At 39.2% G+C, this 106,858-nt stretch overlaps 4 protein-coding genes across 6 annotated transcripts; 2 read left to right on the plus strand and 2 right to left on the minus strand.

Moving 5' to 3' along the window:
- Window positions 1–5,896: 5,896 nt before the first annotated feature.
- LOC137017874 (adhesion G protein-coupled receptor E5) lies at window positions 5,897–22,258 on the minus strand. Its single transcript, XM_067382610.1, has 19 exons — window positions 21,957–22,258; window positions 19,863–19,940; window positions 19,522–19,665; window positions 19,286–19,438; window positions 19,027–19,173; window positions 18,801–18,926; window positions 16,391–16,434; window positions 16,172–16,291; window positions 14,629–14,782; window positions 14,414–14,530; window positions 14,135–14,322; window positions 13,877–14,038; window positions 10,589–10,783; window positions 10,265–10,482; window positions 10,112–10,178; window positions 8,251–8,342; window positions 7,718–7,886; window positions 6,987–7,082; window positions 5,897–6,550 (listed from the first exon to the last, which is right to left on the minus strand). The coding sequence occupies exons 1-19, from the start codon at window positions 21,982–21,984 to the stop codon at window positions 6,509–6,511; spliced, it is 2,340 nt and encodes a 779-aa protein (XP_067238711.1). The 5' UTR covers window positions 21,985–22,258; the 3' UTR covers window positions 5,897–6,508.
- A 9,264-nt stretch (window positions 22,259–31,522) lies between these two features.
- On the plus strand, window positions 31,523–38,611 carry LOC137017876 (uncharacterized). Of its 2 annotated transcripts, XM_067382611.1 has the most exons (4): window positions 31,523–31,566; window positions 31,713–31,919; window positions 37,141–37,423; window positions 37,520–38,611. In XM_067382611.1, the coding sequence occupies exons 3-4, from the start codon at window positions 37,178–37,180 to the stop codon at window positions 38,186–38,188; spliced, it is 915 nt and encodes a 304-aa protein (XP_067238712.1). In that variant the 5' UTR covers window positions 31,523–31,566; window positions 31,713–31,919; window positions 37,141–37,177; the 3' UTR covers window positions 38,189–38,611. The 2 variants fall into 2 exon arrangements, with proteins under 2 accessions (XP_067238712.1, XP_067238713.1); XM_067382612.1 differs by lacking the exons at window positions 31,523–31,566; window positions 31,713–31,919 and adding an exon at window positions 32,613–36,934.
- Window positions 38,612–51,221: 12,610 nt separating this feature from the next.
- Window positions 51,222–62,562, minus strand: LOC137017877 (adhesion G protein-coupled receptor E1). Of its 2 annotated transcripts, XM_067382613.1 has the most exons (9): window positions 62,534–62,562; window positions 56,782–56,836; window positions 54,923–55,000; window positions 54,582–54,725; window positions 54,346–54,498; window positions 54,087–54,233; window positions 53,859–53,984; window positions 53,265–53,417; window positions 51,222–53,145 (listed from the first exon to the last, which is right to left on the minus strand). In XM_067382613.1, exons 2-9 carry the CDS (start codon window positions 56,807–56,809, stop codon window positions 53,102–53,104), a joined length of 873 nt encoding a protein of 290 aa, XP_067238714.1. In that variant the 5' UTR covers window positions 56,810–56,836; window positions 62,534–62,562; the 3' UTR covers window positions 51,222–53,101. The 2 variants fall into 2 exon arrangements, with proteins under 2 accessions (XP_067238714.1, XP_067238716.1); XM_067382615.1 differs by lacking the exons at window positions 54,087–54,233; window positions 62,534–62,562 and having other exon boundaries at window positions 56,782–57,038.
- An 8,364-nt stretch (window positions 62,563–70,926) lies between these two features.
- Window positions 70,927–88,355, plus strand: LOC137017878 (B-cell receptor CD22-like). Its single transcript, XM_067382616.1, has 9 exons — window positions 70,927–71,026; window positions 72,662–72,697; window positions 73,422–73,694; window positions 73,761–73,901; window positions 74,203–74,373; window positions 74,474–74,755; window positions 77,347–77,607; window positions 87,280–87,522; window positions 87,616–88,355. Exons 1-9 carry the CDS (start codon window positions 70,996–70,998, stop codon window positions 87,744–87,746), a joined length of 1,569 nt encoding a protein of 522 aa, XP_067238717.1. The 5' UTR covers window positions 70,927–70,995; the 3' UTR covers window positions 87,747–88,355.
- Window positions 88,356–106,858: the final 18,503 nt, after the last annotated feature.

Consider the following 106,858-nt stretch of genomic DNA (forward strand, 5'->3'; position numbering starts at 1 on the left):
AGACGTCGTCTGGAGGAGAGCATACGTTGCTCTAAAACCTTTATAATACCTTTCCGCATTCATAGTGCCTTCCAAAACATGCAAGCTGCCCATACCGTATGCACTTATGCACCCCCATACCATCAGCTATGGTGGCTTTTGAACTGAACGTTGATAACATGCTGGAAGGTCTCCCTCCTCTTTAGCTCGGAGAAAGCGGCGTCCGTAATTTCCAACAAGAATGTCAAATTTGGACTCGTCTGACCATAGAAGACTTTTCCACTTTGAAACAGTAATTTTAAATGAGCCTTGATCCACAAGACACGACGGGGCTTCTGGACCATGTTCACATATGGCTTCCTTTTGGCATGATAGAGCTTTAGTTGGCATCTGCAGATGGCACGGCGGATTGTGTTTACCGACAGTGGTTTCTGGAAGTATTCCTGGGCCCATTTAGTATCTTCATAGACACAATCATGCTGATGAGTGATGCAGTGTCATCTGAGGGACCGAAGACCACGGGCATCCAATAAAGGTCTTCAGCCTTGTCCCTTACGCACAAAGACTTCTCCAGTTTCTCTGAGTCTTTTTATGGTGTTATGCATTGTAGATGATGAGATTTGCAAAGCCTTTGCAATTTGACGTTGAGGAACATTTGTTTTTAAAGTATTCCACAGTCTTTTTACGCACTCTTTCACAGCTCTGTCCATCTTTACTTCTGAGAGACTCTGCCTCTCTAAGACAACCGTTTTATGTTACAGACCTGATATCAATTAACTAAATGCTGGCCAATATATTTGAATGGATTGTTATTGCTGCTTCCACTGATGTCTGACATCAGTGTGTATTTTATAAACAATAAATGTATACTGGTGCTTGTATAATGTATAATGTGTTTACTGGTGCTTATGTGTATTTAAATGTCTGAAACCTTAAAAAAACATTATGTGGCTGAAAACACTGCAGATATATGACAAGTGCTGAGTGCGTTCGTCTCGCAGCCAAGGTGCGAAAAACTGTCTGAATCTTGCAGTTATGTGATGTCGCTGAACGTTTTAAATCCCATATGTGGGACCGTATGCCCAGGGGCACAGAAATAAAAATCCCATATGTGGGACCGTACTGCTCAAAAGGTTAATCCTTATAGCATTCTTCAATATAAGGTAATGGTGCAATTTCCATGGCTTGATGCAGAGAGTTCTGTCAGGAGTGATGAATTGCAAATCATATTTAGAGAATTGGATGATTGATTCTGATAGCTGGGGAAGTCATGTAAGTAGTTTGGACACAGTTTTTTCAGCCATTTGGCTGGTGCGTCCTTGACTTTGGTCCTTTCAAAGTGTGACTTAACACTTAACTGGTAAACAGGTAGGTCAGGGGGATGTAAAAAAAAAAAAGACTAAATTGAGCATGACTCTTGATTATTATTATTTTTTTTTTTGCCTCTTCCCTAAATAAGTGAGTGCTTTGAAGAAATTTTTTGAACGAGAGGGGAATTATCATGGGTTTTGTTATAACTTAGCAGTGGTAATGTCCCCATTAGCTGACCTCTTCAGTACTACAGAATTCAAAGTTTCAATGGTTTTTGGAAAGGTTTTTTATGCAGTGTGCCTGATCTGTCTGCTCCTGATTTTACGCAACCTTTTGAGTTGAGTGTGGATGCGAGTGCTGTACAGACTGGTGGGGTGGGATGCAGGAGGATGACTATGGTTTTGAGCAAGAGTGTGCTATTTTTCAAGTTTTCTGGGCTGTAAACCTGAATAGTACTACTAACTTATAAAGAAAATATGAGTATGCTGCAATTAAAGTCTGTTAAATCATTGATGGAACTTAAAACAATTACATATTCTGAATGAGTAGTTTAGTTTTATTTTTGTTTTGCTCCACGTTTTTGAGTAAACCCTTATACTTAAAGGTGCCCTAGAATTAAAAGTTGAATTTATCTTGGCATAGTTGAATAACAAGAGTTCAGTACATGGAAATGATATACAGTGAGTGTCAAACTCCATTGCTTTCTCCTTCTTATATAAATCTCATTTGTTTAAAAGACCTCAGAAAAACAGGCGAATCTCAACATAACACCGACTGTTACGTAACAGTCGTGATCATTAATATGTACGACCCCAATATTTGCATATGCCAGCTCATGTTCAAGGCATTAGACAAGGGCAGGCAGTATTAACATCTGGATCTGTGCACAGCTGAATCATCAGACTAGGCAAGCAAGCAAGAACAACAGCGAAAAATAGCAGATGGAGCAATAATAACTGACATGATTCATGATAACATGATATTTTTAGTGATATTTGTAAATTGTCTTTCTAAATGTTTCGTTAGCATGTTGCTAATGTACTGTTAAATGTGGTTAAAGTTACCACCGTTTATTACTGTATTTACGGAGACAAGAGCCGTCGTTATTTTCATTATTAAAGACTTGCAGTCTGTATAATGCATAAACACAACTTCATTCTTTATAAATCTCTCCAACAGTGTGTAATGTTAGCTTTAGCCACGGAGCACTATCAAACTCATTCAGAATCAAATGTAAACATCAAAATAAATACTTACACGGTTAGACATGCTGCATGACGAACACTTTGTAAAGATCCATTTTGAGGGTTAAATTAGCTGTGTCACGATCACGTCTGTTCCTGTCACATCCCGGACTACATTTCCCATGATCCTCCATTGCTTATCACCTGCACTCACTTCACAATCACTCCACACTAATCACCACACCCAGCTGCCACACATTACCTGGACTATAAAAGACTCATACACACACCACCTCACCGCAAAGTCTTGTTGCCTCTGTGTACAATTCCAAGCGTTGATCTTGTCTGCCTGTCTGTTTCCCGTCTATGATCCTGTGCTGCCTGTCCTGACCTTTGCCTTGTCTGCTGTTCTGTGAGTGATATCTGCCTGCCTCGACCTACTGCCTGTACCCTGACTACGATTCCGCCTGTTCCTTGCTGTACCTGTTTGCTGTAATCTGACCCCTGCCTTTACGACCACGCTCACATTTAATAAAAGCTGCAAATGGATCTCTGCCTCAGTACCGCTTCGTAACAGAAGACTTCGCCGCAACAACGATCCAGCAGCTTTCCTGGTGAACCCTGGTCTGGTAGGAACATTGCACTATTATTATCAGGGCTCAAGCAGGGCTCACGGTCGCTGGAGAATTACATTGAGGAGTACTTGGACATTGCATATTGTTCAGACCTGCCGGACTGTGTGCTCATAGACTTTTTCTGTGAAGGTGTTAATCAGCCCCTTAAGTCACAGTTGATTCGTGAGGGACCCCGTTCTTCACTTAGTCATTTTCTGGAGTATGCATTATTGACTGTGGGCTCTCCATTTACTGTGGGTGTCGCGGAAAAATGTGACGCCTCGCTTAATCATGTAATGGCCGCCGCACCAAAGGACACTCACAAAATGGCGGCCACCATCACAACAACGCCAAGTCAAAACAGAGTTGATCTTCATGAGCCAAGTCACGTCTCCGCCGATCGCCCAGAATCACGTCACGTCTCCGCCGATCGCCCAGAGTCACGTCACGTCTCCGCCGATCGCCCAGAGTCACGTCACGTCTCCGCCGATCGCCCAGAGTCACGTCACGTCTCCGCCGATCGCCCAGAGTCACGTCACGTCTCCGCCGATCGCCCAGAGTCACGTCACGTCTCCGCCGATCGCCCAGAGCAACGTCACGTCTCCGCCGATCGCCCAGAGCCCGTTCCAGCCAGTGAGTCCACTCCAGTCCAGCATGCTTTCCCTGTCAGTCCTGTGATGGCCAAGAGGGCTGTCTTCACTTTTTATTTCTTGGCTGTTATGCGTGTGTGGCGGATGTACTCGAGCTCTATGGACTTGGGAGCAGTCTGCCAGCCCGAGCTCGCTGTTGTCCCAGAGCGGCCCGCTGCCATCTCAGAGCAGCCGTTTGCCCCGCTGGCTGCTTCGCTCTCAAGCCCGCCGGTTGCAACGCACTCAAGTTCGCCGGTTGCAACGCACCTCAGCTCTCTGGATGCGATGGACAAGATGGCTGTTTCGCCAGTGCCTACGGGCAAGATGGCCGCCCCTTTGGTGTCAAGGAACATAGGGGGTGTTCCAGCCATCGAGTCTGCTCCAGAACCTGTGCTACTTGCCCTGCCAGCGCCCCACGAGCTCCTTGTCCACGAATCGACCATGGCCACCGTTGATTTCCCCAAGAACTTTTTTGGGGGGGGCCATATACCAGAGGGTGGGGAGCTTGTGGGTGGAGACCGTGCACGACTGCAACCATCAGCGTGCTCCGAACTGCTAGGGCCGCCCATGGACTATAAACCCCTATGGCCATTAATGGACTTTGATCCGCCGTGGTCCTCTTCGGACTCTGTCCTGCCGTGGCTGCCCAAGCCACCTGACCCGCCGTGGCTGCCCGTGGCTGCCCGAGGCTCCTGACCCGCCGTGGCTGCCCGAGGCTCCTGACCCGCCGTGGCTGCCCGAGGCTCCTGACCCGCCGTGGCTGCCCGAGGCTCCTGACCCGCCGTGGCTGCATCCTTGCAATGATGAAACTGGAATATTGATACTGTCCTTTGTATTGCAGGTTGACAGATTGTGGATGGCTGGAATCAGAGTGGAGAAGTCGACTAACAAAGATGGTAAGTGAACTCACACACACATACACAGGCAGAAAGACTAGGAAAGCACGCTGGAGTAGAATGGGTAGGTAACAACGATGTCTTGGAATAGAACATGGGAAGTCCTTCATATAAACAAGATCGGACAACATACTGAGGTGAGTGGTGTGCATAATTAGTGATGAGTGGATGAATTGCAGGTGCGGGTGATTACTGAGTGGTGGAGTGAGTGCAGGTGATTGCCAGGGAGGTTAATGGGAAATGGAGTCCAGAACAGATGGGAACTGTGACAGCTTTGTTTATATATTGTGTTATTTTTGTGTGTGTTTGTCTCTCTTTTTCCACTGTCGTGCAGGTACTCTGATCATTATCAGCTGCAATTGATTAGTTTGTGTCTGAGATGATTGGATGGTGAAAATAAGGAGCAGAGATATAAGCAGCATTGGATCCATTAGTGAGAGAGACATAATACAAATATTTGTGTTGTGGTTTTGATAATGTGATCAAGTGTTTCTTGACAGAAAGAGAACCAAACCTGTATGCTTTGTTATTTTCCTCAGATATTTAGTTTATTTTGTAAGTAGCTCTTTTGTTCTGATGTGTTTTTGCTCCTTTTTGTTTGGGAACATAAGGGGAGGGTGCCCATTTGTTTGAGGTTTTCTCCTTTTTATGAGTAGATGGGGGAAAAAGAGAAGACTTGTGTTAGTATTTGTTATCTTCTGTTACTTAAAAGTTAAAGGACTTCTGAGTTGATCATTTAAAATGTGTTTGTTGCTTTGGAAATTTTCTCCCTGAAGTTAGTTTTCCTTGTTATCGTTGTTGCTATCATTATTGTTGTTATTATTCTTATTACTGTTATTATCATTATATGTGACAATTTTGTTAAATCGGTGGTTGTGTTGTGGATTCTGGGGCAGGACTTTGAAACATTGTCTTTCTCGGTTATTTATTTTTTTATTTTTAAAAATTAATTTCTTTCTTTTGGTGCTTGCTCCCAACCCATAGGCAGCCATGTAACAATACTAGATAAGGCAAAGTACAGAAAAGTAGGATTCATGTGCAAAATGTAACACAACATTACTACTAAATCTTCACAACAGACATCATGAGCCAATTACAAGAATAATTTATAAAGCATAATGTGTCATGATATACTACAAGCTCATAAAATAAATTATACATTCATATTAAAAAATAAAAATTCTTTTGGAAAAAAATGTTACACTACTGTTGAAATGTTTGGGGTGAGATGCATTTATTCAAAAGTGACAGTAAAGACATTTACAATGTTACAAAAGATTCTGTTTAAAAAAATTCATCAAAGAATCCTGAAAACAAAAATATTAAGCAAAAAAAAAACAACAACAACAACAAAAAAAAACTTTCAGATAATCATCAGAAATGTTTCTTGAACAGCAAATCAGCATATTAGAATGATTTCTGAAGGATCACGTGTCCACTTTGCCATCACAGGAATACATTACTTTTTAAAATATATTAAAATAGAACAAGGTTATTTTAAATTGTTCTTATTGTGTTAAAAAATAATAATAATAAAATAAAAGCATGCATCTTTGGTGAGCACAAGACATCAAAAAAATCTTACCGACCCCAATCTTTTGAACTATAATATGTTCTTTTAACTTAAATAAATAGAGGAGAAATTCTGACAAAAGTAAACTTTGAAAACTAATCAAATAGAAACTATTATGATATGAAAAATAAAGATATCTTTAAAGGCATTCTAAAAATAATAATAATAAAAAAAAAACACACAAGGGAAAGAAAAGTTCCCCTACATGAAGAATCACCCAAATACAACATATTATCTTTTCCACAGAAAGCAGATAGAGAGATAATGTGGCACTTCAGCTTACAGATGAATGATAAAGTCAATGGTCTGTTGACATTGTCTCTTAAATGTGGGATTCACCAGTGTTCTGAACACTCTTGGAGCCCTGCAAAAGAGTGCAGACAGTCAGAGGATTTGTCTTGCTTAAGCTCATTTACATTCACATTCACAACTAGTTATTACAGGAAAACACAGCTCATAAAATGCTCCAGTGATCATTGCCTCCCTTGAGAAATCAGAAATGCCATTGAGAAATGCTAATGTTTTCTATCCGAGTGAGCAGTTAGTATGTGATCTTTGATGTCTGTGTAAGTGTTGTGATGAGCACACTTCTGAGCAACTCATGCCCTGATGGATGATGATGGCAAAGCAACAAGTACACATTTAATGGCCTCAAAATGTTAATGTGCACACTTCAGTACTGCTGAGGCATTTGCAAAAGCCACACTGAGATATAAATCCAACAATGATTATGCACCTCAAACTCTAACTGAATTCCACATATCAAGAGCTAAACAGTCCCTAACTGAGAGTGAGTTTACCTGAGATTTGCTTGTTTGGTTTGAGCTGAACTCTGAATATTTACTCTTCTGTGGTGTACAGATACTCGACAGAAATTTGGCATACTCATCTCTCACCTGTGGAGAAATTAAAAAGACATTTAACGCATATATCACATATCAGATCACTGGCGGTTTGATTGTCCTAATTTTTTAGCCAGTGCATTTTTATGGTCATCATTTGATCATCAAAACGGTAACAATTTACAATAAGGTTCATTAGTTAACATTAGTTAATTACATTAGTTAACATGAACTAATAATGAACTGCACTTCTACAGCATTTATTAATCTTTGTTAATGTTAATTTCAACATTTACTAATACATTGTTAAAATCTTGTTAACAGTTAATGCACTGTGAACTAACATAAACAAACTACTAATGTTAACAAAGATTAGTAAATACAGATAAGTAAATAACAAATGCATTGTTCATGGTTAACTCATGTTAATACATTAACTAATGTTTAACTAATGAACCTTATTGTAAAGTGTTACCATCAAAACAAATGTGTTTGTGAGAGGTGTTTTGCTTTTAGTCTATATGTGATCTTTTAGGTCATCTATATGCCGATGCAATTTTAAAAGTTGACCAAACCCAGAAAAAAAGCAAAAGTAACTCATAAATGACTCATCCTGAACTATACAGGTTGTATAGTATTGTATAATATATTGAACCGTATATCACTGTGAGAGGAGAAACAGGACTCACTTGTTTTGAGAGCCAGCAATGCATGATGAACATCAGCACCCCCTGCAGGCTGCTTAGTATAGTGAAGATGTATGACATTGCCAGAGTGTCTTTACTGAACTGGAAACATCCAAACACCCACATGATGCCAAGGACACACAGCTGAGCAATTGCAGTGACCGTAAATGCCCTGTAGGCGGAGATGGAGATGTAAAAGCTCTAGAGGGCTGCTTACAGCGCATGGTAACAAACACTAAAAGCATATAAGTGATTTCTGAAGGATCATGTGACACTGAAGACTGGAGTAATGATGCTGAAAATTCTGCTTTTGAATCACAGGAATAAATTACATTTTAAAATGTATTACATTAGAAAACAGTTATTTTAAAATATAACAATGTTTTACAATATTGCTGTTTTTACTGTAGTTTTAATTAAAAAAAAATGCAGCCTTGGTGAGCATAAAAGACTTCAAAAACATTAAAAGAAAATCATAATAATTCCAGGCTTTTGACCAGTATAGTGTACATAAAGGGTTTAAAAACATTTCTCACTTGATTTTGCGTAGATTGTTTAAGTCAGGGTTGAGGGAGGAAAATTTTTCTGCCAGCTTCCATATTGTTATGAGGAAGAATAATACATTAACCTGAAACACACAAGAAAAAACGTGTTTCGGAGCGTTTGAATTGAATATGAGTTTGGCAGTTTGACACGAGATCTGAATCATGATTCGACACACTGATTAATTTGTGCTCCGAAGCTTCCTAAAGCAGTGTTTTGAAATCGGCCATCACTAAATAAGTGCACCATTTTTGGTGCACCAGAAATATTCTCGTCGCTTTATAATATTAATATTGAACCGCTGTACACTGAGCCTCCATAGGGAGCAAAGTCATCAGGGCTGAAGTAAAGGGAACAAAGACGCGGGTCTTTAGGAAGTTTTATTCATCCATTTGTCCAAAGCAGTAAAGACTTGCATCGCTTCTCTTGTTGCCCATTGACTGAAAATTACAAACAAAAGCTTCACAATGTTGCATCGTATAGTATTATATATTCCGAGTTTTGTTGCGGTAAAAATAGTAACAGGACAGCATCAGTAGCTCTCCGAGAGCATCCATTTGACGTCATCGACGTAGAACGCACTGTGTACCTAAACAAAATGGCGCCGCCTATTGTCCAAATATGTTAAATAACTACTACATATTTCAGTAAGAGACATCAATCACTTTATATAAAGCCATACAAGTCTTAAAGGATTAGTTCACTTTCAAATTAAAATTTCCTTAATGAATAATTTTCTCACCCCCATGTCATCCAAGATGTTCATGTCTTTTCTTTCTACAGTCGAAAAGAAATTAAGCTTTTTAATGAAAACATTCCAGGATTTTTCTCCTTATAGTGGACTTCAATGGTCTCTCAAAACGGTTGAAGGTCAAAATTACAGTTTCAGTGCAGCTTCAAAATGTTCTACACGATACCAGACGAGAAATAAGGGTCTTATCTAGAGAAACCATAGCTCATTTTCTAAAAAAAAATAAAAAATTTGATACATTTTAACCACATTTTAAACCATCTTGAACTAGCTCTCTTCTTCTTCTCTATTTGAATTCCAGCAGTGTAGACACTGCTAAGTGTATTACTGCCCTCCACAGGTCAAAGTTTGAACTAAATTGTCATATACAATATGCTAGTGCAAGTATATAACAATTAGTTCAAACTTTAAACTGTGGAGGGCAGTAATACACTTAGCAGTGTCTACACTGCTGGAATTCAAATAGAGAAGAAGAAGAGAGCTAGTTTAAGATGAGCATTTATGGTTAAAACGTATATAATTTCTTATTTTTTTTTTTTTTTTGAAAATGAGCAATGGTTTAGCTAGATAAGACCCTTATTTCTCGTCTGGTATCATTTAAAGCCCTTTGAAGCTGCACTGAAACTGTAATTTTGACCTTCAACCATTTGGAGGCTATTGAAGTCCACTATAAGGAGAATAATCCTGGAATGTTTTCATCAAAAACCTTCATTTCTTTTCGACTGAAGAAAGAAAGACATGAACATCTTGGATGACTTGGGGGTGAGAAAATTATCAGGAAATTTTGAAAGTGAACTAATCCTTTAACACCAGGGGTTCCCTTTAAGCCAATGGGTATACAAGGAAACAGGAAGTGTCCTTAAACCATGTTTACATTGTAATGTCTCTATACGCATTTGTGTCCTCATAAACCATACAGTATATACCTGTACACACACACAAACATTGGGACCCTTTGCAAATTACGTATTTATATTATTTTTATGTGTATTATTGTTTATTATCAAATAAATAAAATGTCTTTGTCATTCTTGTGACATGTCACTTGCTGCCTTTCAGATCCTGCTTGCTCATCTATTTGTGGAAAGTGCAAGAGTACTTACAAAAATTATGGCGCAAACTGGCCCATAAAAGCTCCAAATGAATCCATCTTGAATGTTGAGCCAACAGCTAAAGATAAATAAAAACATCTTAATGCCATCATAAATAAATAAATAACTGATGTCTAATCAGAATTTATTATGTCTAAAACTCACTAGCCCTGAGTGCCATATCCACTTGGATTCACTGTGGCTGAAATTGCAACGATGACAGCAGGAACTCCATAACCAGCGGCAATCATATAGATGGGTCTCAGCGTTGTGTTGAAGACCAGCACCACCATGCGGAACAGCTGCACTCCTTCCAGACACATCCAGCAGAACGAAGCCAGGAAGAAATAGTGCAGCACGCCCGCAACAACTGCACAGCCCACCTGAACCACAGCACGAGGACAGGAAGTGAACACACAGGATGTTTATTATCACTTCAGACCCAGGCAAACAAACCTGTGAACTTTATTGTGTGAAGCCAGAGTTTACCTCATTTTCTGTGCGGGCGATGCCCACGAGGAACACAAAGTAGGCGATGAAGAGGCTGATGCAGAGGTGCAGGTGGATGGTGTTGCGGGTGCTCTGGATCGATCGCACCAAGTAAAATGTGATAATGCAGATGAGGAGGCAGACCAGAGACAGTGGCAGTCCCACCCATGTGATCAGAGTCAGCTCATATACATCCTGGTTGAGAAGAATTAAGATTCTCTTTAACAGATTTCACCTTACGATCAGTGTGTGATCTATGGAAGTTTGTTTCCGCCACAGAATAAAAAAGAAAGAATTTTTATCTCACAATTCAGACTTTTCTGATACAAGTTTAGATCTCACAGTTGCAAGTTATAAACTGATAATTGTGAATATTATTTCTGTTAAAAGTTGAAAAAAAGAGAAATGTGAGATACTGGATACTGGAAACAAGCTTCCTTATTTTTTTCCCTTCTTCCTTCATAGTCTTTCATTTGATGATGACCCTTGCCCATAATTCTGTATGACTGCCTTATTAATATGTTATTGGCTGCATCCGAAAGCTTAAGCAGCTGACTTGTTTCCTCTTTGTTCTATCAGGGAACGGCTTCACAAGTAGATCCTCCCGAACTGATTTCAGACAGAGTTCTGAGGCAGCATAACAGTTTAATGATCTACAAAAAAGTAGAGAGATATTTCGTATATACTACCATACAATACTAATTTCTCACTAGAAATGAAATCAAAAGTTGTTAAAAAAAAAACATACAATGTAAAAAATTGAAGATAGATGTTAAAGGTGCCCTAAAACTTTTTTTTAAAAGATGTAATATAAGTCTAAGGTGTTCCCTGAATGTGTCTGTGAAGTTTCACCTCAAATTACCCATTAGAAATGAGCCGATTCAGGGCTGCTGGCCCTTTAATAATTCTCGTGCTCCACGCCCATTGAGCTTGCCCTTGCCTTAAACATTGCATAAACAAGGTTCACACAGCTAATATAACCCTCTAATGGATCTTTACAAAGTGTTCGTCATGCATGCGGCAATCATGCGTCGGATTATGTGAGTATTGTATACTGTTATATTGTTTACATTTGATTCTGAATGAATTTGAGGCTGTGCTCCGTGGCTAACGGCTAATGCTACACTGTTGGAGAGATTTGTAAAGAATGAAGTTGTGTTTATGAATTATACAGACTGCAAGTGTTTAAAAATGAAAATAGGGACGGCTCTCTTGTCTCCGTGAATACAGTAAGAAACGATGGTAACTTTAACCACATTTAACAGTACATTAGCAACATGCTAACGAAACATTTAGAAAGACAATTTACAAATATCACTAAAAATATCATGGTATCATGAATCATGTCAGTTATTATTGCTCCATCTGCCATTCTTTGCTATTGTTCTTGCTTGTTTACCTAGTCTGATGATTCAGCTGTGCAGCTCCAGATGTTAATACTGGCTGCCCTTGTCTAATGCCTTTCATAATGTTGGGAACATGGGCTGGCATATGCAAATATTGGGGGCGTACACCCCGACTATTACATAACAGACGGTGTTATGTTGAGATTCGCCTGTTCTTCGGAGGTCTTTTAAACAAATAAGATTTATATAAGAAGGAGGAAACAATGGAGTTTGAGACTCACTGTATGTCATTTCCATGTACTGAACTCTTGTTATTTGACTATGCCAAGGTAAATTCAATGTTTCATTCGAGGGCACCTTTAATGTTTTATTGTTTCATTTGAAATTAGTCACCATTATGGTGATCAGAGTTTGCTTTAGTTGGGCTCTTCACCCTTGACATTTGAATGTTAGTTTTTCACTGGCTGCTGTAACTGTGTTTATAAGACACTTTTTTATGGCAATGAAAGCTAAGAGAAAATGTGATCAGGTGTTTATGGTTTTCAAGTATATGGTTGTGAAATAAGTTAAAATAAGTTAAAATGAAAAGTTTACAGTACTGATATCCTCAAATTACTTTCACAGTATAAATATTAAATGGCAATTGACCAATTTAAGACAACCGGTTTCCTCAAATGAAATGAGTTTTAATTCAGTGCACGGTATTATTACAGTAACACTGTGAAGTAGATTACAGTAAAGAACTGTAAATTCACAGCTGCTCTTGTTTTGCTGTTTTTACAGTTATGCTGTGTTTTACAGTACAGTTGTAGTTGATGGTTTATAGTACTATTGTTAATTTATAGGCTTGCTGGCAACCAAAATTGACAGTTTTTGTAATTTTACAGCATTTTTTTACAGTGTACATTTACACACAAACTGACGACCAGCTGTAACTTTCAGGTGCCACTTAAATTTTTAGCTCAACTGTCACAGAATCAAATGTATAGGATGGAGGGGTATCATAGGCAGTGAAAGATATGCCTGTCTCATCTCAGGAGATAGACATAATCATTGGATTTAGATGTACCTTGTTGTCTTCTTATATTCATATTTTCAGCTTTTGGACGCAGCCATTGTGTTTAACAACATAAATTCAACATGTCTGACTAAAGTGGTGATGCACCGCTATAGATAGACAGAGAGATAGATGACAGAAAGAAAAACAGACAGACAGATAGATAGATTGATACATAATGGGTTCTTGTGGAAGGTCAAACGTGATGCGTAACACGAGAATGAACCTCATTGGTTCTCGTTTGTCAAGCGAACATGCTTGAGCTTCCGTTTACCACAACCAAGGTTTGCATTGATGAATGTTTATATGTGAATAAAAGCCTAAATCAAATCTGCTTAGCATAAAAAAAGGTGATCAAGTCTCTTAAAAAAAGATTGACTTAACTGCTCAATTCATATGGATTAGTTTTATGATCTCTTTATGAACTTTTTGTAGCATCAAAGTGGTAGTTGCGTGGACTGTCGATGGATGGACAGAAGTCGCTCAGATTTCATTAAAATATCTTAATTTTGTGTTCCGAAAATGAATGAAAGAATGAAAGCGGGTTTGGAACGACACAAGGATGAGTAAATGATAACAGAATTTACATTTTTGGGTGAACTAACCCTTTAAAAGAAAACACTCAATGAAGTAACCCAGAAATAAATTCATATCTTCATATCTGTACAACTAAAAACACTCTTAGGCCTTAGATCTGATGCTTATGTTATATATTGCAGCAGGCCTACAAGATAGTAGCATACTTCTTAAATAGTATTTATCTTTTAACAAAATCTTTAGCGTCTTATGCAGGAACTGGTAGTAGAAAAGATATAGTTTTCTTGCTAAGAAAATTAATGAGCTCAAGATTTGCTTTTGTGGTGACAATAGTTAAAGAGTACATACCCCAATGTCATAGAGAGCCATCAGCACAGCAAAGCTGCTGAGGTGAGTACAGGAGCAGACAGTCTGGACATCACTGGACTTCACTCTAGTGCAGCCTTCTTTTGACCACGCGCCCCCTTCCAGTTTAGGATCCCAAAACACACAGTGTGCCTCTTTTGTTTTCTGGAGGGAAATGTACATTTAGAAATCTGCGTTAACAGTACATCACATTGGTGTAACACATTGTATGTGGTACATTGAGAGCAAACTGTTCCATACCTCCAAGTGAGAAAACGTGAAATTTACTGGTTTCTGTAGCTTGTCAGTCTCTGTGTTACTAACAGTGGCAGTTACTACTTTTGAGTTTATCTTGAAAGTCTGCTTTTTCTGTGTCTCTAAATGGTTAAAATAGCCGTTGAGTGATTCTTCCAGACCTTTGTAGCTGAGAAGAGCTGCAGTTGTAAAGCCTGGTTGATGCACAACGACAGAAAATAAAATTATGGTCAATTCAATATATATATATAAATTTACACTGTAAATGTGATTACGAATATATACCAAGGTATGTATTTCCAGTTGCTGTGTACCAGTTGGATGTAAACTGTGTGTGTCCGGAGGATATATTGAAATCACCCTCAGGTGGAGATTTGCCCCACTTTACCAACAGCTCCACCTCTGTAGGGCAAAAACCACACTGATAATGTAAGAAAAGACTCAGTGAAGCAGTTTTCTGGTACTTAATTGTAATATTTTAGTGTGGACCTATTTCTTACCAGTTTTAGAGCTTGATTTCTTGGTCTGGCTTTCTGACAGCAGAGGTCCTATCAGTTTTAGCATGCTTTCCACAATATTAAACATTGCTGACACTTTATGTTTATCACCTTGGAAGCCACTTTGAAGCAGACCATCTAAAGCACTCAGAAAAGCCTAAATGGGGTGGGTAAAATGGGAGAGATTTGTGTATCAAGATGATGTTTGAGTATAAGCACTTATTTGGGTATAGCTGTTTTAATCTGTTACATTATTTAATGTATGCAAGGCTCTTTAACATACATGATTTAGCATACCCTTGTGAAAAAGAAGTACACTTCAGCAAAAAATGTAAGGTTTAAAAGAATATACTTGAGTGCAAATTGAATGTTTTCAGACATTTAAATGCATGTTAATTACAGTTAAATGAAAATGTAGTTTAAATTTATGCTACATGCAATGCTTTTCTGCCCACTTTAAGATTTAGTCCATATTTATGTACAATTTCATAATTACTTCTGTTGTCTTTGAAATATGGTTAAAGTGTACTACTGACGAGCATTTGTGAATGTCATTTCTATGTCATATTTATAAATATATTTGTAATTACATATTTGTAAAAACTTAGTACATTTAAAATATATTAACTTTTTTTAATTTTGAATAACACACTTAAAATTATATTCAAATACTTTGCATGTGCACATCAAAATAAGTGGGTTTTTTTTATAAAACAATACCAGATGAGGAATAAGGGTCTCAGTCATTTTCGAAAAAAATGTAAATGTATATGCTTCATATAAACAAAAAATTATCACCTTTCCAGAACCAGTGGTTCCGCCAAAACCGCATTTTTGTATTCTTCAAAATGTTTACGCTGTATGTCCTACGACTTCCCTATTCTACCTACGGAATGAACGCAGCGCCAGTTCCATTTTTTCTGTAAGTAGAATAGGGAAGGCGTAGGACATACAGCGTAAGCTTTTTGAAGAATATGAAAGTGTGGTTTTGGTGCACTTGGAAGGCAATCATTTATGTTTATAAAGCATACACAGTTGTATTTTTTCGAAAAAGACCGATCGTTTCGCTAGATAAGACCCTTATTAAGCTCAAATGTGATGCGTAACACACGAGAATAAACCTGATTGGTTCTTCAAGCGATCAACTCTCTACAGAAAATCTGGACTATATAACGCTTGATTCATATGGATTAGATTTCTGAACTCTTTATGAACTTTTTGAAGCATCACAGTGGTAGTTGCAAAGGCAGTCTATGAAAGGAAATCTGACAGCATTCTGTCATCAAAAAGATTTTTAATTTATGGTCCGAAGATAATCGAAAGTCTCACGGGTTTGAAATGACATGAGGGTGAGTAATGACAGAATTTTCATTTTGGAGGGTGAACTAACCCATTAAGTGGCTTTTGATTTCATTAATATTATATTATCTGCAAATACTGTTTTTTAAACATACTTTTAAGATTTAATGTACACTGCAAGTTCACATTGAATACAAATGAATCTTTTTTTACAAGGGTATAATTATTGTATTTTACAAGGCGTCACCTCAAGAAATCTTTCTCCATCCACTTGTTTAAAATGCTCCTTCCTGACAGACTCGCTCTCAGTCAGTACCAAACAGCTGTTGGTCATCAAGGAGACAAGTTTTGTTAGCTCTGGAGATGCCTACACAGACAACACAGAGAAAAAGAGAGATCAGCATCCTAGTTGATTATGAATGACTGTAATATTCTGTATCAGTAATCTAGAAATGTTATGCAATACCTGGGATGCTTTGCTCTCGCTTATAAATGTGTTGCACTTGAGCTCTGAAAAGAAATTCATATAACTTTTAAGCAGTATCACAGAAGAAAAAGTGCAGCTGTGATCACAGCTGATATTCAGATCAACAGATTTAGTGTATTTGCACAACAAAAAAGCTTTATTGAAGTCAAAAATATTATTTAATATCATTGAATCAACCTAAACACACCAATGTATACAAACACATCTAGTTTTATGGGTTAACGCAGGTAGAAATAGATATTTAAGGTAACAACTGCAGTTTACCACTTTTTACAGTGTAACTTACATGTTAGACACAGTTTGTCTATTTTTCTCAGACTGATAGTCTGTGCATTAAAGGTGCTAACACAGGCAACCATTGTATGCTATGAATTATTGGAAAGATGAGATTTAAGAGATATTAATATGGAAGTAAATTAATGCCAAATGTTTTTGAAATAAAAAGCTTGTTGAATTGCACTAATTGAAAAAAATTATGCATTACATTAATTGTGCTATTTTGATGCATTGTATTTTTAGGGCTTGCATTATGGGCTGAAATTCAACATGGTTGTATATTTAAGCTGTGAATATTTCAATTAAAAATATTTCACACACATTTTCATTATTAAAAATTCAATAATTTATATTCACCTTTCAGATTTCACTTTCAAAATATTCATTCTGTTTAAAAATACAACCTATAAAATTCGACTAGCAATTTTCAGTCCGTTTTATTTCGCTTTACAAATTCGCTTCCACAAATTCAGTGGTTCAAATTCGGCAGAAAATTCAACATTTCACATCCGGGAACTGCAGGAAAAGCAGTAGAGTGCCGATGCATGATCTCCATCTGCTGTTAGTCGACTTCACCAGCAGGTGCCGCTAGCGGCTGTTTATGAAGACCAGAGCAACCATTAGAAACAGGTCATTCATTCTTTAAAACAGATTTGCTGAAATGGAGCAAGCGGTGAGTAAATGTGTGATGATTATCAGGGCCAGTATAAATGCAGAAAAGCTGATAAAGACACAAAAGCTGCATTTATGTTTAATTCAGTGTCTTTATGGTTACTTTTCCTGTGTAGGCTACATGTAAGCAGCTTTCTCTACAGATCAAATGTTAAATCTGAGGTAGACACATATTTCTCTCTGTTGTTTAGTTTCCTTAACTTTATATCATGCACTGTGTTGTAATAATAATAGAGTTTCCCTCATCCGTCAAAGGATTCCCCTGTCATCAGGACATATAAAACTTTTAACACAGCTTAATGGACTCATACAGTGATATAAAAGACCAAACTCGCACCTCATTTGTGATGTAGGTTATACTATATAGGCTCCAAGAAAGCAGATACTCGCATAAAGTTTGTTTTTGGCGCTGAACGTTTGATATTCGCAAATTTAGGGACTGTCTCTAAAGTTACGACATTCGGTATTCACATTTCTACCTTTTATTTCTACCTTTTATTTTAATAAGCATCAAAAATCTAAAAGGCTCGCATTACCTTTACAGTTGGTTTTGTGACTGTAAGTCATTCTCTTCAAATGCTTTTGAAGGTAGAAATGTGAATACCGAATGTCGTAACTTTAGAGACGGTCCCCAAATTTGCGAATATCAAATGTTCAGCGTCAAAAACGAACTTTATACCAGTATCTGCTTGCTTGGAGCCTATATAGTATAACCTACATCACAAATGAGGTGCGAGTTTGGTCTTTTATATCACTGTACGAGTCCATTAAGCTGTGTTAAAAGTTTTATATGTCCTGATGACAGGGGACTCCTATAAGGTACGAGGGAAACCCCAGTATTACAACACAGTGCATGATATTAAGTTAAGGAAACTAAACAACAGAGAGAAATATGTGTCTACCTCAGATTTAACATTTGATCTGTACACCAGCATCGGGCAATAACGTTATAATCTCGTTCACTGGAGAGAAAGCTGCTTACATGTAGCCTACACAGGAAAAGTAACCATAAAGACACTGAATTAAACATAAATGCAGCTTTTGTGTCTTTATCAGCTTTTATCAGCTCCATTTCAGCAAATCCGTTTTAAAGAATGAATGACCTGTTTCTAATGGTTGCTCTGGTCTTCATAAACCGCCGCTAGCGGCACCTGCTGGTGAAGTCGACTAACAGCAGATGGAGATCATGCATCGGCAGTCTACTGCTTTTCCTGCAGTTCCCAGATGTGAAATGTTGAATTTGAACCACTGAATTTGTGGAAGCGAATTTGTAAAGCAAAATAAAATGGACTGAAAATTGCTAGTCGAATTTTATATGTTATATTTTAACAGAATGAATATTTTGAAAGTGAAATCTGAAAGGTGAATATAAATTATTGAATTTTTAATAATGAAAATGTGTGTGAAATAGGAACCAAAATTATCCACATTTAACACTAACCTGTGCACTTCATTTGTTTGTGACCATAGTTGGTGAATCCTGACCTGCAGACACATTCATGGCCGTCTTTGCTGTTATGGCAGACTCCTCCTTCTCCACAGATGGATTTATCAATGTCACAAACACCTTCAACAACATGAAAACAACATGTTGGAGAAGGATCTTACATTTCTAAAAAATAAACTCAAATATCAATGTCAAAACTTTACAGTTTTAAAGGACCTACTCATGCAGGATTCATGTAGATTAGTGAAGTTAGTTTCTCCTGACTTCAGTCTGAAGCCCGCAGCACAGATGCAGTAGAAATTACCGGGGGTGTTATGACATGTTGCATTTATTCCACAAATACTGGGATCAGTGCATTCATCTCTGTCTTTAATTTAGAGACAGACAGTAAACAAAAGCATGTCAAATGAAAACTCTCACATTAGACCAAAAGCAAAGTTACACAATTGATGACCACAAAATGTCTAATAGTTTCTTACCAATACATTGAATTCCTTGTCGATCAATAAATGTCTTGTTCCCATTGCTGGAAAAGTAGCCAGTTTCACATGTACAGAAATAACCTCCTTCAGAATTTTCGCATTTTGCATTAGGACCACAATCAATGCTTTGATTCACACATTCATTGATGTCTGGAATGAGATGAACAGAGATTCAGATGTTGTTTCTGCTGCACAGAGGTCATATGAGATGTATCATATCAAGCTCTCTTTACCTTGGCATTTAATACCATCCACTTGGGTGAAATTGTGAGTTGGTGTGAACCCTTCTTGACACAGACAGTAGTAACTGCCAATTGTGTTGTTGCATGTTGCATTTTCTCCACAAATGGGTGGTTCAGACTTACACTCATCTTCATCTATAGCAATGACAAAAACAGTATAAATAACCACAGCACTTTTGTCTTTATTTTTATTACAATTCATTAATAAGTGCTGATTCAGTGCATAAATGTGTCTTATCTGCAGTATAATTTACAGCTATGTTTTATTTCCAGCTTTTCAATAACATTCAACTGTATCAACAAAAGTATCATGTTTGTCTTTTTATTCATACCTACACACTTCCCCCTAAATATTTCATGTCCCTTAGGGCAGTCAGTCGCTGTGCTCTCTGTCAGTGTCAATAAAATACCTATAAGCAAAAATAAAGAGTCTGTTACTGCAAGTTTAGTGTCTTTGGTGTTTAGCTTGAAGCACATATAGTGGGTCCAAAGGTCTGAGACTATGTTGAAAATCTGGGACTTTTTATACATCAACTTGCAAATAAACAGAACCAAATGCCAAAAGAAATTCATGTTCATTTTCAATTCAGTTTTTTTTTTTTTTTACTTTTAAGAAGTTATGCAATTAAAATGTTTGTGTTTAATAGAAAGTATAAGCATTTTCACTAGTGGCCTTAGAATATTGGACATCACTGTATGTAAACTGCATGTGTGTCATCCATGACGTAGACATTTAAGTGCCATGCATGTCAAACTGAGCCCATCCTAAGACAGGCTTCCAAAATCAACTTGATTATCCCCCATAATGGCTAAATTGACACTTATTTACTAGGAATAACATCTGAGTAGACAACGCTGGAAGAACCATCAAAGAAAAGAATAATTCTATGAATCTAATGTTATATCCACTCATTGTTCATGATGGTCATTCAGGAAGTATGAGTGCTCTGGGTGAGGCTCTGTGCACGACTGTAACTAACAGATTTAACTTACAGAACCAGCGCTCAGACGACACACTGTCACATGCTCTGACCACAGGCAGGGTCACCCAAGAGACTCTTAAAAAGTGGTGTAACACTTTTTACAATGGTGACTCCATCATTACCTAAGGTGTGGTCTTGCTCATTATTGTAAGCACCAGAAAAAAAAATATTTTATGATTTTGTTCTTATTCTTTAATAAGGTTTATGTAACATTTTTCCCCTCTTCATAGTTTGCCCTTGGTTTAATGTCACCATCCCATCTTCCTGGGCCTCTCAGCTGTGTGGACACATGACAACACCTTGGATTTCCTGTCCTAATTCGGTTTCCGTAAACATTTTTCCATTGTCAAAATCAAAGCCACGCAACTTCAAGCTTTAAAGGGATAGTTCACCCAAAAACGACTACTTACAAAGAAGATATTTTGAGAAACGTCTCAGTGTTTTTGTCATTGGTCATCAAAATGGTTTGGCAATATCTTTATTTGTGCTCCACAGAAATCATACAGGTTAAAACATTCTTATATACAGCAGAAGCTTAAAGGGTTTTGTCCGGTGCTTCATATTTACAGTAGAACCTTTTAGGGGTTCCAATCATGGGATCATTTTATGGATTTATTTTTAATTGATTAATTTTGTTTTAATTTATTTTTCATTTTGATGAAATTTTATGAATTAATCAGCCTGTAAACAAACTTTATCAATAGAAAAATTTAAATAACATGGTAAATATTTAAGACATTTCTCCCTATATACAACCATAAAGGGTATTTTAAAATTGAGTCAAGAACTCTTTGGTTCTATAACGCCATTTAACTTTTTTTTTTTTTGAGTAAAGGTGAGTAAATAATGACAGGATTGTCATATTTGGCTGAATTAACCCTTTAACGTTGAGCTAAACAACACTCAGTTTCACTTATCATTGTCTCACAACATCCCAGACTGAACTCACAAAGTATATCATGATTTTACTATTTCATTGTCTTTGAAGGTTCATGAGGACAGTGTTTGAATACATACCAGTCCTTGTTTCACAACAATCTCTCGCCCAAAATCATGTACAAAATAATAATGAGATCTACAGCTGATACTTTCATTTTACTTCACAGTTCTTTTCCAAACACTTGAATGTCTTAAGACTATGAGAACAGGAACAGAACCTCCATTCGTCACTCACATTCAGCTGGTGCTTTCCAGATAACTAGAGCTTCTGGACCCTGATTCTCACAAAAACTACCCCATTGTGACATCAGATTTTCCTATTTGTGGCAGTTTCCTCTCATTGGCCATTTGCTGTTTCTCTATTTTTAAAACAGCAACAATTACGCAGTGGTTGGCAAAGCAACATTTGAGTTAGCAAAACCACTGTGTGGCTCCATACAAACATCTGTCTCTACATTCATCAGTGGAAACTTCAATCCTAAAAACATCTGAAGTGTGACTCACCCAGACTCAGCAGATAGATGTGCCTCATGGTCAAAGAGTGAAAGAGACTTAAAAACTGAAAAATAAATATTGAAAACAGCTTATGTTTTAATCGTGAGCAATTCCATACAAGAAAATTCTCTTCAAAAGTTGTCTCTCTTCAGGCGCCTCTCCAACTACTTTCTGTTTCAAAGCAAGGCTAGACTTCTCACTTTTCTATCACCATCTAGAAAAAAACATTTGAATGCCTTTTTTCTCAATCTTGCTTCTCAGACTGTCTTGTGTCTTTCTCGCTGACTCTAAATGCTGAAAAAGCCTGCCGTGTGTGCAAGAGTTTTGTCAGTGCGGTCCAGCCCCTGCTCTTGCTGACACTGAGAGGGAGGGAGGCGGGGAAAAGATGGCAGCTAATGTACAACAAATTGAAAATAGGCTACATGGTGTCAGTGTGTAAACTGTTACATTATTTAATGTATGCAAGGCTCTTTAACATACATGATTTAGGATACCCTTGTGAAAAAGAAGTACACTTCAGCAAAAATTTTAAGTTTAAAAGAATATACTTGAGTGCAAATTGAAGGTTTTCAGACATTTAAAGGTGTTAAAGAGGATCTTTTCGTCGACTGAGAAACCAAAGACTGTTAGTGAGTTTTTGAAATGAAATTTTCTCCCAAAAATGAAAATTCTGTCATTAATTACTCATCCTCATGTCGTTCCAAACCCATAAAACTTTGTTAATCTTCGGAACACAAATGAAGATATTTTTGATGAAATCTGAGAGATTTCTGTCCCTCCACTGACAACCACACAACTACCATTTTAAGGCCCAGAAAGGTAGTAAAGACATCACTGAAGTACTCCATGTGACTCCAGCAGTTTAACCTCAGTTTTATGAAGCGATGCAAGTGCTTTTAACCCTGCTAACGTCTGCTCTCACATCAAAACATGCATGCATCATGGTGCTCTTGTGAATGCCCATTGGAGATAAATATTTTAATATTTAATAAAGTTGTAAATTGTTTTTTTCATGTGTAAATAAAGCACTTGCATCGCTTCATACTTTAACAATATCTTTAGTACATTTCTGAGGCTTGAACGTGGTAGTTGCATAGGTTGTTAGTGGACAGAAAGCGCTCAGATATCAGTAAAAAGATGTTCTTTTGTGTTCCGAAGATGAACAAAAGTCTTACGAGTTTGGAATGACATGAGGGTGAGTAAATGATGACAGAATTTCCTTTTTTAAGTGAACTAACCCTTTAAGGAAATAGAAAAGATTCTGAGAACAGATTCACTTTCCACAAACTTTACTTATTACTTAACTTCTGGGTGAACTAACCCTATAAGAAGCATAAAAAATGCTACTGTCTTTCTTTCTCTTTCCTTTTTCTTTTTTCAGTGTGTTTCGCTGGACCCCGATTCAATTAATAATATTGTTAATATGACACATACAGCATTCGGGTAAAGCTTCAAAACAGCACCGTGGGATTCTATATAGGGTTCTTGACAGAATATTAAAGAACAATCCATGCCAAAAAAAAGATTCTATATGTCTTAAATGTTTACATAATACTTACATGAACCCTTTAAAGTTCTACCAGAAAGACCTGAGAAGCAAGATAACGTAATAATGATTTTTATTAACAATCAGCAAGCAAAATATTGTAAGAAAGTTCTTGGGCGTAGGCCCCGTCCATAGCTCACATCCTAAAGGGTTGCGGACTCTGCATTTCCTGCCTGAAGATGAAGGCAGGGGCGTAGCCGACCCCTTGGGAGGTATGGACAGGGACCATCCTGGTGGTGGTGGGGAGGATGGAGGTGAAGGTTGGCGTCAACATCTGCAAACTCAGACATGTGTAAGTACCAATCCTTTATACTCCAAGTGTAAGATAATGATAGATTAGATCTAAACTACTGGGTGACGTAACATTGAGTCTTCCTGGTAGAACTTACACTAGACCTTTCATTTCTAATAACCTTTTCTTCAGAGGGTGAAACACAGGTTCATTAATGCTTATTGATGTTAAAGAGTATCTAAAAAAATATTTATTTATACATCTAAAAATGATTTATGTTTTTTTTTTTTTTTTTTAAATGTTGTTTTGTTACAGTGTAATACATTTAAGTATTGAGTAATATAAATTAACACGCACTGACCATAGGGTTAGGACAGTTGCAACAAAGACACTAAAATAAAGTGTTACACTTATTTATTTTTTAAATGAATAACCCTGAAACCAAATGCTGATTAACACTGATGATACATGTGTGAATTTGTACGTGTTACTTCCTGTTTTCGAGTTGCCATGAAGGTGTCAGAGAGTTGTTCTTCAAGAGTGTTCTGCTTTCAGAGTTGATGTTTCATCAACCAGTTTCTAACGCATAAATGTTTTTGGTATTATTTTGGGTTAACAATACTCTTATGTTCCTCCCTAAAAATGCTATGGCTGGAAAATAACCTTTAGCCTGTATTCATAGCAGAGGCTCCTATGGGAATGTTGAGTGACAGATTTAAAGTCACATTGCGCTGACATTGTCCAAAGTTATTTGCTAGAACAATGTCTTCTAGCTGTGTTCCTTTGGGCTAGATTATTGAAGTCAACAACTACTGTCCCAGACCCCTCAACAACAAGATCCATTTGTGTAGTGTTGGTGTGATCTGGTGATTGATTCTTTGATATCGCAGCTTTACAGGCATTGTGGAACAGCTTTCTTTTTACATCATAGATTTGATGTTGTATTTCTACCTGAAAATAAATGATGACTGTTTCAAAACAACCCATCGTCATAGTCTGTTTCAAAAGGAAAAAGATAATGGTATGATACCTCATTACTATGATACTTCAAGGCAGCATTGCATATATTCCTTATGAAGACAATCCCATATAACACACTGTGATGAGCTATGTTTTATGGGATTGATAAACAAACACATTGATGGTCTTTTCCTTCACTGGTCCAGACTCTCCATTCATATAGACTCTCAACCTCCTTCATAACATGGACCTGTTATGGTGCCAGGGTCACCTGACAATGTTGCATTCAGAAAGTCCCTGCTCACGAGGTAGTACTTTTTCAAAGTTCACGAACTTTCGGGGGAGGGCCTTGGGCACTGAACATGCTGACTGGTTGAGTTCATGCAGCATTTTGATTGGTTGACTCCACGCAGCATTTTAAAAGTCTGTTGCAATGAGTGCAGCAAGAGTTGTTTGCTATTCGAATCAAAAATGGAGTTTAAAAATACAATGGACCAACGACGAGGTTCAGGCTTTATTAAGTTTGTACACAGAGGACAAAATCCAGTGGGAACTGGAAAGTCGCACGCAGTCCTACATTGATTCATGTTACTTTAGAAAGCGACGGAAACGCAGACAGCAACAGGTCTGGGGGAAAAAAGTATACCTGGGACAAATTGTTCTGGGTAATTTTAGTGAAAATTAGGCTTATGTCACCAATCACCAATGTGATTCTATTTTATTAGGATGATGAACAGATAACAAGACATTTTATTTTTGATAAATGAACAATTTCATTCGGCCCACAGAACAGTTACCCAACACAAGTAGAGTAATTAGCCACTTTTTCAATGCTGATTATGTGTTCTCAGCTTGTGGTTACCTTGTTCACACACTTTGTTTCGCCCATAAAAGTGTCAAATAGATCATGTTGTGTACATTAGGTTAAATACATTAAGCATACAACATAACAATTTACGAATTAGTCTATAAAGTTTGTTACAAATGTTTACTTATTTTTTTTTTTTTTATGTCAAATCTTTTGTCATGTGATCTATTGATATAACATTGGCCTTTCTCAGAAGCGGCTTCCGTCCTTGGAGACATTTTCCCAAACAAACTGAATCTGTGATGCTCTGAAGTGATTAATGATGACTGTACAGTTTTGTCCATTTGTATTGTTGGCGTTTACTCTCTTCTTTTGGTTTTTACAGTTTGACGGTTTCCTCTATGATATGAACAGTTCAACAAGTTGTCAACTCGTAATTATGATTATTCTATACTTAGGAGTACACTTTATACTTTAGAAGTACACCTTGAACCCTACGATGATATAGTTATGCACTGTGGGGCTCAAAACACGAGATGATTACGGCTTTCTCAGAGAAAGAACAGCTTGACGTTGGAGGTCTCATCAAGCTTACTCTTTTTTTTGTGCTTCCCACTTCTTGGCGGGCCAGTCAATGTTTAATTTCACCATTGCGTGGGTAATAACCTCCACAAGCTCCTCATACTGAGGTGAGTGGGCTGGCGAGTCATACAAATCACTTGCTTTGATGCTGAGAACCAAACCCAACATCAAGCACTCACTCAAGGAGGAAGAAGCTGCAGAGCAGGCTTTTGTATCCCGAGTCTGAGCGCTGGAGCTAGCGTTTGAGAGCTGAAAAAGAGCTAAAAGCCGTCTCAAACTCCCCATCAGACACATAGAGTGATACAGATAGAGCGCTTGCTGAAGAGCAGAAAGCTGATGTTGTTGTGTTGCTGGCTCCCTCTGTGGCTTCCACGTTACGTCGTCACACGCCACGTCACATCACAATCAGAACTGGACTAGTTGTGTAACCCCTCACCCAGGTCTTACTCGCCCCGATCTGCGAGGGCCTTGAACTTGGGTCTCCGGCATGGGAGTTAGACGCTCTAACAAGGAGGCTAAAGGCTGCAAGCCCTAGCGTCAGTCGCTAGAGCATCTCTTGAGATCAGAGGAGTGAGGTTTACTCGCACAACGACTACTAGTTGGCCTCCATTACACTTGCACACATGCTTCAGGAGCTGTCACGCTGAAGCCGTTCCCCAAAGTGTTGTCTTGCGACAATGCGAGTCTCTCGTAGATGGGTTCGACATATGGATAATAGAGGCAAACACGGAGAGATGAAGCTTTACTGACTTTTGTCGTAGCTCATGCTGTTAGGAGCACCATGAGTTACAGCTTGCTCCGTCTTCTCCCGTACATAGTCAGCGTGCCAATTCCCCATCCATAACAATAATGTGATATAAGTACCCCATAAACACTAACCAAATTACTCAATTTACGTAAACACAAAATAATCCTACAAAAATAAACCTCACACTAGCATCGTGACAGCACACATTGTTTTCATTTTTTTTGCAAATCGAGAAATCTAAAATGTTATTTTATTTGAACATTGTGCTGCTTTGTTGATGATTTATTTCATGATTGATAGAAAATATGCATGAGGAAAGGTCCAGTTCTTCTCTGTTCTGCTTTCTCTCTATAGCCTTATCTTATGATAGACACCAGCATAAAGTACACAGGCAGAACAGGATATGAACAGGAAATTAGAACAGATGGAGCAGGTCTGAAACATTTCAAAATAGATGCCTACATCTCTCATTGTTTTACAGTATGGAGACTCTGCAGAGGTGTTGCATTTTTCATCACTAGAATAGACTGTGAAATACAGTTTTTTTCAATTGCTAACATACTTTTGTCCAATCTGTAGTCACATTTTCAAAACTCTAAACACATTTAGCAGAACATCTGTCTGTTGTGGCCATACTATTAATACAATTCATGTCGTTTTCATACAAAATGCAGTCAATTAACATGTTTCTAAAATGCTTGAATTTTCTTTTCATATAAGCTGACCTCATACCAAAATCATGGATCTTTCTCATCTTATTTGCAAATGCTTAAACACAGCAAGTCAGAAATGAAGACCCAATGTTCCAATCATTAAATATAGGATAAAACCTTTACTTCTGCAACAACAGCAGCTCATAAGTATTGAAAATATACATATAACACATACTGAAACAATTGATAAGTATTTTTAGCAGATCACTTAAATATTTGGCAGATTCCAGTCTCAGTAAAATAGGACTCTTTGAATTGGATTTGTTCAGTGTGTATGAAGAACAACACAGAGGAGCAGAGAGAAAATAATATCTGGGTGAGGGAGAGGAATGGATGAAGGAGGAGAGGAGAAGTTTGATCAGGATCAGGAGAGGAGGAAGAATGTGTGCTGGATTGTGCATCTCTATGGTTTTCCCCCTTACACATGATGAACCTAGGAAAGCTTATTTCAGCCATAAATAGAAAATAAAAAAAGGTAATTGTGACTTTTTATCACAATTCTGAGAATAATAAAAGTCATAATTGTGAGACATAAACTCAGAATTGCAAAATAAAAAATATTTTTGATAAAAAGTCACAATTACCTTTTATGCTTTTTTATTCTGTGGTGGAAAAAAAGCTTCAACAGTAACCAAAGGCCATGTATGTTGGATTTGTTGTTGATCAATGGCAGCAATTTCATGTTTTCATTTCAGTAAAAGCTTTATACTACAATGATTCCACAACCATTGTTTCATATTTACACAATATGTGGTCTGCACAGGGCACTAGCCTCCAAGTGGACACCATCCCACCCTCATGAGTGCACCATCAACACCACACACCCACCCCCAGAAAGAGATTTCAACCAACAGGGACACTATAGTTCTGCATAAGGGACTCATTTGACCAGTGTCTGCCATGAGCAATTCTGTTACTTTCTTCTTCTTCTTCTTCTCTTTTTCTACTGCACATTCAATAAAATAATGACTCTCTTCTGTTGCCAAGAATGCACACATTCAACACTCAACCAAACATGTAGAACGGCTTACATGCATTATACTTTTACTGCAGTAAAAGGAAACTCAATTTTAAAAACTATGAATTTCATATTTTCTGCAGGTAGAACTGAAACATGACAGTAATGCAGTTTTCATAATGCCATCAGCTGTTAGTATTTTGACAGTCATTGAACTTTGATTGACAATATGTTCATGTTGGATAGAAAACTAGTGTTGGTGTTTGACAGAACGACTCGATTTTGAATCAGGTTTGCTGTGTTTTGATAGAGTTAGTATGTGTAGAAAAAGGTTTTTAGCATTTTGAAATGTAGAGTTTGTGTTTATATAACAAAATATGATTCTGAGCAGAAAATTAACTATTTGGCTAATTGTGTGATGTAGGTGCGTTGCTGTGTTAAGAGATTAGAAAAAGTACTTTAAGTATTGGTAAACGCTTGTTAGCAATTGAAAAAAACTGTAATATATAATTGGTTTCTCACCTCCTGTTAAAGGCTTTAAACCCCACAATGTGTCAAGACAATTGTTCTGGAGAATTTCTTAATTTTATCAATGTTGAAAACATCTCTGCTGCTTTATAGTTTTATTTTCAGGATTTATTAATCAATAAAAAAATCCAAAAGAATAGCATTTATTTTAAATATTTTTTTAATAACAACTTTAAAATCATTGTGTTTGTGCTGAATAAAAGCATTATTTAGATTCAAATGAATATATAAATTAATAATAAAAACAATTTCCAAGTCTCCTAGATCAGTCCAGTTGTGGTCTGTGTTCTCTGCTAATGTTTATCTTGGACTACTGAAACCCACAGCTGTTCCTCTTATTCTGCTCTTGTCCTACACACTGCTGACAGCGAGAGAATGAGTGCTGAGAAATTGCTTATTTTCGTGGTAACATGTTTGGTGGTATCAGACAGAAAAGGGATTTTTGGTATTAATAAAACAACCCCACACTTGTGGGAAATATTCCAGCGTAAGATAACATGAATATCTAATAGAGAATGTGATTGCAAATGTGGAGGAAGCACACAGGATGAATCATCAGAAACAAATATATTCACTGTAAAATATAGTGTCACAGTTTTTCTATTTTGTTTCTTAAATATAGCCTTTAAAGAGGTCATGAACTGCATTTTTGTATTATTGTTTTATAATGTTTCCTGCAGGTGCACTTATAATGTTGATATGATTTTTACATAAAAGATTTCCCTAAATTATAAATAAATGGCCATTTTTTACTCTGATTTTAGCCCTCTGATTTGAACGCTCTGTTTTAAGGCACGTGTCTGCTGCTGAAAAACATACGTTATTTTATGTTTTAGTGCTATAAATACATCAATACTGTAAGTTTCAGCACCTTTCTAAACGTACAAAAATGTATGTTTTGTGTCTTTGAAAGTTACGTATTAATACCTACATATTAACGATGAGACCAGGCTGTTCATTGCAAACAACCACTGCTGTGATTTTTACTGACGTGGTCTGGAACTTCATTAAAAATAAAGTTCATCCAGTCTTTTCTAACGTTTTCAGTTTTGGAATGAGTTTTTTTCCCATAACTTGGCACAGCATCTTGTTGATTTCAGAGCCATCTTTATTGTTTGGTTTCTACGTAGACCTGCGTTTGCCTCTCTTGTTATTTACCTACTACATGCGCGAATTGGTGTGCGGGGCTAAACAGGCAGTGATGTAGAATCGAGCGTTGATCTTCTGTGGAGGAATGGTTTAACCACACACTATCCCGTAATAAAGTGCAACATTCCTGTCATTTTGGCAAATTGGCTTCATAAGCTGTTTTGAGACTAATGAGAAAGTTTTGAGTTCTAAAACTTCAAGGATGTTTTTATACAATGATCTCTTACTGTATATGTCAAAATAATTTTGATTTCTCAGTTCTTGACCCCTTTAATTTGGGTATGTTTTTTCTTATTTAACATTCTATAATGTATTGATTTCAAAATTCCTATTTTAACTTGCTAAGCAGTACATGAATTTGCCTCATTTTACATTAAAGCAATAAGCCCCAATAAGCCCCACTAGGAATCTGCTCAAAACACAGTATTGCATCATTGTTATTATTATAGTGTATAATATATTATATATTATTGTTGTTTTTGTAATGTGTTTACAGCACTTTAAGTAGTGATTTGAGTATAATTTATTATTATTATTATTATGATTATTATAAAATGCAAAATATATGCACATAATTTTCCATTTTGAAAGGTCAGATTACAATGAAACCTGTAATGGTGAAATACTGAAAAGTCATGTAAGAGGAGGCGGTGCCTACACATCACTGTGATTGGCTGATTTTATACTGAATTCCATGACTGTGACATTCATGACGCCTACTTTATTTACAGCAGATTGAGTATGGTACGAAAAGTTGTGTATTAATATTAATAGCTGAATAACATTAGTAGGAACAAATAAAATGTAGTTTATAAACTTTGTGTATTATTGTATTTATTATTTCTGCATCAAAAAAAAAAAAAAAAAAAAATTATAACTTTTTAACTTGGTAAGACTTTGCTGTGAATGGGTTTTAATAAATATAGGCCTCTTTCAACAAAATATTATGCAACAGTAATGGTTGCTTGTTGATAGTAATAAAGTAAATGCGACACAATCAGTGATAAATAATCAGTACACAGTGTTCTGTCAGTACGTTCTCTTTCCTCTTTGTTCCTCATGCACTTTCATCTGTACTTTCAACTTGAGTGCTTATATAGCGTTTAATTTTAACCAGGAACTACCCAAGAGCCACCTCTTCCTCCAAGAAAACCACAAGACCAAAATGGCATGTGTCACCGCTTTACACTGTGTGTGTAGGTGTGATGTCTGAAAGCAGATGAATGCATGACAAACACACTAAACATGATGACGCTCTCTGTAGTGACCCTAGAATAAGATGTTTTGATGCATCTTTCACAATTTACTAAGCACATATTGTCACAATTGCTGATGTAAACAAGCACAGTAAATAGGTTCTTATGAAGTGGTACTTGTTATGTTGCTGGATCTGTGGTAGGTTTTCAGTGGTTTCTATGGTGTTCTTGGATTTTTCTAGGGTGTTCTGTGTGGTTGCTTGTCTCTTTGATGTTCTGGTCTGTAAATATGACTTGTCGCTTGTAATCTGTGAGATACTTTGTGCCTCTTTTATTGTCTGTCAGGTGCAGTTTGTAAGTCTAATTGATCAGAACAATATTAGCATCGCTTCCTTAAAGCGGAACTCAGTAAGATTTGCGAAGCTCCCCCTACAGGTTCCTTCAGTGAATCACACTGTCATAAATACTCCAAGCGCAGCTCTGGACTACAACGACTACAACGCTCACCAGCGCAGTAGTTTTGAAAATACAGTACAAGTAATCTCGATGGAGGTGGGTAATTTTCAAAATTGTCTTATAAAGTCATAATATATACATTGTTTTTGAATTACCGTAAAGCATTTTGTCACTTTCGCGTGAACGTGAACATGAGGCGAGATTGTGTCGGGTCGGCGAAGCTCAACTTGCAAGTGCTGTTTTTTGGCGTAGATGTGCCAGAGGGGGTTAGTGCTCGCCTCAAACACACCACTACAAGTCAATTAACCATCGTAAGGACTTAGAAAACTATTTATGAAGGTAAAAAAGTTACTTAGTTCTGCTTTAACAAGCTGCATTATTTGAGATATCATTCATATCAATAGCACAAATGATGGAAGCCAAAGTTTAATACTAATATTTTGTTGAAATCCCTAAGTATGAGCAATAGTTGTAGTGATGCTTGCCTTATTTACAAGCATTACAAGTAGCACAGTTAATTTATACAATATGGTTTTGTATTTGCTGTTTACTTGAGAACAAATCTTCTTCCTGTTTGCTTTCAGGTTATTGACCTTTTGCACATCCTCTGTGGAGGCCTAGAAGTGAGCCACAGTTAACTCATTTAGTTTCACTTCAAATTTAATTCAATTAAACTTCACAACCCACACAAAAATCCTCTCTTTCATTTCTTTCTCCAAGTATTTTTGTTTGTGTGTATGCAGTATATATACAAACCCGATTCGAAAAAAGTTGGGAAACTGTACAAATTGTGAATTAAAAAAGAATACAATAATTTATAAATCTCATAAACTTATATTTTATTCACAATAGAATATAGATAACATATCAAATGTTGAAAGTGAGACATTTTGAAATGTCATGCCAAATATTGGCTCATTTTGGATTTCATGAGAGCTACACATTCCAAAAAAGTTGGGACAGGTAGCAATAAGAGGTCGGAAAAGTTAAATGTACATATAAGGAAAAGCTGGAGGACCAAATTGCAACTTATTAGGTCAATCGGCAACATGATTGGGTATAAAAAGAGCCTCTCAGAGTGGCAGTGTCTCTCAGAAGTCAAGATGGGCAGACGATCACCAATTCCCCCCGAAAAATAGTGGAGCAATATCAGAAAGGAGTTTCTCAGAGAAAAATTGCAAAGAGTTTGAAGTTATCATCATCTACAGTGCATAATATCATCCAAAGATTCAGAGAATCTGGAACAATCTCTGTGTGTAAGGGTCAAGGCCGGAAAACCATACTGGATGCCTGTGATCTTCGGGCCCTTAGACGGCACTGCATCACATACAGGAATGCTACTGTAATGGAAATCACAACATGGGCTCAGGAATACTTCCAGAAAACCTTGTCGGTGAACACAATCCACTGTGCCATTCACCGTTGCCGGCTAAAACTCTATAGGTCAAAAAAGAAGCCATATCTAAACATGATCCAGAAGCGCAGGCGTTTTCTCTGGGCCAAGGTTCATTTAAAATGGACTGTGGCAAAGTGGAAAACTGTTCAGTGGTCAGACGAATCAAAATTTGAAGTTCTTTTTGGAAAACTGGGACGCCATGTCATCCGCACTAAAGAGGACAAGGACAACCCAAGTTGTTATCAGCGCTCAGTTCAGAAGCCTGCATCTCTGATGGTATGGGGTTGCATGAGTGCGTGTGGCATGGACAGCTTACACATCTGGAAAGGCACCATCAATGCTGAAAGGTATATCCAAGTTCTAGAACAACATATGCTCCCATCCAGATGTCGTCTCTTTCAAGGAAAACCTTGCATTTTCCAACATGGCAATGCCAGACCACATTACATCATGGCTGCGTAGAAGAAGGATCCGGGTACTGAAATGGCCAGCCTGCAGTCCAGATCTTTCACCCATAGAAAACATTTGGCGCATCATAAAGAGGAAGATGCGACAAAGAAGACCTAAGACAGTTGAGCAACTAGAAGCCTGTATTAGACAAGAATGGGACAACATTCCTATTCCTAAACTTGAGCAACTTGTCTCCTCAGTCCCCAGACGTTTGCAGACTGTTATAAAAAGAAGAGGGGATGCCACACAGTGGTAAACATGGCCTTGTCCCAACTTTTTTGAGATGTGTTGATGCCATGAAATTTAAAATCAACTTATTTTTCCCTTAAAATGATACATTTTCTCAGTTTAAACATTTGATATGTCATCTATGTTCTATTCTGATTAAAATATTGAAATTTGAAACTTCCACATCATTGCATTCTGTTTTTATTCACAATTTGTACAGGGTCCCAACTTTTTTTGGAATCGGGTTTGTAAAACATTAGTTATTTTTCAATTGCATAACATATAACATACTTTTGTCCAATCTGTAGTCACATTTTCAAAACTCTAAACACATTTAGCAGAACATTGGTCTGTTGTGGCCATACCATTAACACAATTCATGTCGTTTTCACACAAAATGCAGTCAATTAACACATTTCTAAAATGCTTACATTTTCTTTTTATATAAGCTTACCTCATACCAAAATCATGGATCTTTCTCATCTTATTTGCAAATGCTTAAACACAGCATGTCAGAAATGAAGACCCAATGTTCCAATCTTTAAATATAGGATAAAACTTATACTTTTACAACAACAGCAGTACTGGAAAAGTACTGAAAAAAAAAAGTAAAACAAATACTGAAACAATTGATAAGCATTTTTACAGTTTTTTTCAACTGTGTATCAAAACTTTGTCTCTTTTTTTCAAAACTTTACTCACAAATCTAAGAATTGCACACACAAAATGCAAAATGCCCCACATCTCTTGCAAAACGAAACACTGCATTCAAAATATTACAAAAACATCTCAAAAGCAAACATTTGTTTTATTTCCAAACACATTTGCCATAATATTCTATTTTTGGATATATCATATACACACAGTTTTTCAAAACCTAAAGCACTTCTTTCATAAGCTGCTATGTACATTTATGTACAAAATTAAAAGTAATTGGCAGAGATGTTGAAAAATTCATGGCAAGCATGAAAGCAAGATTGAATTTATTTATTTATTTATTTATTTTTACCATAAGATTTTACCATATGTGTGTCCTGGTAGAGGACCAAATGTCCCCGCAGGTAAAGTAATACCAGTGCATTTTGACATTTTTAAAGTCCCCATGAGAAAACAAGCTTATACATAAATCATACACAATTATGTTTTCTGAACGTCTAAAATAGCAGAATGTTTTCTGTCATGGGTAGGTCTACTGGTAAGGTTAGTGTAGGGGATAGAATATACAGTTTGTACAGTATAAAAACCATTATGCCTATGGAATGTGCCCAAAACATGGAAACCCAACATGTGTTTGTTGGTGGGAGAGATGGTTGGGTGTATCTAGGCTCCGTATCTCCTCCTGGTTGGGTCCGGCCACACTACTTCATCCATGTCACATGCTATGTTCTCTCTTGCGTATCGAACCTCAGATGGAGGCAGCGTCAGTGTCTCCACATGCCTCCTCCATTGCCTGGAGAAGTGTTATGTTGACATAGGGACAACGATCATGCACTTTCCAGCACCATGTGGAGAAAAATTCCTCAATAGGGATTAGAAATGATGAATATTGAAGCAAGTAGACAACAGAAAAGCAATAAGCAATAAGTAAAGCAATGAGTGTTTGCACATGTGAGGAGTTAATGTGAGGCACTGATGAATTAATGTGGCATTTTGATTGATTGTGTTTGAAAATGGAAATCAAGATACTTCCTGTTAGATTTTTGTGTGTTACATAGAGAATTGTGTGTTGTGTTTTGCAAAAAGTGTTTTATGAAATTGAAAAATGAGTCAAAGGCCAATAATTAGTGTATGGTTTTGCAGATTTGGTGTGTGTTTCTGGTGTCTGAGTGTCAGCTTTCAGAAATTGTGTGACAAGTGAGGATTTTTACATGCATTATACTTTTACTGTAGTAAAAGGAAACTGAATTTTAAAAACTGTGGATTTCATATTTTCTGCAGGTAGAACTGAAACATGACAAGTAATGCAGTTTACATAATGCCATCAACTGTTAGTATTTTGACAGTCATTGCGCTTTGATTGACTATAAGTACATATTGGATATAAACTCGTGCTAGTGTTTTGACGGAACAACTTGATTTTGAATCAGGTTTGCTGTGTTTTGATAGAGTTAGTATGTGTTGAAAAAGGTTTTTAGCATTTTGAAATCTACAGTTTGTGTTTAACAAAATATGGTTTTGGGCAGAAAATTAACTATTTGGTTAATTGTGTGATGTATGTGTGCTGCTGTGTTAAGAGTTTAGAAAAAGTACTTTAAGTATTGGTAACAACTGAAAAAAAAAAACTGTAACAACATTGACATTTTAAAAGCAATGCATAAACATCTAATCAACAGTTTCAGACAAACATATATGGCAACAGCACCCCCTACAGACACTCACCTGCCAGTACAGCTGATACTTGTTACAGCAGCTGCTCTGCTTTTCTTACAGTTTGAAAATGACATGCACAGCACAATTATTTAAACTGACACACAGAGAGCAAAACTTCTTCTCAAGTCTCCAAAAGTCTAAACACCTTTTCTGTTTTACACACATTTTGCATTTCAAAATAGCACTTTTTAAATTCACTAAATACAGTTCTCTGCATAAGACACAACAATCTGACATAAAGTCACATGTTTGCCATTTCAAAACACTGCCATTCAAAATGACACTACATGAGCTAATTGGCCAATTACATGTGCCACCTGGCCAAACACCTCAGTGGTTAATTGTTAACACTTCAATCAGGATGTAAGCACTATGAAAAGACCACAGGTGAGAACCTTTTTTTTTACAACAACAATGGAAGACATTGCAGAGAGAGGAAGAGGAAGAGGAAGAGGGAGGTTGAGAATAAGAGGGGGAGGAAGAGTGAGAGGTAGGGGTAGAGCAGGTAGAGGAGTTCATGGCCAAAGAAGACAAACACTTTCAAATGAAATCAGAGCAACCTTAGTAGATCATGTCATCAACCATGGGTTGACAATGCGTGAGGCTGGACAGACTTGAGCCGTTTTACTGTCGCCTCTGTCATCCGGACCTTTAGACTGGAGAACAGGTATGTAACCAAAATTTCATGTAGTAACACTATGACATGGGGTATACTACATGTGATCAGTTGGGTGACACCTGTTTACTTAGTGTATGACATCAGCCATTCATGAACTGTACAAGTTTCCTGTACAATGTACTCTACTGTGGGGGAAAATATTTAGGCTGCATTGTCCAAGCCCTATATATATTTTTATTTTATTTTTTCTAAAGGACTGAGAGACGACACCATGGTGGAGGAAGGGGCCAAATGTTCACCGGGGTACAGGAAGCTGCCATTGTAAACTTGGTTTTGGAAAATAATGAAATCAGATTACGAGAAATTCAAAGCCACATCATCCAAGACAACACCTTATTCAACAACATTCAACGAGTTAGTCTGTCCACATTGGCTCGCATTCTCAAGCGAAACCAAATCAGAATGAAACAACTTTATAAGGTGCCGTTTGAGAGAAACTCTCAAAGAAACAAAGAGTTCAGACGAGCATATGTGGATGTAAGTACTATATTGACTGCAGTACACTACACACAACATTGTTTCCCAGTGTACTGGATAACACCATATTGAGTGATTTTTGTTCTTTGTTTTCAGGGAGTACTGGAAATGGATGCTCATGCAATCCCACATGAGTTCATCTTTATAGATGAGGCTGGGTTCAACCTAGCAAAGACCAGAAGAAGAGGGAGAAACCTCATTGGCCACAGAGCCATTATAGATGTTCCTGGCCAACGTGGTGGGAACATCACAATGTGCGCTGCCATCTCCAATATGCATGGTGTCCTCCACCGTCATGCCAAACTTGGACCATACAACACAGCCCATATTCTCACATTTCTGGACAGACTTCACAACATTCTCATACCACCAGAGCGTATGAATGATGCAGACCATCAAAGAAACCAGTACGTTGTAGTATGGGACAACGTGAGCTTTCATCGTGCAGCCCCAGTCCAAAACTGGTTTGCTGACCACCCAACATTTCTCGTGCAATACCTCCCACCATACTCACCATTTCTGAACCCCATAGAAGAATTCTTTTCGGCATGGCGGTGGAAGGTATACGACCGGCAGCCCTTTGTGCGCATGCCTCTTGTGCAGGCCATGGAAGAGGCATGTGATGAGATTGATGTGGGTGCAATTCAGGGATGGATAAGGCACTCAAGGCGCTTCTTCCCTCGATGTCTGGCAAGGGAAGATATTGCCTGTGATGTTGACGAGGCGTTGTGGCCAGACCCGGCTGTGCGGCAAGATGCTGCCTAATTATTTTTCTTGCCTTTTTTTGTTTTTTGTTTTTTTTTACTGTAATATATTTTTTTTCAGAAATTTTCTTTTTCAGTTTACTTTTTTTGTAAGAATATTTTTGTTCAGTCCCATGTAAATATATCTGCTGTGCTTATGTTGTACTGACTTGTTTACTGTAGTGAAGGAAAAAAAATAAAAATGTTGCAACAGCATGTGTGTGTATCTGCAAATATTTCTGTGCATGTGAACAATCTGATACATATTTTAGTATTATGGCAAAGCATACTAAAGATGGGGGTGCTTTTCATTATGCCCAACAGTGTGTAGGTGGTTAGGCAAAAATCTGGTAATATGAATGAAGTGTGTGCCATTTCATGCAAAAGTTTGATTTTGATAATGCTCTGTGTAGTTTCGGTTGCAGTGCTTCATTTTGCAGGATATATGAGGTATTTTGCAGTTTGGGTGTGTGGTTTTGTGAATTGTGTTAAGTGTTTTGATAAAACCAGACTAGTTTGAAAAATTGTGTGTTGGCAATTGGAAAAAACTGTAAAGGGGACCCATAATGCCCCTTTTTTCAAGATGTAATACAAGAAGTCTCTGGTGTCCCCTGAATGTGTCTGAGGTTTCAGCTCAAAATACCCCACACATTTACATAGCTTGTCAAATTTGCCCCTATTTGGGTGTGAGCAGAATCATGCCGTATTTTGTGTGTGTCCCTTTACAGTTTTTTACGATTGCTTACACACTAAAATTAAAAGTAGTACACTATTAGCAAAACCTTACACTAAAGAAGCAAAACATCAGCCCATATTTGCACAACTATAAGCACATTGTCAACCTCACACTTGTTGCAAAATTCTACACACAGTGATTTGTAAAACACTAAACACACTTAACATACACTACACAAAAAAAATCTATCATGAAGTCACTTCCTTGCAATACCAAAGCACTGACTGTCAAATTATTGCACCGTCCAACCAATTGGTTCAACACAGTCATCAGGTGTGCAGGTGTAAATGCTTAATTGTAGACACACCAATCAGGTGTATAAGCACTATAAAAAGTAGCAGGTGAGTTCATCGGCCTTAAGCACAATGGAAAGAGTCAGAGAAAGAGTAAGATGAGGAGGAGAACGAGGAGAATGAGGAGGAGGACAAGGAAGAGGAGGAAGGGGAGGAAGAGGAGGAAGAGGAATCAGAGGAGGAATCAACAGAGGAAGAGAAGGAGGCCATGCTGGAGGTAGAGGTAGAGGAAGAGGAAGACAAGAAGGTGCTCAAAGAGGACCGAATCTGACAAATGAGATCCGCGCAACACTGGTTGACCACATTGTCAACCACGGCCTGACGCTGAGGGAGGCTGGACTGCGAGTACAGCCAAATCTAAGCCGATACACAGTGGCAAGTGTGATAAGAACATTTCGACTGGAAAATAGGTATTGTAAAAATATCATCATATCAAAAACATCTGCATGGTTTCAGTAACTGCTTACAGTACTGTGTTTTATGCACTATCAGCACTTCTGTTACCTTTTCCTGTGAAATTACTGTACTATTGTATACTGTTTTTTTTTTTTTTCTACATAGGATTGAGGGTCGGGAAAGACAAGGGGGGAAGGCCTCCTATGTTCACAGAACAGCAAGAGAGGGAGATAGTAAACATGGTTTTGGCCAACAATGCTATAACACTCAATCAGCACCAAGCTAAGATGATCAATAACCACACCACTTTCAACGATATTCATCAGGTCTCAACATCAACACTGGCACGCATCCTCTAAAAAAAAAAAAAAAAAAATTCAAATGAAGCAAATTTATCGAGTGCATTTCGAGCGCAATTCCGAAAGGGTGAAACGACTGCGGCATGATTATACAGAGGTATGTATTCACTTTAGCAGTGTGATCTTGCATACTGTCTCAATCTTTTACTGTACTGTAATTTGTATACTAGATCTGCACTGAACTACACAATTTTGCCTGACACCGTACTTCAGAGAGTTTTACGAATGGATGGAGTTAATTTATTTATTACAGTTTTTTACGATTGCTTCCACACTAAAATTAAACTTTTCCCACAATTAGCAAAACCTTACACTCAAGGAGCAAAACACAAGGCTAGATCTGCACAATTATAAGCACATTCTCGGCCTCACACTTTTTGCAAAACTCTACACACATTGTTTTGCACAACACTAAACACGCTTCTCTACATTAGACACAGAAATCTAACATAATGTCACTTCTTTGCCATTTCAAGACACTGCTTTCCAAAATACCACCCCTATAAACCGATTGATCAAACACAGCCGTCAGGTGTTCAGACACTAAGGTGCTTAACTGTAAACTCAACAATCAAGTGTTATAGTACTATAAAAAGGCAAAATGTGAGTTTATGAGTCTTCAACAAAATGAAAGGCAATGTTGCAGTGCGAGGGAGAGGGAGAAACATAATTTTGAATCATTTTGAATGTCCCGGGCCAACGCGGTGGTGACATCCCAATGTATGTTGCAATCACACAGAATGTAGTCCTCCACCTGCATGCCAACTTAGGCTCTTACAACACGGCCCACATATTCACATTTTAGACAGACTGCACACAATTGTCACAGCAGAAGACCAAATGGATGCAGAGCAGATGAGATACATTGTCATATGGGACAATGTAAATTTCCACCTATCTGCCCTGGTCAAAAAACTGGTTTCATTAGCATCCACAATTTTCACTCCAATTCATCCCACCATACGGTCCCTTCCTTAAACCCATTGAAGAGTTTTTTGTTTGTTTGTTGTTTTTTTTGGCATGGAAGGTTTACAACCTCTAGCCCTGTGTCAGGATGTGCCTCATTCAAGCCATGGAGAAGGCCTGACCGAACTGATGCAGGATCTGTGCAAGGATGGATTCACCTTTCAAGAAGATTCTTCCCTCGCTGTCTTGTGTGAAAGGACATCGCCTGAGATGTGGATGAAGCGCTATGGCCAGATCCAGCAAGGCCAAGAGATGATGCTTTGGTGTTTTGTCTCCACAAATATTTTTGTTCATGTAATATATTATATTTAGAATATGTTCTAATTTTCAGTGCAAAATATAACCTTTGGAAAGGCATTGATGTATTGAATGGTTTTACAATGTGGTGAAAAATAAATATTTTCATCAATGTGCAGTACTGATCTCTACTGATCAACACTCATACTTACATTCTTGGACCAATTGCACAACATAACAGCAGCAAATCAAATCGATCATATGCAATACATTGTTGTCTTGGACAATGTGTATTTCCACCACTCTGCTCTGGTTCAGTACTGATTTCAGCAACATCCATATTTCACCGTCCTATATCTTCCACCATACTCTCCATTCCTCAACCCTATAGAAGAGTTTTTCTCGGCATGGTGGTGGAAGGTATATGATCTCCGTCTCCAGGCTGAGGTACCCCTCATCCAAGCCATGGAGGAGGCCTGTGACCAGATGGAGGTAGTAATGCAAGGATGGATACGTCATTCAAGACATTTCTTTCCAAGGTGTCTTGCTAATGACAACATTGCCTGCGATGTTGATGAAATTCTCTGGCCAGATCCAGCTAGGCAAAGAGACAATGTCTAGGTTTTTTTGTTTTGTTTTGTTTTTTACAGTAAACTTACAGTACAATACGTAAAGTGACATTTTGTTACAGTATTATGAATCTCCAGGTCAACATTTTGGGCGTGTTGACAAATAAATGAGTTTCTTCAGTCTGCAACATTGGTCTTGTGTAGTGTTTGGTGAATTTACATTATATTTGTACTTGTTGATGGTAGCCTACTCTAATCATAGGGAAGTAGACGTGCTAAAAGTGTTTTAGGTTTATCACAGCAGAGTGTAACTCATGCAAACAGAGTATAGTAATGTGAAACGTGTGTGTTTCATATGGTAACAAAGTGTGTTTTTTTAACTGAAGTGTATAGTTTTTACAAGAGTGTTTAATTATGCAAAGGATCTGTAGTGTTTTGCTAATTGGGTGTAGTGTTTTGAAAACACGAGCCCTGTTTTGAAAATCGTGCTTATGCAATCCAAAAAAAATTGTAAATGCAGGTGGAGGTGGGCTCATCTTTATCAGCTCAAGCTTCAGTTGCTCAACAACAACAAAGCTGGAGAATCTCATGCAGCCAAAATAACGATTGTCAGTAACTGTGTTCAGCCTTACATTGATCAAGTTGGACACTGATGGAGAGACTCGGGAAGAAGTTACAACTTTTAGAGCGCATCTGGACATTTCTGAACGGTTAGTGGATAAATTTATGTAGTTGCTGTGGAGTTGATTCAACTCATGGACTAGCATGTGCCATCATGTTAATCTTTTGTGCAAATCCAGCATTGAATTTACCTTTGTTTGTGAAGCAGTCCGGCGTAAAATGACAGCATGGTAACAACACTCTACTACAACAACAACTCTTCCTCTTCTCTAAAGCAGCCCAACATGGCCTCACCCCCTTTGTTGCTTGTTCCCCGGGGCAGGGTTTATGTAAATTTTAGAGTTACTGATGGGACCCGGGAACAGTGGAATCGCAGAGCAAAAAACAGCGTCTTCTTGACATGTTGACAACACGAACCAAACTCCTCAGTGTTTGAGGGTCAAAGTGTACGTTGTTCACACGCAGCCAATGAAGATCACTGGTGTTATGCAAATTTGTTACATTGTTACATAGGTTTGTATCAGGAAGTGAGACTTGAATTACTCTTGTATCATGCTGTAACAGGTGATGTAACAGATTCACATATGATTCAGTGATGATAAATGCTAGAATTGTAAAAAATATGCAACAACCATTCAAATTAAGCAATCAGGTTAAGGTAACATGTGTATATATATATATATATATATATATATATATATATATATATATATATATATATTTTCAGAGGTGACTGCAAAACATGTAGCTATAATGTAGCTATAATCCACCACTACCAATAAGACATTTACTTTAATAAATAAAGTGTTGGTGTTTTATCCTCTGCACACTGGGAGCATCTACAACAGACCTTAAATGGAGTAAACTGGGACAAACTGTTTGTCAAAACAATGGAAGATGGGGAAAGGGCAGGAGGGATAGTAGGAGTGTTCACGAAATGCATTTGGAAACATTATTTCCATTAATGACATTTTTCATAATTCTTATTGGTCCCTCTTGTGGCACAAAATTTACACACTTCTTACATGACACAAAATCTAAGATGCTGGAACTGCACAAAATAAGTTTTTATTAATCAGTAATCTGACCCAGCAATCTACTTGCTCTGAGCTTCGTGATGCATTTCCATTTTGAAATAGTAGATAAAACTCATTTATTTCCTGTCATGTATATTTTTAATGTGCTGTAGTTGTCAAGTTGACTAAACACCACTTAAAATGAATGTCTGCAAGAAGATTTAAAAATCTGGGCATTTTCAGAGACAGGAGAAGAGATATTCTGATTATTTCCGTGTAAAGAATTTCCCAAACTCAACGGAAAATGAAGTTTTAATCCAACCCAAGCTGATCTGAGAAAGCAGCGGCGTATAAACTTACATGATTATTTCACCAAAGGGTGTCAGTGCTCATTTAAACAAGTGACCTCGATGCTGAAGTGTGTGAGATCTGATGAATGCTAACCTTTATTTATTTGTATTACATATTTTAATCACTTCTGTGTCAATTTTCATTCACTGTATGTACTAGGGTGAAGTCAGCAAAAGTGGGACACCAGCTAAAATGGGACAAATAAGCTTTTTGGTTTAGTGCTCTTCAAAAACAAATAGAGATAATTGTGGGTGGTATTGAAATGTTGTAATAACAGTACTTAATTTGAATATCAACATTCAAATAAAAGTCATGTGGGCGTGGTTATACTACTCAAGCGCTGGAATATCTGAGAAAGCACATGTTAAAGGGGACAAAACATAACACACAGTTTGTTCTCTCATGTAAATCTTGAGTACCTATAGTGTAGCATTGCATCCTTCATATCTCAGAGTCTTTATTTTTATCAGATTTATAAAAGACAGCTGAGCTCCAGGAGGCGTGCTGTGGGCGGAGCTAAAGAGTCACAAGCGTGGTTTTACAGTAAACAAATGGACACTTATGGTGCTCAGCTAAACAAATGTATTTAAACACACACAAAACATTATCATATTATCCCTGGATAACTTTTGATTCACTATACGTTCGTGTTGTTTACATTATGCACTTGCGCGCCATTTGCCAACAAAACACATTTGATGCAGTTTTACTGACCAACTCACTTTTATCAGTGTGACCGCTCCATCTTTCAGTTTCAACCGATCTGTAAATCCAACGTCGAACTGGACCTTGTTTATAAAACATTCCTCACCATTCAAACTTTGACCTGTGGAGGGCAGTAATACACTTAGCAGTGTCTACACTGCTGGAATTCTAATAGAGAAGAAGAAGAGAGCTAGTTCTGTCACAGTTCCCTTGTTTCCCCGGACTCCATTTCCCACAGTCCTCCTGTTCTCCACACCTGCACTCACTTCCCTCGTCATCTCCCCATCATCACTTATCGTCATCACCTGGACTTCCTCGTTTGCACTCCCTTTATATATGGACTCACTCCCTTCACTCCTTGTCTGTTCTAAATGTTATTTGATGTGTTGGATGTTGTTTCTAGCTCCTTTATACGGTGGCCGAGAGAGCTCAACGCGCTGCAAATAAAGAAAACATCTTCATCAGTTTGACAACACACGCGCTGCAAACTCCACAACACTTACAAATAGTGAAACGCGCTGCAAATAAAGAAAACATCTTCATCAGTTTGACAACACATGCGCTGCAAACTCCACAACACTTACAAATAGTGAAACGCGCTGCAAATAAAGAAAACATCTTCATCAGTTTGACAACACATATGCGCTGCAAACTCCACAACACTTACAAAAAGAAAAACGCGCTGCAAATAAAGAAAACATCTTCATCAGTTTGACAACACACGCGCTGCAAACTCCACAACACTTACAAATAGTGAAACGCGCTGCAAATAAAGAAAACATCTTCATCAGTTTGACAACACACGCGCTGCAAACTCCACAACACTTACAAAAAGAAAAACGCGCTGCAAATAAAGAAAACATCTTCATCAGTTTGACAACACACGCGCTGCAAACTCCACAACACTTACAAAAAGAAAAACGCGCTGCAAATAAAGAAAACATCTTCATCAGTTTGACAACACATGCGCTGCAAACTCCACAACACTTACAAATAGTGAAACGCGCTGCAAATAAAGAAAACATCTTCATCAGTTTGACAACACACGCGCTGCAAACTCCACAACACTTACAAATAGTGAAACGCGCTGCAAATAAAGAAAACATCTTCATCAGTTTGACAACACATGCGCTGCAAACTCCACAACACTTGCAAATAGTGAAACGCGCTGCAAATAAAGAAAACATGTGGAGTTTGCAGCGCGTGTGTTGTCAAACTGATGAAGATGTTTTCTTTATTTGCAGCGCGTTTCACTATTTGTAAGTGTTGTGGAGTTTGCAGCGCATATGTGTTGTCAAACTGATGAAGATGTTTTCTTTATTTGCAGCGCGTTTCACTATTTGTAAGTGTTGTGGAGTTTGCAGCGCATGTGTTGTCAAACTGATGAAGATGTTTTCTCATTTGCAGCGCGTTGAGCTCTCTCGGCCACCGTACCTTTATGTTAATAAATACCCATTTACTGTGGAAGTCCGTGAACGCCTCATCTCTACAACACCAGCACGTAACAAGTTCAAGATGAGCATTTAAGGTTAAAACGTATATAATTTTCTTTTTTTTTTCAGAAAATGAGCGATGGTTTCACTAGATAAGACCCTTATTTCTCATCTGGGATCGTGTTGAACAATTTGAAGCTGCACTGAAACTAATTATGACCTTCAATTGTTTGGTGCCCATTGAAGTCCACTATATTGAGAATAATCCTGGAATGTTTTCATCAAAAACTTTAATTTCTTTTCAACTGAAGAAAGAAAGACATGAACATCTTGGATGACATGGAGGTGAGTGAATTATCAGCAAAAGTTTATTTAAAAGTGGACTAATCCTTGTCCACTAATACTTTTAATTTCAACATTTACTAATACATTATTAAAATCATGTTAACATTAGTTAATGCACTGTGAACTAACATGAACAGCTGTGTTTTCATTTGTTAACAAAGATCAAATACAGTAACAAATGTATTGATCATTGTTAGTTCATGTTAGTTAATATATTATCTAATGTTTAACTAATGAACATTAATGTAAAGTCTTACCATGTTGTCATTACATTTCAGTTGCATTTTCAGTTTTTTAGCAAAAGTGATTTAAAATCAACATCACATTGTAACATTGATCAAACAATATTATGATGCTGAAGCAACATCCCTTTGTAACATACATTTTCTGAGAAAATATGTAGCATTCAAGTAACAATTTTATCTTGAAGAATAAAATAGCTTAGGTTTTTTCAATTAAAATTTCTTTAGGGATAGTTCACCCCAAAATGAAAATTCTGTCATCATTTACTTCTCATTTTGTTCCAAACCTGTATGAGTTTCTTTCTTCTGAACACAAAAGAAAATATTTTAAAGAATGTTGCTAACCAGACAGTTGATGGGCCCCATTGACTTCCACAAAATACTATAATATTCTTATTATAAATATTACTAAAGCAATATGCATTTTAAGAATGGAGAAAAATGGATGCTTTATTCAAGCACTTTAATAACTTTTTAACGTATCTAATTACAGTCAGTAACAATATAAATCAAATAACAAGCATGCAAAACAAAGGAACAGAGAAATAATAAGGTAGATCCACCATTGTTTGAAACTGTCCTAGAGAAGTCGTGGAAGTATGTCAGGTGGTTCAACACAAGACATCTGTATAGGATGCATCTGTGTTTTCTCTCTAATGATTAAGCATCAATTAGACTACTGGGACACAAAACAAATTGGGCGTTTACCAAGCATTCAGTTGTCAATTTCAAACTACAATAGATACTTTTCAGACTTGCTAAAATCATGAAGGCCCACCCCTAAACCAAGCCCCCAGTGGAGCAGAGCAAATCAGGTAAAGCAGTTGAAAAGCCCATCGTAGTTTGAAAACGCCTCATTGATCGTGAAACACCCACTAGTGCTCTGCAGAGATATACACCTGCATGATCTTGTGCTCATCAAATACAAATCACTGTTAGTTCAATGTCACTAACTCCACCCGTGTGTGCTGTCGACTTTCATCAAAATTTCAATGCGGATCCAAAACACTTTAAACGTTGAAATTTCCATCTCAAACAAAATGATGGTATACAGAATACAGTGAAAACCAACTCAAAGTCAAACTCAAGCAAAAACAAACACATAAAACGAGCTCACAGTATTTTTATTGGCATATTAAAGGTGCCCTAGAATTGAAAATTGAATTTACCTTCGCATAGTTAAATAACAAGAGTTCAGTACATGGAAACTGAAAGATGGCGCCGTTGTGTGTGGCACGCCGTCTACTGCTTGCTCTCTCGTTTCTATATTTTATGATTTTATATTTATCTTTTGTAATCACTGGCTGTAATACGCTGCTGGTTTATGACCGCCAAACACTATTAAACATTCGCATGGCTATAGACTCCGCCAAGAGCGACATTGGTGCGCCAGGCCGAATTCCCCTACCTGCCCTCTCATATCTCCCTGATCACCTGTGTTGGCATCCTGCCGATTTCCCTTGGAGGCAGCGGCGCCGGAGGAGGCGCGGCAAGCGGAGTGGAGTTGCTGTTCGGCTGAAGTCTTCTGCACGGTCTCCGCCTGTGTGTGTCGGTCCCATGCCGGCCTGTGAACGCGCCCTTTGTTGTTATGCGGGCGCGTCTCGTCGGTGGCTTCGGTCTGTTGTTCCATCTTCTTCGTCAGTGCCGTTACATGATCTCTCCCCCCGCATTCGTCGCCGTGGAGTGAATCCTTTCAACCTCAGACCGCTAAACCGATTTACACAGCCTGAAAAATGCACATCGCTACCTAAGTTGGCTTTGATCAACGCACGGTCGGTGGTGAACAAGACATTTTTATTAAACGACTTCTTTACGTCTCACGCCCTGGATATTTTATTCATTACTGAAACTTGGATTAAACCTGGTGAGTTAAGTCCGTTCACTGAACTGGTTCCACAAGACTGTAACTTTTTAAATTCTCCTCGGCTATCAGGCCGCGGTGGGGGACTTGCAGCAGTGTTTAAAAACTCTTATTTCTATCGCTGTTTAACAATTAGCCTTCATTGCACCTTTGAAGTGCTGTTGTTTCAGCCCACATTAAATGTCTCCATGGTGTTTGCTTTGGTTTATCGCCCACCCCAGCCAAACAAGGACTTTCTCAACGAATTTGCTGAGTTTCTGGGGGATATTGTTACCAGTCACGACAGAATTTTAATCTTGGGAGATTTTAATATCCATGTATGCTGTGACTCTAAGCCACTCTCTAAAGAGTTTCGAAGTCTCATTGACTCATTTGATTTTGATCAGTGGGTGTCTGGCCCCACTCATATTCAGGGTCATACTTTGGACTTAATTTTATCACGGGGTTTACCTGTACTGGACATTAACATCTTAGACTCTGGCATGTCGGATCATTTGCCAATCCTGTTCTCTTTACCCTTTAACGTAACTATACATAAGCAACAACCCCCTTCACGGCTGACTCGTGTTTTTTCAGATTGTTCTAGTGATGATTTTACAGTTTTATATTCTGAACTACGTGCCAATCAGGACATGGACTCATGTTTAAGTTATCTAGATGCTGACGAACACTTAAACTTCTTTAATTCCATCTGTTTTAATATTTTAGATGTTGTTGCTCCTCTTAAGTTGAAAAAACATAAACACAATTCTAAGCCTTGGTTAAATGACACTACTCGTTCGCTCAGACAGACCTGTAGAAGGGCTGAACGTAAGTGGAATAAGGATAGATTACAAGTTTCTTATGAAATCCTAAAGGACTCTCTCTCTGCATTTCAGCGAGCTGCTAATGCTGCAAAACGTAAATATTTCTCTGAGGTAATTTTAAGTAACACTACTAGGCCTAAAGCCTTATTCACAATAATTGATTCTGCTCTCAATCCCACTATTAATCACTTTCCTGTGACATCTGTTTCTCTTTGTGAGGATTTTGCCAGTTATTTTAATGATAAAATCTCACAGATTAAATCTCTATTGCCTTTGTCAGCCTATACACCAATTGATGTTCCTCTCTGCTCTTCTACATGGTCTGTCTTTGAGTCTATCACCTTGGACTCTCTTAAAGTGATTATTGCTGGTTTAAAATCTACTAGCTGCCCTCAGGATGTGATTCCCACACATTTTCTTAAGCAAGTTTTTCAAGCTATTGGCCCTGATTTGTTGTTTGTCATCAACAAATGTCTTTCCACTGGGACTGTACCTGAATGCCTTAAACATGCCTCTGTTCTGCCTCATCTTAAAAAAACAAATTTGAATCCTACTCTTTTGAGTAATTTTCGACCAATTTCAAATTTACCTTTTCTATCAAAAATTTTAGAAAAAGTGGTCTTGAGCCAACTTTTGCCTTTTTTGAATGATAACAATATTCATGAGAAATTTCAATCTGGTTTTAAAGTTCGTCACAGCACTGAATCGGCCCTTTTAAGAGTTATGAATGTTGTAATGCTTACCACCGATACTGGGCAGTCTGTGGCTTTGGTCTTGCTAGACCTTAGCTCTGCTTTTGACCTGGTTGACCACAACATTCTCTTATTACGTTTAGAAAAATGTGTGGGCCTTGGGGGTACGGTGCTCCAATGGTTTCGCTCATATTTAACAAATAGGAGTTACTCTGTCAGCCTTGGGCACCATTCTTCCTCTAGTAAACAGTTAAGTTCTGGTGTCCCTCAGGGCTCTATTCTTGGCCCGGTACTGTTTAATCTTTATATGTTACCTTTGGGTTCTATTTTATCTAAATATGGTGTATCTTTTCATCTGTACGCTGACGACACACAAATTTATCTGCCTATAAAGCGTGATGATAAGCTTGCCTTTAAGCCAATATTTGACTGCTTAGATGAATTGAAACTCTGGCTTGCTAGTAATTTCTTATGTCTTAACGAGAGCAAGACTGAAATTATCTTGTTTGGTTCAAATGATTGCAGCATTTATGATGTTGATCTCGATACTTTGTTACCATACAGTACGACCTGTGTTCGGAATCTGGGGGTTTTGCTTGATAACAGTCTTAAATTTGATAAGCAGATAGGTTCTGTGGTTAGGTCTTGTTTCTATCATCTTCGTCTTTTAGCAAAGGTTAAGCCCTTTTTGTCTGGTAAGAATCTTGAAACTGTCATGCATGCATTTGTGACGTCTCGCCTAGACTATTGTAATTCCTTGTATATTGGTGCCTCTCAGTCTTGTCTTACACGCTTACAGTTAGTCCAAAATGCTGCAGCCCGGCTCCTTAAAGGGAAGCGTAAAAATGATCACATTACACCAGTTCTGATTTCGCTTCACTGGTTACCGGTCAAATACAGAATTGACTTCAAAGTCTTGTTATTTGTTTTTAAGTCTTTGCGGAACCAAGCGCCACAGTACATATCTGAATTACTGCTTCCATCCTCTCAGTCCAGATCACTTAGATCTAGGAACTCTGAATTACTTCATGTTCCTAGAACCAGACTTAAAAACAGGGGTGATCGCGCATTTGCGGCCATCGGCCCCAAGTTATGGAATAGTCTTCCAGCCTACATCAGATCTGCCCAAACCTTGTCAACTTTTAAATCTGCCCTGAAAACCTACTATTTTTCCATGGCTTTCAATATCCCGTGACTCATATTGCCCTAAATTGTTTTTGTAAATAGCTGTTCTCTTTTATTTTTATTCTTTTCTCTTTTATTGTTTCTCTGGTGCTTAATTTTGTCGTTATTGTCGACTTTTTTGCCTTGTAAAGCACTTTGGTCAACACCAGTTGTTTTTAAATGTGCTATATAAATAAACTTGTATTGTATTGTATTGTATTGAAATGACATACAGTGAGTCTCAAACTCCATTGTTTCCTCCTTCTTATATAAATCTCATTTGTTTAAAAGACCTCCGAAGAAGAGGCGAATCTCAACATAACACCGACTGTTACGTAACAGTCGGGATCATTAATATGTACGCCCCCAATATTTGCATATGCCAGCCCATGTTCAAGGCATTAGACAAGGGCAGCCAGTATTAACGTCTGGATCTGTGCAAAGCTGAATCATCAGACTAGGTAAGCCAGCAAGAACAACAATAATTGACATGATTCATGATAACATGATATTTTTAGTGATATTTGTGAATTGTCTTTCTAAATGTTTTGTTAGCATGTTGCTAATGTACTGTTAATTGTGGTTAAAGTTACCATCGTTTCTTACTGTATTCACGGAAACGAGAGCCGTCGCTATTTTCATTTTTAAACACTTGCAGTCTGTATAATTCATAAACACAACTTCATTCTTTATAAATCTCTCCAACAGTGTGTAATGTTAGCTTTAGCTACGGAGCACCATCAAACTCATTTAGAATCAGATGTAAATATTAAAATAAATACCATACTTACGCGATTAGACATGCTGCATGACGAACAATTTGTAAAGATCCATTTTGAGGGTTATATTAGCTGTTTGAACTTTATTTATGCTGTTTAAGGCAAGCGCGAGCTCCGTGGGCAGGGAGCACTAGAATTTAAAGGGGCCGCAGCCTGAATCGGCGCATATTTAATGATGCCCCAAAATAGGCAGTTAAAAAAACTTAATAAAATAAAAAAATCTGTGGGGTATTTTGAGCTGAAACTTCACAGACACATTCAGGGGACACCTTAGACTTATTTTACATTTTTTGAAAAGACGTTCTACGGCACCTTTAAAAAGAATCTTTACTTTGACATAGCATAAGTAACATTATACATATACATATTCATTTTCGCAAATACACACAGTAAAAACAATATAAAAAAATGTCTATAATATGATGTTAATGTAGATTGCTCAGGTAATGACCATATTTACACATGAATTGATGCTAATGATAGCCAAAAGACTAGCCAGTTAGCATCCACTTGGCTAAAGGAGGGTTACAAATCTCTGGGACTTCTAGTGTTAATAATGTTTTTTGAATTTTTTTTTTTGATGTTTTGTTGTATTTATTGTGCATGCTGAGACGTCAGTTGAGCAAGTTCGCATTTTGGCTGTTGTTGTTCTTTGTAAAGATCATCAATTACTAAACTAAATAAAAAAGGTTGTCAAGACAAACTTTGAAGTTGGCATGCGAAAGCTGGACCACAATGTTTAAACAAGCTTTAAAAACTTGAAGTTTGAAAAAAAAATGTAAGTCGGATCAGTTAGAAAAGATATAGCACACAGTCAGGACAGTCTGAAGGTCTGAGCTGAGTTTGGAGGTTGTAGAGTTAAAGCTCTAGGAGGAGTTAGAGTTGGAAATTTTGTTTGTAATTTTATGTTGGATTAAAACTTAAAGTTCCGTTGAGTTTGGAAAGGTCTGTACATCAGAATATCTTTTCTCTTGTCTCTGAATATGTCTTAAATCTAAAATCATATCAAGGACTTTCGTTTTAAGAGGGGTTTAGTAAGCTATGTGGCACATTGAAAATATATAGGCCTATAACTGGAAACAACTGAGCCGTAATATTTCAAACCGGATGTGCGTCACAAGGCTCAATGCAAGTAGTTCATTAGTTAATTTAATCTAAAAGCAGTTCTGCAGAAAACAGTGATGCCATCAACATAATATTGTTGAAAAGTAAGTGTCCCCCAATAAGCAAGCCAGAGGCGAAGGTGGCAAGAATCCCAAACTCCATCAGGTGACAGAATGGATAGTTTTTCAGGGCAGATTATATGTTTCCAGCTTGTGGTTATCCTGAAGACACATTTTTTTTTCCGTCCATAGAAGTGTAAATTAATCCTGTCGTATGCAGAAGTTTGAATAAATTATATCACAGCCTGTAAATTAGAGACAGAAAATAAACAAAACATGTCAACTGAAAACTCTCACATTAGACCAAAAGCAAAGTTACACAATAGATGGCCTCAAAATGTCTGTTGCTGTAATAGTTTCTTACCAAAACATTGAATTCCTTGTCCAGCAATAAATATCTCTTTCCCACTGCTGGAAAAGTAGCCAGTTTTACATGTGCAGAAATAACCTCCTTCAGAATTTGTGCATTCTGCATTAGGACCACAATCAATGCTTTGATCCACACATTCATTGATGTCTGGAATGAAATGAACAGAGATTCAGATGTTCTTGTTTAAAACTGCCATTTAAGTTCATATTGAGTAACTTACATTTTACACACAGTATTGCCAGTTACTTTTTTCTATTTTTGCTCTGCATATATCATATTTACAAACAAAGCCACGGCAGAATTAATCATTAGCCGTCTCCTAACAAAATATAGTTGTGTGGCATGTTGTTCCTGTTGAACGAATTATTCAATGACTCACTCTTAACAGTTACTTATCGCCACCTATTGGCCTATCAAAGTAACTAGCAGAATGAGTTACCGAAAAAACTACATCACTAATGCACAGTCTGACAGTCCGTTCAGAATGAGCAAACACAAGCAACTATTGCTATGATTTTTTTTTGAAAGCATGAAATTAAATAGATATTTAGGAACCGTAATGATCAGATCTTCACATTTAACACTAACCTGTGCACTTCATTTGTTTGTGACCATAGTTGGTGAATCCTGACCTGCAGACACATTCATGGCCGTCTTTGCTGTTATGGCAGACTCCTCCTTCTCCACAGATGGATTTATCAATGTCACAAAAACCTTCAACAACATGAAAACAACATGTTGGAGAAGGATCTTACATTTCTAAAAAATAAACTCAAATATCAATGTGTCAAAACTTTACAGTTTTAAAGGACCTACTCATGCAGGATTCATGTAGATCAGTGAAGTTAGTTTCTCCTGACTTCAGTCTGAAGCCCGCAGCACAGATGCAGTAGAAATTACCGGGGGTGTTATGACATGTTGCATTTATTCCACAAATACTGGGATAAGCGCATTCATCTCTGTCTTTAATTTAGAGACAGACAGTAAACAAAAGCATGTCAAATGAAAACTCTCACATTAGACCAAAAGCAAAGTTACACAATAGATGGCTTCAAAATGTCTAATAGTTTCTTACCAATACATTGAATTCCTTGTCGATCAATAAATGTCTTGTTCCCATTGCTGGAAAAGTAGCCAGTTTCACATGTACAGAAATAACCTCCTTCAGAATTTACGCATTTTGCATTAGGACCACAATCAATGCTTTGATTCACACATTCATTGATGTCTGGAATGAGATGAACAGAGATTCAGATGTTGTTTCTGCTGCACAGAGGTCATATGAGATGTATCATATCAAGCTCTCTTTACCTTGGCATTTAATACCATCCACTTGGGTGAAATTGTGAGTTGGTGTGAACCCTTCTTGACACAGACAGTGGAAACTGCCAATTGTGTTGTTGCATGTTGCATTTTCTCCACAAATGGGTGGTTCAGACTTACACTCATCTTCATCTATAGCAATGACAAAAACAGTATAAATAACCACAGCACTTTTGTCTTTATTTTTATTACAATTCATTAATATGTGCTGATTCAGTGCATAAATGTGTCTTATCTGCAGTATAATTTACAGCTATTTTTAATTTCCAGCTATTCAATAATATTCAACTGTATCAACAAAAGTATCATGTTTGTCTTTTTATTCATACCTACACACTTCCCCCTAAATATTTCATATCCCTCAGGGCAGTCAGCCGCTGTGCTCTCTGTCAGTGTCAATAAAATACCTATAAGCAAAAATAAAGAGTCTGTTACTGCAAGTTTAGTGTCTTTGGTGTTTACCTTGAAGCACATATAGTGGGTCCAAAGGTCTGAGACTATGTTGAAAATCTGGGACTTTTTATACATCAACTTGCAAATAAACAGAACTAAATGCCAAAAGAAATTCATGTTCATTTTCAATTCAGTTTTTTTGTATTATTTTATTTTTATTTTTTACTTTTTTTAAGAAGCTATGCAATTAAAATGTTTGTGTTTAATAGAAAGTATAAGCATTTTCACTAGTGGCCTCAGAATATTGGACATCACTGTATGTAAACTGCATGTGTGTCATCCATGACGTAGACATTTAAGTGCCATGCATGTCAAACTGAGCCCATCCTATTTTCTTATATAAACCCAGAAGACTCTTAAAAAGTGGTGTAACACTTTTTACAATGGTGACTCCATCATTACCTAAGGTGTGGTCTTGCTCATTATTGTAAGCACCAGACAAAAAAATATTTTATGATTTTGTTCTTATCCTTTAATAAGGTTTATGTAACATTTTTCCCCTCTTCATAGTTTGCCCTTGGTTTAATGTCACCATCCCATCTTCCTGGGCCTCTCAGCTGTGTGGACACATGACAACACCTTGGATTTCCTGTCCTAATTCGGTATCTGTCAACATTTTTCCATTGTCAAAATCAAAGCCACGCAACTTCAAGCTTTAAAGGGATAGTTCACCCAAAAACGACTACTTACAAAGAAGATATTTTGAGAAACGTCTCAGTGTTTTTGTCATTGGTCATCAAAATGGTTTGGTAATATCTTTATTTGTGCTCCACAGAAATCATACAGGTTAAAACATTCTTATATACAGCAGAAGCTTAAAGGGTTTTGTCCGGTGCTTCATATTTACAGTAGAACCTTTTAGGGGTTCCAATCATGGGATCATTTTATGGATTTATTTTTAATTGATTAATTTTGTTTTAATTTATTTTTCATTTTGATGAAATTTTATGAATTAATCAGCCTGTAAACAAACTTTATCAATAGAAAAATTTAAATAACATGGTAAATATTTAAGACATTTCTCCCTATATACAACCATAAAGGGTATTTTAAAATTGAGTCAAGAACTCTTTGGTTCTATAACGCCATTTAACTTTTTTTTTTTTTGAGTAAAGGTGAGTAAATAATGACAGGATTGTCATATTTGGCTGAATTAACCCTTTAACGTTGAGCTAAACAACACTCAGTTTCACTTATCATTGTCCCACAACATCCCAGACTGAACTCACAAAGTATATCATGATTTTACTATTTCATTGTCTTTGAAGGTTCATGAGGACAGTGTTTGAATACATACCAGTCCTTGTTTCACAACAATCTCTTGCCCAAAATCATGTACAAAATAATAATGAGATCTACAGCTGATACTTTCATTTTACTTCACAGTTCTTTTCCAAACACTTGAATGTCTTAAGACTATGAGAACAGGAGCAGAACCGTCTGTTTCTTCTCCATTCGTCACTCACATTCAGCTGGTGCTTTCCAGATAACTAGAGCTTCTGGACCCTGATTCTCACAAAAACTACCCCATTGTGACATCAGATTTTCCTATCTGTGGCAGTTTCCTCTCAGTGGCCATTTGCTGTTTCTCTATTTTTAAAACAGCAACAATTACGCAGTGGTTGGCAGGGCAACATTTGAGTTAGCAAAACCACTGTGTGGCTCCATACAAACATCTGTCTCTACATTCATCAGTGGAAACTTCAATCCTAAAAACATCTGAAGTGTGACTCACCCAGACTCAGCAGATAGATGTGCCTCATGGTCAAAGAGTGAAAGAGACTTAAAAACTGAAAAATAAATATTGAAAACAGCTTATGTTTTAATCGTGAGAAAATTCTCTTCAAAAGTTGTCTCTCTTCAGGCGCCTCTCCAACTACCTTCTGTTTCAAAGCAAGGCTAGACTTCTCACTTTTCTATCACCATCTAGAAAAAAACATTTGAATGCCTTTTCTCTCAATCTTGCTTCTCAGACTGTCTTGTGTCTTTCTCGCTGACTCTAAATGCTGAAAAAGCCTGCCGTGTGTGCAAGAGTTTTGTCAGTGCGGTCCAGCCCCTGCTCTTGCTGACACGGAGAGGGAGGGAGGCGGGGAAAAGATGGCAGGTAATGTACAACAAATTGAAAATAGAAAAACATATACCACTTTATTTACAAAATATTATTCCCCGACACACGTTCACGCAACAGCCTCTGCTCTCATGTCAAGACAACATGAATGTGTCATGGTGCTCTCATGAACACCCAATGAATATAAAAATTTTGTAAATAAATTGGTAAATTATGCTTTTTTTGTGCAAAAAAAGCACTCATGTCACTTCATAAAATTGACGTTAAACCACCACGGATCATAAAATTGAAGTTAAACTACCATGGTTAACTCACACAAATTACTTTAATGGTGTCTTTAGTACCTTTCTGGGGCTTGTAAGTGGAAGTTGCGTAGATTGTAAATGGACAGAAAACCCTCAGATTTTTTAAAAATATCTTCATTTGTGTTCCAAAGATGAACAAAAGTCTTACAAGTTTGGAATGACATGAGGGTGAGTAATTAATGACAGAATTTTCATTTTTGGGTGAACTAACCCTTTAATGAAATAGAAAAGATTCTGAGAACAGATTAACATTCAAGACACTTTACTCATTACTTAACTTCTGGGTGAACTAACCCTATAAGAAGCATACAAAAGCAATACAAAATTTCTTTTTTTCAGTGTGTTTCGCTGGACCCCGATTCAATTAATTATATTGTTAATATGACAGCATTTGGGTAAAAAGGTTATTTGGGATTCTATATGATTCTTGATTGAATATAAAAGAACACTCAAAAAAGATTATATATTAGGATGAATGTCTTAAATGTTTTGCATAATACTTTCTGTTTAATTTTTTTGTTTACAAACTGTTTAATACATACAATTTAATAAAAAAAAAGAATTAAAACAAATTATCATGATGGGAACCCCTAAAAGGTTCTATATGAAGCTCCTGATAGAGCCCTTTAAAGTTCCAATAGAACTTTAAAGGGTGAAACACAGGTTTATTAATGCTTATTGATATTAAACAGTATCTAAAAAATAATGAGCACAACAAATGTGGCTTATTTATGTTTTTTAAAATATTTATTATTAATTTGTTACAGTGTAATTATACATTTAAGTACTAAGTAATATTAATTAACAAGTACTTACAATAGGGTTAGGACAGTGAGTTACAACAAAGACACTAAAATAAAGTGTTACAATTATTTGTGACCCTGGACCACAAAACAAGTCATAAGGGTCCATTTTTTGAAATTTGAACAATTCTATTTGAATAAGCTGAAAAAAAAAAAAAAAGCTTTCCATTGATGTATGGTTTGTTAGGATAGGACAATATTTGGCTGAGATACAATTATCTGAAAATTGAGGGTTAAAAAAAAAAAAAAAAAAAAAATCTAAATATTGAGAAAATCGCCTTTAAAGTTGTCCAGATTAATTCCTTAGCAATACATATCCACTCACAAAAATACATTTTTGATATATTTACTGTAGGAAATTTACAAAATATCTTCATGGAACATGATCTTTACTTAATATCTTAATGATTTTTTGCATAAAAGGCTTTTTGGCATTTGTTGGCCATTGCTACAAATATACCTGTGCGAATTATGACTGGTTTTGTGGTCCAGGGTCACATTTAAATAACCCTGAAACCAAATGCTGATTAACACTGATGATACATGTGTGCATTTGTACGTGTTACTTCCTGTTTTCGAGTTGCCATGAAGGTGTCAGAGAGTTGTTCTTCAAGAGTGTTCTGCTTTCAAAGTTGATGTTTCATCAACCAGTTTCTAACGCATAAATGTTTTTGGTATTATTTTGGGTTAACAATACTCTTATGTTCCTCCCTAAAAATACTATGGCTGGAAAATAACCTTTAGCCTGTATTCATAGCAGAGGCTCCTATGGGAATGTTGAGTGACAGATTTAAAGTCACATTGCGCTGACATTGTCCAAAGTTATTTGCTAGAACAATGTCTTCTAGCTGTGTTCCTTTGGGCTAGATTATTGAAGTCAACAAGTACTGTCCCAGACCCCTCAACAACAAGATCCATTTGTGTAGTGTTGGTGCTGCTGTGATCTGGTGATCTGGCAGCTTTACAGGCATTGTGGAACAGAAATGATCTTATGAACCACTGACAACTCCTAAATAACTGGGTTGTAAATATAGTAATACTTAATTTACATATGATAAATTGATCATTAATTATTAAACACATTATAGCTTATAAATCAAGAACAAAGCATTTATAGCTATAATATAAACTGCTTATTAATGTCTATTAATGCTTTATAAATGATGAATTGACTATTTACTAATGCTTAACTAATGCTTCAGAGTGTGCAGTTATTATAAAGGTTTACCCAGAAGATTAACATAATCTTTTGTCATTTTGTGATCTATTGATATAACATTGGCCTTTCTCAGAAGCGGCTTCCGTCCTTGGAGACATTTTCCCAAACAAACTGAATCTGTGATGCTCTGAAGTGATTGCTGATGTCTGTACAGTTTTGTCCATTTGTATTGGTGGCGTTTACTCTCTTCTTTTGGTTTTGCAGTTTGACGGTTTTCTCTATGATATGAACAGTTCAGGTATGAACAGTTTAACAAGTTGTCAACTTGTAATTATGATTATTCTGACATGGTGTGAACACACTCTGACAGCAGTACACTTTAGAGTAGCTTCTAAAATAGATGCTTATTATTGAAATAATATACTTTAAAATAATACTTAAGTGCGTAATGAATGTAATGTTTTCAAACAAATAATTGCATGTTAAATGGCAGCCAATGTTATATGAAATTGTATTATAATACACAGAAACAATCCTAGTGTAAGAGGGGTTATGGATTATAGAAGACCCTGACAAAGTGGTGTATCGTGGTCTCAACTCCTGAACTCTGTTGTCTACATCCTGTCCAGCACCTGTGGAAGTAAGTGCTGGTTCCTTCCACATGGACGTGGAGGCTGTATGCATTCATAATGAACAACCTTATGTTCTGCATTTAGTATACTTTATAAATGATACATTTCATGTCCAAAGTAACCATCCAAAATGTCCTGTCCACACAAATCCTACCTTTAAGTCTTCACAATAGTGAGGCTCGCCTCAAACCAGAGGTGGGAGTAAGTCACGCATGTGCAAGTCACAAGTAAGTCTCAAGTCTTAACCTTCAAGTCTCAAGCAAGTCCAGGTCAATTTATGTTGAGCAATTCAAGTCAAGTCGTAGCTTGGGTCAAACAAGTCACTGGCAAGTCATATAAATGTTTAATGATTTAACTGAATTTATATTAAAATAAGTTAAAACTACATTAGTTATGGACTATGGGAGTTTTATTTGAAAAAAAAAAAAAATTGCAATATGCATTTTTACTCAAGAGGTGTCCACATACAGCTGAGCTTGTTAATACAATAAAAATGTGTGCGTGTGTATGAATGAAAAGTGTATTGTTTGCATGTGTGTGTTTGTGTTTGCAAATTTAAGTTTTTTTGTTTTGTTTTGTTTGTGCATGCATGGTTGGGTTCCAAAGTCTGTATGATTTTTTTTCTGTGTGTGTGTGTGTGTATGTGTATACAATATATTTATGTGCATCCCCATAAACTATCCATAGGCTTTTCACTCAAAGTCTAAACCTGAAGAGCAATTATTAGACACTGTACACCTTCATATACTATATGCATATACTATAAGTGCTATTATAAAAAAAAGCTGGCATTTCCTTATAAACAGTGAATAAACAAGCACCCATTGACCTGCCGCCATATACGCCTTGCTCACCAGTGAAGATGTTGTACGGCATGGCTTGGTTGGCAATGTCAGGGCTTTGAGGGAGAGAGATGAGCTGCCAAAATCTCTTCAACCCTGGGCATGATAGTTATGTGCCGTAGGGCTCGAAACACAAGATGAATACAGTTTTCTCCAGAGAAAGAATGGCAAGCCTTGATGTGGAAGTTGTGCATTTGACTGCAGGAAGCACTCATCAAGCTTACTCTTTTTTTTTGCACTTCCCACTTCTCGGTGGACGAATCGTTGTTTAATTTCACCATGGCACAAGTAATAACATCCACAAGCTCCTCATAACTGGGTTGAGTATGCTGACAAGTCATACAAATCACTTGCTTTGATGCTGAAAATGTCCAACTCCTCAGAGCTAGACAAACCCAACATCAAATACTCGCTCGGGGAGGAAGAGGCTGCAGAGCAGGCTTCCGTATCCTGAGTCTGAGCGCTGGAGCCAGCGTTTGAGAGCTGAAAAACAGCCAAAGCCATCTCAAACTCCCCCGTTAGCTCAAAAGGGAACTCCTGTCTCTCATAGATGGGTTTGGCATAATAATGCAGGCAAACACGGAGAGATGAAGCTTTACATTCTTTTGTCATAGCTCATGCTGTTAGAAGCGCCAAGCGCAGCTTGCTTCATCTTCTCCTGTACATACCACTACTACGCATGCGTCAGCACGCCAATTCCTCATCCAGATCAATAATGTGACAGATGTGCCCCATGAACAGTAACCAAATTATTAAATTTACATAAACACAAAATAAATCTCACACTAGCATTGTGACAGCACACATTGTTTTCATTTTCTTCAAATCTAGAAATCTAAAATGTTATTTATGTATTTGATGATTATTTATTTCATGATTGCTAGAGAATTTGAATATGTTCTTCTATGTTATGCTTTCTCTGTATAGCCTTATCTTATTTTAGACACCAGCATAAAGCACATGACCAGGATATGAACAGGAAATTACAAGGTCTGAAACATTTCAAAATAAATGCCTCTCTCTTTTTTACATCACAGAGTCTCTGCAGAGGTGTTGCATTTTCAATCACTAGATTAGACTGTGAAATAATATAAAATAGGCTTCTCACCTCCTGTTAAAGGCTTTAAACCTTGTTCAACTCGTTTTTTGAAACTTTGGAAGAGAATCAAGCAAGAGAATCCCATATGATTGAGTTGCAGCAGATTTCTAATTCCCAGCATGCTTTGCATCAGACTGTATAAATAAATGTTGAAATTAAGTGTTATTTTGTGTGTTTTTGCATAAGATTAACACAGGGAGACATAAGTTGGTGTTAATGTTGTGTTATGATGGGATTTACAGGGGTTTGTTATGTTAGTTTTGTAGGGTTAGAATAGAGCCTGTGGTTAGGTTGAGAATGGGCTGCAAAACTTTTAAAACCAGCTTCTTTCCAGGTTAGTATCTTGACTAATCCTAAAATTTACATAAACCCTGTCCCCGATAACATGCAGGGGGTGAGGCCATGTTGGACTGCTTTAGAGAAGAGGAAGAGTTGTTATAGTAGAGTGTTGTTAGTTGAGCTGCTTCACAAATGAGGGTCAATTCAATGCTGGATTTGCACAAAAGATTAACATGATGGCACATGCTAGTCGATTAATTGAATCAACTCCACAGCAACTGCATAAATTTATCCACTAACCGTTCAGAAATGTCCAGATGAATTCTAAAAGTTGTAACTTCTTCCCGAGTCTCTCAATTAGTGTCTGACTCCGGTTTGATCAATGTAAGGCTGAACACCGTTACTGACAATCCTCATTTTGGCTGCGTGAGATTCTCCAGCTTTGTTGTTGTTGAGCAACCGAAGCTCAAGCTGTTAAAGCTCCACCCTCTTCTGGAAAGGGGCCTGGAGCAACAGCTCATTTGCATTTAAAGGGACACACACAAAAATGGCATGTTTCTGCTCACACCCAAATAGGGGCAAATTTGTAATAAGTGATCTGTGGGGTATTTTGAGCTGAAACTTTACAGACACATTCTGGGGACACCAGAGACTTATACAAAATATTACATCTTGTAAAAGGGGCATTATAGGTTCCCTATTAAGACTGTATGTTGTTTGATTATATACATGAAAGTATATATTGACAGTCGTTTCGATAGTTAAAATAGCATGTGTTATTTGCTATCTAACATTTAACCAAGATCTGAATGTGATGCTTATGTAAATTATCTGTATGCAATTAACATTATGATGAGCTCAAAATAGCACAGTTGAGTACACTTAGATGTTTTTAAGATGATCTCAAGAAGTACTAAAGAAGAATTTTTAGTATATTAAGTACAAAAATACTGTGCGAAAACAGAATACTTTAAGTACATTGTAGAAGTGCACTTTTTTCACCTAGGTATGTAGGTATTTCTGAATCAACACAAAAATGTTTAAAACTTATAAATGTTTAAAACTTATAAACTTGGTAAGACTTTGGTGTGAATTGGTTTTAATAAATATAGGCCCCTTTCAACAATATATATATATATATATATATATATATATATATAGAGAGAGAGAGAGAGAGAGAGAGAGAGAGAGAGAGAGAGTAATTTCTGGGTGTCCATTTTAGGCTACATCCACCACTAAATAGTGAACAAAGCGAAAAGTGTTTCTTCCAAAATGTATTTAAAATAGATTTATTTTATGCTAACTATACTACAGATACATTTACATGTACTTAATATAAATACCATGCTATTGTACTATAAAAAGTGATAGTAGGAGTGTTCATGAAATGCATTTGGAATTGTTTTCATAACTCTCAATGGTCCCTCTAGTGGCACAAAATTTACAGACTTCACCTTAAACTTGTCAATCACTTTTTAAATTACAAAAAATCTAAGGGGCTGGAACTGCACAAAAATAGTCTAAGTCTTTATTAATAATCAGTAAGCTGACTCAGTAATCATAATTTCTTGAGCTGAGTTTTGACCAGCAGGTGTCGCCAGCGCTTTGAAACTGAGTCATTTTGCACAGGGCCGCTGCTGGCCAAATGGGTGCCCTGAGCAGAGTTGTATTGTCAAACAACAAGAAGCCAGAGCTGAAATAGTGTTTTGTATGTACCGACTTGTTCTGTTTGTTAATTTTGCAATTAAAAAAACAAAAAAACAAGCAAGAGCTACTTCTCTCTATTGATGTAGTTATATTATAATATTGTATGGTATATTGTGAATTTTAGTAGGAGGTTTAGCATTACATCCACTAGTGGTAAAGAAAAGAAAATAAAGTGGCATTTTTTTGTCACAGAGACCCATGACTCAAAATGACAAACAAAATCAATCTAACAAAATAAAAACAGCATTCAAATAACATATCATTAAAACAAATTACAATCGACTTTACCTAAATATTCTTACCTGCCCTTATGTTTGAAAAAGAGTTTCAAACAAAAGGGCAGGCCTCTCCTACATTACTATCTTTTTTTTGTTGTTGTTGCATTGCTAAAAACATACATAATCAGTGCCAGGGGTAATTACAATTACAAAATCAGGAAAATTGTACAAATGACATGAGACAGTTTAAAGGGCTTTGGAGTTGCTGGATGTAAGGCAAGTGTCCAGATAGGATTTAAGTTCCTTATGAAAAATAAAAAAGAAAGGCTTAGCACCCTGAAATTTACATTTATGTAAGAAAAATTTTGCTAGAAAAATAAACAAATTTATCAAAGAATATTGGTCCTTTGCATCTTTATCAAGATTGTGCTGACCAAATAAAACATTTTTGTATAACAAAGTAAAACTTTGTAATGAAAATCTGCATACAGAAATCCATCCAGAGCATATTTGTATATGAGCATTCCCAGAAGAGATGAGAAATAGATTAATCTTCAGCAACACAAAAAGAACATAAAGAGTCAATATCAGGAAACATTTTTTTTTTTTTTTTTTTAAGTAAAGCTTCACAGGATAAAAAGATTAATTTGTAGGACACATCCTTGACCTTATTGGTTATTAAATATTTAGATGACAAAGTCCACACTTTCTTCCATGGAATGTTGATAAACTGGCCTTTCCAGTAGGACATAATGTACAGGAGAGAAGCAATCTCATTCTGAAATAGCTGTCTAATTCTTCTGTCCTGACCAGAAGAGTTAAAAAACTAATATTCCCAATCATTGTATCAAAAGGATGAGCAACTGACAAAGAAATCTGGGATCTAGCTGAGTCTCTGAGCAGAGTTATTGCTCCATAAGGAATTGCATCCATTAAGACATATGTCAGTAGTGACCGACGAATTGGGATATCACTAGAGAGCCCTATCAGCTTCGAGTGAACTAAAACAGGCCAATGGAATTGGTGTGCGATATTTGCATATTGTGCACCGCCGACAGGTGTATATAAATAGGAAGCAGATGCAATCGCACTCTGTTTTTCGCTGAGGAGACAACTGGTGTCCGCACAACAGCGAGGGTACAGAAACTGTGGCGACGGGACGTACGTTTCCGTTCCCTCCTTCAGGGAATGAGGGTTACATACGCAACCGAGACATTCCCTTTCAGTCGGTCACGTTCGACGTACGTCAGTAATGACCAATGAACTGGGATACCAAATAAAGCGGCACAGTTACGAAACGCCTTCCAGTGCCCAGCGCAAGCTCTAGCCACCCGTCGCACCAATTGGGACAGTGAAGGGGGCGAGCTTACGCCGAGAGAGTCTACTGCTGTGCCGACATACCCACTAAGTAAACTAGACTACACTGGGGAAGCAAACCCGTAGGGGACGCTGTGGAGGCCACTACCTACCCAGTGGGGGAGAAATTTATGTGGAGAATACACATATGGACTGGCCTGGGGGGCAGTGCTCATATGGAGTCTCTGGGATGGCTCCACCTGGTAGGGAGAGACTCATCTGACAGGTGACAGCAGAGGTGGCTCTGCTAAGGGAAAGACACGGGCTCACCGTAGGGAGTTTGACCATGGACAATTACACATATGGGACCGCTCACGTAGAGGGATCGCAACATATGGAACCCAGCCAACAGACAGCATCAGAGACGGATGTTGGCCTGGCATCAGACACTCCGGTATGTCCGAGCCGAAGGGGGAGGCGAAGGAACTCTACAGGAGTAAAAGGATGCACATATCCGGCCCCGGGGGCAGGAGTGGCATTGCAAGCCGACACTTAGAGCGGGTTCAACATGCCTACCGGCTAGTGGAAGCAAGTACACGGGAAGATACCAGCTCTACACTGCGTTCCAAATTATTATGCAATTGACATATCAGTAAGATTTCAGTACAATAAACATTCAGATTTTAGTTTTTCTAAGAAAATGTTTGTTTGTTTATTTATCCATGTCTTTTTAGATAACTGGTATCAATCTCAGACAAAATAATTTGCCAGTTCTACTTAGGTCTATGGAAACCCTACTTAGAGGTTGTTCCACATTATTAAGCAAGTCACAGTTCTCATGCAATATGAGGAGGAAGAAAGATCTTTCTGAAGATGAAAAGCATGAAATGGTGCAATGTTGTGCAAAAGGCATGAAAACAACTAATATTGTGTGAAACTGAACGGAGATTATCAAATTATCATAAGATTTGTAAGTGATTTAGAGCACAGCAGAACTCAGTCAGATAAAGGCTTATTAATGAGAGTTACTATCAAAAAATGTATTGTATTAAAAGGGCAGCTATAAAAAAAAAAGCCAGTGTTGAGCAGCAAACAGGTATTTGAAGCTGCTGGTGTCTCTGGAGTCTCAATAAGCTCTCCATGCAGGCTGGCAGTTGTGCGTAAAGATGCATTTCAGCCACCACTAACCAAACCTCACAAAGAGAAACATTTACAGTTTCTCACACAATATACTGGTTCCACAATGTACAGTTCCTCCTTGCAACTATTTGTAAATTGTGAGAAAATTGCAATTTTTTAACCAAGGCTCTGGGACGTGTGAGGAGTCGCCTGTCAATTGCATAATAACGGCATTAACCCTTGGTTTGCCTTGGTTATCTAATTTTCTTGATTTTTTGCGTGTACCATGCTTTACCATGTCTCAGAGAAAAACACTATTTTGTCAAGTAGATGCAGCGTTATTTTAGTAATACAGCATTTTCTCCATCATACAATACGTTTTAAAATGAATTACATGCCATTTATCAACACAAGCCATCCAGCATTTAATATGATATTCTAAAATCGATCTCTTACTGCAGTGTGTAACAGTGTCTCACAGCAGGCGCCGAGCGAACGCACAGAGTAATGTTATAACATCATTTTCAACACACTCAAATGTATCTAATATGATAAACAGAGCTGCGTAACCTCATACTCATGACTGGAAAAGCGGAAGCAGCACCGGCAACTGTGACATAATAAAAGTCCCGCTGCTCGTGAGGCGTGTGTTGCGCAATCGCTCCAGCGGTTTCACAACACTCGGTCCTGCTCTGCTTCATGCTACAGTAATGTTAATAATAGCATCCATGAACATGATTTCTTCCAGAGTCCTATCCCAATTCTTTTCTACTGGCCGTTGAGGTGAAGACCACAGGTCCCAAGATTCTGCGCTCAAACTTGGCATCATCAAGCTGTGCCTTTGTTTTGAATAGGCCTCTAGCGACCTCTAGCAAACAGAAAATATTACATATTGCACCTTTAAGCATGAATAAATGCATGTTAGTGCACCAGTATTGTAAAGTGTTACCGATAATTTTTAATAGAATTTACTTATAGAATGTGTGCGGATATAGTATAGACAAGACTACTTTAACATTAACCCCCTGGAACCATCAGCTTGGAAATACATAGACAATTAAGACACTTAGTGATGTCTTTAAAAAAAGCAAACATGATAATCATGTAGATATGGGAGTGGGACATCTATACTGTAGCTTGGGTATGAGAATGAGTGTCTCTCAGCAGTGAGGTCCATGCCAGCCATGACTTGAAAGCCTTAGTGATCTGAAACAAAAGAAGACGACAAGGTGCACAGTAAAATGCTCATGCTTATAATGGGGAGGGAGGGAGGGTTGCGAGCAGTTTGGGCATACTTTTCCTGAGCAGCAATACCACGTATACTGTATATGTCCCGTGTCTAATAGGAGAAGGGTAGTGATTGGAGCGATTTGACAGCTGACCGTGTCAGCTGGTCGCAGCACTATGCCTAATATGTGGCCTGACTGAACTAATGCTGCGCTCGATTTGTTGTAAGTTATGTGCTTGCCGAAGTGATGTCTTCTGCTCATTCATTAAGGTTGTATAAGCTAATTTTAAATCTCTTAATTCCAATAATTATCTGGAATAAACAGGACTTTTTATAAAAATAGATTTTTTTTTTTAAAGGTGCCCTAGAATTAAAAGTTGAATTTATCTTGGCATAGTCAAATAACAAGAGTTCAGTACATGGAAATGACATACAGTGAGTCTCAAACTCCATTGTTTCCTCCTTCTTATGTAAATCTCATTTGTTTAAAAGACCGTCATTTGTTTAAACATAACACCGTCACTGTTACGTAACAGCCGGGATCATTAATATGTATGACCCTAATATTTGCATATGTCCGCTCATGTTCAATGCATTAGACAAGGGCAGCCAGTATTAACGTCTGGATCTGTGCACAGCTGAATCATCAGACTAGGTAAGCAAGCAAGAACAACAGCGAAAAATGGCAGATGGAGCAATAATAACTGACATGATCATTGATATCATGATATTTTAGTGATATTTGTAAATTGTCTTTCTAAATGTTTAGTTAGCATTTTGCTAATGTACTGTTAAATGTGGTTAAAGTTACCATCGTTTCTTACTGTATTCACGGAGACAAGAGTCGTCGCTATTTTCATTATTAAACACTTGCAGTCTGTATAATTCATAAACACAACTTCATTCTTTATAAATCTCTCCAACAGTGTGTAATCTTAGCTTTAGCTACGGAGCACTATCAAACTCATTTAGAATCAAATGTAAACATCCAAATAAATACTGTACTCATATGATCCGAAACATGCATGCAGTATGCATGACGAACATTTTGAGAATTATCCAGAATTATCAATAAAATATATAAATGTGAGCAGTGTTTCAAGTACTGCGGCAGCGCTTCAATGTGATGACCTAAAAAATCGTAATGCAAAATAATGGCAAGAAAACACGTTTTTCAATAAATTGCATGACGGTTGCACGCATACGCAGCACGCCCAGTGTAGACAGCTTCATTAACAAATGACTCTTATGAACCGGTTCTTGTGAGTCAAAAACACAGCGCAGACATGTTCACTTATGAAAAGTTATTCGATTTGCTTGTGAATCAGAAAAGTACTGCTTCTCAGCTAACTCAAAAGTCCTCTGAGAAATGTAGTCCCATCCGAATATGTCTGAGATTAATTTCGTAATGTTTTGGCGAGCTGATTCTCCAACTGCCCGCTCCACTTTTATCATGGATAAAGGTCTTTTTGCCATGTGACGATACAATAACATGAAATCAATAAGAAGATCCTGATCACAGAAACTAATAGCAGAGTTAGGTACGAATCTAAATGTATTTTATTTTTCTCAATTGCTAACACATTAAGTGATTCAGTTGGCCTAGTTTCCCAAACGATTCTTTCAGTTCTCAAAACAAAGACACATTTCTCAAAACATTTAAAATGACAACATTTAATAGCGAAACTGATGACACACCAGTCAAAATCTAAGAGAGAGCTGAAAGAATAATTTACGAGTGTTTTAAACTTACACATACAGTATAATTACTGTACACAGTACCAGTACGACTACTTTAGATGAGGGAAATTTCACTATTCTACAGTAAACTGGAGCACATGTTGTAACACCCTCAAACTTGTGATTGTCAACTTTCTTTGTAGCCATTTTTTATGTGTACTGTATTTTTTCAGAACTATGAAATGACTGCCTAGGGATATAGTCTTGTGTAAGAAGACCAATACACTGATATAGAATGGTATACTGTAATGAAATTTGTCCAAATGTGCAGAGGATGCTGAATTTACTTTTTTACTTCTTCTTCTTCTTTTTTTTTTTACGGTACTGTAATTGACAGTAAAGGCTACTGTATTGTGGTGCATTTGATTTTGTCAGAAGAGAATAAGTTTTTGACTAGAACATTTTATTTTAACCTGGAAGTTTGAGGTTTGTGCAAGTTGATGTATAGTTTCGAGATTGTGTTTATAGTGAGAAAATGTTGAATGATGTTAGGAATTGTGTGTTAGCAATCAAGAAAAACAATAACTAGACTGAAAAGTTTGAAAGACAAATTTATGCTGGCTTGTCATAAAGCCAATTTAAAGTCTTGTTTGGTCAGTTAGGTCAGAATAGATAGATGTTCTGGGTATTTGCTAAAGTGTTGTGAGGAGATTCTGGATGGTTGTTTGGCTCTTGGCGTGCAGTTGCTAAAGTAAGTGGTTGATAGGGTGTGTGTGTGTGAGTGAGTAAGTGGTTGATAGGGTGTGTGTGTGTGAGTATGTGGTTGATAGGATGTTCTGGGTGAACACACACAGACATTCCCATCTCTGTTAAAGGATTAGTTCACTTTCAAATGAAAATTTCAAATGTATATGACTTTCTTCTTTCTGATGAACACAATCAGTGATATATTATTAAATATCCTCCTGATACATCCTAGCTTTAAAATGCAGTGAACAGGGGTCACAAGTATAAGCTGAAAGTGCCTCCATCCACATCCATCCATCATAAACATATTTTTGAACTGCAAGAGTTTTACACTTTCTTTGTATGTTGAATACGGAAGGCAGTATATGAATATGGAAGCACTTTCTTCAGCTCATACTCGTGATGCCTGTTCACTGCCATTATAAAGCTTGGATGCGTCAGGATATTAAAATATCTCTGATTAGAAAATATCTCTGATGTATATGACATAGACCTCATGCCACCCTATAAATAATTTTCTAGATCCACCCCTGTGTAGACCTAAACCCTGGATAGGTTATGCAATACTTGTGGTGTGGTTTCTGATAAACAAGCAGTTTTCACTACTTTCTGCTTTTTTTTTTTTTTTTTTTACTTTCCATGAATTTGTAAATAAAGCCAGTATCAGATGAATGTCAGTTCACAGGACCTTCTAGAAACTCTTTTGGCGTTACACACCCATATTGTAGATGAAGTCTTGAGGTTTTAACACAGACTATTGGGTCAGTATGGAGCTCAGTCAACTTCTTCTTGTGCTCTGTGAGTATTATTATTTTCTCTATATTTATTCTTGCTCTATATGTCATTGGATGTTACATTACATTATATTTAAATGCATATGAGAGACGCCTTTATCCAACAAAATCCAGTCCCAGAGTGTTTCCAGAATAAATGGACTGATGTCATATAGAAACAATGCAACAAAATTGTTTTTCTTTTTCTCATGTTTAATTTTTTTGCATAATTTTCAATGCTCTATTTAATTTCTTTTTTTTTTACTTTCAATTCAGTCCTGTGGTTATATATGGGTCAAAGATGAGATGTCACCATTTTGGTGTCTGCATCAAATAAAATATACATAGAAAACATGTTAAATGCAAGTAAAGTGTTTACTTAGATATTTCAAATAACTTAAAAAATGACATATGGGGGAAATTACGGAGCCCTGGACATTACATGCAGGAAAAAATAGTAGGTTAAATATTTACTATTTCGTTCCCTCGAATTATAAATCATGCACATGATTTATAAATCGAGGGAATGAAATAGTAAATCGTGCGCACAATTTAATTTCTTTTCTTGCATGCCATGTGCGTCTGGCCAAGGGCCTGCACCTTGACTTTTATCGGCCGGAGGGCAGGGTCAGTTACCGTGCACAGCTCCTGCATTAACCCTGGCTCAGAACAACCCTTGAGTACTTTGGCCTGCAGGACACACAGGTGGCAGGCTGGGTAACAGCAGAGGGGACGCTAGCCTTTACGAAAAAGGCGAGTCACGACCACTGTGTCGACATGGTCATGTTCTCATAATGAGAACATGAACCATCCACGAACGCATCTCAGCATGCTTATGCTCAGACATGTGAGACAGCAATCATGTCCATCAGATGAGTACAGGAAATGACCACATCTGGAATGCATGGATGGAGAGGCATCTTATAAAATTAACACTTAACTGTGCAAAAGCTTTTTTATGAATGGCGAAACACCGCTGAATGCTCCCTTTCACTGACAAGAGAGATCTCCTGTCATAGGCAAGCTCTTTTAGAAATAATTATCTTTCGATCAGCTCTTTTATGAGGCGATTGGAAGAGAGTGATCACTGTGCACAACCACTCTGCTCCGAGGCAGACTATCCCTTTAAGAGTTTATCTTCATTCCTCTGTTTGTGATCAGACTGTTGGCTTGAAGTTCCCTTAACAGTTTTCTCTGCTATGTCTATGACAATATCTATGAAATATCAATCACATGTTTTATGTTTATTTGTACACACATGCAGTCAGTCCCCCATATATATCTTATATTTTTAATAATTGTCTTAGCTTTTTCAGTGTTTTTTTTTTTTTTTTTTTTTACAAAAAACTCTCAGGTTCCTCAAACCACTCAAAACCTATTCTGGACAAGTGAAGCTGGACATTTGTACAAATCTTTGTAATTAAATTTTATATGTACTTATGTTACAATATATTTTCACCAAATCATCATATGCATTTTTACAGGTGACTTTAGTTCTAGACAAATTAGACAAACCAAAATGAGAACATTTGAGAACATTTAATCATAAAATGATGGTGTTCCACAAGCAAAGAAAAATATACTGTTATAACATGTCTGATGTATAAAACACAGTTTTATCAGCTTACACTGTAATGAGTTTTTCTCTTTGTGTTTTTAGTGCTGATTTTAAACATCCACTCTGGACACACTGAAGGTGATTTATATTTGATTTATATATTTCATCCACACTAACTGTTTTAAACCAGATGATAAATATGATTGTTACATTTGTAGGATTATAAATACAAATACAAATTTATTTTTACAAATAAATTATTGCCTTTTTAACAGTTATTCGTGTAACAGTTCTGAGGTGTGGCGAACATGAAAAACAACACCAGTGTACAAAAAAGACAAGTTATTCACAAATATGGTCTATAATGCTTGAGTCTTGAGATTAAGTCTTTGAGATTGATTGTGTGTGTGTGTGTGTGTGTGTGTGTGTGTGTGTGTGTGTGAGTATGTGGTTGATAGGATGTTCTGGGTGAACACACACAGACATTCCCATCTCTGATTATTGTTTACTATTCTGAAGTAAAACATGTTAACTGTTTTTCACAGCACTGCCCACCATTAGCCAAGCCTAACAAAGTTGATGTGTTACTGAAAAGTTATAATGCATATGATGCAACACTTTTTCCTACTGAAAATAGGTTGTAGTTCTCATTGGTTTGGTGACAGCAACACCTACTGGTCATAACAATACTAGTTTATCTAACATCAAAATTTGAACATAAACTGCTGTACCTGAACAACACACAGGTATAGAGAACAACACTAAAGTCTAACCTGATTTAGCATGTTTTACAATCAAGAAACCATGTTCATGCAGTAAAAACAGCACATTGTCATCATTGTGAATTGCTGTCATTATACAGAAACACCAAAACCCAAAGTGTCCATTAAACCTGATCATCCTGTATTCAGAGGAGACACAGTCACTCTCAGATGTGACATTGATGCTGAAGGAGTCACTAGCTGGAGGTACAGCTGGTATAAAGGAGGTTCAACCAGAGTTTTCAGTGAACTACAGGAACTCACATTCAGTTCTGTTTCTGAGTCTGACGCTGGTAAATACTCCTGTGATGGGGAAGAGAGAGGAGGATCACGCAGATCACACCGCAGTGATGAAGTTACACTGACAGTATCAGGTGAGTTTGATCATCTCTTCATAAACACACACAAGTGTATCATGTTATTAATGAGTGATTTCTCAGTTTCAGATCCCAGAGCAGTTTTAAGTGTTTCTCCTCAGAAGTGGTTGACTGAAGGAGATCCAGTGACTCTGATCTGTGAGGTTAACGGCTCCTCTACAGGCTGGACATTCAGCTGGTTCACTCAAACTAAAGTCTCATCAGGTCAGTTATAATGTGTTTCATCTGAATTAACTGGTTTTATTCAAGTCAGATATTATTTTTTATATGACTGAATCAACCTTACTACATGTGTTTCATCAAGAACATTCTAACTCTTGCAATTGGTTGATATTTACCTTGGAAATCAACCTACAAATGACAACAAATATTAATCTCTGAATATGAGACTGGGCTAGGAGACAGAATTTTAACATTTTAAAAAAAGGTTATATTAGCTTGTAAAGGTCACATTTGTTAGAAATATATCTTTAAGGTGACAACCTCACATTTTCACTTCATACAGGGAGCAGCATGCACTATAAGCTCCTCTCAGACAGCAGCAGAGGATCTGGAGGAAAATACAATGTCAGTTATGCTGCTCTAAACCACACAAGAGTTTATGTGTGCAGAGCAGAGAGAGAAAAAACAGCCTATAAAACACCATACAGCAACACACAACTACTGTGGGTCACTGGTGAGTTCATGCAGAACTTAAACGATGGGTTTGTCTTCAATAAAGGAAATTAAATATGTTCTCAAACATTACTAAATTACTGCTGTAATTGTGTTGTCAGGTGTTTCTCCTCCAGTGTCTCTGATCATCAGTCCCAGCAGATCTCAACACTTCACATCTGTCTCTCTCTCTCTGAGCTGTGAGGACAAGAGTAACTCTGATGGATGGACAGTCAGAAGATACACAGACAGTCGGGGGCTGGAAGATTGTTCATCATCAGCGTTTGGATCACAAACAGGATCTACATGTAAAATCAGATCCACTCATCCATCAGACACTGGAGTGTACTGGTGTCAGGCTGAATCTGGAGAGAAATCTCATCCTGTTAATATCACTGTACACAGTGAGTCTTTATTTCTGTATTTATTCATTTATCTGGTTACAAACAATACATAAGCAGATTGGTGCAAGAAGCATTAGATCAGGGGTATTCAACCTTTTTGAAGTCTAGTCTAAAATAACTATATGTACAAATAATTGTGTGTGTGTACTGACATAATTTATTATGCTTACATTTAGACATGTGCCAATATTCGGTAATACGATATATCACGATAATAAATGAATATGCACAATATTGTTATCATGGGAACTTCAAAATACAGTGAATATTTATTACAAATTATTAACATTTTTATAATACATTTTAAGAATACTTTCCCCATCAGCCGTATAAAATGCACAAAACCGCTGTATTCTGCGTCAAAGGGACACGCGCGCTCAGATGTAAACAAGCCCAATGTGCATGAGAAGCACATGGCGGAACGAGTGAAGGAGACGCACTGAATGAAAGTGCGCATTAAATCTCTGACATCAGAAGGCACTAATCGAACAGCAGAAATGCTGCGGTTACCCCGGAAAAGTCATAAACAAAGCAGCTGCACTACTGAACAGTAAATCAAATGCTTCAAATAGCCAGTCAGTTTTTTTCTATTCGCAATGTTGTTCATCACATCACCAAATACGTATAGACTTAATAGGCTATTTATTTTCAAACGTAATCATTTTTATATTTTAATCTGGACTACAACATTCCCTATAATGATTGAAAATGTTCTGATTATTTGTTATTGTTCAGTAGCACTTAGTGACATAAGGCTTCATTAATTAACATTCATTATTACCAAACTGGCAATGAAAAATACTAATAAAGCATTTATTAGTTTTAGTTACTGTTAATTTTTCTTTATAATTCTTTTGCACTTTACACTGTTTGAAGCATTTTACTTGATGTTTTTTTGTGCATTGTGTTTAATTGTTCTTTTTGTTATAAGAAAAATAGTTATTATAACTATTATACTATGTATACTATAACACTTTTTTGCAACTTATTTCAATATCGTGATAATACCGTATATACCGTGATAAAAGCATCCGCAATTATTGCAACATGAAAATTTGGTACCATCACATGCCTACTTACATTACAAATAAATATTAATAACTGTTGTAGAGAGTCAATATATCTATGGACCACCCCGAAATGCCTCAGCATGGGGTTAAAATTTTTACTTGTGCAAGGTCCACACAAAAAAAAAAATAATAATAAAAAGGGAAAAAAATAAAAAGAGAAGTTGTTTTCCTTTTTTCAATATTTTCACCATGTTGCTGATATCAAGTCAATCAAGTTTTATTTGTATAGCGCTTTTTAAAATATACATAATTTCATAGTAGCTTTACAGATTTTACAGATCAAGCTGATTTATTTAATGGCTCGGACTGTTATTCAGTGGCTTGTAGCCAGGATAAAAAGAAATATGTGGAGGAGTTCCTGGACTATTGCCACCTATAGGTGTGTCAATCCCCTGGCTTCACCTTAAGCCTCTGAGCCCCAGAATTCCATCTTGGTTCCATCTTGGCTCCACGCTCCCTTGTCTCCACTGTGGTCCAACATTGGCTTCGCCTTGGTCAGCCATCAGCATGGTTGTGCCACTGACATCCAGTCCTCCAGTTACACCTTGTTCCTCTACCCCTTTGGCTCCACCAGGCTCCCCCAACTCCTCCATGGCTTCTTCCTCCATCATCTCCTCTCTGGCTGCTCCCTTCCTCCACTGCACTGTGGACTATTATGTTTTTGGGATGGGGGAATAATGTAAAGTGCAGTCTTGTTTCAGTTTAGTGTTTCATGGACTTTTAGTTTGGTTCTCATTGTTTCTGATCGCCATTGCCAAAAAGGAACCAGTCACATTGGAACAGTGTTATGTGTCATTATTACAAAGGGAAAAGAGCAGTCAGAAACACTGAAATATAAAAACATACGATTATGAAATACCTGCCCTACATTTTTCTTGTTTGAGAAGCTGTTTACATGGATAAGTAACAATAGGGAAGAAAAGAGTATCGCAACTTCCGTTTTATGCCATAATTTGGGTGGGGGTTAGTAACAGCACCCATGCAGGACTCTGTTGCAGACAATTAATCATTAAGTCGCAACAGTCACTTGGCACAGGTTACTCAAATCACATAAGAACTGTGAAACTAGATCTTGCAAGTAAGCAGAATTTTACATTCAGACAGGAAGCAAATGTAGAGGTGATAAAATTTGGCTGATGTGATTATATTTCTGGGATCTAGTAAGGGAGCTCATAGAGCCTGTGTGACATCTATCCAACAAAGCATTACGATAATCTTATATTGAGGTCATGAACGTATGAATTAAGTTTTCACCAGTAGACAGCATGTCATAATTTGCAAACATAGGTGAAAAATGGCTGTTAACACTAACAATTTAATTATATTAAAAAAAAGAAAGACTGCTATCAAACATAACACCCAAGTTATTAACTTTAGAAGACAATGTATCAGTTATATATGTTTGGTCCAATAGTTTGGAAATATATGAGGAAATTAAGTGTCATCAGCACAACAGTGAAAGCTTCACAATGCAGTCAGCTACTCTATTGCAAACATTGCATGTTTCCTGTGTTTCTGTAGTTGGTGTGATTCTGGAGAGTCCTGTTCATCCTGTGACTGAAGGAGATAATCTGACTCTACGCTGTTTATATCCATATACAAGCCCATCAATCCTCAGAGCTGATTTCTATAAAGACGGATCACTCATCCAGAATCAAACTACAGAGATGATCATCTCTACTGTCTCAAAGTCACATGAGGGTTTCTACTACTGCAAACACCCAGAGAGAGGAGAGTCACCCAAGAGCTGGATCTCAGTCAGACGTGAGAGTCAATTAAACTGTGAGTGATTTATGTCTTCGCATGTCCTCGTTCAGATATAGTGCATGATAAAGTGCTTGTGTGTTTCTTTTTCAGGGTCTCATTCAGACTCTCAGATCTCTGTCCTCAACATACTCAGTTCTGTACTGGCAGCTTGTCCATATCTGCTAGTGACAGTCGTGCTGATTTACAAATGCTGCAGAATGAGAGATAAAACAACCCCGTGATTTATTACAAGTCATTGTAATTAAAGTAAAAATCATAGTTTGTTGACCAACAACTTAGTCATTACTATTGTTAATAATATGTGGCTGAATTACATATTTGTATGTATGCTTTGTATACGCTTTCCCTTTTTCTTTCTAATGTCACCACTCGCATGCTCACCGGGGGTTTGGCTCCCTTTAGCCCTTAGGCTCCTCTTTTGTTGCTCGGTTCTGCCTAGGTCTTCCAGTTTGCCAGCTCTGCCTACACTCTAAAAAATGCTGGGTTAAAAATAACCCAAGTTGGGTTGAAAATGGACAAACCCAGCAATTGGGTTGTTTTAACCCAGCGGTTGGGCTAAATTATTGCCCAACCTGCTGGGTAGTTTTATTTAACTCAACTATTGTTTAAAAATTAACACAAAGAATGTTGGAAATGAACATTTATTAATGTTCAATGAATAATTATTAAACAATAAACATTTATTAAATTGCTTATTAATACATTTATATTAATAAACTATTACATTTATATTAATAAAATATTAAAGCTTATTAATAAACATTCACCTTTTGTCTATTATTGTTGCCTCTAATTGCATCTGGTTTTTAATTTCCCAACTATTTTGGGTTCATTTTAAGCTAGCCATATAGCAATTTTTAAACAATAGTTGGTTTAAATAAAACTGTTACAATAGGACCAGGCAGGAGACAGAAGATAGGAATAACAGGTTGTTTATTGAACACAAGCAGAGTATAACGATGCAGACAGGTGAGTAGCAGATGCACTTTGGTGATGTACGAGTGATATGGAGAATGACACAGTCCTTTGTGTTTGCAGAGTGACAATGGAGAATGATACTTGCTGAATGGAGTTGATGACTTCAGACAACAATTCACGCCAGATAGGTATCGAGGAGAGGAGCTAGGAAACCCGGTGTACAGGTAAGTAGCAAGAGGAGTCCTTGAGGTAAGCATTCAGGTAAGTCCTTAGATGCAAACGAAACTGGACAATGTGACTGTGTGTGAGTGTGTCTTAAGGAGTGCTGATGATGAGTGTGCTGATGAGGTGCAGGTGGTGGTGATCAGAACTCAGGGGATGGTGTGCGCTGTGATTGGAGGGTGCTGGAACCTGGCGTGTCTGTGACAACTACCCAGCAGGTTGGGCAAACATCTAACCCAACCGCTGGGTTAAAACAACCCAATCTCTGGGTTTGTCCATTTTCAACCCAACTTGGGTTGTTTTTAACCCAGGATTTTTTAGAGTGTAGGTGTGTCAATCCCCTGGCTTCACCTTAAGCCTCTGAGCCCCAAACTTCACCTCGCCCTGTCGACCCATTGGTTCCATCTTGGCTCCACGCTCCCTTGTATCCACTGTGGTCCAACATTGGCTCTGCCGGGCTCCCTTGTCCCTCTGGCTTCGCCTTGGTCAGCCATCAGCATTGTTGTGCCACTGACTTCCAGTCCTCCAGCTACACCTTGTTCCTCTACCCCTTTGGCTCCACCAGGCTCCACTGTAGATCTTCATAATGGCTCTGCTCTGCGTCATTCTCTGGCTCCTTCCTCCATCATTTCCTTCCTGGCTACTTCCTCCATCATCTGCTCCCTGGCACCTGATTCCATCAACTCCTCCATGGCTTCTTCCTCCATCATCTCCTCTCTGGCTGCTCCCTTCCTCCACTGCACCGTGGACTATTATGTTTTTGTGATGGGGGAATAATGTAAAGTGCAGTCTTGTTTCAGTTTAGTGTTTCATGGACTTTTAGTTTGGTTCTCATTGGTTCCTTTTTGGCAATGGCGATTAGAAACAGTCACATTGGAACAGTATTACGGATGTGTGGGTTTAATTTTTTTTTCTATTCAAAATTCAGAATATTCATAACTTTGGGTAGACTCTACTATTTGTTTTGCAATAAATCTACAGTGCGCATGTTGTAGACAGTTGACGCGGTGCCTCAGTCTGATTTATTTTTTTATTTTTTTTTTATAGTAACTCTTAATTGTATAATGTGTATAGCTCCAAAATTTGGTCACTTAGTAGACTGAAACCAGTGTCAAGCTAAGCTTTTGTCCATCAAACCTTTGGTAAGTCCACTAGTCAGGAATCTGAAAAATATTCATTCTTCATGTTTAATATCTATTTTCAATAAATATGCAGACCATGTTAATGTCACAGTTCCCTCGTCTCCTGAACTCCATTTCCCATGATCCTCCTGTTCTCCACACCTGCACTCACTTCCCTCGTCTTCTCCCCATCATCACGGATCACCTGCACCTGGACCTCCTCGTCAGCACTCCCCATATAATGGACTCACTCCCTTCACTCCCTGTCCGTTCTCTGTTGTATTTACTGTGTGTATAGTGCTTACTCTCCTTGTTGTGATTAAAGACCGTTGTTTGTGGATATCTGACTACGCTTCATCTCTCCAACACCATACGCCTGTAACAGAAGAACGGACCCAACCGATGGATTTTCCACAAACAAGTGGAGACTTCCCCCAGCTCCCTGGCTCCTGGTTCCAACGCCTCCCACTCCTCTGTCAGCTGGCGATCGCCTCATCTGGCTCCTACAGGTGGGTCGTTCGCTGGATAGGTATGTGGAGGAGTTCGTTGAGCTCGCTTAACTGTCTGACTGGCCTGAGGCTTATTTAATCTCCCTGTTTCTGGATGGACTAGATGATGACACTATCCGTTTTGGTGAACCTGATTATCGTTTCTCCTTAAGCAAAACTATCAATTCAATTTTGTGGTTAAATGGCTCCAAAGTCCTCGTTGATGGGGTTCAGGATGAGTGTTTGTCTCTAGTCCATCCGGAAACATGGTTGGCCGGGCCAGTCAGTCAGCCTCCGTCTTCCTCCGCATACCCCTCCAGCGAACTTCCTGCCTGTCCCATACTGGACCCACACTCCACTGCTGGGTCCAGAAGGCGGAGGAAGAAGAGAAAGCCCAAGTCCACTCCAGTCCACGCCACCGAACCAGTATCTCCATGCTCCTTCGCCGAGCCAGTGTCTCCATGCTCCTTCGCCGAGCCAGTGTCTCCATGCTCCTTCACCGAGCCAGTGTCTCCATGCTCCTTCGCCGAGCCAGTGTCTCTATGCTCCTTCCCCGAGCCAGTGTCTCTATGCTCCTTCACCGAGCCAGTATCTCCATGCTCCACCGCCGAGCCTGAATTCCCATGCTCCTTCACCGAGCCCTCAGCTCCAGCCGCCGCCGAGCCGTACACAGGGGCAGTACCTGTGAGTGGGGAACTCCTGGGCGGGGTTTCGGGGCCGCCAGAGCCCACCAGGGCTCCAGATCCGTCTCCTGACCCTCCATGGCCGCCCACGGCCTCTGACCCTCCATGGCCGCCCACGACCTCTGACCCACCAGGGCCTGCCAAGACCCCTGACCCGCCATGGTCATCCACGACCTCGGACCCGCCCTGGAGACCTCCAGTGTCCGTCCGCTCCTCTCTCTGCACCTGCGTGAGGTCTCCAGGGCATAATGTAATAATGTAGTAATGTAATAATGACACACGCCACTGAATAACAGTCCAAGCCATTAGATAAATCAGCTTATAAATTAAAAAATCTAGTCTTTCACAGTACAGTTTTGGTATGTTAACCCCTCCTTAAATCCTCAAATCCCATTATTCTGATTTGTGAAATCTTTCACAGTACAGCTGTGGTCTGTTAATCCTTCCTTAAATCCTCAATTTCAGTATTCTGATGTGTGACAGTACAGTTTTGCTTAAGTGAAGAATTGTGAAATCAGAATAGTGATGTTAAGGACTTGTAATGAGGAAGTGTCAATAGACCAAAACTCTGCTGTGAAAGATTTCACAAATCAGAATCGTGAAGCTAAGGATTCAAGGAAAAACAAAAAACTGTACTGTGTAATATTTGCAGATCAGAATAGGATGTTAAGGACTCAGGAAAAGGATAACTAGACAAAACCGTAGCTACTGTAAAGATTTCACAAATCAAAATCATGAAGTTAAGAATTCAAAGAAAAGTTAAAAGCCCAAAATTGTACTGTGAAAGATTTAACAAATCGCATTAGTCTATTTTGAGCCTAGCATGACCTGACTAGATGACCATGTATTTTTTTTTAAACCTATAAGCTGATTTATCTAATGGTTTGGACCATTATTCATGTGAACAGCCCATGTGTCATTATTACAAAGGGAAAAGAGCAGTCAGAAACACTGAAATATGAAAACATACGATTATGAAATACCCGCCCTACATTTTTCTTGTTTGAGAAGCTGTTTACATGGATAAGTAACAATAGGGAAGAAATATATATTATTTTATATATTGCAAAGACACAATTATGGCGGAGAAAGACAAGCAGAAGTTTACGAAATGTGCTCCGCCCTGCCCTCGTTTCATCACGGGCGGGGATACACATGATATGTGCGTTGCTTGTATGGGAGTGGAGCATGCACAGGCAGCTCTCGAGGGAGCTGTCTGCGTGCATTGTGAAAAACTAACGCTCCGTGTACTCCGATCACGCAGCGCGTTCTTTGATAAAAAAGAGGACGCTGCGGCAAGTGTTCCCCAGGGCTCGGGTCCCGCTGCTGCCGAGGCACAGCGTAGACTTCGTTCCTGGGGTTCACAAATGGATCTGGTGGAGGGGTTAGAGACGGGTCCTGCCCTATCTCGACCCTCACCTGCCAGATCTGCTGCCTCTTCTCTGGCCACGGAAGCACGCGCAGCGGTTTCTTCCCCCAGAGTGGAGGCACCGGAGCTTCGCTTATCTGTCTCCGAGGAGATGGATGTAGCGAGCGCCGGCGCTGGAGATGAGGGCCCGCCACCCGCATCTCCAGCATATGAGGAGCTGTTAGAGGTTTTGACTCGGGCAGTGGATAAACTAAAAATTGAATGGCCGGAAGAAAGTTCTGAAGCGCGAGTTAAAAGCAAACTAGATGAGCGCTTTCTCCCTGCCCGAGCTCAACCTCAGCCCCGGGGATTGCCATTCTTCCCAGATCTCCACACCGAGGTGTCGAGATCGTGGCAGAGTCCAGCACATTTCCGTGTTTATAACCCTACAACGTCTCTATACAGTAACATCATGGGGGGGAAAGAACACGGTTATACGGCGATGCCTCGGGTTGAAGAGACGCTTGCGAGCTATCTCTCGCCTGAGTCAGCATCGTCGTTAAAATCCCCGACTTTGCCCACCAGACCCCTGCGTACAACATCAGCATTGGTGGGCAGGGCTTATACCTCAGCGTGTCAGGCAGCAGCATGTCTGCATACTATGTCGGTCCTCCAGGCATACCAAGCTGACCTGCTGGGGGAAATAGACCAGAGTGGCGAGGCGTCTTTTGAATGTATTCAAGAGTTGAGAAAGGCGACTTACTTAGCTCTCCGGGCCACCAAGGAGACGGCAAAAACAATCGGCCGGTCTATGGCAGCCCTGGTGGCCACGGAGAGGCATTTATGGCTGAACTTGTCAGATATTAAAGAACGTGATAAGGCAGTGCTTCTCGATGCGCCAGTGTCTGTTCAGGGCCTCTTCGGCGACTCAGTAACATCAGTCGTCGAGAGGTTCCAGGAGGCAAAATGTCAGTCTGCGGCCTTTCAAAAGTTCTTCCCTCGCCGCTCTGCTGGGGCTGCTGAGCGGGAGCAGCCTCAGGCATCTACAAGCTCCTCATCTGTGCATAGGGCGCAGCAAAAACAAAGTGTTGCTACCCGTGCTCCCCCGAAAAGATCTTGGGGACCGGGTAGGACAGCACAAGTGAAGCCTTCCCGCGGTAAATCAGATCTGCGGGCTGTTATTATCGCCAGGAAGGCTGCGAAAAAGTCCTGACACGAGGGGTCCAGGACTTCTGAGGGCAGCCCCCTCCGGAGAGGGTCCAGAAAAATTAAAATCTATAAAGTTGACCCATCTTCGGCGCCTGCAGGGGGCTATCCTGTTAACCCCGCCACCTCGTGTGTCGCGGGGCACAGCAGCTCCTCCCGATCCTCTGAGGGCGGTCGGTCAGCACCTGATTCGACTGTTCCCTGCCGGTGCGCCGCTTCAGGGCGTCGAGCCAAGTGCTCAAAAAACACCAGAGACCAGTCTCGAGAGACTGGTTCCCTTAGTAGAATATTTAGAAGAATGGAAAAGTCTTCCCAATATTTCTCAGTGGGTGCTGCAAATGATAGAAAAGGGGTACAAAATACAATTCGGGTTTCGCCCGCCCCGGTTCAGCGGGGTCCTCAATACAGTAGTGGACCCCCAGCAGTCTCTGGTCATGGAACAGGAAGTGATGACACTTTTGCAGAAGGGGGCTATAGAGAAGGTTCCTCCCGCCAGCATGCAGTCAGGGTTTTACAGCCGATACTTCATAGTTCCGAAGAAGGATGGAGGGTTGCGTCCTATTCTAGATTTACGCATGTTAAATCGTTCAGTGCAAAAGCTCAAGTTCAAGATGCTAACACTCAAACAGATCACTACACAGATCAGGTCCGAGGACTGGTTTGTTACAATAGATCTGAAAGACGCGTACTTTCATGTATCAATCCATCCTTCACATTGGAAGTTCCTCAGGTTTGCTTTCGGGGGCGAAGCTTATCAATACAAGGTTCTTCCGTTTGGCCTATCTCTTTCACCCCACACCTTCACGAAGTGCGTGGATGCAGCGCTGGCTCCTCTGAGACTCCAGGGCGTCCGCGTGCTGAATTATATCGACGATTGGTTGATTCTAGCTCAATCAGAGCAACAGGCAGTTCTACATCGAGATGTAGTTCTGTCCCACATGAAGAAGTTAGGGTTGAGACTCAATGCCAAGAAAAGTGTGCTTTTACCGGCTCAGACTACCAATTATCTAGGGGTAGTTTGGGATTCCACGTCGATGCAGGCACATTTGTCCCCTGCTCAGGTGAATTCCATTCTCTCAACCGTGAAAGGGGTGAAATTAGGCCAGTCACTCACTGTGAAGCAAATTCAAAGAATGTTGGGTCTGATGGCAGCGGCATCCAACGTGATACCATTTGGCCTGCTGCACATGAGACCCCTTCAGTGGTGGCTCAAAACCAGAGGGTTTACTCCAAGGGGAAACCCTTTTCGCACAATCAAGGTCATGCGGCGATGCCTTCGTGCCCTGGCGGTGTGGAAAAAGCCCTGGTTTCTATCCCAAGGTCTTGTGCTAGGAGCTCCTTGTCGTCGCAAAATGCTAACGACGGATGCTTCTCTCACAGGGTGGGGAGCGATCATGAGTGGTCGCTCAGCTCAGGGTCTTTGGGAGGACCATCATCGATCCCGATGGCGGTATTTCGAGCACTCAAATACTTCCTCCCAGACCTCAGGGGCCTTCACGTGTTAGTTCAGTCAGACTACATGTCGGTGGTCTCTTATATCAACCATCAGGGGGGGTCTGAGGTCTCGCCAGTTGTGCAAGTTAGCTCATCAGATCCTCCTGTGGTCCCAGGGCAAGCTTCTCTCGCTGAGAGCAGCTTATATCCCGGGACATCAAAATGTGGGAGCAGATATCCTGTCGAGGCAGGGGCCGAGGCCCGGGGAATGGAGGCTCCATCCAGAAGCGGTGGAACTGATTTGGAAAAAGTTCGGTTGTGCACAAGTCGACCTATTTGCCTCGAAAGAGACGTCTCACTGACCGTTGTGGTTTTCTCTGACCCATCCAGCCCCTCTGGGGTTGGATGCTATGGTACAGACGTGGCCGAGGCTACGTCTGTATGCATTTCCCCCGATCGCTCTGCTCCCCGGAGTTCTGGAGAGGGTTCGCTGGGATGGGGTCCGTCTAATATTGGTAGCCCCGTTCTGGCCGGCCCGAGTATGGTTCACGGATCTTAGAAGACTCCCCCATGGAGATTCCTGTCAGACAAGACCTCTTGTCTCAGTTGGGTGGCGCAATAATTCACCCGCACCCAGAAATATGGAAACTGTGGGCCTGGCCCCTGAGGGGGCAGAGCTCGTAGAATCTGGTCTCTCAACTGAGGTTGTAGAGACCATTCTCCACTCCAGAGCTCCAACCACGAGAAAACTACGCATATAAGTGGAAACTGTTTGCTACTTGGTGTAGCCACTCTCAGGTGGATCCGGTCCACTCTTCTGTCAGTCAAGTACTGCAATTTCTCCAAGACAAGTTCTCGGAGGGTTTAACTCCTTTTACATTGAAGGTTTATATAGCCGCTATTTCCGCTTATCACTCTAAAATAGAGGGTCTTTCGGTTGGTAAAAACCCTTTAGTTGTACGTTTTCTCCGTGGCACTCGGAGGCTGAGGCCTGTTGTACGCACAAAAATGCCTTCCTGGGACTTAGCCATTGTGTTGGAAGGGTTAGCTGCGGCTCCCTTTGAACCTCTAGAGGAAGCATCTGAGAAGATCCTTACCCTCAAAACCTTATTTCTTCTGGCCATAACATCCCTCAAAAGAATCGGGGACTTACAAGCACTATTGGTTGCACCTTCATGTTTGGACTTTGCACCTGGTATGGTCAAAGCCTTTCTACATCCTAGACCTGGATATGTTCCTAAGGTCCCTACCAATGTCCCAGGGCCTATTGTGCTGCAGGCCTTCTGTCCTCCACCTTTTACAAATCCGGATCAGGAGAAACTGAATCTGCTCTGCCCGGTGAGGGCTTTAGATGCGTATGTCCACAGAGCTGCCCTGTGGCGAAAGACTGAACAACTGTTTGTGTGTTACGGTTCTCCTAATAAGGGAGGTCCTGCGTCTAAGCAGAGAATGAGTAAGCGGGTGGTCGAGGCCATCTCTCTTGCTTACAAATCGGCCGGACAGCCCTCTCCTTTAGCTGTCCGGGCGCATTCTACCAGGGGTATGGCTGCCTCAAAGGCTTTGATGTCGGGGGTTCCCCTCCAAGACATATGTGATGCTGCTGGGTGGTCTTCCCAGCATACCTTTGTCAGGTTTTATAACCTCGATTTGGGCTCCACTCCAGGGTCCTCAGTCCTGTCATCCTGAAATAATAACACAACAGGCATTTGGTCTTATGGCCTAGTTGGGATAGCGTTCCCAAAGCGACTACGCAGCGTCGATGTTCCCATGAAAGGGAACGTCTCGGGTTACGTCTGTAACCCTGGTTCCCTGAATAAGGGAACGAGACGCTGCGTAGCTTAGCCATACTCCCTGCACGCCTGTGAGCGTCTGCTTCATCCACTATTGGTTTGATTTCACGAGTGCTTCAAAACGTAATCACGCAGAGGGGTTCCCAAAGCGACTACGCAGTGTCTCGTTCCCTTATTCAGGGAACCAGGGTTACAGACGTAACCCGAGACATTTTCACCAGTAGACAGCATGTCATAATTTGCAAACATAGGTGAAAAATGGCTGTTAACGCTAACAATTTAATTATATTCAAAAAAGAAAGACTGCTATCAAACATAACACCCAAGTTATAGAAGACAATGTATCAGTTATATATGTTTGGTCCAATAGTTTGGAAATATATGAGGAAATTAAGTGTCATCAGCACAACAGTGAAAGCTTCACAATGCAGTCAGCTACTCTATTGCAAACATTGCATGTTTCCTGTGTTTCTGTAGTTGGTGTGATTCTGGAGAGTCCTGTTCATCCTGTGACTGAAGGAGATAATCTGACTCTACGCTGTTTATATCCATATACAAGCCCATCAATCCTCAGAGCTGATTTCTATAAAGACGGATCACTCATCCAGAGTCAAACTACAGAGATGATCATCTCTACTGTCTCAAAGTCACATGAGGGTTTCTACTACTGCAAACACCCAGAGAGAGGAGAGTCGCCCAAGAGCTGGATCTCAGTCAGAGGTGAGAGTCAATTAAACTGTGAGTGATTTATGTCTTCGCATGTCCTCGTTCAGATATAGTGCATGATAAAGTGCTTGTGTGTTTCTTTTTCAGGGTCTCATTCAGACTCTCAGATCTCTGTCCTCAACATACTCAGTTCTGTACTGGCAGCTTGTCCATATCTGCTAGTGACAGTCGTGCTGATTTACAAATGCTGCAGAATGAGAGATAAAACACCCCCGTGATTTATTACAAGTCATTGTAATTAAAATAAAAATTATAGTTTTTTTGACTAACAACTTAGTCATTACTATTGTTAATACTATGTGGCTGATTTACATATTTGTATGTATGCTTTGTATACGCTTTCCCTTTTTCTTTCTAATGTCACCACTGGCATGCTCACCGGGGGTTTGTAAGGTACTTACAAACTGTATATGTACAGTATATATGCTTTGAAGAAATATGAATTGTGAAAATTGCAATACAAATCAATTGAATTGAATTTGTCTCACTCCTCCTGTGTATCTTTCTCTCTATAAATTCACATATTCCTATTCCTTCACATATTTCTAGTCAAATTATATAGTTAAAACATAGTTCATAGAAGCAATAAACACAATGAGAGTTTTTAAGTTTCCTGTCTTGTATTGCTGCAATGCTCTGTAGGTTTTTCATATTTATGTTTAGAGCTGTGAAATACAAGAATAGTGTTTATAGTTTTAAGAAATTCATTGTTGTTTTATGGATGATATTTGGATAACATTATGGACTTTAGTGTGTAAGAAATTAAACAAAGTTTAATAAGGTTTATGAAAATCAATAAAAATATTTTTTATTCAAATAAAAAGATCTGAAGACCACTAGTGTGAACTTTGTTATCTGCAAATAAACCTCATTATTTAGAAATGTCTTGCTCTTAATTATTAAATATTTCCAGCCTAAAATAACTCCAACAGCTAAAAATTAGGAACTCTTTTAAAAAAAATGCATATGTCAATTTCGAATGTGGCCATGGTCACAAACCTGATCTGGGCCAGACAATCACAGGACTAGTATGGGCCACAAACCCTTCACCAATACGGTGGCATCATTGCCACACATGGCCCAGCTTTGGCTAACAGGATGCATTGTCACTGCCGACAGGAGGCCAACAGTTCCAGTTTGAGGTCACATTCGGGCCAAGATCATCGGCTGTGTGGGTAGTTGTGGTTTGGTTTGTTCTATTTCAGTTCCATGACTTTAACCATTGTGGGATGAGCAGCAGTTGTTCACTTCCACTTCTTCCATCAAGTTAAAAGGTATAGTTCACCCAAAAATGAAAATTCTGTCATCATCACAAGTTGACTCTGCGTTGACAGAACGCATTGGGGAATGTCACGTGACCCAGGTGTCTGAAAGCACTATCCAACAACTCCAATTCCTTTTGGCCCGGCAACAGCCTATGACGTCATATGGCGCGACCCGGAAGTATAAAGGAGCGCCTGGAGAGACAGTCACCTTCTCATTGTCTTGAGGGACTGTTCTGTAGGCAGGCAACCTGAAGCATGGCAAGGAAATGCAGAGTCTCATTCCCTGTTCTCAGGGAACCATGGTTAAATACGTAACCTGAGACGTTCCCTTTCGAAAGGGAACTCCACTCTGCGTTGACAGAACGCATTGGGGAACGATATACCCACGCTGCCATGCTGGACGGGAGTGCCTGCCAAAAATATGGCTGAGGCAAAGGCCTCAAAGCAGTTCTCAAACTGCCCAGCAACTCCCCCTCAGGTCACACCAGGCTGTCAGTGACAGCATTCCCTTTGGCCAACAGCCCAAGCTGAGCTTCCCAAAGGCTTCTATCTTTCTCTTTTAACAAACAGAGCCTAGAGAAAACGCTAAGGCGTCTAGAACCCAATTTTCTTGTAAGAAAAGTGGTCCCTTTAAGGGAATGTGGCCAAGGAACCAAAGGGAACCTCGGCCAGTCACTCTCGAGGGGAGCAGGGTCACCCTCATTGCCACCAGGGAGGCTGGCCTGGTCTTCTCAGGGAACAGACTCAGTTCAGGCCAACCCTGTCTGAATACAGAGCCTCTAAAACGCATTCTTCAGGAAGATAGTAAGTAAGAGTGACTGCAGAAAGGCAGAAACCAGCTCAGACCCACACGTAGAGACGGGCATCCTGGAGAGCAGAACTCAGCTATAAGTGCTATGAACCATCATATCGAGGATCTAACCTAGGATCTACCCAGTGCTTAATTAACGCACTGAGGAGGCTGTGCGCTGAAAACCCTGAAAAGGGGAGCACAAACCAGCCTGGGGCTGACTCCTAAGATGAGGCCTGATCAAGGCCTAACCATCATAATCAGCTTAGGGAGCTAAGCACTATTACAAACCCAACCCCTAGGGGGAAGCGCAGAGCTCACCTAACAGGTAGACTATGCCAAGAGCACAAACTCATGGAGGCCTGAGAGGGGCTTACAACATGACAACAGTTTTATATATATAAAAACAGAAGTAAACTTCAGAAAGTGGCCTGTTTTTGGTAAAGCCTTTCTGAACATCTGTCTAAGCCTGCGGCAGACAGACAACTTCCATGGCAGAATGAATGAATGAATGAATGAGGCATTTATATAGCGCTTTCCTATGTACAACTGTACACCCAAAGTATGCAATATAGATATGCAATATAGCTGATAAACAAATAACTGAAAGGGAGCTGACAGATACAAACTTTCTTCAAAAAGTGATCTAGCTACCCTGAGTATGCAATCCAACAGGTGATGCACTCAGTAACACTGGGGAAAGGGTTACCAAACACTTAAATAGAGGCCGCTTTTTTTTTTTTTTTTTTAAAGGGTCTGCTATATATAAGTGGGTGCCAACCTGAGGCAGCATACTAAGCTCACATACAAAAATTGTACATATGTGAGCAAACCATGATCAGTTAATTAGCATTGCAGAAAACAACTGCTAACTAGAAGGAGGCTAAATATCATAAAGCCTACAATCCGAGTTATATGCAATATAGCCGCTAACAAGATCACCAAGGAGCTTAAAAAGATACCAACTTTCCTCAAAAAGTGGTTCTAACTACCCTGAGTATGCAATCCAACAGGTGATGCACTCAGTGACACAAATAAACCTCTTAACTGGGGAATATGTGGTCACCATCCTCTCAAATAGAGGCCACTTTACAGCAAAAAGGGCCTACTATTAAGAGAACAGGTGCTAACCTGTGGCAGCATAAGTAAGCTCACATATGTAGGGCAAAAGTCTAGCACTCAAAGTTACTTAAAACTTTGAAATACATGCTGTTTAAAAGGAAAAACACTCACATACAGATCCTCAAATCTGTTCTAAGCCTTAGAAGACGAAAAGCTAAAAACTAGCATCGTCCAGACAAACTTGATAAATCCAGATATCAAGTGGCTCAGAAGAATTCATTTCTTTTAGCATGAAAGTTCTAGGAAGTGGGGCCTAGCAATACCTGCATAACTTATCTACGCAAAGATAAGGGCCTACCACCTGAGAGACAGCATCAGGGAGTCAAAACAGTCTACAACCTAGCTGTTAATCTCACAATTGCACCTACATAAGCAAAAGGGTAATGGGCATACGGCCTAACAACTCCCTCAGGAGGAGGCCAGAACTAGGAACTATACAACCTAATAAGGGATAGTATACATAGGGTTATGTAAATAACACACCAAACCTAGCCACTAAGCTATGGGCCTTCTTACAGGGCCACAAACCTAGTGAAGCCCCGGCTTCACCTCCAAATCTCATGGATAAGAGAAAGAAAGTGAAGCTCACAAGCAAATAATGTCATGTGGCCGATTAAGGCCGACCTAAACATTTACATATGAAGTGACGAGTGCTATCAACTTCAGTTTGCCAAAAAAAACCTAACTTTCTTGACTACATGCTCAGAAAACTATACAGGAAAATAAGGTCTTATTTTAAACAAATAAAATATAGACCCTCCTGCAGCTCAAAAAACAAAAAACTCCTAATGCTCCTTTTTACATGAAAGGATGGAATCTAAGGTTCTTTTAAGCCTAAAGATCCTCTTACTATCAAACAGAAACAGCGGGCTGATAGAAATAATGACTATGGGCCCAGCCATCAGTCTGACCATAAGAAGCATCTGAGCATGATATATTATTTTTATATATACACATATATATACACACACACATACATACATACATATTATATATTATATAAAAAAAAAAAAAAAAAAAAAAATATATATATATATATATACCCTTTCTTAACGCACTCTCCCGCTGCAGCCCGGGAGAAAAAGGTTCAAACATTCACTGATGCTCCAGAAGGAAACACGATGCATTAAGAGCCGAGGGGTGAAAACTTTTGAATTCAAATATCAAGGTAAATTGTACTTAACTTTTCTGCTGGGAAACATGCAGGTATCTTCTGTTGCTTCTGAAGGGCAGTACTAAATGAAAAACAATGATATTTAAACAAAATAAGAAAAATTGTGACATCATCATCCTGTTCAAAAGTTTTCACCCCTCAGCTCTTAATGCATCGTGTTTTCTTCTGTAGCATCAGTTAATGTTTGAACCTTTTTTAATAATTGAGTTTGAGTCCCTCAATTGTCCTCAGTATGAAAACACAGATCTCAAAATCCTACAGTCACTGCTGGAAAGGGTTCAAAAATATAAAAATGCTTGAAAACTGATGAATCTGCAGGAGCTGGAGGATTTTTCTGAAGAACAGAGCTCAGTTTTTAACTGCTCAGGACAGACAAGAGACTCATGAACAACCATCACAAAACATAAAAACAGTCGTGGATCATCAGGTAACCACACACAGTATTGAGAATCAATGGTTCACAAACTTATGAATGGGGTTATTTTAATAAATTCAGCTATTGTTTTGTCTTGTGAACTAAATGCAAACATCTTTTATGTAAAATATCTTACTCAGGACAGTACTAAACAAAACATAACATGCATTTTTTTATTATCCCTCTTATTTTATTAAAATAATTCTCATTTTCACAGATTCTGCAAGGGGTTCACATACGTTTTCATGCCACTGTAGCTAGTAAGCCAACAGTTTTCGTTTATGTGGGGGACATTTTGAGGGACATTTTGTAGGCTATTTAATTTTTCTCTGTGATATTTAGCCTATTATTCTTTGTGACATTTTTTCTCTGACATTGTTTTAGGGTGTTGACAGCATCATAGACAAATAACAAATACAAATTTTGTATATGCAACATTTTATATTTGTTATCCTCAATCACTCTCGTAGGGGAAGTTTAAACACAAGATTCTAAAAATGATCTTTAGCGGGACCCGTCGGGTCGGGAAGAAAATCACTATATGCAGGTAGCGGGTGAACACTAGTCCTGTGAATTTTAGGCAGGAGCGGGTGTTTGTGGAATAGAACCATTGCGGGAGCGGGACGAAAAAAAACAGTCCCGCGCAGACCTCTAGCCCACACCAGGGCGGCACATCTAGACTTCAGCTGTGGGTGGCATACCAATATACAGTCCTTCCATTTGGACTCTATTGTTACGCCCCGTTCTATTAAGAAAAGGGGCTGACGTGAGTTTGGTGGATACCGGGGAAACAGTTCCATCCCACAGATCACCATAGACATAAAAATAAGATCCACAAATTATTTATTAAGGTGGAATACAAAGCTTCGGAGCCATAGCTTCAGGGTGCCCCAAGGCCAAAACAACAAACAACATAGCTTACAAATAAAATACATAAATACCCTAACAAAAGAAACAAAAAGTCAACTTCCCTCACTCCCTAAAATAAATCGCAAACAAAGTCAAAATCAATGGCAGGACACCCCTACGCTCCTAAAGCATAAACAGAAACGTAATTGGATCACTTCAAACAAAAACAGGAACAGTGGTTCGCAATCTGCTGACAGGAGAAGGAATCCGGAGCTTTTCAGGCCAGCAGGCCAAAGCCAGAATGAGTTCGCCATCTTCTGAGAGTGCCGCCCTTTTAAATGGAGCAGCCGCAGACTCAGCCAATGATGTTCTGTCTACAGCAACCAATCCCTGCACAGACATTTAAAAAAAAAAAAAAAAACCTCCACACACAAAAACAAACAACAAGACAGATGCCGAATATCGTAACACCCCCACACACACAGAAAAATCTAGTGCGTAGAGTCTGCTCTCTCCCCTCTGAGGAAGATGAGAATCCCCATACTCAAAAACATTGATGATTGGCTGCTTTTATCCCAGCTGAGACAGGAGCTATGGTCGTAAATCCTTGCTCCTCAGTCATTGTCACAGACACGTCAGGCTCCACTTCCTGCAATACCCACGCACTCAATCACCAGAGTTCTAATCACCGCCACCTGCACGTCATCATCCCCGCAATCACCAGCAGTATATAGCCCACACTCACACACACAGTCTTTGTCCGGTCTCGTTTGATATACAGACTCATGTATACTTACCTCAAGGACTCCAACCTGCTACTTACCTGCTACCAGCGATCCCAGTCCTCCAGTGTCTCCAGTCTTCCTCCTGTGATCCTCCCTCCGTGTGTGTGAGTGTTCCTCGTCTGCCATTCTCCACCTCATCAACCATGAATTCCATCTACAAGCAACAAAGGACAGTATCAATTCCCTGTCATCACATTGAACTGTCTATCTACCATTTACTCACCTGCTCATTGCTGAATTTCAATAAACAACCTTACTTGCTTTTACTTCTGCCTCCGTGCCGTCTGTACCGTAACAGTCATCTGGAGAACTTAAGTTTCAGAGTTCACTTTGGCAAGAGCTCTCTGCTCCCCAGCCAACAAATTTCTTTCCTGGGGCTTTGATTAAACTCAAATGCAGGCTTGGTTCTATTAAGAGTGCATGCAGGTTTCAAAAACTTCTGGGCTCGATGGCAGCAGCTTCATCAGTAGTTCCGCTGGACCTGCTCCATATGCGACCACTTCAGCTTCGGAGTGACCCACAACTGTCTCAAGGCCTTGGTTCCACAGAAATCTTCCCGCTTTTATAAGAACAGGATAATGCTGCACTCTGCTTCCAGAAGGAAAGTGATCATGACGGACGCCTCCAAGAGGGGTCGGGGCATCATAGGCGACGACAGAATAGCCTTTGGCTCATGTGCGACTCCCTTGATGAATTGGCACATCAACCATCTAGAAATGTCAGCCGTAATCTTGGCCTTCAAGGAGTTCTGGTTGCCTACATCTGGTTGCCTACATAAACCATCAAGGAGGTGTCAGGTCCTAAAGATTGTGTCTTGGCCACAACAAAACTATCTGCAAACTGAACATGTCCCCTCCCGGTCACCGTAGAAATGAAACAATTTTATGCTGTGATGCTAAAAAATGTGAGAGTGAAATTATGGCGTTTCACAAGCAAAGAAAGAATATGCATTTACAAAGTACAACACGTTCCAAATTATTATGCAATGACATATCAGTAAGGTTTCAGTACAATAAACATTCAGATTTTAGTTTTTCTAAAAAAATGTTTGTTTGTTTGTTTATCCATGTCTTTTTAGATAACTGGTATCAATCTCAGATAAAATAATTTCCCAGGTCTATGGAAACTCTACTTAGAGGTTGTTCCACATTATTAAGCAAGTCACAGTTCTCATGCAATATTGTGTGAAACTGAATGGAGATGATCAAATTATCATAAGATTTGTGAGTGATTTAGAGCACAGCAGAACTCGGTCAGATAAAGGCTTATTGAGGAGTTCCTATCAAATAAATTAATTGTATTAAAAGGGTAACTATAAAAAAAGCCAGTGTTGAGCAGCAAACAGGTATTTGAAGCTGCTGGTGTCTCTGGAGTCTCAATAAGCTCTCCATGCAGGCTGGCAGTTGTGCGTAAAGATGCATTTCAGCCACCACTAACCAAACCTCACAAAGAGAAACATTTACAGTGGGTTCAGAAATACATGAAGACTCATATTTAAATAGTTTTATTCACTGACTAATGCTGTACTACAATGGATGGTCTAAACGGATGGATTTCTGGATGGTTGGTGAATGGCCACCACGTTCCAACAAGACTGCGACGTCAGCAAGGAGCTGGTGGGTGATGATTTGGGCTGGACTATTGGGAAGTGAGAAGGAAGGTCCCTTTAGGGTCTCTGAGGGTATTTAAATGACTTTTGCAAGATATGTGTAGTTCATAACTGGCCATTTTCAGCTGGTATAAAAAGGAGGATAGTGCCTTCTGAAATACAATGCACTATGCACTATCCCATGCTGCAAAAATACACCACAGCAATAAAACTGTTTGAAAATGTATTTCTACAACCACTGTAAATGTTTCTCTTTGTGAGGTTTGGTTAGTGGTGTCTGAAATGCATCTTTATGCACAACTGCCTGCCAGCATGGAGAGCTTCTTGAGACTCCAGAGACACCAGCAGCTTCAAATATCTGTTTGCTGCTCAACACTGGCTTTGTTTTATAGCTGCCCTTTTAATACAATACATTTTTTGACAGGAACTTTTATTAATAAGCCTTTATCTGACCGAGTTCTGCTCAATCACTAACAAATCTTATGATAATTTGATAATCTCCATTCAGTTTTCACACAATATTAGTTGTTTTCATGCCTTTTGCACAACATTGCACCATTTCATGCTTTTCATCTTCAGAAAGATCTTTCTTCCTCCTCATATTGCATGAGAACTGTGACTTGCTTAAGAATGTGGAACAACCTCCAAGTAGGGTTTCCATTTACCTAAGTAGACCTGGCAAATTATTTTGTCTGAGATTGATACCAGTTACCTAAAAATACATGCATAAATAAACAAATATTTTCTTAGAAAAACTAAAATCTTACTGATATGTCACTTGCATAATAATTTGGAATGTGGTGTATAATACAACATTGATCAGCTCAATCTTCACACTGTAACAATTGTTAGATTTTCCTGTATCTGACTAAGCTGTCAATTTGGTGGCTCACCAATGTACTCCATTTCTCTAATACATAAAATAAATATGAGCTTGACCAGAGATCTTGTGAGGAGAAGAATTTACTGAAGGTAGCAGTTTATCACAGATCTCCATCAATGATGTTAGTCTGTCGATCTTCAGAGAATCTGAACCCACATTTCTTATACCTGAAGCTAATTTACAAACAGAAGATGTCACAGAGAAACTAAGAGAAACACAGCCCATTCCCACTTGTAAAAAAAATAAAATAAAATAAAAAAACCTTTGAAAATATGATCCCACAGAAAAAATAGAAGAAGAAACAAACCAAAAAAAAACAAAAAAACAAACAAAACAGGATAACTAACGTGGGTTTGATGATCTTTAATAGGAACATTTAAAAACAAACATAATCTTTCATGAGTTTTTTACTTTGTGTTTTCAGTGCTGATTTCAAACATTCACTCTGGACACACTGAAGGTGTGATTCCTAAATTTCATCACAAATGGGTGATTCTGTTACAAACCAGGAGCCGGATTCACGAAACATTCTTGAGATTAAAATTCATCTTCACTGCGATTTTCTTCTTATTTTCTAATTTAAGAAAAAAGATAAGAAAATTCTTAAGAAAAGTTTTTTGTGAATACAAACAATCTGTTTTTCTTCTTCTTATTATTAAGTATATTCATGAAAAGAATGTTCTTAAAAAATAATCATATATAACTTAAATTAAGGATAACCTCCAACCTGTCTTAAATTTCTTGTAATTTATCTTATGAACTTTATGAACAACTTCTTTCTTAAGAATATTTTCATGAATCTGACCCCAGTGGAGAAAAGGAGTGATGATTATAAATACATTTTTTAAACAAGTTATATAAATGATTCATGTGTTGTGACTAGTAAAACCACACAGACAGTTCTGAGGTGTGACAAAAACTCACAAAAATTTCTTCAGAAATATTGCATGGAGTTATGGACCTGCAGTAACAGAGTCCTTTGAACAACACTCTGCAACACTTTGTTATCTGATACTGTGTGTCTCTCTGACTGCTGGTGTAGATGTAGGTGGTGTGAAACCATGCTTTGATCTCAGGGCTTCTAACCTGAAGTGGTCACCTGGTCTTTGTTGTCCTTTAACTCTTTGCATTGCGCTGAGAAAATGTTCACCTTGTTTGTTCCTGTAATTGCTGTCAGCAACTCTGTCACATTGTCTGTGAAATCTAAATGCACTAATGATTTACCAGAGAGAGAGAATGAGATCTGCTGAAAAACTTTCACATCTCATGCTTCACTGACTTTCTTTTGACAGATTTTCCCAAACCAACTCTAACTGTTGAGCCACAGAGTTCAGTGTTCACTGGAGAGACAGTCACTCTGCAATTACTGTTCATACATTAAAAACAGCATACTTTATTGATTGTTTTTTTAAATGATTATTATTAGTTAAATTATTTATCATATTATTTTCATTGTTTATTGTTGTACAGAAACACTAAAACCCAAAGTGTCCATTAAACCTGATCAACATGTATTCAGAGGAGACACAGTCACTCTCAGATGTGACATTGATGCTGAAGGAGTCACTAGCTGGAGTTACTACTGGTATAAAGGTTTGTTCATTGTTTTCAGTGAAGGACAGGAACACACATTCAGGTCTGTTTCTGAGTCTAACGCTGGTAAATACTCCTGTGATGGGACAGAGACTGAAGGATCACAACGCAACTCACAACTCAGTGATGAAGTTACACTGACAGTATCAGGTGAGTTTGATCATCTCTTCATAAACACACACAAGTTTAACATGTTATTAATGAGTGATTTCTTTTCAGAACAGTTTTAAGTGTTGTTCCATAGAAGTGGTTGATTTTGACACAGAAGTGTTCAGATTTTTAGGGGTCAAGCGCTAAACGTGTTGCCTTTTGCGTATAACTTTGAAGCTTTTAAACAAAGAAAACAAGATCCTTATCTCAAATTGAAGATTTCTGAAGTCTCAGTCATCAAATATGGTAAAATATATTGTCAACTGTTTGTTCTTCTTCTTCTTCTTCTTCTTCTTTTTTTTTTTTTTTTTTAAACAAAATTGGTTTATATGATTGTTATAATATGCCTCTCAAAAGTTACTGGCTGGATTTTACACCATTATTATTTTACAATTTTCAATTTAACCATTATCAGATTACAGCCTAACAAAGTGTTCATAATGTAATTTATCTCTGCAATGCTTTTTTTTTTCTTCATGTAAATTGCTACGCCACCCTGACACTTTGTTGATGGTTTGAATTATAAGAGTAGATCTGCTAAAAAAAAAACTTTCACAACAAAGCATTTTGTATCAACTGAAATTTCGATACCAACTCTGACTGTGTGGTATTTTGATTACATAATTTACACTAAATAAGTGACAATACCAGCTTTAAGCCGTGTTTCCACCACAGGAACTTGTGTTCCACCCAGGAACTAGGAACTTTGGGGTGGTACTAAATGAGGTAGTACCTGAAAGTACCTGCTCGCTACTTTTTCAAAGTTCCGGAACTTTCGGGGGTGGGACTTGCACGCTGAACAAGCTGATTGGTTGAGTTCACATAGCATTTTATTTCAACCATTGTTTTTTTAAAAGCTGTTTTGTGGTGCGTGCAGTAAGAGCTCTTTGCTATTCGAATCAACAATGGAGTTTAAAAAATACGACCTGATGGACTGACGATGAGGTTCAGGCTTTATTAAGCTTATATGTGGAGGATGAAATCCAGCGGGAACTAGAAAGTCGTGCACTGTCCTACGTTACTGGAATATCCTCACAGTACTTTAGACTCCTATGGAAATGGATGGTCTATGGATGGTCTGGGGGGAAAAGTTCCTGGGACAAATTGTTCCAGGTAATTTTGTTGGAAACGCGGCTATAGAGAACAACACTTCAGTCTAACCTGATTTATGTGTTTTACAGTCAAGTAACTGTTCACACACTAAAACAGAATATTTTATTATTTTTATTTATTATATTATTTATCACTTTATTTTCATTGTGATTTGTTGTCATACAGAAAGACCAAAATCCAAAGTGACCATTAAACCTAAAAAGTAGTCATGATGTATCTTTTTTTTTTTTTTTTTTGCATTGCATTGCACATAACATTACAGGCTAACATATAAGTGAAACTATAAGTCAGACTGAGATATAACTATTGGATACACTTTATTTTGATGGTCCCTTTTAGACATTCTATTGACTATAAGTAACACTGCACCTACATTGTCAGCGAACTCTCATTAGAGTATTAGTTGAGTATTAGCAGACTCCCAGATAGCAGCTTTGTGTCAGCCCAGATCTGGTCCACATTTCGTACATGTGGAATGATGATTTGGGCCACATGTGGCATGGAATGATGGCACTTGGGCAAATCACTCTTGTGTGGGCCACAAACAGGCCATAGCAATGCCACATGTCAGCCAAGAGCAAATAAATAAAACAACTGGACCTTATCTAAGCCACAGAATCTATATATTATTTATAGAGTCATCTCAGCATTAACTGTGAGTTCACACCACCACTGGCGAGAGTGTCAAAATTCGCCTTGGCTGCCCTGCCAACAACGCTGTACTGTGCGTTCAAACTGCCGCCGGTTGGAGGGTCAAAGTAATTGACAAGTTGCCGCTGAACCGTGTCATAGCTCATTACCATAAAGTTGACCTGACGCATAGTAACAAGCCTGTTAACAAGCAGCATCACTAAAGGAAAGAAGAGGACAGAAAAAAGAAACAAACAGAGACACAAGAGCTACAACTGACTTCAGCCACAGCCTTAGATGAAATCAACTGAAGATAAAAGACATTAAATCTCTCAAGATATCAGCAGAGGAGGATAGCTGCATGGTTTTAAATGAATATACCAGAAATTAATATTGCTGGTCTCTGAACATACATAGCAAGTACTCTACATTGTGTTGACATTTTTAGTCTGAAACAAATTATCTGCAAAATCAGTTGCAAGTAACAATGCCACGGATATTCCATATCATAGCAACAAAGCGTCTCAACTGAAAAGCGCTCTCAAGCGCTCACAGCGTTTTCAGTAGAGCGTCTAACGTTTTCAGGTGGCTAAAAACACTTTGGTGGACACACGGCCTTAACTCTTATCATATGTTATCATTTGTGGTATTTTAAAACACGCATTTATTCTAATTTCATTTTAATTTGACATTTTTATCGTGTCATTTAATGGTTAATGATCAGTTAGTGAGTGATTGTCAGTCAGGAAAATAATCTAAATGTTCCCATAACAACTCTCCACCAGATTTACTATGCTGCACGCAAGTTCCAGCTGACTCAAATTCTTGTGTACACAAGTTGATACCTAACGTGAGATTTGATTGTAGCCACCGCTCATGTTCATATTAATAAATGCCAAATTTTGCATAGAAATTAGCGTACGCACAGTTTTCTGGTTTACGATCATTTGATAAATGAGGGCCAGTGTGTTTGCAAAACACACTTGCAGTAGCAAAGAAAACCGAAATGAGATCAGATGATGATAGTTAGCTATTGATGGTTCATGAGATCTGATTCACTAATGTCATTTGAATATAATAATTGTGTTGTGCCATTAATACATCTGTCTTACTGCAACATGAGCTCACGCTATATTGCAGAAATCAGTTAGAAGATTGAAGATTAAAAAAAAGGTAAACTACAGTGACAAACACAGATATCAGCCTTCAGCAATCAAATAAAAGAAAATATTTAGAATGAAAGAAAATAATAGGACAATTCAGCTGCATAATTTATTCATTCTGTGATGCATGCTGGGAGTTTTGTACTATGGTACCCAGCACGCATTGCGGCATGACACTTTTGATTAGCACCATTGTTGAAATTCATGTGCTGATTCTTGATCAATTTTAATATATTTTTGTGTGTGTTTTTATAGATCTAGATCTTCTAACTGCTACAATACTACTGGATCTTATGTTGCAGTAAGACAGGGTTTGTAACATAACTGTATTAATGGCACAGCACAATTATTATTACATTACATCATTACATTACATTACTGTTACAACAGAGACACCGGAAGCAGAGATAAAAGCAGTTGGGTTGTTTATTGAGACAATCAGCAGAGCAAACAGGTAAGTGAATGGTGATAATGAAGGTCTTGGAGGTGAATGAGAGGTAATACAGTCCTTATTCTTTGTATTGCAGGTGATGGTGGAAGGAGACGCTGGAGATGGCTGACTGGAACACTCACACACACAAGCAGGTAGGAACACGAGGAGTACTGGAGACAATGGAGACGAAGGAGATGATGTAGACAGGTAAGTATCGTTTTGAGAGTCCTTGAGGTAAGTGAACAACGAGGTGTATCACGAACGAGACCGGACAATGTGTGTGTGTGAGTGTGGGGTTCTTATAGTGGGAACTGATGACTGTGGTGATGAGCTGCAGGTGGCGGTGATTAGAATTCCGGTGATTGAGTGCGCGGGTAAGGGAGTGAGGTGGAACCTGACGTGTCTGTGACAGTACCCCCCCTCCCACGGCCCGCTCCTGAGGGCCGAGGACCCCGACGTCGTGATGGTCGTCCTCGAGGTCGTGGGGCAGGTCTGTCCGGGTGGTTGGTGTGGAAAGTCTGTAACAGAGTAGGATCAAGGATATCATTCTTAGGGACCCATGAGCGTTCTTCGGGACCGTAGCCTTCCCAATCCACCAGATATTCTAAGAGACCACCACGGCGCCGGGAGTCCAGGATCTCTCGAACCTCGTAGGCAGTCCCATCGTCCAGGATGAGTGGAAGGGGGGGCTCGACGGCTGCCACGTCAGGTTCTGTGGAAGGAAGAACAGAAGGGTGGTGAGGTTTTAGGAGTGACACATGGAAGGTTGGATGAATTCTTTTATATTGTGCAGGAAGTTGTAACCGGTAGGTGACGGGGTTGATCTGTCGGAGGATGGTGAATGGGCCAATGAAGCGGGGACTCAGCTTCTTGCAGGGCAGGCGCATCCTGATGTCTCTGGTGGACAGCCAGACCTTCTGCCCCGGTTGGTAGTTAGGAGCGTGGGAGCGCCGAAGGTCGGCTGTCATCCTGCGCCTGCGCAGGGCTCTCTGCAGCTGGTGATGAGCTGAGTCCCATACCCTCTCGCTCTCCCGGAACCAGTAGTCGACCGCTGGCACGTTGGAGGGTTCCCCGTCCCAGGGGAACAGTGGGGGCTGGAAGCCGAGCACGCATTGAAAAGGTGTTAATCCTGTTGTAGCTTGACGGAGGGAGTTCTGGGCGTACTCGGCCCAGCCCAGGTACTGGTTCCAGGAGTCCTGGTGGCCATGACAGAAGGTACGCAGGAAGCGCCCAATCTCCTGGATCTTCCGTTCCGTCTGCCCGTTCAACTGAGGATGGTATCCAGACGATAGGCTGACGGTCACACCCAGGAGGGAGAAGAACGCCTTCCAGACTCGAGAGATAAATTGGGGTCCTCTATCAGAGACTATGTCTTCGGGGATTCCATAATGACGGAAGACATGGTTGAACATTAATTCTGCTGTGAGCATGGCAGTGGGTAGACCTTCCAGGGGGATCAGACGGCAGGCTTTGGAGAAACGGTCTACGACTACTAGAATACAGGTGTGACCATCAGATTCTGGGAGGTCGGTAACGAAGTCTACTCCCAGGTGTGACCAGGGTCTCTCAGGAACGGGCAGAGGATTGAGCTTGCCGGTTGGAAGATGGCGTGGGCTCTTGGAGATGGCGCACTCCCTGCAGCCCTGCACGTACCTTCTGACGTCGCTGGCCATGTTTGGCCACCAGAAGCGCTGTTTGAGCAGCGAGAGGGTCTCATTGACCCCCGGGTGACCAGTGCCAAGTGATGAGTGAACGGAGTGCAGGAGTGGAGTGCGTCGTGTCCTGGTGATGTAACGCAAGTCTTGGGGACAACCCGGCGGAGTGCGTGAGGAGGCATTGGAGGAGGGTAAGGTCTCTTCCGACCATTCGATGGGGCTCATGAAGAGAGACTCGGGCAGGATAGTTTCAGGGTCATCATTCTTCTCCTCGGGAGCGTGGAGACGTGAGAGAGCATCGGCCTTGAGGTTCTTCGACCCAGGGCGGTATGAGATGGTGAAGTTAAATCTTGAGAAGAACATTGCCCATCTGGCTTGACGTGGGTTGAGTCGTTTGGCCGCTTTCAGATACTCAAGGTTTTTATGGTCAGTAAGAACTTGGAAAGGGTGGTTAGCTCCCTCCAACCAATGCCTCCACTCCTCAAGGGCGAGCTTGACAGCCAGGAGTTCACGGTCCCCGATGTCATAGTTTACCTCCGCCGGGTTGAGCTTGCGGGAGAAGAAGGCGCATGGATGGAGCCTACTTGGATTCCCCTGCTGCTGTGAGAGGACCGCTCCCACTCCGGTGGTGGAGGCGTCCACCTCCACGACGAATGGTAACTCTGGATTGGGGTGGACGAGGAGGGTAGCGGTGGTGAAGGCTTTCTTGAGGGTCTCAAAAGCTTCAGTGGCAGGCTGGGACCAGGACAGAGACTTGGGCTGTTTACGGAGCAGGTTGGTGAGTGGGCTGACGATGGTGCTGTAATTTTTGATGAAGCGATGGTAGAAATTGGAGAAGCCGAGGAAACGTTGGAGTTCTTTAATGGTAGTGGGAGTTGGCCAGTTCTGGATGGCGGAAACCTTCCCCTCGTCCATCCTGATGCCACTGTGGTCAATCACATATCCCAGGAAGTGGACAGAGGACTGATGGAAGGTACACTTCTCTGCTTTTAGGAAGAGTTGGAACTGCTGTAAGCGCTTGAGGACCTCCGCAACGTGGTGGCGATGTTCGGCCAAGCTCCGGGAGTAGATGAGGATGTCATCAATATACACCAGAACGAACTTGTGGAGGAACTCCCGGAGCACCTCATGGATGAAATCCTGGAATACGGAGGGGGCGTTGACCAGGCCATACGGCATCACGAGATATTCATAGTGGCCGGAGGGCGTGACGAAGGCGGTCTTCCACTCGTCCCCCTCGCGTATCCGGATGAGGTTATACGCGCTGCGGAGGTCCAGCTTGGTGAACACAGTGGCACCGCGGAGATGTTCCAGGGCCGCTGGGACGAGGGGAAGTGGATACCTGAATTTCACGGTAATCTTGTTCAGTGAGCGATAATCGATACAGGGCCGCAAGCCTCCGTCCTTCTTGGCCACGAAGAAGAAGCTTGAAGCAGCAGGGGAAGTAGACGGGCGGATGTATCCTTGGTTAAGGGCCTCTTTAATATATTCCTCCATGGCCTTCTCCTCCGGTACAGATAGGGGGTAAATGCGTCCCCTAGGCACTGGCTCACCCGGTAACAGATCGATGGCGCAGTCCCATGGCCGGTGTGGAGGAAGCTTGGAGGCGCGTTGCGGGCAGAAGACATCACTGAAGGGGGCGTAGTCGGGTGGAACATCGACGGAGCGTTTTTCCACAGGACTTTCGATGGAGGTAGCGTTCACGGAGATATTCTTGGAGAGAGGAGATCTTGGAACAGGAAGTTCTGGGAAACAGCTGGAGAAGCAGTGGTCGCCCCACTTCAGGACTTCGCCCGTGCGCCAGGAGATGGAGGGATTGTGGAGTTCCAACCACGGGCGCCCTAGAACCACGTCAGCGGTGGATTCCTCCAGAACCAGCAGATGGATGGTCTCAGAGTGAAAGATACCCACTTGCAGTAGAAGGGGACCAGTAACGCGACGAACCATCTTTCGGCTTAGGGGTTTGCCCGTGATGGAGTGGACCTGGTAGTTAATCGGAGAAGGCGAGGTCTTGAGCCCGAGGTGTCGACAGAGGGCGCCGGAGATGAAGTTTCCTGCTGACCCTGAATCGAGGAGCGCCACCACTGGAACGGAAGCATTAGCAGCAGTAAGGTTTACGATAGTAGTGAGTGGTTTCATCTTTTGGATTGAAGGAATGATAGCACTCACCACAGGTCGAGGAGGACGGGTTGGGCATGTGGAGATGACATGCCCAGGGGATCCACAGTACAAGCAAAGATTCAGGGTCAGCCTTCTCCGCCTTTCTGCTGGAGACAAACGTGAGTTATCCACTTGCATGGGTTCGGTGGCTGGTTCTGGAGAGCTGACGGGTTCGGACCGACGGAGGAGGGTGGTGGTCAGTGGTTGGCCCTGGTGCTCAAGGAGACACGACTGCATACGAGAACCCACACGGATGGCGAGTTGGATGAATTGTTTGAGTCCCATGGAGTCCTCGTATGCAGCGAGATGCAACCGCACATTAGGCTCCAAACCTTGTCGAAAGGTGGTGATGAGGGCTTGTTCATTCCAGCCGCTGGTTGCGGCGAGCGTTCTGAACTGCAAGGCATAATCGTTAACAGTCTGGTTTCCTTGTTTTAAATTGTACAGTTTCTCACCAGTAGAAGAATCAGCCAAAGGTCTTCCGAAGACTTCTCTGAAGTGGGAGACGAACGCTGGATAGGATTTAACGACTGAGCCCTTTTGAGTCCAGAGGGAATCCGCCCATTGAAGGGCCTTACCTTGCAGTTGGGAGATTATGAACGCTATCTTCGCCGTTTCGGTGGGATAGAGCCGCACCTGCATCTCCAGGACCAACTCGCACTGAAGAAGGAATCCGCTGCAATCCTCCGCCGATCCTGAGTAGGGCGCTGGTTTGGCCATGGGACTGGCGGTGTAAACAGGTGAAGTAGCGGTGACAGTGGATGCGGAAGTGGCAGCGGTGAGGGGTCCTGGCGACGGTGACTGTGGTTGAGGGGTGAGTGCAAGGCGCAATGCGTCCACGAGCTCTTGAAAAGGGTCATGGTAGCTCATGCTGATGTATGGCTGTTATGGTCCGGTCTTCTGTTACAACAGAGACACCGGAAGCAGAGATAAAAGCAGTTGGGTTGTTTATTGAGACAATCAGCAGAGCAAACAGGTAAGTGAATGGTGATAATGAAGGTCTTGGAGGTGAATGAGAGGTAATACAGTCCTTATTCTTTGTATTGCAGGTGATGGTGGAAGGAGACGCTGGAGATGGCTGACTGGAACACTCACACACACAAGCAGGTAGGAACACGAGGAGTACTGGAGACAATGGAGACGAAGGAGATGATGTAGACAGGTAAGTATCGTTTTGAGAGTCCTTGAGGTAAGTGAACAACGAGGTGTATCACAAACGAGACCGGACAATGTGTGTGTGTGAGTGTGGGGTTCTTATAGTGGGAACTGATGACTGTGGTGATGAGCTGCAGGTGGCGGTGATTAGAATTCCGGTGATTGAGTGCGCGGGTAAGGGAGTGAGGTGGAACCTGACGTGTCTGTGACAATTACATTACAACAGGCTATTTCACGATCATTGTAAAACCATCAATAGCAAACTATTATCATCTGGTCTCATTTCAGCTTTACATTGCTTTACATTGCCACACAGCAGCCAGAAAAGACAAACATATGATAAGAGTTAAAAGCCTAACTAACGGAAACACTAATCACCATTATGA

This window comes from Chanodichthys erythropterus, chromosome 3 (assembly GCF_024489055.1).
Source record: "Chanodichthys erythropterus isolate Z2021 chromosome 3, ASM2448905v1, whole genome shotgun sequence".
NCBI classification, from domain to species: domain Eukaryota; kingdom Metazoa; phylum Chordata; class Actinopteri; order Cypriniformes; family Xenocyprididae; genus Chanodichthys; species Chanodichthys erythropterus.

Excerpts from the sequence above, each read along its gene's own strand:
- LOC137017874 (XM_067382610.1), bottom strand. The coding sequence starts at position 21,984 with ATGAGGCACATCTATCTGCTGAGTCTGG. Across the intron at positions 14,783-16,171 it reads ATGGAGAAAGATTTCTTGAG|GCTTTTCTGAGTGCTTTAGA; the intron begins GTGACGCCTTGT and ends CACCCCATTTAG. Across the intron at positions 10,483-10,588 it reads TCGCCCGCACAGAAAATGAG|GTGGGCTGTGCAGTTGTTGC; the intron begins GTAAACTCTGGC and ends GCTGTGGTTCAG.
- LOC137017876 (XM_067382611.1), top strand. The coding sequence starts at position 37,178 with ATGTTCACCGGGGTACAGGAAGCTGCCATTGTAAACTTGGTTTTGGAA. Across the intron at positions 37,424-37,519 it reads TCAGACGAGCATATGTGGAT|GGAGTACTGGAAATGGATGC; the intron begins GTAAGTACTATA and ends CTTTGTTTTCAG.
- LOC137017877 (XM_067382613.1), bottom strand. The coding sequence starts at position 56,809 with ATGAGGCACATCTATCTGCTGAGTCTGG. Across the intron at positions 53,418-53,858 it reads CAAACAAATGAAGTGCACAG|ACATCAATGAATGTGTGGAT; the intron begins GTTAGTGTTAAA and ends ATTTCATTCCAG. Across the intron at positions 53,146-53,264 it reads ACAAGGAATTCAATGTTTTG|GCTGTGATATAATTTATTCA; the intron begins GTAAGAAACTAT and ends TCTAATTTACAG.
- LOC137017878 (XM_067382616.1), top strand. The coding sequence starts at position 70,996 with ATGGAGCTCAGTCAACTTCTTCTTGTGCTCT. Across the intron at positions 72,698-73,421 it reads CCACTCTGGACACACTGAAG|AAACACCAAAACCCAAAGTG; the intron begins GTGATTTATATT and ends GTCATTATACAG. Across the intron at positions 87,523-87,615 it reads GAGCTGGATCTCAGTCAGAG|GGTCTCATTCAGACTCTCAG; the intron begins GTGAGAGTCAAT and ends TTTCTTTTTCAG.